Source organism: Lemur catta, chromosome 1, assembly GCF_020740605.2.
Source record: "Lemur catta isolate mLemCat1 chromosome 1, mLemCat1.pri, whole genome shotgun sequence".
Lineage (NCBI taxonomy): Eukaryota > Metazoa > Chordata > Mammalia > Primates > Lemuridae > Lemur > Lemur catta.
This window is the reverse complement of record NC_059128.1, coordinates 148,058,378-148,202,556: the sequence shown is the minus strand read 5'-3', so window position 1 is coordinate 148,202,556 and position 144,179 is coordinate 148,058,378. Positions and strand designations below refer to the sequence as shown.

General features: G+C 37.4%; 2 protein-coding genes and 1 long non-coding RNA gene across 5 annotated transcripts; 1 reads left to right on the top strand and 2 right to left on the bottom strand.

Annotated features, from left to right (window-relative positions):
* Positions 1 to 42,793: 42,793 nt before the first annotated feature.
* Positions 42,794 to 50,528, bottom strand: LOC123627579. 2 transcript variants are annotated; one of them, XR_006731370.1, is made up of 3 exons: positions 50,050 to 50,528; positions 48,769 to 48,876; positions 42,794 to 43,277 (listed from the first exon to the last, which is right to left on the bottom strand). It is a non-coding gene; the product is annotated as an uncharacterized LOC123627579 (long non-coding RNA). The 2 variants fall into 2 exon arrangements; XR_006731371.1 differs by lacking the exon at positions 48,769 to 48,876 and adding an exon at positions 44,683 to 44,752.
* Positions 50,455 to 119,392, top strand: LOC123627571 (programmed cell death 6 interacting protein). Of its 2 annotated transcripts, none has more exons than XM_045537234.1 (18): positions 50,455 to 50,836; positions 63,876 to 63,930; positions 65,736 to 65,805; positions 71,884 to 72,011; positions 74,131 to 74,284; positions 75,435 to 75,535; positions 77,810 to 77,926; positions 85,554 to 85,776; positions 87,060 to 87,183; positions 91,583 to 91,760; positions 97,738 to 97,849; positions 98,749 to 98,918; positions 107,022 to 107,270; positions 108,110 to 108,244; positions 109,330 to 109,424; positions 116,381 to 116,504; positions 117,601 to 117,788; positions 118,744 to 119,392. In XM_045537234.1, exons 1-18 carry the CDS (start codon positions 50,628 to 50,630, stop codon positions 118,916 to 118,918), a joined length of 2,607 nt encoding a protein of 868 aa, XP_045393190.1. In that variant the 5' UTR covers positions 50,455 to 50,627; the 3' UTR covers positions 118,919 to 119,392. The 2 variants fall into 2 exon arrangements, with proteins under 2 accessions (XP_045393190.1, XP_045393189.1); XM_045537233.1 differs by having other exon boundaries at positions 77,795 to 77,926.
* On the bottom strand, positions 88,288 to 88,536 carry LOC123643125 (shieldin complex subunit 1-like). Its single transcript, XM_045558605.1, has one exon. The coding sequence runs from the start codon at positions 88,531 to 88,533 to the stop codon at positions 88,288 to 88,290; it is 246 nt and encodes an 81-aa protein (XP_045414561.1). The 5' UTR covers positions 88,534 to 88,536.
* Positions 119,393 to 144,179: the final 24,787 nt, after the last annotated feature.

Here is a 144,179-nt window from a genome sequence, read left to right as displayed (position 1 = left end):
TAATTTTTTGAGGAACCTCTATACTGTTTTCCCTAATGGCTATACTAATTTACATTCCTACCAACAGTATACAAGAATTCCCTTTTCTGCACATCCTTGCCAACATTTGTTATCTTTTGACATTTTGATAACACCATTCTTAGGTGTGAGGTAATATCTCCTTTTAGTTTTGATTTGTATTTCTTTGATGATTACTGATATGGAGCATTTTTTCATGTACTTGTTGGCCATTTGTACATCTTCTAAGAAATGTCTATTCAGTTTCTTCATCCATTCTTTAATTAGGTTACTTGTTTTCTTGTTATTGAATTCAGTTCTTGTTCGTTTTATATCATCATTGAGTTTTAAGAGTCCTTTATATTTTGGAGGGTAACAGTCCTTTATCAGATATGTCTTTTGCAAACTTTTTTTCCCTGTCTGTGGCTTGTCTTCTCATTCTCCTGACAGTGTCTTTCACAGAGAATTTTTAATTTAAATTAAGTCCAGCTTACCAATTATTTCTTTCATGGATCATTCTTTTGTGTTGTATCTAAAAAGTCATCACTATGCCCAAGGTCATCTTGATTTTCTCCAATGTTATCTTCTAGGAGTTTTATAGTTTTGCATTTTACACTTAGTTGTATGGTCCACTTTGAATCAATTTTTGTGAAGGTGTAGGGTCTGTGTCTAGATTCATTTTTTTTGTATGTGTCCAGTTGTTCTAACATCATTTATTGAAGACTATGTTTTCTATGTTTATTACCTTTGTTCTTTGTCAAAGATCAGTTTTATGTGGGTGTATTTCCAGGCTCTCTATTCTGTTCTGTAGGTCTATTTGTCTATTCTTTTGCCAATACCACACTGCTTGATTAGTGTAGCTTTACAGTCAGTCTTGAAGTCAGGTGGTTTCAGTCCTCTAGTCTTGCTCTTATCTAATATTTTGTTGATTATTCTGGGTCTTTTGCCTCTTCATATAAACTTTAAAATAAGTTCGTTGATATCCACAAAATAACTTGCTAAGATTTTGATTGGGATTGTGTTGAATCTACAGATTAAGTGGGGATGAACTGATATCTTGATAATATTGAGTCTTCCTATCCGTGAACATGGATTATCTCCCCATTTATTTAGTTCTTCTTTGGTTTCTTTATCAGAGTTTTGTAGTCTTCCTCATATAGATCTTGCTGATGCCCTTTTTAAAGTATGTTTATTGAAAGACATACATACTGGTTATAATTTAATTGTGTTTAATTTTTTCCTAACTATTACATTATTTTATTACTCAACTTACATAAGATGGTAAGATATAACCTAGCTATTGGCCAATTTCAGAAACTTTCCCATAAACACCAATTACATGGTGACAATTAACTGTAAGTGGTGGCAACTTTTGATCAAAACTGACATGGAAGAAAGGGCCCCGTGGGTATGGTTCATTTCGAACAAGAATATGGCATCATGACAAATACTAATTATACTAACACTGATAGTTACAGCTGGTTACAATTCTGAATCTCTTTCATGAAGCTAGCAAGTCTGGTGAAATAATTTTTTAAAGTTTTATAAGCATTATAATATGTTCATTCTTTATATATACTGTTCAGTTGAAACACTAAAAACAAAACAAAACTTACCTTGCTTAAAAAACAGAAGATTAGTTGGAGGTTTTCTGTTTGCCACAGATACCGAGCAGCTGAGAGCTCTGCAGCCTGTAATGGCTGTCTGAAGCTTACCTAACATCGAGCACTTCAGCCTCTCCAGTCTCCCAGTCTCTATGTTTGTGATTTTTATTTTCATGATTTCCTTTAGTATTAAGTCAAGATCAATTAGCATTATGTTCCGCCCACCAAAACAGTGAATAAAGCAGTGTGTAGATTAACAGTCAGTCCAACCTTTTTTATTTGCATAATCAGTGCCGTCCCTTGATAACTCTATAGCTGGTGTGCCCTCAGTACAGACGTAAAAGTACACTTTCCAGACTCACAATATTATAAAAATAATATTAATTAGTAATGTTACTAGTTTATTTTATTGGATTTGGGATATTTATTAAGGTAGCTAATAAGTAACGTGTTTTTAATAGAGAATTTCAGAAGTAAGATATATAATCCTATGAGTATCTATGTTCAGGAATGTTTGGTGAAAAATATTTCATGAATCATTTGATATAAAAAGAATGCATTGCATCAGTAGAATTAGATGAATGTCTTTTGATGAGCAGAACATTTGGGGCTACAGATATGATAACAAAGATGTTGTATACTTTCTACACTTTTATAGGCAAAAAGTGAATTGAGACAAGACAAGAGCTGGGTCTGACCAAGGGGGATGGAGGTCTTGACTGGGAACAGTTTGTATAGCCATATGATTGCATGCTAATGACCTCTGCCCATGCTAATTATATTGTAATGAGCAATACTGCACAAACATAAAATAAGTTGTATATGAGAGCTAATGAAGCATCTAGGGGGCTTGTTGGGGTTATCACTAGAAGAAGTTTGAGAAAAAGACTTATTAAAATTAGAACATCTGGCATAGATTTTAGATAAAAGGGGTACACTGTACTTGTGAGTTCCTGAGTATCTTGGCCACCACACACGCCTGTTGTTTCTCCCACAGGTAACAGAACGACCTGTGGAAATCAACCAAGGATCTATGGATCCACATGGCCTCATTTGTCTTGCTTCTGTATTTATAAAATCTGGAAATGGAGACAACAAAGCTTCCTCTTCTCACAGCTTTTGAGCATTGACTTTGATATGAACATGAGAGGAGACACCTACTCTAGCTGTCTCCCCAGTACTCTGAGGAGATAGGAGAACAAGGTGAGGTGGGTCAAACTCAAAAAAAATGTTTTCCCATAGGATGGTTTTTTTAATGATAAGCGGAACAAGAAGTCACACAGCCATTCCCTCATATGTGCCAAGAGCTCACTCCTGTTCTGCATATAATATTAAATAGTTTTGTCCAAATAAAGAGACAAATGCATACATTATGATAATTTATTTTCTCTTTGTGGGGTTTTGTTTTGTTTTTGAGACAGGATCTTGCTCTCGCCTGGGCTAGAGTGCAGAGGCAATCATAGCTCAATGCAACCTCAAACTCCTGGGCTCAAGCTATCCTCCTGCCTCAGCCTCCCGACCAGTGGGGACTACAGGTGTACACCACCATGCCCAGCTACTTATTTTATTTTTTGTAGAGACAGGGTCTCACTATTACTGCCCAGGCTGGTCTCAAACCCTTGGGCTCAAGCAATCCTCTTGCCTTGGCCTCCCAAAGTGCTAGGATTGCAGGCATGAGCCACCATGCCTGGCCTTGGTAACTGATTTTCTATTTCCAACTGTCATTTGATAAATCAATTTTACTAATAGTTCATTCTGTTAGGTCTTCAAGCATAATGTTTGTCATTAACTTTGTTGGGTGGATTTATAGGGCTTTGGGCAATAATGTAATTTATTCCTGTTTTTGTTACCCAGGATGCAACTTTGAATGATGTTTTTCTAGTGATTTTTTTTTTTTTTTTAAGACAGAATCTTGTTCTGTTGCCTGGGCTAGACATGGCATCAGCCTAGTTCACAGCAACCTCAAACTCCTGGGCTCAAGCAGTCCTCCTGCCTCAGCCTCTGGAATAACTGGGACTATTCCACCATGTCCAGCTAATTTTTCTATTTTTAGTAGAGACAGGTCTCACTCTTGCTCAGGGTGGTGTCGAACTCCTGACCTCAAGCGATCCTCCCTCCTGCCTCTGTCTCCCAGAGTACTAGGATTACAGGTGTGGCCACCTTGCCTGTCCTGTTTTTCTAGTTTTGTTCTCTTCTATGTTTGTAACAAGATCCACTAGCTATACTGGAAGTCATTATTTTGTACTAACTCAAGAAAAAACACAATATATTTTTATCACCATGGTCATTGCTCCTTCTTTGAAAACAAAGCAACATTTTGATGAATTCATACGAGTCATTGACAAAGTTTCAAAACAGACTATCTACTGCGAACTACGTACAAATGGATGGCTGAGCACTTCCCAAAATGTTCAGATAGTCAAAGTCATATTTTTTAAATCTATTTTTATGTACCTCTCCATTTTATATTTGTTCTGGAGATCTGTGGCAACTGATCAGAAGATCCTTGTTTAAATCCACTTTTATAAGTTTTAAGTTCCCCTTCCCCCCAAAATGAAAAGTTTTAAGTCCCCTTAACACCCATAAAACAGTTTTCTCCTCCTCTCCAGAAAAGTTTTGGGGAAGAGATGAAAGTTAAAATTTGAAGACAGCTATTAACTACTGTTTTCAAGAAAGTCACATTAAGATCTCCCAACATCATTCTTAGAAAAATTAATTTCATTTTACTGTAACAAATTACACATTTAATACTTGCATGTGACTTCAAGAAAACTTTGTTTCAAAAATTAAGCCAGGCTGGCAGGCTGGTGTGGTGGCTCATGCCTGTAATCCTAGCATTTTGGGAGGCCCCGGTGGGAGGACTGCTTGAGCCCAGGAGTTCAAGGTTGCTGTGAGCTATGATGCCACTGCACTCTAGCCCAGGCAACAGAGAAAGACCCTGTCTCAAAAAAAAAGAAAAGCCAAAATAGTCTGGCACATCCTCAAAAGTTAAACACAGAGTTACCATATGACTCAGCAATTCCACTTCTAGGTATATACTCAAGAGAAATAAAAATAAAAATAGACAGAAACTTGTACACAGATTTCATAGCAGCATTATTTATGATAGCCAAAGATGGAAAAAACCCAAATGCCCATCAACTGAAGAGTGGATAAACAAAGTATGGTACATTCATACAATGGAATATTATTCATTCATAAAAAGAAATGACATACTAATACATGCTACAGCATGAATGAACCATGAAAATATATTAAGTGAAAGAAGCCATCACAAAAGACTACATATTGTATGATTCCATTTGCATGAAATACCCACAATAGGCACATCCACCGGACAGAGTTAGATTTGTGGCTGCCTATGGGCTGGGAATTCTCTAGAGGGGTAATGGGGAGTGACTGCTAAAGGATGTGGGATTTCTTTGTGGTGATGAAAATGTTCTGAAATTAGATAGTGGTGATGTTTGCACAACTGTGAATATACTAAAAAACATTGAATTGTGTACTTTAAATGGGTGACTTAGGGTATGTAAAATAAATCTCAATAAAACTGTTATTTTCAAAAATGTGCCAACTCTTTGTTTAATATTGCAACTAAAGGACAGAGAGGGACTTGCTCATGGAGGAAAGCTCAAGTGAGTAATGGAGCTATGATTGGATGTCATCCCTGCCAATCTTTACTTCCCTCAGTGAGGTTATATGAGGGGTTGCATCACCCATCTCATTTGAAGCTGGTGTCTGGTTGAGAGGAAAATCTCCCCTCCCCTAATGCCATCTCTTCAGAAAAGGTGGAGGATGAAATTCTGCTTGGACATCTCACAAGCAGGGAGCTGAGATTATTTAAGAAAAGGATTGAAACCAATGTGGTATTAACTGAATGTTGTTCATTATGGTTTTCCATAGAGCAGTTCTCAACCTTGACAGCACATTGGAATCACTTGGGGCATTTTAACAATACCAATGCCTGCGTTCATCTCCAGAGATTCTGATTTACCTGGTCTGAGGTGTGGCCTGGGGATTGAAATTTCAGTGTAACCAATTCCCTTTACTACATTCCCCCTTTTTTAAATACTCAGAGTGGTTTTTACTTTCCAAACTGATGCATGCAGGAAAAAAACTATAGCTACAACTACTCCAAACTCCTTTAAACAAGGCCCCCGTTCTCAGTGTCTGAACATTGTGCTTATTGGTCTGGAAAGAAGCTTCTGGAATTCCACCCCTGCTCCCAGAATTTGTACCTCAAGATGAACTAGCCAAAAGAGAAAAAGGGAAGTCATTTCAATCCTCTGGGCCTCAGTTTCCTCATCTATAAAATGGAATGATATCATCTCCAGGGGACTGAATAAATGGTGGCCTCCAAAAAGGTATGTTTAGGTCCTAATCCCTGGAACCCGTAAATATTACCTTATTTGAGAAAAAGGTATTTACAAAATGTATTTAAATTAAGGATTTTGAGATGAGATCACCTGGATTATCTAGGAGGACCCTAAATCCAGTAACAAGTGCTCTTAAAAGACAGACACACATTGTCTAAGAAGTATCCAGAAAAATAAAAAGAAACACAGAGAGGAGTACACAGAGAAGAGGAGGAGTAATGTGACCACAAAGACAGAGACTGGAGTGATGCGACGACAAACCAAAGAATCCTGATAGCTACCAGAAGTTGGAAGAGGCAAGGAACACATTCATTCCTAGATCCCTGGGAAGGAGCACAGCCCTGCCGACAACTTGATTTTGGGCCTCCAGTCTCTAGTACTGTGAGAAAATAAATATGGATTGCCCTAAGCCCGTGATAATTTGTGACAGTAGCCACAGGAAACCAACACACCATTTTACTTCATAGTGTCATTGTATTCATTTGCAAGGGCTGTCATAACAAAACACCACAGACTGAGTGGCTTATACAACAGAAATTTATTTTCTTACAGTTCTGGAATTGAGAAATCTGAGATCAATGTGTTGGCAGGGTTGGTTTCTTCTGAGACTCTTGCTTTGGCTGTAGATAGCTCTCTTCTCCCTGCATCTTCACATGGTCTTCCTCAGTGTGAGCTCATCCCTGGTGTTACTGCTCAATTATAAAAGCTTAACATTGGGCTTAGTCCAGACAAATGATGTTGACAAATGCCTAGAACTGCTAAGTTATTCTTAGTACTAGTATTTAGTTTGCCATTTTCATTAGTAATTTTTGGCTTCCAAGAGCTATATTATTAAGTTTAACAAAGGTAAACAATCACATAGAAAAAACTTTGTGGCTGAGATAAACTGTATCTGGTTAATTGAACTTTAGTCAAAATGAGCTGTTCTTTAAGAACACTTTAAAAGCCATGTTTAAGACTGTAATGATATTTAAGAATGTAAGCAGCTCTCTGAGAAAGTCACAGCTAATCTTTTATTTCAAAATTATGAGTAATATTGTTTATTGCTTTTTCCTCAGAACCCTCCGAAGCGCTTGAGAACCACAGACTGATGTTCCTAGAGTGTCCCCTTCAGAAACTCTTTTAGTGGTTCATTGCTTCTGTGAACAGTAAATTATGCTCAAGGCCACACCTGTAAAGCCTTTTATGGCTCCTTTGACTTTTTTTTTTTTTGGAGATAGCATCTCACTCTGTCGCCCAGGCTAGAGTGCCATGGCATCATCGTCGTAGCTCACTGCAACCTCAAACTCCTGGGCTCAAGCAATCCTTCTGCCTCAGCCTCCTGAGTAGCTGGAACTATGGGTGCGCACCATCACGCCCAGCTAATTTTTTCTATTTTTAGTAGAGACAGGGTCTTGCTCGTGCTCAGGCTGGTCTTGAACTCCTTAGCTCAAACCATTCTCCCGCCTCAGCCTCCCAGAATGTTAGGATTATAGGTGTGAGCCACTGCGCCTGGCCTCTTTGACTTTTTTTAAACTTAACTTTTTAAGTCAAAATGTTACATATAAAATGTGCATGTTTATGTATGCTTATTGTATTTCAATAAAATATTTTAATTATACATATAAATAATTTAAAAAGTCAAATAGTTCGATAAACCTGATAGCAAAAAATAGCAATTCCCTATCCCCACCTTTCCCCATTTTTGCTTTCCACTCCCCAGAAATAACTTCTTTAAGCACTTTTAGCTGTTTTTTTAGTATTTACTACCATATTTCTAAGTACCAGTTTAGGGGGCTATTTCTTAATTTTTCAAAATTAAACATTAGCTATTATCTTTTCTAAATGGAAACTGAGAATGTGTTTTTCTTATGCTCCCATTTTCCTCTCCTCACTTTCACTTTCTTTCATTCTATTTTTCCAATATACTTAGATTACAATTTGCAGTTAGCTCAACATTTATGGTTATTTTATTATAGACCATGTAACTATTGTTTACTACCGAGCCACGCAGAAAATTGTGATTATATCTCCTTTCTTGTGCAACTTTTTGTTCATGCAATCTGTGAATATATAATTGCCTTGTTTTTTTGTTTGATTGTTTAATACTTTATATACTTTCATTAACTCATTCTCAAAATCTTCATCAGAATACTATAACTTCTCCTGATGACTACAAACATAATGCACTTGTTTTCCTTGAAGGCATCCTTCCTAAAGCTCTTTGTCCTGGTCCACGCTAAGCTGGTTGCTTTCTGGGTGGGCTATACCGCTGTCTTGTGACTTCATTTCACCGTTAATTCAAGGAATTCCCTTCTCCTGTCCCTTGTATCTTGGGTCCTATAGTTTTTTCTTTCTTGGTTTATACCCTTGTCTTGTGAAGCATATCCTCCATTGGAAGATAAATTATTTAAGACCTGGCATTTCCGATTTTATATTTATTCTACCTTCATACTTGAGTGATTTGGCTATAGAATTCTGTGTCGTAAATAATTTTCTCGTACATTTTAGAAGGCATTGCTCTTAGATCTTCTGGATTTCAGTGTTTTTGTTGAGAAATTTTAGAATGTTTTATTTATTTCAATTGTAGTAAAATTTCAGGATGATGTATCTTGATATGGTTCTTTGTAATTTCTTTTTCCAGGCACTCATTAACCTTTGAAATCTGGAAATTCATGTCCTTTAAGTCAGGGAAGTTTTGTCTTCTTTCTTTGAAAAATTTCTCACCTCTATTTGCTCTGTTTTCTCTTTCTAGATCTCTTATTTGTTGGATATTGGACTCCTAGACTAGTTGCACTCATTAATTTCATATCTTTTTTCCTTCTATTTCCCATATCTTTGATTTTGTTCTACTTTCTAGGAGGCTTCCTCTATTTTAGTTTCTAAACTTTCTCTTGAATTAAAAAAAAAATTTTTGCCTGTTATTTTTAATTCCAAAGAGCTCTAATTCTCTTAATTTGTTTTTAAGAAATCTCTTTTTGTCTCATAGATGTAATGTCTTCTCTTAGCCCTCCAAGGTTCTTACAGATTTTTTTTCCTTTTCTCCGAATATTCTGTTTACTGTAACTTTCTTGTTTTTCATCTCTGTCTTTCATGATAGTGTTTCCTCAAATGTTTATTTAAAATGACATTAATAAAAAGTTATTGGAAGCTTTATAAAGCTTTGTATATGTGAGTCAGATCACTAAGGACCTGGATGTTTGGGGCTTCCCAATGGGGCATACCAAATGTCAGTATCTGCAGAGTTTTTTTTTCTCTAAACTTGGTCAATTTTCCCAGAGAGTAATTTTCCAATCTCCTGTCTGGGATGTGGTTATGGGTTGAATTTTGTTCCCCAAAAAGATATATTGAAGTCCTCACACCCAGTACTTCAGAATGTGACCTTATTTGGAAATACGGTCATTGCAGATGTAATTATTAAGATGAGGTCACACTGGAGTAAAGTGAGTCTTTAATCCAACATGATGGTGTCCTCATCAGAAGAAGAGTCAGAGAGACACGCACACAGGGAGAAGACGGCCATGTGAGGATGGAGGCAGAGATTGGAGTGATACATCTACAAGCCAGGGAACACTTTCGCCAGAAGCTGCAAGAGGCAAGGAAGGATCCTAGAAGCTTCAGAGAAAGCATGGCCCTGCCAACACTGATTTTGAACTTTTAGCCTCCAGAACTGTGGGACAATAAACGTCTGTTGTCTTAAGCCACTCAGTATGTGGTACTGTGCTGCAGTAGCTCTAGGAAACTAATAAAGATACATATGCCTGGTTTTCAATATTCTGGGATCTAGCAGGGAAAGGGGGCTAGAGGTTTCCCCCATTCAGTATCTAAACTTTCATTTATTTCTCCTATTCTCATTATGCCACTTTACCCCTGCCCTCAGCTCTGCCTCAGATCCTCATTAGTCTCATTTTTCTAGTGTTTAAACCTTCAGTCTTAGATTGTTGTGGAAGAAGGATGGCCTTCTGGTGCTATCAAGATGCGGAAGTCAACTTGTGTCCTGAACTGGTGTTTTAACTGCTTCTTATACATATTAGCGACCAGTCCTCCCACTCTCTCACCCTAATTTCAAAGTATCTTTGAGTTCGAGTTTGTTATGGGGGTTTTGCCCTTGAAATTGGCTTGCTTCTTTTTAATCCTGACCTGCTTCCCTTATGATGGGAAGGGAGGTAGATTTTTAGCTTTTTCAGTGCTAAGTCAGTTTTCATTCCTTCATTTCCTTTTTGCTGCTAGTATTTTGTCCCTTATTCTTTATTCTTATGTGTTTACATATTTTTCAAAAATTCATCTATGATTATTTTGGTGAGGGTTCAGGAAGGAGCAGAGAAATGGATATGCTCTATCAACCATTTTTAGCTAGAAATCCAGTTATATAACTTTTTACAAGATCTAGTTCTCAGACAAGTAGGAATAAAAGAGAACTTGCTCAACTAGTTAAAGAGCATCTTCAAAAAAGTTATTTTATGGCCAATATAATATTATTTATATATGTATAGTCAATATAGTATTTAATGGCAAAAGATAGAATGCTTTCCCCTTATGATCAGGAACAAAACAAGTATGTTCACTCTTACTACTTCTATTTAACATTGTACTAGAGGCTCTAGCCAGTGCAGTCTGGCAAGGAAAAAAAAGAAAACACTCCCAGATTAGAAAGGAAGAAGTAAAACTGTCTTTATTTGTAGGTGATATGATTGTGTATGAAGAAAATCCAATAGGGTAAACTAAAAAGCTTCTAGAATTAATAAGTTAAGCAAGTTTGCATAAGATTAATTTACAAAAATCAATTTTATTTCCAGATGCTATCAAGGAATAATATTACATTGAAATTTTTAAGAAACACCATAAATTACAATAGCAAAACAAAATGAAACACTTAGGAATAACTACGACTAAGTATGTAAAAGACCTGTGCTCTGGAAGTTACAAAACATTGCTGAGAGAAAATTTTAAGGGCCTAAATAAATGAAGTGATATACCCTGTTCATGTGTTGGAAGACACAATTATTTAGATGTCAGTTCTCCCCAAATTGATCTATAGGTTAGATGCAATCCCAACCAAAATCCCAGCAGGTTCTTTGTATTTAAATTGACCAGCTGATTCTAAAATTCAAATGAAAATGCAAAGGCCCTATAATAGCTAAAATAACCTTAACAAAGAACAAAGCTGGAGGAATAACACCTAACTTTAAAATTAATAAAGCTATGGAAATCAAGACAGGGTGGTACTGGCACAGGGACAAATAAAACAATGGAATAGAATAGAGAGAAGAGAAATAGACTCACATATACATGGATAACTGATTTTCCGAAAATGTGCAAAAGAATTCAGTGGAGAAATGATAGTCTTTTCAACAAATGCTTCTACAGGAACAATTGGGTATCCATATGCAAAAAACAAAAACTAAAACCTTCAATCAATGGCCTATACCACATACAAAAATTAACTCAAAATGAATCATGGACCTAAATGTAAAACCTAAAACTATAAAATTTCCAGAAGAAAACATAGGAGAAAATCTTTGTGACTTTGTGTTGGGCAAAGATTTCTTAGATGTAACACTGAAAGCACAATCCATAAAAGAAAAAATTGATAAATTGGACTTCAACAAAACTAAAAATATCTGCTTTTCAAAATACATTGTTAAGAGAATGGAAAGCCAAGCAAGCCATAGACTCAGAGAAAATATTTTCAAAGTAGAATTTTGATAAAGAATTGTATCTAGGGGCCGGGCGTGGTAACTCACGCCTGTAATCCTAGCACTCTGGGAGGCCGAGGCGGGTGGATTGTTTGAGCTCAGGAGTTCGAGAGCAGCCTTAGCAAGGGCAAGACCCCGTCTCTACTAAAAATAGAAAGAAATTATATGGGCAACTAAAAATATATATAGAAAAAATTAGCCAGGCATGGTGGCACATGCCTGTAGTCCCAGCTACTCGGGAGGCTAAGGCAGGAGGATCACTTGAGCCCAGGAGTTTGAGGTTGCTGTGAGCTAGGCTGATGCCACGGCACTCTAGCCTGGGCAACAGAATAAGATGCTGTCTCAAAAAAAAAAAAAAAAAAAGAATTGTATCTAGGATATATGAAGAACTCCAAAATGTCAATAATAGGAACACAAACAACACAATTAAAATATGGGCAAAAGATTTGAACAGACATTTCACCAAAGAGGGCGTATGGATAGAAAGATGCTTAATATCATTACTCATTAGGAAAATTAAAATTAAAATCAACATGAGAGACCACTGCATACCTATTAAAATGGATAAAATTAAAAAGACTGACTATTCCAACTGTTGGCAAGGATGTAGAGGAACAGGGACTGCCCTACACTGCTGGTGGGAACATTAAGTGCAATAATCAGTTTGGAAACCAGCTTGGAGGTTTCTTAAAAATTAAACATATACTTATCACATGATCCTATCATTTCAATGCTCAGTAGTTACTCAAGGGAAATGAAAGCATATATGCATACAAAGATTTTTACAAAAATGTGCATAGAAACTTTATGTTATAGCCCAAAACTGGAAATAGTGCAAATGTCCATTGACATGTAACAGATAAACAGAGTGTGGCTTATCCATACAATGAAATACTACTCCACAATAAAAAGGAATGGACTATTAATACCTTCCACAACATGATAAATCTAAAATAGTTATGCTGACTTAAAGAAGCCAAACATAAAAGGTTACATACTGCATGATTTCATTTTTATAACATTCTAGGATGCAAACTAAGATATAGTGACCAGAATGCAGATACACACACACACACACACACACACACACACTTATAAAACTGCACACTTTAAATGTGTGTAGTTTATTGTACGTCAAGTATACCTCAATAAAGCTGTTAAAACTTCAGCCATAGTTACTTTGGTGAGGTTTCAGAATGTAGCAGAGAAATAGATGTGGTTCATCTACCATGTTTAACAAAAATCCAATCACATAACTTTTTAGAGAATTCTGTTCTCATTTCAAAAACCACTTTTTTCCCCCTTTTGCTTGCTCTGTTTCTCTCTATCACTCATTAATACTTCCATGCATTTATGTTCCACCTTGTTCTCCAACCCAACTAAATTCTGGGTTGGGTTCTAGGGATGGGCCTCAATGCAACAAATTACCAAAGGTACTTGGAATGTTATTGCCTAAGGATTAATTCCTAAATTGACTCAGGTACAGATTTGGCCCCAAAGAAAGAGAATAGAGTAAGCAGTCTTTCAGGTCCTTTTCTTTTTTGATAAATTCATCAAATCGTCATATTATTGGTTAATCTTAAAATGATTAATCTTAAAAATGAAGAAGGCAAGTAAATTAGACAGTGGGTCTTGACATTTGCAGTTTCATATAGACCCCGCCCCCATTCCTTATCTAAGTCTTAGTAATACCTGAAACAGAACTTGACTCTGTAAGTTCCTGTGATGGGTGGAGTGAGCATGAATGATGTGCACAGGTAAGCTATGCCCAGGACATGTGTGCACATGCCGGAGGCACACCTATACCGTGATTGGTGGATCTATATTGGAATTCTTTTCCTCAGAACTGCTTTAATCATGCATTACTTCTTTTAATAAAAGGAAACTCTGGTTTTCCCAGTTATATTTTACTTATAACCCCAATAGGCAAATAATGTTTTTAATTTAAAATGTTTTTGTTTTCATAGTGAATAGGAGAGTCCTAAAGTGATCAGGAATTTTTCTTGAGTGTAATTCAGAAACAGACACCCCCAGATTGCAAAGATCTTTAAATAGAAATCAGAATCCTCCGGTCTGGAATAGTACCTTACAAATGAGGTAAAGCACTTTACTAAATTGCCAAAGGAATCAGGAAGGAAAAAGGAAGAAAACTAGGGCGAATGAGTCCGTTGAGAGTAGTGGTTATGTTCTATTACCTCTGTATTCACATTGCCAAGAACAGTGCGTAGACATCTGTTGGACATCTGCGTGTGATTTGCATTCCTTTCCTCTTACTCTGGTACCAGGACACCTCTTTCCTGTGGGGAAACCATTTCATGTGGTTCTGGTGAGGCTCTCAACGTTCACTCACCCACAGGTGACCAGGCCTGGCCGTTCATTTCCCCAGGAACAATGATTGGTTCAGACATAGGCATGTGAACCAAGCTGGACCAATTAGAGTACTCCCCAGGGCTTTTCCTGCTTGTTTGTTGGAAAGGGACTTTTCTGAGATACTGAAATAGCCTCTGATGATAGGAGAAAATCATGAGGCCCGGAAGACCATGTTTGAGCCCCCAAATCCAACTGTGGTTGAGGGTAACCCCAACCCTTTTCTATTTGAGCCAACCTGAGTTGAGTTTTTGTCACTTAGAACCAAAAGAATTCCGACTAATGCAATTATAATGATTTGATTATATCCTTTAAAATATGGCTTTAAAAATAAATATGAAGGTCAGCTGTCTTCCAAAGCAAATGAAAACAAAGTATGAGAAAATCTTGAGAGAGTACAGTTTGCAAGTAGGAACAATTTTAAAATTGTAACATCTCTTAGACAACGAATAGAGGTAGTGAGGGAGTCTAAAACATTCTTTTTAGAAACTTTAGAAATTATCTCTCATCAAAAGTTGTTTAGCTACTTAGAACTGAAGAACAAGCCGTATCATACGACCTCTGAGAATGCAACTATAGCCTATATAAGTTTCATGAAACTTAAGAATAAAAGGAAGCTATATTTTCTTTAGTATTCTAATTACAATGACTTTGAGCTCCCACCTACCCACTGAAGTACCTAATCTCTGCATATATGCGCCCTTTCTTTTCTCAGAGTTGCCCAGGTATTGTTTCACATACTGGGGACAAAATTACTCTCACCTTTCTGCTTCTACTTCTCATCAGGTTCCTCAGTTGTCTGGGTTCTCCAGAAAGAGTTCATAGCCAAGGAACAATGCTTTTTCCTGAACCCCCTACTACTTCCCTGGGATGCCAGAGGTGTCTGGGTTCTCATGTCAAGGTGGGGAGAATGCCCTCCCCATAAGTGCATCCTGCATATTGTCATCTGGGTCCTGAAGTAGCACTAAAGTCTCATTAAGTTGGTCATGAAAACAGGTTGAGCCATATGCTCAAATATGGTCATACACACACACACACACACATATACACACTGCTTTTTAGGCATAGAATGCAACCATTCCTCTTTCACATCTCTATTTCAAAAGAAGCTCTTTGGTTTACTCTTTTTAGATGGGACTGGCATAATTCATCACTTTCTTTTTTATAATTTTCTATATGCTTTGTATTTTATTTTATTTTTTTTGGTGTTGACATTTTACTAGTTTAAGTGAAGTATAGAAATCTTACCTCCCTTTATATCTCTTTACCCACCCCCATTTATAATATAATTGTCTTAAATGTTTCCTCTACATATATTGAGAATCACGCCAGACAATAGTATAATTTTTCTTCCACAATCAAACATAATTTAGTAAACTCAAGTAGAGAAGTCTGTTTGTACTTATCTACATTTTTACTCTTTCCATTATTCTTCTTTGCTGATGTTTCATGATTCCTTCTTTTATAATTTTTTCTGTTTAAAGAATTCTTTCAGCCATTCTTTTGGTCCATTGATAACAAATTCTTTTAGTTTTTTTAAAATATGAGAATGTCTTGATTTCTCCTTCATTCCTGAAGAATAATTTTGCTATAAATAGAATTCTGGGTTCACAATTCTTTTCATCAAACCCTTCCAAAATCTTGTGCCACTTCCTTTGGCCTGCATGGTTTGGGGTGAAAAATTTGTCATTTGAATTGTTTTTCCCTTATAGGTAAGTCATCATTTCTCTCACTGTTTTCTAGATTTTTTTCTCTGTCTTTACCTTTCAGAAGTTTAATTATGATGTGTTTGGGTTATATTTCTTTGGGTTTATTCTGTTTGGGGCTCAATCAACTTCTTGAATTGGTAGGTTTATGTCTTATGCAAAATTTAGGAAAATTTTAGCCATTGTTTTGTTGAATATTTTTTCAGTCTCACCTTCATTCTCTGCTCTAATAACACAAATGATAGACTTTTGTTATGGTTCCACAGGTCCCTGAGGTTCCGTTCATTTTCTCCTTCAGTCTGTTTTCTTTATGTTGTTTAGATAGGTTAAGTTTTATTGTCTAACTTCAAATTCACTGACCAATTCTTTTGTTCTCTCCAGTCTGCTACTGAGCTCATCCAGTGAGTTTTTATATTTTATTGCATTGTTCAGTTCTAAGATTTTCATTTGGCTCTTCTTTATGTCTTCTATTTCTTTGCCAAAACTTTCTATTTTTTTATTTGTTTCCAGAATGTTCAAAATTTCTCATGGAGTCATTTTATAATGAATGCTTTAAAATCCTTGTCAGACAGTTCCAATGTCTGTGTCATCTCGGCGTTGCCATCTGTTGATTATCTTTTCTCATTCTAGTTAAGATCTTCCTGATTCTTGGAATAATGAATGATTTTTAAAAATTAAATCCTGGACATTTTGGTTATTATATTATGTGGCTTTGGATCTTATTTAAATCTTTGGCTTTAGCAGGTTTTCTCTGACACTGCACCAGTAGGAGGGAGGTTGATGCTGCCTTGTTACTGCCAGTTGGGAGTGAACGTCCCACCTCTTCATGTGGTCTCCACTGAAAATGTGGAGAATGGAGGGGCTTGTTACTGCAAGATGAAAGTCCTGGCTCCACACTTGATCTTCTCTGACACCACCCTGGTGTTGGAGGAGGCAGGAAGGAGGAATGCTGCATGCCAGCTGGGAAAGGATAGAAGTCTAGGCTCTCCACTCAGCCTCTAGGTTGCTGACAGGGGTGGGGGTGTGACCTCTATTTTTCTTGTGGCATTTGGGTAGAGTAGGGAGATTATTGTCTAGAAGTTTTCTCTCTTGCTAGGCTTCTCCTTTCCTGTCCATGAAAAGAAAGAATAGGCTTTTCTTGGACATTTTTTTTCCCCTTTTGTCTATGTCTCTTGGCATTTCTGGGTTACTAGCTTCTCCATTACCCAGTTAAGGATATGAGGGGAAAAAAAAAATCCAAGCAAAACAATGCACGTCATTCCTCGGGTCCTGAGGTCCTTAGTCATTCTGTGGAGCCATTCTGCTTCACCTTTCAGAGTCATATTTGTTTTATATATAATGTTCATGGGTTTTAGCTGTCCTTAGTGGAAGGAATAACAAGTGTGTCTATTTCAACTAATCCACAACCAGAAATCTCTTTAGTTTAGTTTTACATACTTAAAAGACTCAATTGTGAGTCATATTACCTATATTTGAATAGCAATGGTGCCATCTTGGATAATTCTCTAAGTTTCTGTTTTCTCATTTGTGAAATGGTGATTATATTAGAACTTGCCTCATGGGGTTGTAGTGATGATTAAATGAATGTTCAGCCCAGTGGCTGGCACATAGTAAGTGCTCCATAAAGCACCAAGTTATTATCTATAACACAGCATAACTTAGATACCTGGTGGACAGATTGTATAAACCCATGAATTTTAAGGCTATAGCTTCTCCTTTAAGGTTTTGTGCTATCTAATATATTCCAGAAGAAAATGTCTCAAGTCCACTCCTGAATAACCCACACCTGAAGCCAACCTTTCCTGTTGCATGCCACCTCATGATCTCAATCCTCAGCACCAAAACAGGCCCTTTCCTGATAGTCACCATTTCCCATATCACAGATGTTCCAGGTAAGTTGCAGCCCTCCACTGCATCAAATGTTCACAGAGGTCTCACCTCAGTCTTCCCCAAAGCACCTCATATATCAGGCTTACCAAAAGTTTAAGTATCATATAATGATATAGTATTAGTATAGAAAGAAATGGAATTTCAAAATTGTATATCAATCATCACTACTCCTAAATCAGCCATACTACAAAATTTTTGCATTTTGCATCAACTGATGCTCTTGAGAGTATTTGTCCAAATAATACATCTCTTACAACCTATAAAGCGAGAGACAGAAATTACAGCTATAATTTTTAAAACATCAATATTTTTTCTTGTTCTCATAACACTAGGAACAGTCTACAATACAGGAGTATTAAAAGCATTTTTAAAAATATGTTTTCTTCCTGTGTCTTTCCACCATGGATTCCAACATCTTAATGTGCCCAAGAAATATTCACAAAATGTCATGAATGTAACAGGCCACATTAAAAAGTCAATAAATTTTTTAAAATGGGGATATTGGCAGCATTAGTCTTTGGCAACATTATTTTATACCTGCTGCAATTAAATTGGGAATTAATAACAAAGCTATATAAACAAATCATAAGCAGTTTTTGGGTCAAAAGGAAATTGAAATGGGAAAACACATAGTAGAACATTTGAGATACATGCAAAGCAGTGCCTGGAGGAAAACACAAAACCCCAAATACTTACATTAATAATAATAATATTAATAAAGCAAGACTGATGATGAGAAGAAGTAAACGTTCAAATAAATTAGAAAAGGAAGAAAATAAGACTAGTGAAATAAAAATAACTGAATTAATAAGGATAAATGCAGAAATTTAAAACTTTGAAAAAATGACAGATCTGATAAATAAATCTAAAACCTAATTTTTCAAAAATAAAACAAAACAAACTATTGTTTAATTTAATTAAGATGAAAATATTGAAATCACAAACACACAAAATAAACATTTATATGGGGAATTAAATATAAATATAGGAGAAATTAAAAGATTCAGAAGACACTATCTTTTATAACACTATAAAAATAAATTTGAGAACCTGGATCAAATGAGAGATTACCAAAACTGACCTCAGAATGGATAAAAAATACAAATAGACTGACTACGATTGAGAAAGTGGGGGGAAATATTAAAGAGCTCCTTCCCAGAAAGTACCCTGGCACAGGCATTTTCACTGAAGACTTTTACCAAGCCTTTAAGAAATCATGACTCCATGCTTCTGTGTTCTAAAGCATGGAGGGAAAAAGATCTCTAATATTTTAATTAAGTGAATATAACCACAAACGTAACACCAAAAGATAAAACCACTGTTTAGCTTCACTTGTAAATATTTATATAAAAATCCTAAATAACATATTAGCAAACGAAATTAAAGAGCACATTAAAAGAGTAATACAACTCACATTAAGTAGCATTTACTCCAGGAATGCAAGTATTATTCAGTAATTCACCATTTGCTAGAGAAAAAGTAGAAAAATTATATAATCTCCACAAATGCTGAAAATCATTTGGTGAAATTCAAATCCATTTTTGTTAATAACTATTAATAAAATGGGAATAATAAGATGGACTATTCACTAAAGGATACTGAGATAAATGGCTATTCTGTAATATGAAGAGTTAGATTTGTACTTTACACTTTATACTGAAACAAATTATAAATGCATTAGATTAAATCTAAAATAAACATAAAAGTCACTGGGGAAATGATGCACTATTCAATAAACGGTCCTGGAAAAATTGGAGAGCCACATGCAGAAGAATGAAACTGGATCCCTATCTCTCACCATACACAAAAATTAACTCAAGATGGATTAAAGTCATAAATGTAAGACCTGACACCATGAAAATTCTAGATGAAAACTTCAGAAAAACTCTTCTGGATATTGGCCTATGTGACGAATTTATGACTAAGACTCCAAAGCAAATACAACAAAAACAAAAATAATAAATGGGACTCAATTATGCTAAAAAGTTTCTGCACAGCAAACTAAATAACCAACACAGTAAATAGAAAAACTACAGAATGGGAAAAAACATTCAGGAATCATATGTCCAACAGAGGACTAATATCCAGAATCTATGAGGAACTCAAACAAATCAGCAAGAAAAAACAAATAACCCCATAAAAAGTAGAGAAAAGACATGAACGGACATTTTTCAAAAGAAGATTGACAAATGACCAAAAAACATATAAAAAATGCTCAACATCACTAATTAAAACCACAGTGGGATACCACCTTACCCCTGTCAGAATGGCCATTACTAAAGACAAAAAACAATAGAAGTTGGTGTGGATGCGGTGTAAAGGGAACGCTTATATACTATTTATGAGAATATAAATTAGTATTGTACAACTTCTATGGAGAACATCGTGAATATTCCTCAAAGAGCTAAAAGTAGATCTTTGATCCAACAACCCCACTACTGGTTATCTACCCAAAGGAAAAGAAGCCATTATATCAAAAAGACATATGCACTTATATGTTTATTGCAGCACAATTCACAATTGCAAAGATATGGAATTAACCTAAGTGTCCATCAATTGATGGGGGTTAAAGAAAATGTGTGTGCATACATGCATGCGTGTGTGTATATCCCCACATGGAATACTACTCAGCCATCAAAAAGAATGAAATGTCTTTTGCCCCAACTTGGATGGAACTGGAGACCATTATCCTAAGCGAACTATTTCAGGAATGGAAAACCAAATACTGCATGTTCTCACTTGTAAGTAGGAGCTAAGTGATAGGTATACATGGTCGTATACAGTGGTATAATAGACTTTGGAGACTCGGGGCGGTGGGGAGAGGTTGGAGGGGGTTGAGGGATCAAAAATTACCTGTTGGGTACAATGTATACTATTCAGGTGACAGATACACTAAAAGCCCTGACTTCACCACTATGCAATTCATCCATGTATCAAAAAACTACTTTTATGCCCTAAATCGATTGAAATTAAAAAAAAAAAAGAATTGTATACCCAGCAAAACTATCCTTCAAAATAAAGGATATAAGCCACAAAAAAGAATTAAGTTATAAAAATGCTACAACATGAATAAAACCCCCCAAAATTATGCTAAATGAAAGAAACTTGAAACAGAAGGTCATATATTGCATAATATAATTCCATTACATAAAATATCCAGAATAGATAAATCCATAAAGACAGAGGTAGAATGTTGGTTTCCAGTGACGGGGGCAGGTAGAATGAGAATAAGCTGCTATTCGAATGTGTAAGAGGTTTTATTTTGAGTGATGGAAATGTTTTGGAACTAGATAGAGGTGGTAGTTGTACAATATTGAAAATGTACTTAATGCCACTGAATTGTTTGCTTTAAAATGGTTAATTTATGTTATGTGAATTTCACTTCAATACATTAATTTTTTTAAAAAAGGCAAAATCATAAAAGTATTAGAAGAAAATATGTGAGAATTTCCAAAATAATCTTGTACCAGGGAAGGACTTGCTAAATACCACAGAAAAGTTAAGAAGCTATAAAAACCAAAGCACTACCTAAAACCAAAAAAGAATTGAAATTTCATAAGCAAAGGAGGAGGACAAATGGTAAACTTGGAAAAATATTTGCAACACATCACAGAGGGTTAATTCTCCTAATACATAGATTATATAGATTAATAATTATATAAATTTATTATAAACAGTCAAAACCCAATATAAAATGGCAACAGACATAATAGACTGCATAGAAAAGGAAATATAATTGGCTCTTAAACATTTAAATATATGCATAATCTCATATATTAGAAGAGATATAATTTTTTTACATGTCAGATTGGCAAATATAAAAAGTTTGGTAACAGGTCACGTTGGTGAGGACTGAAGAAACTACCACTTCCATATATTTTCAGTGGTGGTAAAAATTGATTTAATTTCTGTGGAAAGTACTTTAGCAACATCCATCAAAATACAAATGCATGTATCCTTTGACCAAACAATTCCACTAATTGTAGGAATCTATCCTACAAAAATATTCATAAAAGAGGCCAGGCCCAGTGGCTCATGCCTGTAATCCTAGCACTCTGAGAGGCTGAGGCAGGAGGATCACTTGAGGCCGGGGGTTTGAGACCTGCCTGAGCATGAGCAAGATCCAGTCTTTATAAAAAAACAGAAAAAATTAGCCAGGTGTGGTGGCACATGCATGTAATCCCAGCTACTCGGGAGGCTGAGGCAGGAGGATCATTTAGAGGCCAGGACTTTGAAGTTGTAGTGAGCTATGACGATGCCACAGCACTTTAGCCTGCACAACAGACCATGTCTCAAGAAAAAAAAAAGAAATTTCAGCATGTATGCCAAAATTTAAAACAGTAAAATTTAGCCTTGGAAATCTTTAGCAAGGCTCCAATTCAAGACTACACATTGGTCAATTTTTCCACCAGTATTGAAACAGATTATATTTCTTTGGACCAGTACCACATGAAATAGTTGGCTTGCATTTAGGTGACCTTCTGTTTGAAAAATCCACAACTTTAAGCACTGGGCTCGTATTCATTGATCATAGTCCCCAGGATACGGAGAGGAACTGAAGGAAGAGCAGATTTTTATCTCCTATCTCAGGCTTACTCCAGAATGGACTGGGAATTGAACACGTTATTTGTCTCTATCATTTATTTTTCCATGTCAAATTTTATAGTTATGAATGTAGCATGCTATGCAGAAAAAATTATCCAAAAATCGGACAAAAGGCAAAAAGCAAAACAAAACAATTAAGTAACCTTTAAATGTTATATTAGAACATTTTCTAATAGACCCGCCTGAGGGTGATATCACTCAGAAAAATGTAGCTTTGTTTGGTTAACAATAGATTAAGACCTAGATGTCTTAAAACTCTGTAGACTTAGATGTTAACTTGTAAACCCTGCCCCGCCCCGTCTGGTAGAGAAGTTAACCCAAAGGTTATGGTTTTATTGCCCTGTAGGATATAAGCCAGTTTCATACCTAACTTAACAATCTGATTTCGGCATTTCTTTTCCCACTGACACATAAATCCTAGTTTCTCATGTCCTCATCAAACTATTTTCTTTTTCTTCTGGCTCTTTTGTTAATGAGTTAAATAAAACTTTGACATGTGTTCACTATATGAGAATCATACTTTCAGTAATTTGAGAAAATATGTTTTTTCAGTGTAGATTAACATATTGTAAATATATGTGGTTAAATGTCATACAGTGTAGCTTGTTAGAGCAAAATACATTGGATGAAAGTGAATACCAGTGGAATAAAACAATATTAGATTTACTGCACATTATCTTCTCTCTTGAAGGCAGGATTATATGAGTTTAAATCTGAGTTTGTGACTATTAGCCTAGCTGCTAAAGTACTTGACATACTGACATAGGCAATGTTTTGAAAAACAGCTATACTAGGAAAGGGAATAAAAATGGAAAGTGTTCATATATTTTTACTGATGCATTTTTCCCCCAAGTTCCCTTGATGGAGCCCTGGGGCTAGGGTTGCCAAATTTAGTAAATAAAAATAGAGGATATTTAATTACACTTGAGTTTCAGATAAACGACTTTTAGTGTAAGTATGTCCCAAATATTTCAAGTATTTTATGTGACAACCCTACCCCTACCTGGGGCATCTCAAAGTCCAGATGGGGTTGTAGGAGGCAGGTGAGGGAAGCAAGGTATTTACCAGAAGTGACAGAAATGGAAATGCAAAGGGTCATAGGCAGAATTTGAGTCCTGTGCTGAGCATCACGAAAGGCCAAAGCCTGGGCAGTAGAATCCTGTTGTCAATTCCAACGACTGCACTGAGGGCCAGAGTGAAAGCTGGGCTTGAATCAAGAGCTGGGTGCCACTGGAAGAGGGCAGACAGTTAGAGCCAGGAACAGAGGCCAGTCCAGAGAATTCACAGAGCTACTTTGAAGGTTAATGTGTTAAAGCGGGTTTTTATTGCCCGAGGACTCTGAAGAGTCCATCCAGATGAATGAGCTGACCAGATATAATAAAGATTCAGAGTCAAAAGGGTATGTATTTTTTTATTGTGGTAAAATATACATAACATTTTACCATTTTAACAATTTTTAAGTGTAGCATTCAGACCACATGCAGCATAGACAAGCCACCCAAGCTGAGGTGATTCTAGGCCAGCCAGCTCCCAGCTGATTTAAAACGTGACCGCAGATATGACAGGAAACCCAGCTGAGATCTGTGAAGCCTGGCCTGAATCAACATAACCTCCCATTCTTTTCAGACTCAGAGCAACAAATTTTTAAAAAACGGTTGTTATTTTAAGCTACTTAATTATGGAGTGGCTTTTTATAAAGCAATAAATAACTGTCATATAGGCAAATTTAAAAAATAAAATGTTCACAAAAATATGTCCTCTTTATGGATAAACAAAATGTGGTTTGTCCATGCTCCATGTGGTCTCTCATTCTTGAGAGACTTGCAAGGATTATAGGCATGAGCCTACATGCCGGGCCTTCTTATGAATTTTGGAATCAGCTTGCCCATTTATACAAAAGAAAGCAGTAAGAATTTTGAAAGGGGCTGGGTGTGGTGGCTCATGCCTGTAATCCTAGCATTCTGGGAGGCCAAGGCGGGAGGATCGCTTGAGGTCAGGAGTCAGAGACCAGGTCTGAGGAAGACTGAGACCCCATCTCCACCAATAAATAGAAAAAATTAGCTGGGTGACTAAAAATAAGAGAAACAAATTAGCCGGGCATGGTGGTGCATGCCTGTAGTCCCAGCTACTCAGGAGGCTGAGGTAGAAGGATTGCTTGAGCCCAGGAGTTTGAGGTTGCTGTGAGCTAGGTTGATGTCATGGCACTCTAGCCCAGGCAACAGAGTGACACTCTGTCTCAAATACATAAATAAAATTTATATGAAATTAAAGAGACCCCCAATAAACAAAACGATCTTCAAAAAGAAGAATGAACTAGGAAGATTCACACTTCCCCATTTCAAAATTAGCTACAAAGTAACAGTAACCAAGACAGTATGATACTAGTATAAGAACAGAGAGAAACATCAGTGAAATAGAATTGAGAGTCCAGAAATACACCCATGTGTCTATGGTCAATTGATTTTCAACCAGAGTGCCAAGACTATTCAATGGGGGAAACAATAGTGTTTTAAACAATTGGTGCTGGGACAACTGGACATCCACATACAAAAGAATAAAGTTGGACCTCTACTTCACACCATAAATAAAAATTAACTTAAAATGGATCAAAGATCTAAATGTAAGAGTTAAAACTATGATACTCTTAGAAGGAAGCATAGTAAATCTTCATGACCTCGGATTTGGCAATGGATTCTTAAATATGACACCAAATGCACAAGCAATAAAAGAAAAAAATAAATTGCACTTCATCAAAATTAAAAATTTCTATGCTTCAAATGACACTATCAAGAAAGTGAAAATACAATGCAGAGAATGGGAGAAAATACTAAATTATATATCTGATTAAGGATTTATATCTAGAATATATAAAGAACTCTTATAACTCAATAATTAAGACAAATAATTTAATTTTTAAAGGGGAAAAGGATGTGAATAGACATCTCTCCAAAGAAGGCATACAAATAGTCAATAAGCACATGAAAAGATGATCAATCTAATTTGTCATCAGAAAAGTGCAAATCAAAAATAAAGGTACGACTTCACACAGTACTAGGATGGCTATAACAAAAATGTCAAATAACAAGCATTGGCAACAAAAGCTAGTCACAAAAGATCACATATTGTATGATTCCATTTATATGAAATGTCTAGAATAGACAATCTATAGAGTCAGGTAGTAGATTATTGGCTGCTTGACTGAGGAGGAATAGAGGGAAAGGGAGGTGACAGCTAAAAGGTACAAAGTTTCTTTTGGGGATGATGAAAATGTTCTAAAATTGACTATGACAATGGTTGCACATATCTGTGAATATACTAAAAATCATTGAATTGGACACTTTAAATGTATGAAGTATATGATATGTCAATTACACCTCAATAAATCTGTGATTTTTTTAAAGGCCACATATTGTAAGATTCCTTTTATATGAAATATCCAAATAGGCAAATCCATAGAGATAGGAAGTAGATTAGTGGTTGCCAGAGGTCAGGAGAGGAGGGATGCAGGAGTGACTATTAAAGAGTGATTTACTGTTCCAGAACTAGAGAGTGATGATGGTGACCCAGTATCATGAATATACTAAAAAACATTGAATTATACATTTTAAAATGATAAATTTTATAGTATATGAATTTTATCTTAATAAAAATTGCAGTATGTTTCAGACACTGAAAAAGACAAGTTGCACATACTTTTGTTTAAGATGAGCCCATTACTTGATCCCTTCATTAAATTTAAAGAAAATATCCCTTAAAAATCTAAGTAAAAATTCTCTAGTTTTTCTAGCATTTCATTGCTCTGACTTGCAATGACTATAATTCACTTAATTATACATTTTTTTTTTTTTTTTTTTGAGACAGAGTCTCACTCTGTTGCCCGGGCTAGAGTGCCGTGGCGTCAGGATAGCTCACAGCAACCTCAAACTCCTGGGCTTAAGCAATCCTTCTGCCTCAGCCTCCCGAGTAGCTGGGACTACAGGCATGTGCCACCATGCCTGGCTAATTTTTTTCTATATATATTTTCAGCTGTCCAGATCATTTTTTTCTATTTTTAGTAGAGATGGGGTCTCGCTCTTGCTCAGGGTGGTCTCGAACTCCTGACCTCGAGTGATCCTCCTGCCTCAGCCTCTCAGAGTGCTAGGATTACAGGTGTGAGCCACCACACCCAGCCAATTATACATTCTTTAGAAAACCATGCTTACTTATGGGAAGAATAAGAAACTCAACCACTATTCTAAGTCATGCTTTATATTATCAATAATATAATTATATTAAATCTGAAGCAGTTTCTAAAATATATTTACTGGATGTTAAAGTAGGCTTTAATAGCTATAATTTTCAGATTTAATTATTTGGCCTAAATATCAACTTATTTTCTACATATATATTCAAAACAAGAACAAATTTTAGTCATTTCTGGTTTTGGAGTCCTTCCCTGGGTCCACATATGACAAAATTCTTTTTTATTTAGAACAAAATCAATATGGAGTGATTCAAAACCAAATTGATCTTCAATTACAAATACTGTCATAGTTATATTTTAAAGCTAACATTACAGAGTGATGCATGGTGACAGTATATTTCTAAATAATTATCAGATGTTATGCAAAAAATATTATCATCATTACTACTACAGAGGATTTCCCTCTGTCGCCTAGCCTGGAGTGCAGTGGCCCAATCATAGTTCTCTGTAACCTTGAACTTCTGGGCTCAAGAGATCCTCCTGCCTCAGCCTCCTAAGTAGCTAGGACTACAAGTGCATGCCACCACACCCAGCTAATTTCTAAAATTTTTTGTAGAGACAGGGTCTCACTATGTTGCCCAGGCTTGTCTTGTACTGCTGACTTCAAGCGATCTTTCTGCTTCAGCCTTCCAGAATGCTGGGATTACAGGCGTTAGCCACTGTGCCCGGCCAAATTATTAGTTTATTACTCTTTCCTTAACTAAAACTTATTGCCTGAGAATCATATCTCTGAAACTTACATTGCTGAATGTTTGATGGACTCCTATTGTTTTATAAACTTTAAAAAAGTACCATTGGTGTTTAGGGCTTGGAAGTTTCTTAAAATTTTGAGTAAGAAATGAATTTGTTGAATTAAAAAATGATACTGTCCGGAATTCATAGGGTTGTAGAAAAATAGATATTCTCAATATTCTGTTGCTAAGGATATAAATTGGTACTAAATTTCAGGAAGGCAACTTGGTAATATGCATCAAGATTCTAGGCTGGGCACAGTGGCTCACACCTGTAATCCTAGCACTCTGGGAGGCCAAGGCAGAAAGATTGCTTGAGGCCAGGAGTTCAAGACCAGCCTGAGCAAGAGCAAGACTCCCGTCTCTACAAAAAATAGAAAAAAATTATCCAGGCATGACAGCATGATGGCATGTGCCTGTAGTCTGAGCGACAGAGACTCTGTCTCCAAACAAACAAAAAATTTTATGTAATCTTTGACTCAACAATTCCAATTTTAGAAATATATCCTAAGAAAATAATTGAACTAATGTGCAAAGTTCCATGTTCATTGCCTCACAGGAACATATAAATTTCTATATTTAAAAACTGCACTGTAAGCAGTCTACATTTGACATATTCATACAGGAACATACTCTGTGGCCATAATGATATTCAATTTTCCTAGAAAGATGTCCAAAATATATTATTGGTGAAAAAAGCAGGTCATTAAACAGTATTCATAACTAATCCCATTAAAATTATGCACACATTTCATATTTTTCTATATTTTCTGAATTTTTCTAATGAGCATGTGTTACATTTACAATCATAAAAATCAAGAAAGCTATTTCCATCTTGGAGAAAAAGATGCCTTTGTTTGCAATAATGAGTGGTTATGTCCCTCTGCCTCACCTTCTTCTTTAACTACTAGACAGAATTCACATCCTGGAACCCCTCTGAGCTTCCCACTACACTATGCCACAAGGAAGATTATGCAGGCATCTCTTTTCTCCCTTCTTGTATAAATCTCCCTAATGAGGAAAACATCAGGCACCAGAACACACTAGTATGAGATATTTTGGTTAGGAATGCCTTTATGTGCCCCTCAAATATTGTTGTGAATCTTGCTCCTTCTTGCAAGGCAGGCTCCTTGAATCTGGCCCTTTTCCCAGGCACTACAAGGAAGCTAAGCACGAGTCACCCCACCAGGCCTACCACAGTGTGTCCCCAGTTTTCTCTGCCCCAACATCACTCCCTACCAAGGTAGCCCAACCCACCATCTCACACTGGGAGGATTCTGGTTTAAGTTTTCTCAAGGAGTTTTTTAGAAACAATGTTGGCCTCTCCATTTAGGGAAGGCCTAGAGAATGCTGATATCAGGGGACTGTTAACTCTGCTTATTTGTAGGGGGAGCTCAGTGGACTACCATTATTGGTAATAGTACACTTGACCCTTGAGCAACTCAGGTTCGAACTGCATGGGTCCACTTATATCTGGATTTTCTTTTGCTTCTGCTACCCTGAAACAGCAAGATTAAGCCCTCCTTGTCATCCTCCTCCTCAGCCTGTTCAACATGAAGACGAGGAATAAGACCTTTATGATGATACACTTCCACTTAATGAATAGTAAATATATTTTCTCTTCCTTTTGATTTTCTTAATAACATCTTTTCTCTAGCTTCCTTTATCTTAAAAATACTGTATACAATATATAATATAAAAATATGCATTAATTGACTGTTTATGTTATAAGTAAGGTGATCAATAGTAGGGTATTAGTAGTCTAGGTTTCAGGAAATCAAATGTTAAATGTGGATTTTTGACTGTGCGGGGTAGGTGCTGCTAACCATGTGTTGCTCAAGAGTCAACTGAAATTGTCACTTTTTGTGTGTTTCTGGACATGGGCTCCCTCTTGTGGTTCATAGGCTATATGACATACAAGATATAGAAAATTATATCTGCATTTTTGCAGTTGCAAAGATTACTCGGGCACTGGTAGAAAGATGATTATAGCTGAATGGATCGATAATTTTTAAACAAACATTGTAAAGACATAAATTAACTTATTTAGTAAAGAGTTATTATGCCTGTTTCTGATAAATGGTGCTGGGGCCAGGTGAGGTGACTCATGCCTGTAATTCCAGCACTTTGAGAGGCCAAGGTGGGAGGATCACTTGAGGCTGACAGTTTGAGACCCACTTGGGCAACATAGCAAGACTCCATCTCTACAAAAAAGTTTTAGAGATTAGCCAGGCATGGTGGTGTGTGCCTGTAGTCCCAGCTACTCAGGAGGCTGAGGCAGAAGGATGGCTTGAGCCCAGGGGTTGGAGGCTGCAGTGAGCTATCATCATGCCACTGCATTCCAGCCCTGGCAACAGAGAGAGTCACTGTCTCTAAAAAAATAAAAATAAAAACAAAGAAATAAATAGATGGTGCTGGGAAAATTGGATTGTCCTATACAGAAGAACGAAACTGGATTCCTATCTCTCACTACATACAAAAATCATAAACTCGAGAAGGATTAAAGACTTAAATGTAAGATCCAAAACTATGCAAATACTAGAAGAACACCTAGTGAAAATTCTTCTGGATGTTGGTTTAGGCAAAAAAATTATGACTAAGACCTCAAAAACAGGCAACAAAAACAAAAAATAGACAAATGGGATTTAATTAAACTAAAAAGCTTTTGCACAGAAAAATAAACAGTCAACATAGTGAACAGACAACCTGCAGAATGGGAGAAAATATTTGCAAACTATGCATCTGATATTGTTTGGATATTTGCCCCCCTTCAAATCTCATGTTGAAATTAGGTCCCCAATGTTGGAGGTGGGGCCTGGTGGGAAATGTTTGGGTAATGAGGGTAGATCTTTTGTGAATTGTCTGATGCCTTTCTTGAGGTAATGAGTGAGTTCTAGCTCTATTAGTTCACATGAGAGATGGTTGTTTAAAAGACCCTGGCATCCCTCCTTCTCTTTCTTGCTCCCTTTCTTGCCATGTGACACACCCTTTCTTGCCATGTGACACACCTGTACTCCCTCTGCCTTCCATCCTGATTGGAAGCTCCCTGAATCCCTCACCACAAGCAGATGCTGGTGCCATGCTTCTTGTATAGCTAGAGAACCATTAGTCAAATAAACCTCTTTTCTTTCTTTCTTTCTTTTTTTTTTAGTGACAGGTCTTCCTCTGTCACCCAAGCTGGTGTGCAGTGGCACAATCATAGCTCACTGCAGCCCCAAATTCCTGGGCTCAAGCAATCCTCCCACTTCAGCCTCTCGAGTAGCTGGGACTACAGATGTGTGCTACCATACCCACCTAATTTTTTAAAAAGGTTTTCTGTGGAGATGGGATCTATGTTGCCTGGGCTATGTTGCCCAGGCTGGTCTCGAACTCCTGGTCTGGCCTCAAGTGATTCTCCCGCCTTGGCCTCCCAACAAATAAACCTCTTTTCTTCATAAATTACTCAGCCTCAGGTATTTCCTTTATAGCAATGCAAATGGACTAAAACAGCATCTGACAGGGAGCTAATATCCAGAACATACAGGGAATTCAAACAATTCAACAAAAAAGACCCAAATAATCCCATTAAAAAGTGGGCAAAGAACATGAATAGACATTTTTCAAAGGAAAACATACAAATTGCCAACAGGTATATGAAAAAGTTCTCAACATCACTAATCATCAGAGAAATGGAAATTAAAACCACAGTGAAATATTATCTTACCCTAGAGTCAGATGGCTATTAAAAAGTCAAAAAATAACAAATGTTGGTGAGGATATGAAAAAAAGGAACTCTTATACATTGTTGGTGGGAATGTAAGTTAGTACAATCTCTATGGAAAATAGTATGGAGATTTCTCGAAGAACTAAAAATAGAACTAATATTCAATCCAGCAATACCACTGCTAGATATTTACCCAAAGGAAAAGAAATCAATGTTTCAAAAAGATACCTGCACTTGTATGTTTATCACAGCACAATTCACAATAGCAAAGATACGGAATCAATCTAAGAATCCATCAGTGGATGATTGGATAAAGAAAAAGCAGTATATGTAATATATAAACCCTGGAATACTATTTGGCTATAAAAAAGAATGAAGTCATGTCTTTTGCAGCAATATGGATGGAACTGGAGGCCATTATCTTAAGTGAAACAAGTCAGACACAGAAAGACAAATACCGCATGTTCTCACTCGTAAGCTAAATAATGTGTACACATGGATATAGAGCTGAGAATGATAGACCATGGAGATTCGAAAGGGTGAGAGGGTGGGAGGAGGGTAGATGACGAGAAATTACTTAATGGGTACAATGTATGTTATTTGGGTAATAGATACCGGAAAAGCCCTGACTTGACCACTACACAATCTATGCATGTAACAAAATTGCACTTGTACATCATAAATTTATATAAAAAATTATACATGTTTAAAGACCCAGGGTATAAGAAATTATACCACTTGAATAAAGAAAAATCCAGCCTATTCAACATTCCAAAAATAATGACTGACATTTATTGAGTGCTTAATGCTCCAGGTACTGCTTTAAATGTTTTATGTAAAGAATTATGTGAGTTTTTATTATGGAAAATTTCAAACTTAAGAATTAAAGAAAAGAGTGCAAAACAGCACTCTTTTGCATCACCCACTTTCAGCTATTATCAACATTTTAACATTCTGCCACACACACTTATCACCATCATTCTCCCTCCCAGCTTTTTCTGGAGTATTTAAGGCAAATATCAGATGTCCCATAATTCACCTATAAATATCTTAATTATGTTCTAAGCTTTTAAAATATATTAACTATTTTAGTCCTTACAAAAAATAGTTATTATTCCCATTTTATATATGTATAAACTGAGGCAGACAGTATTAAGTGACCCACGGGGCTCAGGATTCAAACCCTGGAGTCTGACCTGCAGAGTCCGTATGGTAGCCAACCTCCACAATAGCCCCCCACCCCTGCCTGCTGGTATTCATATCTCATGTAGCGTCCTCTCACGTTATACCAGGGTTGGTCTGTGAGACCTATAGCGTATGGCCGAAGTGTTGGTATGCCGTTTCTGAGATTAGACTGTGCCTTCTGTCTTGGGTGTTCCCCACCCCCCATCTTTCTTGGATCACTTGCTCTGGGGGAAGTCAGCTGCCATGTCCAGCAGCCCCACGGAGAGACCTGCGTGGAAGGAATGGAGGCCTCCAGCCAACAACCAGGGAGGAACTGAGGGCTGCCAACAACCAGGGAGGAACTGAGGGCTGCCAACAACCATATTAAGAGTGAAGGGCACACTTATAACTTTGACTCAAACTATACAAAAGCAAAGTTTGTAACCAAAACATGTGTACCCGTGTAAAAAAAAAAAAGTGTTTATTAGTAGGAAAAAAGAGAGAGAAAGCTTGGAAGCAGATTTCCCGGCCCTACTTGAGCTTTGAAATGACTGCAGCACAAGCTAACAGCTGGACTTCAGTCTTATGAAACACACTGAGCCAGAGCCATCCAGCTAAGCCACTCCAAGATTTCTTCTCTGCAGAAATTGTGACATAATAAATCTTTGTTGTTTGAGCTGCTATATTTTGGGGTTATGCTTGTTACATAAAGATAGATAAATAACAGCCTGTATTCTCAAGAACTGTCCTATTCTGTCCCTAAATATAAGTCTATAACAGCTTTTGCCTTACCACTACTACTGAGAGAAGTTTAATATTACACATGTGTTTCATTATTATTCTAATCTATAAGTAGTGAATGGCAACTCTTTAATAAAGGGACTAATTAATTAAACCAAATATTCCATTGTACATCATTTCCATATCAGCACAAACTAATCCACCTCACACTTTAAAAAAATGGCTGCAGAGTATTCTATATTAGTAATTAAACCAATACCCTACTACTTGGAAATTTGATTGTTTTCAGATTTTTGTTTTTGGTTTTGGTTTTGGTTTTTTTTTTCTATTACAAATGATGTTTCACTGAACGTCTTTACACATTCTATCTTGGTGAACTTTTGCAAGTATAGCCTTATAAATTATTTCTAGTAGTGAATTTCATAGACCCAGAGTATGTGCATTTTACATTGACAATGACTGTCAAATCACTTAACAGAAGTCCCATCAGTTTACAATACCACCAATCCTATATGTGTCCCTGTCTTCCCACACTTTCATTAGCACCATATAGCATTAAATTTTAAAATTTTGCCAACCCAAAAGGTGAAAAATTTTCCATTGTTTGGATTTGCATTCCTTTACGGATGAAGTTAAACCCATTTTTAGGAGTTTACTGCTAGTCAGTATTTCTCTTTCTCTGAACTGTCTGTCCTTATCCTTGCCCAATTTTAATCTTATCGATTTATAAGAGCTCTTTGTAAAGTATGGAAATTAGCCTGTCAAATGTGTTGCAAATATTCTTCTCAGTCATTTAGCTTTGACTTTGTTTATGATTTATGGCTCTTGGTCTTTGTGTATTGCTTAGTAAGGCTTTCCCTATTTTACATAATAAATATATGTTCCCATACTATCTTCTAGTTACATTAAAATCTTTGCTCCTCTGGACCTTATTTTGGCTTAAGGAGTAAAGTAGGGATTCAGCATTTTTGTCTCCCCAAAAGTTACCTAGTGATTTTGAAACCATATATATTAATAATAATTTCTTATTCTTTCATAAATTCAAGATGCCACCTTTATCACAAACTAACTCTCCATATATATTTGGATCTACTTGGGATCGTTTATTCTGTTCCAAGGATCTATCTGTTTATTTCTTTGCCAGTACTAAAGTGCTTTAATTATTGTAACTTCAATTTGTGGTAGGATCAGTTCCTCTCTATACTTTTTTGTTTTAAATTTCACCATTTACCATGAGTTAAAAAATTATTTTTCAAGGTAAAAAATTTTTGTTAAAGTATAATTGGAATTGGATTGAATTTATAGGGTGATTTAGGAAGAAGTGATATATTTAATATATAATTTAGTCTCTTGATCCAAGAAATGTTATTTTTTTCAATTTACTTGTCTTCTTTTATGTCTCCAAATAGAATTTTAAAGTTTTCTTCATTTAAGACCCATACAGTTTTTGTTTGTGAATACTTAGATATTTACTCAGCTTATGGTTTTTAAAATAAGATAGTTTCTTCCAGTAAATTTTCCAAAAGTTATTGTTTAGGGATTTTTTTTCCTTTTTTTTAAATTTCAGCTTATTATGGGGGTACAAAAGTTCAGGTTATATATATTGCCCATGCCCCTCCATCCCCCTGAGTCAGAGCTTTAAGCGTGTCCATTCCCCAGACAGTGATTTTTATTAATATATATAAACTTTACAACTTGCCATTTTACTGAATTCTGTCATTGCTTCTAATTGTTTTTTAGTAATTCTCTAGGGTTGCTTTCTTTCCCAGACATGTATTGTGAACATTGTTGGCATCCCAACCACATCCCTTTTACCAGACCAGTGTGTTCATCCTAGCTATTGTGAGTGTTGCAGGCTAACTACTCACAACTGCTCCCTTCTCTGGAGAGCTGCTGTTGGTTAAATGAAAACTGACTTGGCTGGGAGATAATATCCCCTAGTTCCCCCAGCCAGTGCACAATGGCTTATTGACTTGGGTGTAAAAAAACCCTAAAACTGACCCCCTTGCTTTAAAGTGGTACCAACTCTATGGTGTAGTTCATGCTTTAGATTTGCCCTGGGAATCAGGCTAAGGCTAGACTTCAGCTGACACCACATCTGTGTTTAGCTCTTCTGCCTGCCTTATCCTACTACTCTCATTCTCCTCTTCTAAGAGCATTTCTTCAATAAATCACATGCTTCTGATCCCTGTTTCAGGCTTTGCTTCTAGGACACCCAACCTAAGACAATATATAAACCTCTGGACAAAACTGACATTTATTTATCAAATATTATTGAGTATCTGTAATGTGCTAGGCACTTTCTAGACACTGAGCATCTGGATAGGCCAAGGTCCCTGTCTTGGAGAAACTTATGTTTTAGTGGGTAACACAGACAATGAACAAGTAAACAAACAAATAAATGTATAATTTCAGGTGGTGATCAGAAGAGAATATGAAGAGAAATAAAGGATGATATGGAGCAGTGTGTGATGGCATGAGGGGCACTACAAATAAAAGAAAACCCAACTGAGTTTGGCTTAAGCAAAACAGGAAATTTATTGTATCACATAATAAAAAGTCCAGAGGTAGGAGGGCTCATATTAACATAAAGATATCACCAAGGAACTAGGTTCTTTCTGCTTTGCCATCTTTGGTGTGTCATTTTTGACCTCCAGACAAAAGAAAAATAAAGATTTTGGGTCAGAGTGTTTAACTGAAAAGAATAACATGAAAGCAAATTTAACATAAAGTCTTGAGGATTTACATGTTTACAGATATATAAGAGGGAGCACAGACTTCTGAAGCTTGTGTCTCCAACAAAGACAACAGTGGGAATTATAAAGGCAGAAATCACAAAATTCTTCACTAGGAAAAATGATTGCTTGGGTTTAGAAACACCTTGGATTGTCAGTTCAAAGTTGGTTGCTTATAGCGGAATTTGGCACAGCTGATTGCTATGCCCCAAGTCAGTTTGTTGAGTCTAGATAGTACAGCCACAAATTTACCACCAGGCAGCTTTTCTACGGACTCTGATCAGCTTTCCCAAAAGAAGTCGCTCTGATGCCTTCTGGAGCTCTGACTCATTGCTGCATTATAAACTCAGGGTCTCATGCAGTAAGCAAATCTGAATGAGCATATTCAAAGGTCAGCAAAAACTTCTTTTATCACTCTCTTCATGGGTAAAAGATAGCTGCAGCAGTTCCAGACGTCAGATCCAGATACACAATATTAAGAGGCTATCTTGTATTATGCTGTAGCACAGTAATTTCCTAAGTCTGTGATAATCCCTTTCTTCAGTTAAGACTGGATTCAAAATGCAATACTCATTTTCCCCCTAGTGGTAAAGTATTAAAATACTGGTCAGTCACAACTTGCCAGGAGTAAAAGAAAAAAAAAAAAATTGGTCAGAATGAGAATTATGGTGACTCACAGTTTTGTAGGTTGATTCACACGGGGACAGAAGATTCTAAATAAGTTGCCCGAAGAAATACCCAATTCAGTTTGCATTGGATTATCTTCTTGTCTAACCAAATGTTGTTTAGGAGCTGTTGGTTACATAGCAAGTAAGCCCTGAACTAGAGGGCTGTTTTGTAATTACTGAATATGAAGAGCTATATTTCCCTGCACTGGCTCCCCTACTGCCTCCATGTCAAGTTGTAACTACCTATACAATACTGGGGGAGGAAGGTGGACTTTCGATAAGCAAACATCTAGAAAAAAAGTAGGAAATAAAGGCCAGAAATCATGGCCTTTACCTCTAGGGAAAATATCAGAGTTTATTTAAACTCAGTAGGGGTGCACTCTCGGTCTATAGCCTGGGAAATTTGCTCTGAGGCTATCATGATTCAAGAATTAGGAATGTCTTCGGCTGTAATTTCAACATACCATGTATTTTCTTTATAATTTGGAAAAAGTTAGAGAGAGGGTAGAGGCACAGGAGGGGATTGTTAGTCTAGAATAAGGGTTGAAGGAGTGAGGGAGGTCTAGGGGCCACACAGACAGACTAAGTCAGTTTCACAATTTTACCTGGGGCCAGGTTGAAATGGTTCACTTCAAAGCTCCTATAACTGGTTCAACCACATCTTCTCTGCTGTAACTCAGTAATGTTTTTGGCTATAATCTTCATTCATTATTGCAACTTGACTTGCCATTACCCAACTCAATTTTTCTTCAATGAATCTGACAGTGTATTTCTTTGAAACAATATGAATGAGAGCTTAAATCAGTTTCATGTCAAGTATGCCTTCCTAGTTTAATTCACGTGCTTGAGTTTCTTTTTTATGTAAGCAACAATCTATCCCTTTTAAGAGATTTAGGAGTTTTATAGTCCAGTTTAAATTCTGGTTAACTGGTTATGGAGCTTATATTAGCAGAGCAGATACAACTGCTGGCATTACATTTATTCATTCAAGAAATGTTTTCCGAGTGTCCACTGGGTGCCATAACTAAACGCCCCTTTAAGGTATTTAGCAATTATTCTTTATTGCCACTGGAGTTGATGGTTGACCCAGTAGAATTTATTTTAGGAAAATATGGATATAAAGCATGTTTCTGGCCTACAACATAATAGGTCATTCCCATCAACGTTTAAATATTTTAATTTGAAACCACACACATAGGCTCACACTTACATTGACAAACTCTTTCTTGACACACCAATGCCCATCCTCCTTTCCTTACCAGAGAGTTGCTATTCTTGCCATCTTCTCCATCCTTATGTACTCTCTTGGACACATTTAGATCAGGCTTTTCATGCCACCAAAATTGCTCTTGAAGGTTACCCTTGATGATACCTAATTTATTGATCAATTTTCATTCTTACTAACAGCACTTGACATGACTGATTATCCTCTCCTTTTTAAAATATTTTCTCCACTTGGCCTCCAGGACACCATTCTCCTAACTGTTCTCCTCCTGTGGTTCTGGCTGCTCTTTCTGTCTCTTTTGCTGGTTCCTCTTCATTTTCCTGACATTGGAGGGACCCTGGGCTCAGATATTCTTCTCTGTCTACCTCATGATCTCATCCAGTCCTATGGCTTTTTAATCTTTATCTTTATGTTTAATTTAATTCGATTTGTTATTAAAGTAATATGCACACACTTTAAAAGTCAAATAGTATTAAAAATGTTGTGATAAAGTACAGCATTTCCCTTTCCCATCCCTCCTTATTTTCTTCATTCCTCCTCCCTAGAGGTAACTTTTAGCTGTCTCTTCTGACATTTATACCTCTACCTATCTGTAAATAATATGCATGTACTGCTGTTAGCTGTTACCAATCAACTTCATATTATAGTGGATTAGAATTTATCTCTTACATTGCTATTCTCTCTTCTACTATCCTTAATCTTCTCAATATAGTTATATTACAATAGTTGGTCAAATCAATATTCAGTGTTTACATTCTTATATGTATGCAAATATAATTCCTGGCAGAGTGTTACAGTATTTTATTACTGTGTTTTCAATGTATCTTCCAGTTTGCTATCTGCTGGAAACCCATTCACTGATCTTAAATTTGGTTTATAGTATCTTTCTGTTGTCAAATCCCACCTAGTTCTTTTTAAACTATGCAATATCACTTCTTACAGTTTTCTGTTGAAATTTTCAAGCTTAGTTTTCGTGTTCTTTAACATAGTAAATACAGTTGTTTTACTATTTGTGTTTGAAGTATCTGGAGCCCTTTAAGGCTGGGTCTGATGTCACTTGTTTCTGTTGGTTCTTGTTCATGATATCTAGCATCATAGGTCTAGTTAGATTCTCTGGGCCCTTAATCTGTCTTTCTACATTTATTCATTTCCTGTTTTGGTGAAGCATATCCTTTAGTAGTTTATAATGTTAAAAGTATGTTACAATGGCAAAAACATGATGAGGACAACAATTGACATGGCTATCTCTCTTGTCATACTGTACCAATCAGGACTGCTGTGCAGTTGTCATTTGGACAGCATGACTTCACCACCAGTACGGAGAGTCCCTTCCTTTTCTTTGTGTTGAATCTCCTATTTTCTGTATTTCATGTCTTCCTCTTTCTTAGATTACTCCGTCAGTTTAGTAGAGACTATGTGATTGGGTGATGTAGTAGATAGAATATTGGTCCTTCAAAGATGAACACATTCTAATCTCTAAAACTTGTGAATATGTTTCCTTAAATGGCAAAAGAAACTTTGATGATGTGGTCAAGTTAAGGATCTTGAAATTGGGAAATTATCCTGGATTTTCTGGGTGGGCCCCATGTAGTTATGATGGTCCTTATAACAGGATGGTAGGAAGTATGTGTGCATGTGTTACATACGTATGAGAGAGAGAGAGAGAGGGGGAGAGAGAGAGAGAGAGAGAGAGACTAGGAGATACAGAGAGATATGCTTACTTCAAATACGGAGGTATGGACGAAGGGGCAACAAGCCAAGGAATGCAGGTAGCCTCTGGCAACCCTGATTCTCCTCTGGATCCTCTTGAAGGAACACAGCCCTGTTAACGCCTTGATTCAGGAATTCTGACCTCCAGAATTGTAAGAGAATAAATTTGTGTTGTTTTAAGCTACTAAGTTAGTAGCAATTTGTTACAGCAGCAAAGAAAACCAATACAAATGATTATTTTTTTTCAGATCTTGCATGTGTTAAAGTTTCTACATTCAATATTCAAATTGATTGACAGTTTGGCTGGTTATAGGATTCTAGGTTGAAAGGCATTGTCCTTCAACACATTGAAGTCATTTTTCCATTGTCTTTTTCCTTCAAATATTGTTAGGCCAGAGTCATTTTTATTATGATTCCTTTTCCCCCCTCTCTCTGAATACTTAGAGCATTATCTCTTCATTTCTAATGTTCTGATATTTCACAGTGTGTGGGTCTATAAGAGTAGAAAATTCTGCATGTCAGAATCCTGGTACTTTAAAATTCCATAAATAAAATGGAAAAGCAAACAAGTTGGGGAAAATATTTGCAACATGAGAAATAAAGGGTTATTATTCTTACAATAGAAAGTACTCTCACAAGAAAAAATGAATTCTCTGAAAGGAAAATTCAAAATAGCAATTTATAAAAGAATACAAAAATTTGCCTAAGAAATACATGAAAAATCCATAGCCTTACTAGAAATAAAACAAATGCAAATTAAAACTGTGATAAATGATTTTTCATCTCTTTAATTGGTGAAGATTAAAAAAACCAAAATAGCTAATGTTAGTTAAGGCTTCAGCACTTTCAGACACTGTTGTTAGAAACAGGCTGGGCACAGTGGCTCATGTCTATAATCCCAATATATTGGGAGGCAAGGTGGAAGGATTTCTTGAGCCCAGGAGTTTGAGACCAGCCTGGGAAACATAACAAGACTTCATCTCAAATAAATAAATAAATAAATTAGCTGGGTGTGGTGGCATGTGCCTGTAGTCCTGGCTACTTGGGAGGCTGAGGCAGGAGGATCACTTGAGCTCAGGAGTTAGAGGCTGCAGTTAGTCAGTGAGCTATGATCCCACCATTGCACTCCAGCCTGGGTGACAGAGCAAGACTCTGTCAAAAAAAGGAAGGAAGAAAGGAAGGAGGGAAGGAGGGAGGGAGGAAAGGAGGGAAGGAAGGAAGGAAGGAAAGAAAGAAAGAAAGGTAGGTAGTCACACATGTCTTCTGGATGAGGCAAAATTTTGTAATCCAGATCAAAAGCTTTAAAAATTGTTCATGTCCTTTGATTTAACAAATTCACTAATCAGAATTTATTCTAACAAAATAATAATAAATGTGAATAAAGATTTAACTACGATCATGGCCACGTTGTTTATAATATTAGGAAAATGGAAACAATCTAAATACTTAACAATAGAAAATTAATTAAAATCACTCCTTTGGCAATGAAATGTTTTAACAGTGTTAAATCAAGTAAGAAGGAGGCTATTAGTGAGGTTTGCAGCACCCTGAGCCCTTACATGAGCAAACTGAACCTTAACTTAGAGGGACTTCTGAGTTAAACAAACAAACAAACAAACATACAAATAAAGAAACAAAAAATCAGCCTCAGCCAAACACAAATACCCAACCTGATTGGTTATATAATTAGGGACCTTACATTAGACTATACCCAAATAAGGCAAACACTTAGCTGTAGCCATTCAGGTAATTTCTTTACTTTGCTTGTGTATTCAGCCTATAAAAAAACCCTCACTGCTCATGCTACCAGAGCAGAGCCCATAACCTCTTTTTGGTTCTCAGTGCTTCCCAATTCATGAATCATTCTTTTGCTCAAATAGACTTGTTAATTTTGTCTAAAGTTCTTTCTTTCTTTTTTTTTTTTTTGAGACAGGGTCTTGCTGCTCTGTCACCCAGGCTAGAGTGCAATTGTGTGATCATAGCTTACTACAACCTCAAACTCCTGGGCTTCAGTGATCCTCCTGCTTCAGTCTCCTGAGTAGCTGGGACTACAGGCATGTGCCATCACACCTGGCTAATTTTTTCTATTTTTTGTAGAGACAGGGATCTCACTCTTGCTCAGGTTGGTCTTGAACTCCTGACCTCAAGCAATCCTCCTGCCTTGGCCTCCCAAAGTGTTAAGATTATAGACGTGAGCCACCGTGCCTGGCTTAAAGTTCTTGTTTTAAAAGAAAAATGTAGTACTAAAGTTGTGGTATAAAAAGTGGTCAGTATTGGTAAGAGGCTGACCCATGGGGAGCTGAAATGAGATTTGGTGAGAAAAAATTTTTAAATAATTCTTTGATCTCTGTCCATATTTATTAGTACAAAGGTTGTTTTCTTTCTAGGGATGAACTATTTCTACTTTTAGACATCGAGGAGATACAAAGAGGGGCTTTCAATAATGATAGTGATAAGATAATATTAATAATTATAGCACCAATAGCAGCTAACATTGAGTACTGTGTGTCTGGGAACCTGACAAGTATTTAACATATTTTATTTAATTCCTACAGTAGCCACTTGGGGTAGGTAGCATTATTTATCATTTTTTGATGTGAAAACTGAGGCTTAGCGATGTTGAGTAATGGGCTCAGAGTCACACAGCTGATAAATATTGTAGTTAGAATGCAAACTCTGGCAGTTGGGATTTCATACACTCTTATCCACTGGACTAAACTGCCTCAAATAAGTAAACAGGTTTTAAAGTTACACATGTGGTAAAGTCCCATTTTTGTATATTAATAAGTTGCTCAGCAAGGTAGAATTTTACATTTGTATTAGCAGACAATTATAAGCTACCATTTATAATTGCCAGCTGCATCCCTGTTAGTGGAGATCCCCAGTGGCCCTTTGTTCTGGAAGACACACTGAGGGATTTGTTTAATTAGGTAGATATAAGGAAAACAGGGGAAGGGTGTAGCTGGACATTTGGGAGTTGACAGTGCAGCTCTTTCATACAAAGAGTTTGAAGGTTGCTGGGAGAAAGTTGGCAAATTTTCCTATGGACTAAGGAGCCTTCGGGGAAGGCAATTATTAACACCCCAACTACTTCCTTTAGGAGAGTCGATACTACTATAACATCTCTGATGGACTGAAGTGGTGCTGGCCTGAGATGGCAGCAAAAGACACTAGAGCTTACCTAGGAGAAATTTACCACGAAGCGAGAGGGGAGCCTGGACTGCTTGCTTGGGCTTAACATTGCTGGCTGGAAGGACAGGTTTATAGCTCAGCCCCTACAAATTTTACCCCAGCATCACAGGTGTGTCCCAGGAAAAAGAGCCTTTTGTGTTTGTAACTTTGGAAACACAGATTGTCAGAGCACTTAAGTTTTAATAGCTCCATCTTGTGAAAGGTCTTGATATAGCAACACACAATAGTGTGTTTCAACAGTGACACCTTGTGGAGCAGAGGTAGCAGAGACCGGGGTCTGTGTGGACTATAGCAGTTTTCCATCTTTCTTTTTTAAAGCCAGTTATAAGCAGTATTAATCCTTTGGACTCTGTTCCTTGACCCTAGCATGAAAGGACACAAACACAGTACACATGATTTACTGTGTATACTTATTTAATTTGAATGTTAAAAACATATATATATACACACACACACATACACCAAAAGACAAATGACAAAAGGGTAATGTAGAATACATGACAAATGGATGATTAATAAAACAAAGAGCATTTATAACTCAATAAATAATGTCAATAAGTCAATGAGTAATCCAGTAGAAAAAATTTCCAAAGGATAAAAACAAGCAGTTAACAGAAAAAGAAATATAGATAACACAAGAGTTTTGATTTCATTCATAATTGATTCATCTATTAAACATAAAGATTAAAAGCACAATGAGATACTACTTTTCATCTAACAGGTTAATAAATACTAAAAGGTAGGATCAAATTACTGTTTCCCTCTGTGAAATCTGGTGACATGAAGATGCATGAAGCATGCAGAAACCCTTCTGGTAGGTTGGCAGTACTACCCCCAGAAGCAGCAGTTGCAGAGGTTCAGGTGAAAGCCCCTAGGGTCCAGCATCCTTTGCCATGGCGTATTTGTGCTCAGTGGGACAGCGGTGGTGTTTTCCCTGGAGCAATTCTGCAATAGGATATAGTCTGTTGTGTAGCCCTAAAGCATAATTCACTGGCCTTCCCAGAGATTCTGTGAACTCCCTCATATTTTTTAATAAATTCTTTCCCTGTTCGAACTATCCACAGTTCATTTCTATTGTGTGCAAGTTAAGAACTCAGATACACAGAGATACATTTCCTCATCCACATCTAGGGAAAGAGAGAAGGTCAGTTTCAAAAATTCTCTCAGAAGAGCAAAGAAACTTTCTTCTTTGATATCTCTGACAAACCTCTTTTGATACTGATAACCAGAACTGGGTCATTTTTTTTTTTTTCTGAACTACTGGGGCTTGAGAATAGGATTACACTAATGATCTAAGACCTGAGCTACATCCTTATCCCTTAAGGCTTAAGATAAAGTACAAAGAGAAAGAGATGAGGACCCCCAGGTGAAGATCAGGATCAGAAGAGTGACTGGGTGAAGGCATGTGGGAGGTAGAAGGACCACAACATCTAACAGACAGAACAACTTATGTTAAACCCCTTAGTTGTACTCCCAAACTTGCTCCTCCCATGTGTATTCGCTTTGGTGCTCTAAACAGAGCACCGTCAGAGATGTCTGCATAAACCACTCATGTTGCTGTTGGTTACCGCTTGGAACCTCTGGATAGAGTCCTCAGGATAGGATATAACTTCCTCTCCATTGTGTCAGCAGAAGTGTGAATATGAGGCCAGTCACATTCTTTGCTGTCTTGTTCCTTCATTCTCCCATTAATGAGGAATAAGCCAACAAAGAAAATGACAATGACTTTCTCCTTAGTTTAATGGAAATGTCCTCAAGAATTTTAATGGAAATTCCATTTTAATGGAAATCCTCACTGGTGTACTCCACTTTCTCATTTTTCTTCCCTGTTCTTAGGCATCAATATCTTGGAACAATGCTTCCTTCTTCTCCCTCTCAAAGCAAGACTTCAGTCATTCTTTGGAACAACCCATCCCTTCTAAATGGATGACACAGTACCCCTAGCAGTATATTCCTCAAAATTTGGAGCCTTTTCTGAGCAGTATGCTTCTGAAGTGAATCTTACCTTTGGTACTACTGACATTTTGGGCTGGATAATTTTTTGTTTTTGTTTTTGTGGGTACTGTCCTGTGCATTGTAGGATGTTTAATAGCAACCCTAGCCTCTATCCACTGGATGCCAGTGACATCCTCCTTCTCCAAGCTGTGACACCCAAAACTGTCTCTAGACAGTGCTAAACATGCCCCTAAGGGCAAAATTACCTGTTTGAGAACCACTAGGCTAGACTAATATCCAGGAGCAGGGTGTGCTTGGGTAAGGGCAGGGGAGTTGTCTCATACTCCAAGTTAGGATGGGGAGCTTTGCCTGTCCAGGTTTCACAAAAAAGTACAGGGTAGGTGAAGGAACTCACTTCTACTGCGAGTTGTAGATGAGCCTCTTTTTTCTTCGAATTGAGCTGCAGGTGACTATTGAATCGCCATCTTGCAAAAACAAATATTATTTTTCATAGAGAATACAGCCTTACCACTAGATAGAAGATAACATACTTTCTCATCTGTCTTACAATACACAAGGCCACATCTCTCATAAGGTTGACATTATACATTATTATTCAGAGCAGACTTAATCCACCTATCTTGCTTCCAAATGTATCTTCTTTGGATCATCCCTGAACAATATATTTTTTAATTCCATTAGCTACTCATAGAGTTGGCCAAAGATTAGCAGTTATCACTTGGAAACTTAATCCTGTAGTTTCTTTTTTATGATGGTGGTTGCTGTGTTATTTGGTACACAGATATTTTGGGTTATCTGATACACAGATATTTCAAACTTTTATCTTTACTGTGGCTTTTAGCTACATTTTTTTCTGGATAATTTTAGCCGTCAGCATTATGAAATGTCCTTGATCACATTTAAGTCTTTTTGGCTTCAGTTATCTGGTAGCAAAGTTACAACCTTTGCATTCTTATTGTTTCCATTTGCCTGTTGTCTTAGTTCAGGCTGCTATAACAAATTATGATAGACTGGGTGGCTTAAACGACAAACATTTATTTCTCATGGTTGGATTTTGGTGAGGGCCATCTTCCTGCTTTGCAGATGGGCACCTTCTTGCTGTATCTTCACATGGCAGAGTTAGAGAGAGGAAGCAACATCTCTTGTATCTCTTGTTTTTTTTTTTTTTTTAAGAGACAGGGTCTGGCTCTGTTGCCCATGCATCAGGGCAGTGGCATGATCATAGCTCACTGCAACCTCAAAATCCTGGGCTTAAGTGGTCCTCTTGCCTCAGCTTCCTGAGTAGCTGGGACTACAGGCACATGCCACCACACTGGCTAATTTCTCTATTTTTGGTAGAGACAGTGGTTCGCCATGTTGCTCAGGCTAGTCTTGAACTCCTGACCTCAAGTGATTCTCCCGCCTCAGCCTCCCAAAGTGCGAGTCCCAGCTACCTGGGAGGCTGAGGCAGGAGGATCCCTTCAGCTCAGGAGTTTGAGATTGCAGTGAGCTATGATGGCACCATGGTACTCTAGCCGGGGCAACAGAATGAGACTGTCTCAAGGGAAAAAAAAAGTGAAATATGCAAATAAAGGAGAAAAATAGTTCTCCATTACATACTGCAAAAGCTCAGTGCCCCTGCCCCACACCGTTGCCCTTTTTCATTCCATACACAGCATACCCAGGCTGTTTCCCCAGGTGATATGGGAACCATCTTGATGTTTTTGATTTCATCAAGTCTATTCAGGTTTTTGTACTCTGTGCCTCCTTCCCTCTAGGTTTCACCCTGCACTCCATACTCTAGGTTTATCCTGAGAGTGTGGAGTAAGGAAGTGTGGACACATTTATCTTTTGCCCTTTTCTTTTTTTTTTTGAGACAGAGTGTCGCTTTGTTGCCCAGGCTAGAGTGAGTGCCATGGCATCAGCCTAGCTCACAGCAACCTCAAACTCCTGGGCTTAAGTGATCCTACTGCCTCAGCCTCCCAAGTAGCTGGGACTACAGGCATGCGCCACCATGCCCGGCTAATTTTTTCTATATAGATTTTTAGCTGTCCAAATAATTTCTTTCTATTTTTGGTAGAGACGGGGTCTCACTCTTGCTCAGGCTGGTCTCGAACTTCTGACCTCCAGCGATCCACCCGTCTCGGCCTCCCAGAGTGCTAGGATTACAGGTGTGAGCCACCGCGCCCGGCCTTTTGCCCTTTTCTTTCTCTCACTTAGACTCTTCCTCTCAGCACCAAAACGGTTTTCTCTTTCTTGCACTGCAGGAAATTCCCTCACACCAAATCCTTGTCCTATTTACTCTATCATTCATTGTAAAAACTATTAGTCTTTTGAACATTTTTTGTAAGCCTGTTTTCTCCTCAGCAAAGGCTCCCCAAAATCCCAGGTGCTCACTTTCAGGCTATTGTCTCAACATGGACTTGAAACATTATTTTAAGACTCAAAGTGTTTTCAGCAGGGTTGTCCTTCCAAAGAAGCAATTATTTCCACTGGTTCAATCAGTGGGAGTAATAATGGGCTCACCAGAACTAGGGATTATCAGGAAAGAAAATCTATTGATTTAATATCCCCCAAAATGTTACAATCATTATGTTGAGAATATACTCTAAGAATATATTTAACGGAGTTTCATTACATAGATGGAAAACTAATATCATCACAAGCAAGTTTGGAAGCAGGGAAACTCACCCTTGGAAGGCATTATTAACACTTCCTAATATATGGTTCTCCCTAGTCCCATTGCAGTTTGGTGGAGCCATGTGAGAGGGTCTAGCTAGTGAAATATGAATGGAAGTGAGAGGGCTGAGGCAGTGAAAAGCCACTGCATGATGCTATAGATTCTTCCTTCCCCTGTGAAAGTAGAGTCTCGTGTTGAGATGGCTGAACTACAAGATCAAAGTAGTCTGGACTGCCAAGACACTGGTTAGAGGATGGCTCTAAGCCTGTCCCATAGTAGACTGTGTATAAGCAAGCAACAAATATTTATTAAGATAATGAGATTTTGAAATTGTTTATCGTCAGAGCATAAGATAGCCTATCCTGACTAACATACTATCATTCTTTGGCCACTGGTCTATTGCCTACTTAATTGGTGTGCTTGTTGTTGGGGAAGGTGTGTTATTTTTGAGAGTAGAAATGGAATTTTTTTTTTACAAGTAGTGAAACTCATTCAAAAATATTTACTGAGTGCTTGCTATGTGCCAAGTGCTGGAGATATAACAGTATACAAAACACAATTTTTGCCCTCGTGGAGCTTACATTCTAGTGGGGAAGTCAGACAAAATTAAGTCAAATGAGTTTGAGAAACTGAACAAGACTGAAGAACAAAGGGCAAAATAAGAAGTTGAAGAGATAGGCAGAGATAGATCATGCTATGGTAAGGAGTTTGGATTTTATTCTAAGTTCCATCAGATAAGATCACCTTAATCTTCCTTTGATCAATGCCACAAAATTAACCACATCTATGCTCATTTCCTTTTTTCCTCCATCTGCCTCAACAAATGACATGTCCCTCATCTTTCTGATCACTAACCACTCCCCTTGTACCCTTCCTCTTCTGGGTACCCTTTCCTTTCGTCTTTTCATGTATTTGGCTCCTCTGGTTATCTTCCTCTATTCTGAATTTTCATTCTCTCCTCAATGGATCAGTCTTGTCAACCAACCAAAAAGATTCTCTAGCATCTTCTATTAATATCTTAAAAATACCTAATCTGATACTGTATCTCCTGTTAGCTTCTAACCTATTTCTATTTCACTGTATTCCTTTATAGTCCCAAGGGCTTAAAAATAATTTATATGCTGACTGCTGACTCCCAAACAAGACTTCTTCATTGGGCTCTAATCTCATATATCCTATTGTTAATTTAATGAATCTGCCTGAATACTTGGAATGCAAACACGGCCCATCCCCACCCTCATCAGTGGGTTATGTATGAGTCTTCCTTCTATCAGTAAAGGATTCAACCAACCACTCAGATCTTCAGGCCCCTCAACCAGAATTCATCCTTGATTACTCCGCTTTCTTTACCTTCCAATCCAGTTCATTGGTAAATTCTTCAATTTTTAACTAAAAAATGTATCAATTCAGCTCACTCTTGCTAATGTTAGCTTTCATAATCTCTTGCCTGGATTTCTGAAATGGTCTCATGATTTGTCTCCTTGCTTCCATTCTTGCCTTCCTCTAACGCTTTCTCTACACACCAGCCAGGGTGGCCATTTTATTTATTTTAACCTAGAATAGTTTAATTAAAATAAACAAAAATTTTTATAAATTGTGGTAAAATAAATTTTTGTCATAAAAAAGTAGTACATGTGCTGTAAAAATTACAGAAAAAGATAGGTAAAAATAAAGAAAATATTATAAAAATATACAATTCCACTTCCAAGGATTAAAACTGCTAGCACCTTTGGGTAAAAGCCTTCTAAATCATTTTTTTTTGCATACATAAATACAGAAACATGCATTTTTAACCAAAATGAGATATTGTAATATACATACTGTTCTGTGACTTGCTCTTTTCAGTTAATGATCTCCACCTTTCCATGGCAATGCAGTTTCATCTTATCTAGTACTCAGTCCATCTATATTCAAATTTCTTCAATGTTCCTGAAAATGCATTTCATAGGTAGTCTGCTTAAACCAAGATCCAATCCACACTGTTATATCCCTTAATTTCTTTTCATAAAGCAGTTGATTTTTTCATGACAATAAATTGTTGAAGAGATAGGCCAGTTATACAGCAGAATGTTTCACCTAGATTTATTGCTTACTTCCTATGGTATCACTTACTTTTTCATCTATCTGCTGTATTTCTTATAAATTGTGTGTTAGATGCAAAGGCTTGATAGATTCAAATCAAATATTTTTTTTCCTGGAATATAGTATAGATAATACTGTATACTTCATACTGTAAAGAAACAAAATATCAGATTGATCCATAGGGTGGCCTTTTAAAAATGTAAATTGCTGGCCGGGCTTGGTGGTTCACGTCTGTAATCCTTGCACTCTGGGAGGCGGAGGTGGGAGGATCCCTTGAGGTCAGGAGTTCAGGACCAGCCTGAACAAGAGCCAGACCCCACCTCCACTAAAAATATAGAAAAAAAATTAGTCAGTCAACTAAAAAAATAGAAACAAAAAATTAGCCCGGTGTGGTGGCTTGAGCCTGTAGTCCCAGCTACTGGGGAGGCTGAGGCAGGAGGATCACTTGAGCCCAGGAGTTTGAGGTTGCTTGAGCTAGGCTTATGCCATGGCACTCACTCTAGCCCAGGCAACAAAGCAAGACTCTGTCTCAAAAAATAAAATAAAAAAAAAAAAAAGTAAATTGCTTAGGTGTTAAATGTAAATTGTAATGTAAATTACTTAAGTGTCCTTTATAGCTTCCTTTGAATTTATAATACTAAACAAATTCTCTAACTTGGATAAGGTTCTGAATAATTTGATGCCTGCTTACTCCGCCAACTTTTATTTCCTTTCATTCTCTACTGACTTTTTAAGTTCTCGTCACGTTTTTTTTCTCTATTCACTGAACATGGGAGGTGCTTGCCTCTTAGGGCCTTTGCAAGCTGTCTTGGTCTGGAGGCTCTCCCTTGCCTCTCTACCCGTGTCCACTCTTCCCCTCTTCTAATGTCAAGCATCTTCTCAAACTGCAGGTGCTATTTTAAGTTCACTTTCTCAGAGAAAGCCTAGTTTAATTATTTCGTTTAAATTAGGTTTCCCCAAGAGACCTTAATATCCTAAATCCCAAGCACCCTGTTTTTTTCCCTTATATTTTTTGTTTACCTTAGGTCTGTGTCCTTAACTGACTGTGAGAGGCACAATGGCAGAGTCTTTGCCTACTAGGTTTACTGTGCACTCAGTGCCTGTACACAGCAGCCCGTCAATAATAGCTGAATTAACTATCATAGGTCACAATAACCCTGGGGCTGTAAGGTCTTGGGAACTTAGGCGCAAACTCTCGCAGGTGGCAGTAACAGGAATACTTCAGCAGGGAGTCATTCGAGTGGAGGTACAGTTATTCTTAAATGAAAGTACTCGGTCCACCCACCGCGGCACTAAGTACGAAGACAAGAAGTCCAGATGCAGCGAAAGCCCGGATCTTAGAGCACAGCGCAGGGCGAGCTAGGCCCAGGTAACCGGCGTCGCCGTGACACCTTCACGTGACCGCGGACGGCGAAAGGGCCCCGCGCAGAGTGCGCCTGCGCCGGAGCTCCCGGAAGTGGCCGGACCCGAAGCGCCGGCCGAGCTCACGTCCGTCAGCCCGTCAGTCCGCCAGTCCGCCAGCCTGGTACCTCGAGCACCTTGGACCTCTTTACCGTCCCGCCGTCTATTCGACCCGAACGGCGGCCGAGGCGCTTATCATGGCGACATTCATTTCGGTGCAGCTGAAAAAGACCTCGGAGGTGGACCTGGCCAAGCCTCTGGTGAAGTTCATCCAGCAGACGTACCCGAGCGGAGGGGAAGAGCAGGCCCAGTACTGCCGTGCGGCCGAGGAGCTGAGCAAGCTGCGCCGCGCCGCGGTCGGTCGTCCGCTGGACAAGCACGAGAGCGCACTGGAGACGCTCTTGAGGTGGGCGAGGGCCCGGGAGTGGGGAGCTTGTGTGCAGCCAGCCGCCCCTGTCTGTGCCCCTTCTTGCCTCCCTCTCTCCCTCAATCCGGTAACCTAGGCCGAGCTGCCCCGCCCAGCCCAGCCCGGCTTTGGCCCGGGCGTAGGTGTGGTCTGCATTCTTGCTTGATGAGCAGGAAGGGCCTCACAGGCCCGCGGCGACCCTTGCGCGCTCGTCCTGCCTGTGCGCCCCAGCCCTTGGTTGGCGGAGGCTCCGTCGATCTGATACCTAGAAGGAACAGTCTGCCAAGTACTGATCTCTCTTGCCACAATTACTCAGAGCTAGTTTTCACTTTTTGAGTCCCTAACTGAAGCCTTCTCTCACTGTCTTATGACTTTCTTGGGGCAGATTTAGATTTCATAACAGTAGTTGCTTCAGGGAAATGGGAAAATTGGGACACCGGACCATATGTCGGCTTATTACTTATTACATTGTCCACTTGAAATGGACCATCTTCCTAAGTTCAAAGTAATCAAATGACAGTTGGAGAATTCGGAAAATTAGGAGCTACAATTATTTGAAATAAAACTTGAGTGACAAACTAGAACGTTCAAGGTAGGTTGGTTAAAATCAGTTTGTTCACAAACATTATGCACATAATGAAGCAAATTTGTTATTTTAGCAACTGTTTGTTGAGCTCATGCTGTATTTAATGAGGGTACCTTTTGGACCCTCAAAAGACTTTTGGGCTGGGAGGATCATTAGTCTGATACTTAGCTTAAGTATTTTTTTTTTTTTTTTTTTGAGTTAAGTTCGGAATATTTAACCATTCTTTAGAATTAACATATTTAAAAAAATTCAGAGCAATTTTTCTTTTTCTTTCTTTTTTTTTGAGGCAGAGTCTCATTCTGTTGCCCAGGCTAGAGTTCAGTGGTATCATCATAGCTCACTGGTAACCTCAAACTCCTGGGCTCAAGCAATCCTCCTGCCTCAGCCTCCCAAGTAGCTGGGACTACAGACCTGTGCCACCACACCCAGCTAATTTTTCTATTTTTAGTAGAGATGGGCCTCTGGCTCTTGCTCAGTCTGGTCTTGAACTCCTGACCTCAAGCAGTCCTACCCCCTTGGCTTCTCAGAGTGCTAGGATTACAGGCGGGAGCCACGGCACCCAGCCTCAAAGCAGTTTTTATGTAGACATGAGCAGGATCCCGTGAAGATTTTCCACTGGTAATATTAAAAAAACATAGTTGTGATACAGTGAACCGTGCGATGAAAATCTTGTTGAATAGATTAGGTTTATTTCCAACTCTTAAGGAGCTTGGGGTCTTCAGAGGCAGTCGGTACATAGGTGTAAAACTAACAAGGGAGGATAGTGGATAATGATTCAAATAGTATCAGGAAGTAGGTAGTGGAGCTGTTGCAGAGATGGCCTCTTTGAAACTGACAGTGTTTCCTTAGTCACCTCCATATAATCCTGTTCTAGCACAGTCATTCAACAAATATTAACTTTTTCACTTTTTGCTTTCCTACTAGGGATAGGTTAAGCTAGGAGCTATTACTAAATTATATAATGGAGGTATATACAAAAATTCCTTAGGTATATATGCTGTAAAATCAGTTGTGAATCAAACAGTTGTGCAATGTTAATTCAAATCAAACAGAATATCTTATTTTTAGTAATTTTGTTTGAATAATTGTGTAAACTGAGCATTATATTTTTTAACTTAATGAACTTTTAAACTTTGAAAAAGAGAGTTTAAACTAATTCCACAAAAATACAAGCTAGCTTGATACATACCTGATACACAGCTCCACATATAGCTCCAGTGGTAGACTTGTCTTTAAACTACTGTCTAGGTGTTCTTTTAAAATTGCCTAAAATATTCATTTATGTGTATGATACTAAAACTCTTTTGTGGTGGACATGTTGGTGCATACCTTTAATCCCAGCTATTTGGGAGGCTGAGGTGAGAGGATTGCTTGAGCTGGGCCACAAAGACTCTGTCTGAAAAAAAAAAAAAAACAACTCCCCAAAAATCATTTGTATGGTACTATATCTTTATAGAATGGCTTTAACTAAAAGTTGATTAGAAGAGCCTTGGCAATTGGTGATCTAGGGTGATCAGATGGGAACTCTGCTGATTTTTTGTTTTGTTTTTATTTTGGAAACTCCAGATACCAGCATTATGTTATTTCTTTTGTGGTTATCAGTTTCTTTAGAAAGAAAGCTTCTAGTCTCCTTCCATGAAAATGTCTGGTTATCAGTTCCTGAAATTTGATCTGGGGGAATGGAGGTTGGGAATCTCACAGTCAGGTATGCAAGATTTCGTATGATCTATTTTTGGTATGGCACCTGTATTAGGGTTAGGTTTACGTCTATGTGGTAGATCAAATTATCAGTGAGTAAGTTAGGATTTTATTCTTGTATAAAAAGTTAGCAGGTAGGTATTTCTGGTAGTCCAAGGGTGTGAAGTTCATTGGGGCTCAGACTCCTTTCAGCTTTCTGCTTTGTAAATCCTAGAGTATGGTCCTTGTTCTCATGTCCAGATTGCAATCATAAATACCAGACAGAGGGATGGAGGAAGGGAGAAAGGCAGAGGGCTCAGCCTTCGGGATGTTTCCTGGAAACTGTTCCACAACACCTGGCTCATATGTTATTGGCCATTAGGTACGTTTGCATCTCTTAGAAGAGATACTAGGAAAAAGAGTTTTTATTATGGGCAGCCATATATCCAACTAAAAATCTGGAGTTTTGTTAGTAAGGAAGAAGGGTAGAACTGATAATGATGTAGGCAACTAGCACTCCCAAGCCTATCCTTGTTCATGCCTATCCTTTCAACTTAGTAGTACTTGATCCCCACCTTAGTTGTGCTTCATATTCCTGACATTATTCTACCCTCCTCAGAGTAGAGGATCTGGGAAGCCTAATGATTTCTTTCAAGGTGTTCAGCCACACCCTCTCTTTCTAGCCTCAGATTGAACTATCTTTAGAGATACCTCATACTTCTTAATTCAGATCTTTTTCTGACTTCTCTGGTTTGGCCTTGGCTTTGTTTAGGCTTGACTCCTTTCCCTCTAAGGCAGTTAGCTTTTAGCTTTTAGCTTTTTCTTTTTCATTCATTCATTCATTTTTCACCTTTTAGAAAATCTTGGTGACACCTCTTGTATGCTGTATCATATCCTTTCCCATTCTCTTTGTCCATGTACATTTACATCTTTAAATTTTTTTTTTCTTTTTGGTGCTTGAAACAACAGATTTATTCTTTTTAATTGTTTTTTAATAGAGACAGGGTTTTGCTCTGGTGCCCAGGCTGGAGTACAATGGTGTGCTCATCCTTTGCCACAGCCTCAAAGTCCTGTGCTCGAGTGATCCTGCAACCTCAGCCTCCCAAGTAGCTGGGTGCGTCATCATGCTTGGCTAACTAAAAAAAAAAAAAAACATATGTTTTTGTAGAGAAGGGATCTTGCAACGTTGCCCAGGCTGGTCTAGAACTCTTGGCATCAAGCGATCCTCCTGCCTCAGCCTCCCAAAGTGCTGGGATTACCAGCATGAACCACCATGTGCAGCTTATAAATTTATTCTCATAGTTCTGGAGGCCAGAAGTCCAATATCAGTTTCAGAGTGTCTGCGGGGCCATGCTCCTGCCAGAGGCTCTAGGGAAGAATCTGTTCCTTGCCTCTTCCACCTTCTGGTGGCTGCCAGCATTCCTTTGCTGTGGCTTCATCACCCCATTCTCTGCCTCTGTGGTCACACTGCCTTCTCCTCTACTGTGTGGTAGTATCTTCCTTAGCCTCTCTCTATAAGAATACTTATGGCTGCCTTTAGGGCCCATCCAGAATACCCAGGATAATCTCTCCATCTCAGGATCCTTAACTTAATCACATCCTTTACCATAGAAAGCAGTATTCCCAGGTTCCACGGATATCTTTTGGTAGAGGATAGGCTACATGGACTCTAAACAAGTCCTTCTAGATGTTACAGTAAAAGTCAGTGCTTAAAAGCACTGCTATATTCACACCTATACTAGGCGTGTCACGTGTCAGTGGCTGGGCATGGGCTGTTCAGCTGTGGTAGTACATAGATGGAAGGGATAGCGAGAAGGACTATAGGTACAGGTGCATCCCAGCAACTGTGGTTGGGAGGCTCAGTATGGAAGCCAGAGTGACACTGAAGGAAAAGTAGAGACCAGCACCAGGAACTCTGAGAATGGATAAGATTTAGAGGTCCAGGCAGGCTGTTGGCATCAGAACAGTATCGGAGAAGCTAGTTAAATTTCAGGCTCTAGATTGGAGTGCTGGTCACTTCAGGAATCCTAGATCCCAGAATACTGGGATAAGTAGCCAAGAGAGGAACTTAAGTCCCTAAGGAACAAGGCAAGAATCTAGTTATCAGTACTGGGGTCCAATATAGATACATCTTTTACATTTTTAAATTCTCTTTTTAGGCGGATTTTTGGGAAGGAGCAAAGAAGGGCATTTATTCAGATTTCTTTATTGACGTGGAAGAGGAGGGTGTCTGCATTTTCAGGTCTCCATAGTGTTTTTAACAATTTACATTCCCATCAGCAGGTATATGTGAGTTTTTTAGTTCTCTACTTCCCTGCTAGTACTCACTGATTAATAATTTAAATTAGTGCTTTTTGCTAAACTGATGGGTGAGAGATGGTAGCTTGTTTTAATTTGCATCGTCTTCATTTTGTTGAGGTTGAGCATTTTATGTTTATTGGTCACTTAATTTCTTTTTCTATGATTGCTTGTTCTTTTCTTTTGCCCATTTTCTATTGGGTTGTTTTTTCCTTACTGATTTGTAGGAGTTTTTTGCATTTTCTGGATATTTATTCTTTTTCCATTATGTATGTTGCAAGAATCTTCTAATCTGTTTCTTTTCTCTCAACTGTGTTTATGGTATCTTTGTCACACTGAAGTTTTTGCAAAATGTTTTTGCGTCCTAATAATCTGTAGTTAAGATTTTTTTCTCATTCCTAATGTTGTACATGTGTTATGTGCGATTTTCTCCCATCAGATTTGCTAAAGGTTTGGAGCCACCTTTTTCTTTCTTAAAATCAACCGTTTCTGGTTTATTTTCTGCTTTTTTCATTCCTTTCTTCTATTTTCTTTGTCCTCTTTTTCTATCTTTTTATATGAAATGGTTTTCTATCTTTTTTGTTTTTCTAATATATTTATTTTAGAAATGTATGTTTTTTCTCAGTCTGCATTGGCTGCATCCTACTGGTTATGATATGTAGTATTCTTAGGGATATTATTTCTTAATAGTTTGCATCTTCAGTTTTATTTCCTTTAATCTAAGAGTCATTTATGTAGATTTTGTGAAATTTAAACAGATTTGTCTCTTATCCTTTTGTGGGTTAATATTTAGTTTGTTGCATTTAGCAGTGTCTTTTTCATTTATATAATGAAGTTGATGAAACTAGTCTTATAATTTCTGAAATATTTCCCAAGCACTAGTAGTTTATAGATCAGGAAAGAAAATGTTGCTGTTCCATTTTACTTCACAGCTGTTGCTTACATTCTGGTTGGCTGGTTTAGGGGTGAAGATATTGTGATATTAGTGCCAGTGACATTGCTACAATTTGTTAATCTAATACTAATGGAGAGTTTATGTGAGCCACGCTATAGGAGACAGTATGGAGGTTATAAAGATTATATTATGTTATTTTATACTTGGTCCCTGGTCTCAAGGAATATCTGTAGTTGCCAGACCTTTTTGGCTCAGTAATTTTATTCTGCATAGGTGAATAAACATAAAAATTTAAAGGAAGATTCAAAATCTGATTTGTTTTCTGTGTTTTGACTTTTCTGATGTTTAGTAAATAAAATAGCTTGCCAGGGCTGTCATCATTCTGTGTAATCATAAAAAGAATCTTTTACCATGTTTTACACAGGAGATTTAAGTCCACACAGCTAACTTTGTGGCAAAACTAGGCTGAGGTCCTGACTGTTAGGCGAGTTACTTTCTACCATACTCTGCTGCAGCAATGCTTCATTAATGGTCTGGAGTTGCATAGCTCTAAATGAAGATCAGAGCTGAGTAGGGTTGTGTGAATTTGCATTGCAGTATTGCTTTGGTTGTGTGGATAAGTTCTTGATCCTGACACCTTTCCCTTAATTTTTTTTTTTTTTAAACTAAAATGACCTTTTTTAAAAAAAATTTATTTATTTATTTTTTGAGACAGGATCTTGCTCTGTTGGCTAGGCTGGGATGCAGTGGTGCAGTCACAGTTCCCTGCAGCCTCAAACTCCTGGGCTCAAGTGGTCCCAAGTAGCTAGGACTATAGATGCACATTACCATGCCTGGCTAATTAAAAAAAAATCGTTTTTTGTGGAGATGAGGTCTCACTGTATTGCTCAAGCTGGTCTTTTTTTTTTTTTTTTTTTTTTGAGACAAGGTCTTGCTTTGTCGCCCAGGCTAGAGTGCGATGGTGTGATCTCAGCTCATTGTAGCCTCCAACTTCTGGCCTCAAGTGATCCTCCTGGCTCAGCTTTCCGATTAGCTGGGACTACAGGCATGTACTACCATGCCTAGCTAATTTTTTCTATTTTTTAGAGATGGAGTCTTATTATGTTGCTCAGACTAGGCTTGAACTTCTGGCCTCAAGTGATCCTTCCACCTTGGCCTCCCAAAGTGCTGAGATTATAGGTGTGAGCCACTATACCTGGCCTAAAACTAAAATTTCTAATGAGAATTTGTCCTTTATGTCTCTTTGGTATTTTCAAAGAAATGTATTTATTTCCTAGTTTTCATCCCCATGAGGTTTTTAAATTGACTTATTATATATTTGTGCTAAAGTGATTGAGTTTTGTAAAATACCGTAGAACATATAAAAGCACTTCTACCTAGTTGCAAAATAATCTATAGTTACCATTTATCACACATGTACTGTCTGTATATGTAGGCACTATTTAAAGCATTTAATATACAGTATACTGTATACTTTGTTCCTCAGGCTTGAAGGAGGTATATACCTTTACTTTAGAAAGAGTTTAGAAAGGTCGAATAACTTGTACATGGTCACAAAACCAGGAGTTGGGATTCAAACTCAGGGTTGTTTGACTTGAAAGCCTGAGCTCTGTCCACTGTGGCATCATACCTTTTAATTATGTTTAGGATTTTATAGTTGTTAAAAATTTTACATATTTCTAAAATAGAATCTGTAAAGATATTGATCCTTTGTAGCATTGTTTCTCACAATGCACTATTTTTTTTTTTTTTTGCTAACTCTGGCTTAGAATACTGGCTTTCCATTTTCCTACCTGTGGAAAACATGCAGCCTAGGTCTGCTTCCTTAGAGATACAGTCTAGGCTAGAGTCTGCTGATATAGTAAAGCCTATTTAAATGATAAAGGGAAGGGTGTGGCAGATTCTCTTGTTTCCGTGAGTTCCCTGTCTAGTGACCTTTGATACTTGAGATCTATGCTCAGAACTATGAGGGGTAATATATTGTGGAATTATATTGAAAGAGTAGCTCATTGTATTTGGTGCTTTAGGAACAGTATTTTGCTTTTTGCTTTTGGTAACTGCAGTTAGCAATAGCTGCTTTCTTTTGTAAAGCATTAGTTGATATCTCTTATTTTGTTGGGATTTGCTACACGCTGTTCAGACATTGTTGATATTCAGTGACTGCTTTCCTGTTATGCTTTTATTTCAATTTCCGTAACCTGTTTCAAGATAGCCATTTTTTTTGAGGATTCCATTATATAGCTTCTGATCACTTAAATATAGGATATAAATGTGCTGTTTCCCTATACAACTCAGGTTTTATGAGTTGACATCAAAAACTTTGGAGTGAAGAGAATGGGTATAAAAAATTTAGTACATTCTGTTTAGCCATTCTTCTTTTTTTGATCCATTTGCAGAGCAAGTCACTTCATTTCCTACTCCTTCCTTCCTTGCTTGCTTTATGGCAATGGACAACAACATAAGGCCTGCCTAACTGCCTGTTTTTTTATGGCCTGTGGGCACTATTCCAGTGGGTTAGCATTGTGAGCCTTGGAGACCTAGTTGGGGCATTTCCCTCTGCTCCATTTTTTTTCTTTGCTTACAATTCCTTCCTCCCTGGCCAGCTATGCTTCACTGCTGCCCAGGCTTGCTCTGGTGCCTCCTACAGATTGGGTACTTTGCCTGGCAGTGGTTTGCCACCAAATGGTGGAATCTCAGTCTGGGAATTGGTGACTCCGTAGATTATCTCCCCTCCAGCCAGCTGTGCCAGGTACCCAAGTTGAAATGACTAGGCTCTCCTGGAAGAGAGAAGGGTATGCTGGAGTTATGATCTTACTGGGACAGAGAGTGAAACTCACTGTATTAGCTACTTCTCCCCTCCCCCAATGGCTCTTATCCATCAGACAGGAACTTTTCCTTAGGAGAATGTCTCCAGCTGATGGCACCTGGAGAGTTGTACACCTAACGTGCTCACTGTTTGGGATGGCCCAACCCAGACAAAAAGGATACAAGGCGGGGCAAGAGTTTTCTCTCTAGTTATATAAGTACTTGCAGACTTATTAAATACTTAATTTTGCCCTTTTCCCAGCAGAGCCTAGAATATTGCTTTTCTGAAAAAGTTTGCCAATCCCTGCTCTATAGCCATATTGGCCTCCTTGCTGTGCCAGGCACACCTTTGGGTACACTGTTGCCTCAGGCCCTTGGCACTTACTTTTCTCTCCTTATGGGTGTGGTCTTGGATAGCTCCTGTTCATTCTCAAAACAGAGAATCCAAGGTTTTTATCTTTTAGAGATAGGGAAAAAGTCTGCTTTTTAGAAAACTTTGAATTTTGCTGATTCATTTGCTTGGGGGTAGCAACAAAACAGCAAATAGACCCAGTTTCTCCTCTCATGGAATTTAGAATCCTTTGAGAGAAGAACATTAAACATAATCCCACAAATAAATGGCATATGATAAAGCCTATGAAGGAAATTTTCAGGGACCTAAAGTTATAAATGGAGAGGGAACTAACTTAAAAAAGGGGTTAGATTGACTTTTATTACTTCTGCCACCAGTGGACCATGTTGGTCCATACTAGCATCATCTCTTGACTGGATTACTGCAGTAGCTTCCTAACTGATCTCTCTACCTCTGCCCTTGCCCACTTGCAGTTGGTTTTCTACATAGCAGCCATGGTGAATCTATGAAAATAACTTAGATCATATTATTCTTTTGTCCAACCATTCTGATAGTTCACTCTGTCACACTATATAGTAAAAGCCAAAAGTCTTATAGTAATACTCAAGGCATCATTACTTCTTTGACTTCATCTCCTACTATTTTCTCCTTTGCTCACTCTACGTCCATATTGGCCTCCTTACCATGCTGGAACATTCTTAGGTTCACTCTCGTCCCAGGGTTCTGACACTTGCATTCCCTAGACTGGTAATGTTTTTTCTCAGTTATCTGCATGGCTCACTTTATCACCTTTTTCATGTCTTCTCTATTCATGCTGTTTTAATATTTTTAAAACAAACTTTTCATGTAGTCAAATAACCATGTTATTTAAAACTGCAGCCTTATCACCTCACCCCTGACATACCCTTTATTCCTCTTACCTCTTTATTCTCCATAGCACTTATCTATGATGTCATAGATATCACTTATCTATTATACCAGCAGTCCCTAACCTTTTTGGCACCAGGGACTGGTTTCATGGAAGACAGTTCTTCCACAGATGAGGGGCAGCGGGGATGGTTTGGGGATGATTCAGGTGCATTGCATTTATTGTGTAGTCAAACCTTTCTGCTAATGATAATCTGTATTTGCAGCTGCTCCCCAGCACTAGCATCACTGCCTCAGCTCCACCTCAGATCATCAGGCATTAGATTCTCATAAGGAGCACACAACCTAGATCCCTCGCACGCGCAGTTTACAGTAGGGTTTGCGCTCCTGTTAGAATCTAATGTCACTGCTGATCTGACTAGAGGTGGAGCTCAGGCAGTGATGCAAGCTGTGGGGAGCTGCTGTGAATGTACATGAAGCTTCCCTTGCTAACCCACTGCTCACCTCCTGCTGTGTGGCCCGGTTCCGAACAGACCATGACCGGTACCAGTCCATGGTCTCAGCCTGGGGCTTGGGGACCACAGTATCATGCCATATTTTTACTTCTTTATCTTGTTTGTCTTCCTCTCTAAAAGCTTCACAAGGGTACAAATTTTTAAATGTACGTTTACTGCTGAATTCCTAATGTCCTAAAACTGTGTTTGGTGGATAGCAAGCTCTTAATATATATTTGTTGAATGAATGAATGAGGAGAAGTTTCTTTGATGACGTGTCAGCCTACACAAAAGTGAGAAATGGGGATGGAAAAGGTTTCCAGGTAGAGAGGAAAAAAAATGAAGATCCTGAGCTAGGAGAGCATACAATTTAGTGACTAGAATGTGTAGTGAATATCCTGAGATGAGGCTGGAGAGTTGGATGATGGCCAGATAATGCAAGACCTTATCAAAATTTTTGGATGTAATTTTAAATATAATGGGAATCCCTTAAAGGGTTTCACTACTTAATACTTCAAAGTTTATTTCCTAAATACAGGATGTTGTCCTATATAACCACAGTACAACTTTGAAAATCAGGAAATTGATTCATTATTATCATTTAATCCATAGAATTAATTCAAATTTTGCTGATTCCCTCAATAATGTTATTTATAGCTTCAGGATCTAATCTAGAATCGCACATGTCCTTTAGTTATGTCTCTTTAGTCTCCTTCAATCTGGAGCAATTTCTTAGTTTTCTTGTCTTTCATGACCTTGACGTTTTTGAAGAATATAGGCTAGTTACTTTGTAGAATGTCCCTCAATAAGGGTTCGTCTCATATTTTCTTGTGGTTTATGAGTTTTTGTATAGAAGTACCAGTGAAGTGATGTTGTGTTCTTCTTTTTAGTGCATATCAGAAAAAGCAAAATGTTGATTTGTCTTATTAGTGGTAATGTTAATTTTTATCACTTGGTTAAGATGGTGTTTGCCAGTCTTCTTGACTTTACAGTTAGTATGCTGTACTGATTAGTTAACTATTTTGTGGGGGGATATTTTGAGACTATGTAATATCCTGTTTCTCACCAAACTTTCATTACTTTAGCATCCATTGATGAATCTTACCAGAATCAGATATTATACTGTGAAAAGTACCAAATCATGACTTTTTGAACTCCATCTACAGTACAGTACAGTAGGGTAGAGCTTTCTCTATTAGCTATTTGTTTTATTTACTTCAAAATGGTGTTCCTATTTTCCTCAATGGGTTATGATTTGTTACTGTTACTTACTTAACAAATTGGTTTTATACTGGGAGCCCCTTAAAGCTATTTCCTGTGTCCTTTTGACATGTCCTCATCACTTTTTGAGTAATTCCTTAACTTTCTGGCATAGCCAGATGTTTGAGGCTTGAATCTTGAATTTTCCCAGTCTCAGCCCTGAAGTCAGATGTTTCTCTAAGGAGAACTGGCTCCTTTTAATGTGGAACATTATTTGGGCACTAGGTGTGCTTACTGCTGCTATGAGGTGTTATTGTTTCTAGGCCTCTCAGCATATTCTTTTAGGAAACACATATATATTTATACCTGTTTTTGTTTCTCCCAATTATGTTAAAAACTGACTTTACACTGATACCTCCAGTTCCAGTTCAAAACTGCAAGATTTATTCATTCTAGCCTTCTGCCTTCCCATATTTGTAATTCCTTTCTTTGACAGTGAGAAACTGGGCTCCCATTATCTTCAATGTGTTTATTTACTTAATTGCCCTGTTCTTTCTGTTTATAACCAAACTCATAGCCATGCCAACCAGAAGCTTGGTCTCAGACATATTCTCCCCCTCCCTCTGAAAACTTGCTCCCAGAAATAACCATTAGAAAGATAGTCTCAATGAAGGGGTGGGTGGTATAAGGGAAAAAGGAAAGGAGGAAAGATTAAAGGCCAGTTAGAAAGCTTGGCCCTGACCCTTTTCCCCTCTCTTTGCCACCAGACACGTTAGCTAAAAGCTCACCCTGATAAGAGTGAAGTGTCTTGTTTTATGTTTAGTCATCATTCTGGCTGCTGTGTGGAGAATAGATTGGACAGAATAAGAAAGGAAACAGGGAGATTGGCTAGGAAACTTTAAGATTAGTCCACATGAAAGAGTGGTAGCTTTGATGAGCTGTTTGGCAGTGGTGGAGATGGACAGAAGGGACATACCTAAAACATATTTGAAACTTGGCAAACCTGTTTCTAATCAGCAGTTTACCAGAGATATTAATTTGTCTAACTGATATATAGTTATCTTAATAAGAAATAGTATTTTAAGAAATACATTGGTTTCCTGAGCAAATGTTGGTTTATTTTTAGCCAGTAAATAGTTCATAAATATTTTTCTGTGGTAGAGGGTATGAGTTTTTATTCAAAGTTTTATTTTTTATTTTATTTATTTATTTTTTAGAGACAGGGTCTCACTCTGTTGCCTGAGCTAGAGGGCAGTGGTGTCATCATAGCTCACCTCAACCTCAAACTCCTGGACTCAGGTGATCCTCCTACCTCAGACTCCTGAGTAGCTAGGACTACAAGTGCACATCACCACACCTGGCTAATTTTTCTGTTTTTTTGTAGAGACAGGATCTTGCTTGTGCTCAGGCTGGTCTTGAATTCCTAGCTTCAAGTGATCCTACCACCTTGGCCTCCCAGAGTGCTGGGATTACAGGTGTGAGCCACTGTGCCTGGCCTATTTTTTATTTTTTTATTTTTACTTATTTTACATATTATTTATTTTAGAGATGGAGTTTTGCTATGTTGCCCAGGCTGGTCTTGAACTCCTGGGCTCAAACCGTCCTCCCACCTCGGTCTCCCGAGTAGCTGGGACTATAGATGTGTACTACCATGCCCAGCTGGTCATAGTTTTTTCATTGCATATATTTTAGCTCCTGGTTTATACATTAAAGAACTATGTTTATTAACTTTAAAATAGTTGATTGATTTGTGGGCCACTCAAAGTAAGCATTAATAATTGTTATATACTCTTAAATTAGTTATAGTAACATAAATGCATGTGATATTTAGCACTGATAATTATTAATTTTGCTTTGTTTTTTAGATATTATGATCAGATTTGTTCCATTGAACCCAAATTTCCATTTTCTGAAAATCAGGTAAGTCATTAATTTTGTTGTAAAGTTGTATGCTACTGGCAAGTCACCCATTTTCTTCCACTAATGGTATCATTTTATTAAAATAAGTTATGCTTCTTCACTGTCTTGAGGTTTTTATGAGATAGTTTTATGTAAGTTAGAAGTTTTTAGGTAAGTTTCATAGAATCTATGTCCTTCTGAAGGAGAAAGAGTCTCCTGGAATTCTATTCATGTCATTCTTCAGACTTGTGGGGTTCATACAGGGAATTGGACTGCATTTTTTTTTGGACTGTACTTTATATCAATAGGATCTTTTGACTGATTAATCTGCTGTGTCCTTCCCCTTGACTTTGACAGAATTAAGGAAACTGCATAATTCACGAAATACTAGTCTTAGTGTATGTGCTTTAAAAATTATTGGCACAAATTACATTTGCATTTAAAAGTTGCAAATGCTGTTATGATTGGATGTTACACTATAAGAATGCCATTTTTATTTTCTGTTAAAGGCTAGATGTTGAAAATGTTGATAATTTCTTATAGTTTCATTTTGGAGACTTGATAAAAGTTTTGAAATTGATACTTTTAAATTCAAAAATATTATAGTTAAAATACTTTAAACATTTTTGTACTAAAGTTTTTACAGGTCAAATAATTATATGTTGAGATTTGCTTTAAAATATACCAGGAAGCCATTCGAGGTAGCTCATGCCTGTAATCCTAGCACTCTGGGAGGCCTAGGTGGGAGGATTGCTTAAGCTCAGGAATTTGAGACCAGCCTGAGCAACAGTGAGACCCTGTCTCTACTAAAAATAGTAAAAATTAGCCGGGTGTGGTGGTGCATACCTTTAGTCCCAGCTACTCGGGAGGCTGAGGCAAGAGGATCGCTTGAGCCCAGGAGTTTGAGGTTGCTGTGAGCTAGGCTGACACCATGGCACACTAGCCTGGGGGACAGAGTGAGACTCTTGTCTCAAAAAAAAAAAAAAAAAAAAAAATACCAGGAAAAAAAGTATGTGTGAATGGCTAGGTGTGTGAGGGCAGAGAAAGTTGAGGGGTAGATAAATCAAGAAGGACAAAAGGCTAAAACTGCTGATGGGTATGTAGGAGTCATTCTTTTTATTCTCTTTAGTTTTGTGTATGTTTGAAAATTTTCCTATTCCAGCGTTAAAAAGTTTTTGTTGGACTGCAATAAATAATTTAAATGAGGCTAAGTTCTTTTTAACTTTCATATGTGGTATATTTATTTTAGAAGCAGAGATACAGTTTTTTTATAAAGTAAAATTTTTATTCATGTATAGCATACATAGGGAAAAGTGAAGAAATCATGTGTATAGCTTGAACCTTCCCAAAGTGAATATGCATTTATAACCACCACCCAGATCAAGAAATAAAATATTATCTTATCCTATCCCCCTGACATAAACATTCTCCTACTTTTGTCATCATGGAATAGTTGTTTTTAATCTTCTGGAAAATCTGTAGTACTTAATTTATTGTCTTTCCTTCTCTTGGGTTATTTTATAAGCATTTTATTAACTTGTTCTATTAAAGCCATTTTGTGTTTGTGAAGATGAATAAGATAATGTTTATGATTACTGAGGCAGAATGACCATTTGAAATATCCCACCACCAGTATTTTACTTCTTAAAAAAAAAAAAATTATGGTCTAGGAGAAGAAAAAGGAGTTTGTTAGACGAGATAATGTTTTAGATAGGTTGAGCTTTTTTGTCCTTTTCCTGATTGTGGATTTTTCTTCAAAAGAAACTTAATATTTAATGAGATCCAGGAAGGTAACATAATTTTCTGTTTTCTCTCATTCTCTCCAGATCTGCTTGACATTTACCTGGAAGGATGCTTTCGATAAAGGTTCACTTTTTGGAGGATCTGTGAAATTGGGTATGTAAATAATAGGAAACTTGGTCTAAATTACTTTGCATTGTCTTTGGTTTTTAAGTTTGCTCTCCTAATGACCCTTTGTAAATACTAAAATATTTTACATCTCATTTCTTTTTAACTTCAACTTTCATTGCAATTTTGAAATATTTGTAGAGAGCCTATACCTTGCCAGGCACTGTCCTAGTTATAAAAATGAGTAAGATAGTTGTATTTAATCTGGTTGGGAAAACAGTTGATCATTCTAAAATGTAATATAGTACTATATCAGCCTGTGAATGAACTCATGAGAGCATAGATGAGGAAGAAGTTAATTCTACTTGTTGAAAGCAAGTAGTGTTTGAGTTAGGCCTTGAAGGATGAATTTGTTTTTTCCACGTAGAAAATATTATTGGTACAATGTCATAACCAAAGGTCAGAAGGGCAAAGGCTTTTTGATCTACTAACCTGAGCAAGATAACCTCTCTGTGCCTTAATTTTCTCGTCTGTGAAGTGGGGTTAAATGCTATTTATCTCATTGGAATCTTAAGTGTATTAATGAGTGAATACATGTAAAGTCCTTAGAACAGTGCTCAGTAAGTATCAACAGCAATGAATAATAATGTATAATGTAATATAACATATGTATATTATATATACTATATAAGGCATACTTATATAAGGTATATACTTGTATATGTCTTATATAGCATATATTATAGTGTTTCTTGTGTAATACATATTAAGGTATACATAAACATATTTTACATACCTGATAAGAAGTATAGATATATATTGTATAGTACATACATATGATATATCTACATATATTTATTATATATCTATATCTCTTATATAAGGTGTGTATATATAAAACATGTACTTATGTATAGGTGAGAATATGGAAATATTATATAATATTATATAGTATATATTATAATAATTATGGCTTGAAACCATAGGTCGAATTGGGAATTATTGAGGGTGATGATATTGGAAAGTAGACTGTGAAGAGTTGCGAATGTTATACTCCCGAATTTGTACTCTTTCCCTCTTATATATTAATAGGTAATGTTTATTGAGTGCTTATTCTACCCAGGCACTGTAGAAGGGGCTTTACGTATATTATCTTACTGAATTCCCCGGTAGCTTAATGAGGAAAGACATTGTTATTACCAGTTGAGCAAAACGGCTGAGAAAGATGAAGTGATTTTTCTGAGGTCGTATGGTTAGGATTTAATGAAGCTGGGATATGAATCCAGGAAGCCTGACTTTAGGGACTAGAGAGAAACAGGAGACTGATGAGAGAAGATAAGGTTAGACAAGGTAGTATACGTGGGTCAGAGGAGAAAAGATGGATTTGAGAGACATTTTAGAGGTGAAATTGACTGGATTTGCTGACTGTCAGTCTGAGGGAAGAGTAGGAATTGAGGGTTGATTCTGAGATTTATAACTTGGTTTGACCTGTTGGAGATGTTTATTCCTTTCAATAGACAGGTTGAGTTGGACTTTTCTGTATTCTGTCTGGGTAGAAATTTCTCTGGCATTTGGAAATAATGGATTAAAGCACAGAAAAGGAAGAGATACAGGTTTGGGAATATCATTAGGTAATAATAAATTTATCTATTCTGGCAGATAATAGACTGAGAAAAGTGTGAAAGCCAGAGCTAGGAAATATAATATTCAGGGGAAACAGAGGAAGAGGTTCTGGGAATGAGGTTGGAAAAAAGCTTTCAGATCTTACAGGAACCAAAGAAAAATAGAGACAAGGAAGTGAATGCCAGAAGAGTTTCAAAGGTGATATATAGTCCAGTGGTTCCCAAACCTGGCTACATATTAGAATTACCTGGGGAATAATGTTAATGGTACTGATTTATCTTTAAAGATGAAGATACAGAATGCCAGATGTGCTAGGATAATAATATTTATGGGCAATGTAATAGACTGGGATATGTACCTGGTGTATAAAAAGTTTACTTTTATCTATTGCTTGGAATATATTTCATTCCTCTTGAAGCTTTCTGTTGTATAGTGGTCCAGTTGCTTCATATTTAGTCCATGACTTTTTTTTACTGCTTTGTGTGTGTGTGTTTAGAGGTTTTAATTGTTCCAATACCAGACACATTGTGTGCTTTTGTCCTTATTCTCAAGGTTTTCCAATCTATTTCTCTAGAATCTGCCTTTTCCCAAGAGACTCCCTTTATGGACTCTTGTGTTTTCTTGCTTGACTCTGAATTGCTTGCCCACTAAAGCTGCTGGGTAGCTATTATCCTTGATGGTCACTGCTCCCTTAGGTTAAAGCCATTGTTTTTTGGATAGTGTGTCTTCCTCTTTTGCTGGAATATATGCTTAAGTAACTTTTTGAGAAAAGATCTACTTTCTGAATCTCTTCTTTCTGAAAATGTCTGTATTCTGCCCTAACACAAATTTGGTTTGAAATTGTGGCACCTAAGTGCTTAGGTAAAAACTTTGGAGTCATCCCTGACTCTGTCTCACTTCATTCCCTATATCCAATTAATTCATCGACAAACCCTATTAGATTTTCCTTTAAAGTATATTCAAAATTGAGTTACTTCTTAGCACCTCCACTGCTGCCATTCTGATCTGAGCCACCATCACCTCTTAGCATCTTACTGCAGCAGTTACCTGTCTGATCTCCTGCTTCCACCAGTCTGTTATTCCTTATGGTCTGTTTTCCACAATGGAGGCCGAGTGATTCTCTGTTGAAAACTCTTTTATTTTTTATTTTTATTTTTTGAGACAGGTTCTTGCTCTGTCACTCAGGCTCTAGAGTGCAGTGGCATGATCGTAGCTCGCTGCAGCCTTGAACACCTGGGCTCAAGTGATCTTCCTGTCTCAGTCTCCCCAAGTAGCTGAGACTAAGGTGCACATCATTACACACGGCTAATTTGTTTTTTGTTTTTTTTTTTAGAAACAGGGTCTCACTCCATTGCCCAGGCTGGAGTGCGTGCAGTGGCATAATCACAGCTCACCATAAACTCACCGTAAACTCCAGGGCTCAGGTGATCCTCCTGCTTCAGCTTCCTGAGTAGCTAGGACTAGAGGTGTGTGCCACCATGCCTCATTAATTTTTTAAATTTTTTGTAGAGATGGGGTCTTGCTCTGTTGCCCAGGCTGGTTGTGAATTTCTGGCTTCAAGCAATCCTTCTGCCTCAGCCTCCCAAAATGCTGGGATTACAGGTGTGAGCCACCATGCCTGGCAAAATTAATTAAAATTATATTTCTTCAGAACTTGAAGGCATTGTTCTTCCCATGCCTTTTAGTGTCCAGTGTTACTGATGAAGTCTGATTTTTGTTCTTTTGTAGGTGACCTATTTCTTTTCTCTTGGGGAGATTCTTACAGTGTTTCTTTATTCTTTGTGTTTAGAAATCTCAAAAGACCTAATCAGATCTCATTTTATTCTTTGTGTAAGACATTTGTTGTTGGCCCTTTTCGTTTGAACACTCGTATTTCCCTTCAGTGCTGGGAAATTTTCTTCTATTCCTTTGAAAATTTTCTTGTCTCTTTTTTCTCTCCTCTCTTTGGAATACTTTATTAGTTGGATGTTCTGAGTTATTCACTCATAATTCTTAATATTTTTCATTTCTTTCATTTTATGTTCTATTATTTGGGAGGCTGCCTAGATATTTTCTAACACTTCTTTTGAAAAATTTTGGTGATCAAGTTTTTAATTTCCAGGAGCTTTTTCTTATTCACTAATTTTTGAAAATTAATATCCTGTTTTTGTTTATGGATGTACCTTTGAATCTCTTTAAGGATGCTGATTATGATGTCTGGAATATTATCTTTTATTACTGGAATTATCTTTATTTACTTTCATCTCAGTTTTTCAGTTTACCTTGATCTTCCTTGATTTTGCTGCAAGCTTTCTTCAGATCCTGGTTATTCTAGATTTTCCATGTATTAATATTTATTTAAGAAACTAGGTCAGAGGAGCTGGTGTTTCTATCTGCTTCACTTTAGACTGAGAAGGCTAGAATTGGTTTGGAAGCAAGTTGAAAACTGGTCATTATTCCAAGAGAGGCTCCTACAACACTGTAACAAGGAAGGCTTTACTTTTTGGCACTACTCTGTAGCACAAACATTCAGCTCTAGTCTTGTTCTGGTTCTCCTAGATGGTTTGTTCAGTGGTTTTTGTAAGGAGCCTTTCTTTGCCTGGTGGTCAATGCCTGACCCATTATGCAAGAACTTGAATTCCACTGTGATTGAATACTATGAGTAATAGGGAACTATTGTATATTCTTTTTTTTTAAATTTACTTTTGATTCTGATAAAATATCTGTAATATACCATCTTAACCATATTTAAGTATATACTTTAGTGATTTTGAATATATTCACATTATTGTACAAACATTACCACCGTCATCTCTAGAATTCTTTTTCATTTACAAAACTGAAACTCTACCCATTAAATGATAATTTCCCATTCTTCCCTTCTTATCAGCCCCTGGCAAACCACCATTCTACTTTCTGTCTCTGACTTTAATTATTCCAGGTATTTCATATAAGTAGAATCATATAGTATTTGCCTTTTTTCAAAAATTGTTTCAAGAAACACATGACATAAAATTTATTAACCATTTTTAAGCGTACAGTTCAGTAGTATTAGGTGTATTCACATTGTTGTGAAATAGATCTCCAGAACTTTTTCATCTTGCAAATCTGAAACTTTATGCTCATTAAACAATAACCCTGTTCACCCCCAGTCCCTGTAACCACCATTCATTCTGCTTTCTGTTTTATGAATTTGACTATTCTAGGTACTTCATATAAGTGGAATCATGTACTATTTGTCTTTTCGTGACTCGCTTGTTTCACTTAGCCTAATGTCCTCAAGGTTCATCCATGTTATACCTTCTTTTTTGGGTTGAATAATATTCTGTTGTATGTATATACCACATTTTCTTTATCCATTTTGTCTAAGTTGTCAATTGATAGACACTTGGATTGCTTTCACTTTTTGGCTATTACGAATAATGCTGGTATGAACATGGGAGTACATGTATCTCTTTGAGACTACTTTCAGTTCTTTTGAGTATATACCCAAAAGTGGAATTGTTGGATTATATGGTAATTTTATTTTTAATTTTTTGAGGACTTACCTTATGCCATATTGTTTTGTGCCATTTTACATTCCCATTAGCAGTGAACAAGGGTTCCAGTTTCTTTTTTATCTTAATTTGAGACTGGGTCTCGCTCTGTTGCCCAGACTGGAGTGTAGTGGTGTGATCACAGCAGCTCACTGTAGCCTCAAACTCCCAGGCTCGCGTGATCCTCCTGCCTCAGCCTCCCTAGTAGCTAGGACTACAGGTGTATGCCACTATGCCTGGCTGATTTTTTGTTTATTTTTTTGTAGAGATAGGGTCTTGCTGTGTTGGCCATGCTGGTTTTGAACTCCTGGACTCCAGTGATCCTCCTGCCTTGGCCTCCCAAAATGCTAGGATTACAGGCATGAGCCACTGCACCTGGCCCAATTTTTCTGTGCTGTCAACATTTGTTATTTTCTGTTTTTTTTTTTTTTTTTTTTTTATAGTAACATACATAGTGTCTTGATGGATGTGAGGTGTGTAGATTCTTCATCAGAGTCACATTTTAGCTAAACTGATTTGCTAGCCCTTTGAGAAACATATTGACATGAGAAAGAGAAGCATGGAAGCCTAGCTAGGAGGTTACATTGACTTAGGTTTGCAGTAATGAAGAACTGGATTAAATGATGTAATTTTGAGAGGTGGTGGAAAAATGGAAAGAATTTATTTAAATTTAAGAAATTAAATGAGAAATGACGTGAGAATGATTTTATATTTTGAACCTGAACATAAAAATGTGGAAGTAAAGGGAAGGAGAGGAAGAATAATTTGTTGATCTTTAGAGTTTTAAATGTTGGGGAATATTGTTGTACAAATAAATGCCTGATAGGGCAGCTTGAAATATGGGAGCATATGATAGATGAGAAAACAGGTCTGGAAACTTGTTTTTGTGAGAGCCATTGGGATAGAAGTCATAGTATTTTCCTTCGAAACATTCATTTCTTTTAGAAAAAAATAATCTGATAAATTTTTCCTTCTCAATTTTTTGCAGCTCTTGCAAGCTTAGGATATGAAAAGAGCTGTGTGTTGTTCAATTGTGCAGCTTTAGCTAGCCAGATTGCAGCAGAGCAGAACCTGGATAATGATGAAGGATTGAAAACCGCTGCTAAGCATTACCAGGTATGCAGAAAAGTAGTTTATACATGATGATCAACACTAATTTGGATTCAATGGAAAATAATTTGAATTTAGATTTGTAGATGCTTCTTTATACAACAGATGTTTTCTTGAAAAGTAATGTACTTTTTAAATGAATTGATTCTTAAGGTTGAAGGCCTTAGATAAAGTGCCTATAGACCAGGTCTATTTTTCCTCATCATTTTATACCAAGCACCTAGCACAGTGCCTGGCACATAATAGAGGCTCAGTAAATGTTGGCTGAACAAATGATTAAATGTATGAGATTAAATCTCAGACATTTATGGTAAATCCCTTTTAAATCAATGATAAAAATTTGTACATTATTTTTATTTTCTTAGAGTAAAACACACCTAAGATTTTACTGGTGCCATAAAAATTAAGACCTATTCGCAAGAAAATAAAAGTTTAACTTTGAGACTTGTGGAGAGGTCATGTTTAAATGTGGTCATGTTCTTAAGTCGGCCAAACCTATATTTTAGGGACTAATCATTTACTAATGTGGCATGTTATTTTGTGGCAGTTGGTTATTATTTACTCAGCTTTTATTTTTTTGTTTCAGTTAAAAGAACAGTAAATGATCATTGTTAAGTAATGTCATATAATCATGTGTTCATATTTTATATTACAGTTTACAAAGTATTTCCATGTATATTATTTAACTCTCGGATAAACCTTGTGATGTGTGTCATGTAATGCCATTCCCATTTTTCAGATGAGACTAAAGGTCAGAAGTATTAATAATGCAGTCCATTTGGGTTTCAGGTGTTCTGATTCCAAATTTCACGTCATTGCAAGTGGTCCTTCCACTGTCTCCATGAAATTTGCTTGTCTTGGAAGTAGAGTCTGATGTTTCCCATTGTTTAAGTTCAGGAGAGAGGTGAGGGGTACTGTTCTGGGAAAGTGAAAGGAAGATATACTTTAAACAAACAACGTGCTCAGAATTGTGGTTTGCCATGCAATTTTGGATGGGCATAGATGACAAACGTTATGTACACATGCGATTTCTGTTTGAGGCCATAAATGGCAGACAAATATTTTAAAACGAGAAAATGCAGTAATATTTTATTTACCTTTCTGTTAACTGTAACTCAGTTAATTGGCATGGGAGATCTCAGAGGTCATTCTGAATTATTGAGGAAACATTCCATTCTTTGAGTGTTCACAGCAGGTCACCTGGTATCGTGGAAAGAGAGCTGGTGGTATTCCACCTGGGTCCTTGTCTGTGCTGCTTGCCACCAGAAGCTTTGTGCGCCTAGACAAGTTCTTTACTCTCTCTAGGCTTCCAGTTCCTCTTCTGTAAATGAGAGACTCAGATCCCTTGCTGTCCTAGTATATGATTCTCTTAGTTTACTAAACAAGGTCAGCTGGTCATTCCTTGCAGATACTCTAGTTTTACAATACTTCATGACTACAGAAAACATGATGTTCATTTCAATACATTTAACTTTGAGTTATCTCTGTGTAGACTACTTATCTAATCCATGATACCTCTTAATTCCAGACTGACTACTACTTCTTTTTTCTTGTATCATTTGTTTCATAAAAGCAAAGTTATTTTAGTATTAACTCAACAAAATATAATTGGGATGAAAGATGAAATGGGGAGAATTTCACTAGGGAGTTTTGAAGGCCAAACAGAAGTTGTTAGCAATGGATAGTAATGCTGTTTCTCAGAAGACTAAGTGTATTTACTGTTTGGGGTTTCACCTAAGGTACAGCATGTTTAATTATTTGAACAATGAATTTGTTTAGGACCAAAGCAAGAGCATTTCAGTAAAACATTATCTCTGCCTCTATTTTCATGTTAGTTTTGAGGTAATGTATCTAAAATATAAGCTTAATCAATGTCTCATTTATTGTGTTTTCCCCTGTAAATTACTTTTAATCTTTGTTAAATCTCTTATTACTCTATAGAGTTTTGGAAGGATATCTATTGTCTGTAGGTCAGATGTTTTTGATCAGTTTGCAACAATATAAAAGTGTAAATATAGTAATTTCACTGAGTTCACATTTGAAATGATTTTCGTGTGTAGCAGTAGAAAATTAAATCTTGCCAAGTTCCTATAGATTTTAAAGAAATTTTTTTTCCCTCCTCTAGTTTGCTAGTGGTGCCTTTTTACATATTAAAGAGACGGTTTTATCTGCCTTAAGTCGAGAGCCTACCGTGGACATATCTCCAGATACTGTTGGGACCCTTAGTCTTATTATGCTGGCACAGGCCCAAGAAGTATTTTTTTTAAAAGCTACAAGAGGTAACTCAAATTTGTTCTCCATTTTGTTGCATGTGAAAAGAAGTGATAGGCTTTTAAACTAAGAATGTGATTAGAATATAACATGCTCAATGTAAAGCTTTCCTTAATTGTTACATGGATTATTGAAAATTTTCAGACCTCCTTTTCTGAACTTGAATGTAGGTTGTGTTTGAAGTCTTAGGAAATAGTTAGCTATTGTCTTTAAACATTGAATTCTGGAATGGTACTTATATATGTTTGTAATATGTCAGACATTTTTTTCAGCAAATATTTATTGGGTACTTACTGTGTGCCAGTTACTGTTACAGTTTCTAGATAAAGTTAGCAGACAAGCAAGGTTCTTGTTTTTAGGAAGCATACATTTTAGCGTGGGGGAGATAATAAGCAAGAAATAAGTAGCCAGGGTAATTTCAGAGAGAAGTAATTGCTATGAAAAAATTTTGAGAATGGATTATGTGATAGTGACTGGTGATATGACTATGGGGTAGGGATGTAGTAGGAGTCATGCTAATTTTATTAATAGATTCATTAGTCAAGAAGGCTTTCTTTGAGGAGGTCCTGTTTAAACTTGACCTAAATGACAAGAAGGGGTCATCCAGGCAGAAGAGTCTTTGGCCCTGTGAATGAGGGAATAAGAACAATTCTTACAAGGTATATAAGTTAGTATGAGAGATTGGAATATGCGCTGTATATGTAAGTACAGAGAAACTGAAAACAAGAGAGCAGTCATTATGTGGAAGAGATACAAACTAGAATAATTTTTTCTTTTAAAATAATAGCTTATATTGAGATAGAATTCATATACACTAAAATTCACCATTTTAAAGTATACAATTCAGGGTTTTTAGTATATTCACAGAGTTTTGTAGCCATCACCACTGTCTTAGTTTAGAACATTATGTTCACCCCAACTATTAGCAGTCAATCCTCATTCCCACCTTCCCCCAGCTGCTGGCAACCATTAATCTAATTTCTGTTTCCTTGAATTTGCCTATGGAATAACTAAGTTTTATGCAGAAGACTTGATTTCATCAGTAAGGACTTTTTAAAATAAATGTACAAACTTGTGATCTCAGTGTTTATACTGAGTCATAAAAGATTATCTCATATTTATTTTAATTATAACGGTCAATTTAATATTTTATTCCAGATAAGATGAAAGATGCCATCATAGCTAAATTGGCCAATCAGGCTGCAGATTATTTTGGTGATGCTTTCAAACAGTGTCAGTACAAAGATACTCTCCCCAAGGTCAGTTATTGTTTTTTATAAACACTTGGTGGTTTTGCATGTGGAAGTATTTAGACATTTTTGTGTACAAGAAGCAAGTTGAAAATTATGTACTATAAAGAAATTTGAAATTTTATTAGAGGCATTAGAAGAATGTATTTGTAGAAGTAGTTTTCTAAATTTAAGATGCATGAACAGTTCTTTTATTTCTAGGGGATGCTTTTGTCTTTACCCTTTACTAAACTTGTTTTTCCAAGCTAAACTCTTTCTGGAACACTTTGACCATCTGTTTTCAATAATTTTATCAGATCAAGGCATTATGTAGTTCTAAATCATTGGTGATTTGGTACAAGCATGTATATACTTGAGCATGTTGATTATTTACACTTTTAATTATTGTCCTGTTTTCTTAAAGATGAGTCTTAAAGCGCAAAAACAGACATAAAGGAAAAAGGAAAAGAAAACTTAAATTCATCCGATACTTTGTTTAGAATTAAATTTTGCCAACAGGGATAGAAAATTGGGCTGCTAATGAACAGCTAAGGAAAAGCAACCGTCTTAAACCACATATCACAGGAAGTATTGTTTTAATGTAAACTTTTCTGAAGTGGCAATTGAGAAGACTGTTCAGTGATGATCATTTGTAAATGGCAAAGCAGATGACTAGACTAGCAAGTAAATTTGGAATGATTAAAAAAGAAAACTTAGAGTGAAATACATGTTTCAACTACTTTCCTTCAGAAATGTTCAAGGAATTAGTTTCATCTATATTGATAGTGTATGATATTTCTTACAAGATTTTTTTGTAGAGGAGTTTATTGATTCAGAAATCTTTGTGTGTTACAAAATTGGAGACAACTTTGGGGTGAAGTAAAAATGCACATAAGTGCATCAACAGTACATGTTAGAAAATGAACAATAAGGAATTAATGTGAAGATTCCTGAGGATTTAAAATATACCAAGAGCCTAATAGAAATTTGTCCAGGACTCTTGGGTATTAATAGCCTTACTCTTAAAAAAGAGACTTGGGATCTCCTCTCATCTTTTTTTCATCTGAAAGACTTCATGTTCAGCTGCACAGTGTACCGTTACATCCCGTTGGGCCATTAGTTCAGTCCTGTCACCGAGAGAAGAATGTCACCTACAAAGACTTGGAAGCTACCTCTGCAGCATTCCTGGTATTCCTTGAAAATCTGTTTAAGTACCAATTTGCTCCAGCCTTACCTTGAGAACTGGCATGAGTGCAGTTTGAGATTTAGATGTCGTTTATTTTTCCCTTTTTGCTAATAAAGCTCATAAGGTATTTTCATATTCTAGTTATAAAACTGGAATATCTGCAAGTAGTGATCCAGGAAGCTAGGAAATTATTCACTTGGAGACAGGAAAGCATACAAGGTAGTAATTCAGTTTTTGATTTTCTTATATTTTTGTCTAGACAGTGATTGTCTAGTATATTTCTTGGATTTTTTATATCTTGTACTTCCTTAACAATGAGGTTGCAAAGTACGATTTGGCATTTTAGAAGAGCCTTTACTGATATAACTGCTTTTCTGGTTCATGTCTTTGGATCTTTTAAAATTAATTTAGACTGGTATTGTTTTCAAAACAAATTAGCACAAAAAGACACTCTTATATCATTAGTCATAAATTTAGTGCATTTGTCTGTGATGTGTTTTTGAGGATGTGATACTGAAGTGTTAGTGTTTATATAACACTAAATCATATTTATATGGCTAAAAACATCTTTATTAGAACTCTCTTAGGATATGAATTAAAGTGAGAACTTACTTTATTGTCTTTTATCTTTTAAACATGATGAAACAGTCAGCTATAGAGCAATTTCACTAGTATATGTGAGTAGTGATGGTTTAGTTAACTCTAAGGGCTGGGTAAGGACTCATAAGAAAGCTTCTAAAGCCCTATGCTTGATATTCCTATGTGAATATTCATTCTACTTCTCTTTCTAATAATGCATGCTTTTCTTTCTTCCTTGTAAACAAAATGTTGACTTCATGGCTCAATTAAAGAGAATTATAAAAACCTAAATTGGATTCAATTAATAGCTTTAGAAAACCTTAATTTTAATTGGAACAAAACAAAATTGAATTCATAGACTGAAATCCGTGTAAAATCATGTGGTCTTCTCTGTTTACACCTAATGACTAACCTATCTCTAAATCATTAATTGGGTGATTCTAATTTCTGTCTCCTTTTCCTTTTTCTTCCTGCATCCCATGTTGTCTGTGGTGGTTTGTCTGGTTGGACTCTCCCCTGGTCAGTATTTTTATTTCCAGGAGGTGTTCCCTGTCTTGGCTGCAAAGCACTGTATCATGCAGGCCAATGCTGAGTACCACCAGTCTATTTTGGCAAAACAGCAGAAGAAATTTGGAGAAGAGATTGCAAGGTTACAGGTGAGTCTTTTCATGATAAATATTTAAGTAACTTGGATCTCCATTTTTTTCCCTAGTGAGATTCCCAACTGATCTTTATTTCAGGGTTTTCAAGTCTGTTCCATTGGTCTACGTGACTACTTTTATGCCAGTACTATGCTGTTTTGGTTACTATTACTTTGTAGCATAATTTGAAGTCAGTTAATGTAATGCCTCCAGATTTGTTCTTTTTGCTTAGGATTGCTTTGGCTATTTATCTTTTATTTTTTTGGTTCTACACAAATTTTAGGGTTGTTGTTTCTAATTGTGTGAAAAATGAAGTTGGTATTTTGATAGGAATTGCATTGAATCTGTGGATTACTTTGTATAGCGTGGACTTTTTAGCAATATTGCTTCTTCCAATCCATGAGCATAGGATGCTTTTCCGTTTGTGTTATCTACGATTTTTTTCATTGGTGTTTTGTAGTTCTTTTTGTAGAGATCTTTCACTTTTTTGGTTAAGTATATTATAAGGTATTTTATTATTTTTTTCTAGCTATGTAAATGGGATTAAGTTCTTTATTTGATTTTTGGCTTGCTTGTTATTAGTATTTAGAAATGCTTCTGATTTATGTATGTTGATTTTGTACCCTGAGACTTTACTGAATTCATTTATCAATTCTAGGAGTCTTTTGGAGGAGTCTTTAGGGTATTTAGGTATAGGATCATATAGTTGGCAAACAGGGATAGTTTGGCTTCTTTTTTTCCAATTTGTATCTCCTTTATTTCTTTCTCTTGCCTGATTGCTCTGGCTAGGACTTCTAGTACTATATTGAATAGAGTTGGTGAAAGTGGGCATCGTTGTCTTGTTCTAGTTCTTAGGGGGGATGCTTTCAGCTTTTCCCCATTCAATATGATGTTGGCTGTGGGTTTGTTACATGGCTTTTATTATTTTGAAATATGTTTCTTCTATGCCTAGTTTGTAGAGGGTTTTTATCATAAAGCAACGTTGGATTTTGTTTGAATGTTTTTTATGCATCTATTGAAATGATCATGATTTTTGATTTTAATTCTGTTTATGTGGTGAATCACATTTATTGACTTCTGTATATATTAAACCATCTTTGCATCCCTGGAATAAAACCCACTTGATCATGGTGAATTATCCTTTTTTTTTTTTTGAAACAGTGTCTCACTCTGTTACCCTGGCTAGAATGCAGTGGCGTCATCACAGCTAACTGCAACCTCAAACTCCTGGGCTCAAGCGATCCTCCTGCCTTCGCCTCCCAGAGTACTAGGATTACAGGGATGAGCACTGCACCTGGCTGTGAATTATCTTTTTGATGGGCTTTTGGATTGAGTTTGCTATTATTTTGTTGAGGATTTTTGCATCTATGTTCATCAAGGATATTGATCTGTAGTTTTCTTTTTGTTGTGTCCTTTCCTGGCTTTGGTATCAGGGTGATACTGGCTTTGTAGAATGAGTTAGGAAGGATTCCCTCCTTTTTAATGGAACAGTTTCAGTAGGATAGGTACCAGTTCTTTGTAGGTCTGGTAGAATTCGGCTGTGAATCCATCTGGTCCTGAGCTTTGTTTTTTATTTTTGGGAGATTTCTTATCACTGATTAAATCTTGCTGTACATTATTGGTCTGTCCTGGGTTTCTATTTCTTCCTAATTCAAGCTTGGGAAGTTGTGTGTTTCTCAAGATTTATCCATTTCCTCTAGATTTTCTAGTTTGTGTGCATAGAGGTGTTCTTAGTAGTCTCTGGTGATCTTTTGTATTTTTGTGGTATCACTTGTAATGTCTCCTTTTTAATTTCTGATTGAGCTTATTTGAATCTTCTCTTTTCTTTTCTTGGTTAATCTAGGTAGTGGCCTATTGATTTTGTTTATCTCTGCAAAGAACCAACTTATTGTTTCATTGATCCTTTGTATTTTTTTTTTCTTCCAATTTTGTTTAGTTCTCTGGTTTTTGTTATTTCTTGTCTTCTGCTAGCTTTTGGCTTGTTTGATCTTGTTTTTCTAGTTCCTTGAGATGTGACAGTAGGTTGTTAATTTGTAATCTTTCTGTCTTTTTGGTGTAGGCATTCAGTGCTATAAAATTCCCTCTTAGCACTGCTTTTGCTATGTTCTAGAGATTTTGATAGCTTGTGTTGCCATTGTCATTCAATTCAAAACATTTTTTTTATTTCCATCTTGATCTTGTCATTGACCCAAAGATCATTCAGCGGCATGATCTTTGTTTAATTTCTATGTATTTGTATGGTTTTGAGAGTTCCTCTTGGAATTGATTTCCAGTTTCCTTCCACCGTGGTTTGAGAAGATACCTGGTATGATTTTGACTTTTTTGAAATTTGCTGAAACTTGTTTTGTGGCTTAACATATGATTTGTCTTGGAGAATGTTCCATGTGCTGATGAGAGGAATGTATATTTTGCATTTTTTTGTGAATGTTCTGTAAATGTCTGTTAGGTCCATTTGTTCTGATGTCTCATGTAAGTTCCAGTGTTTCTTTGTTGATTTTCTACCTTGATGATCTGTCCAGTTCTGTCAGTGGAGTATTGAAGTCCCCTACTATTATTATTATGTTGCTGTTTATTTCTTTTCTTAGTTCTAATAGTATTTGTTTTATGAATCTGGGAGCTCTGGTATTAGGTGCATACTTATTTAGAATTGTTATACCTTCTTATTGAATTGATTCCTTTATCATCATATTATGACCATCTTTGTCTTTTTTTTACTATTGTTGATTTAAAGTCTGTTTAATCAGGTGTAAGAATAGCTACTCTTACTTGCTTTTGGTTTCCATTTGTGTGGAATATTTTTTTCTGCCCCTTTACCTTGAGTCTGTGAGAATCTTTATGAGTTAAATGGGTTTCTTGGAGACAGCAGATATTTGGGTTGTGTTTTTTAATTTATTCCACCAATCTTTATCTTTTACTTGGGGCGTTTAGGCCATTTGCATTCACTGTTAATATTGATAAGTGAGATACTGTTCCAGTCATGTTGATTGTTACCAGTTGCTTTTTATTCTCCCTTGTGTTACTGTTTTATAAGACCTGTGAGTTTTTACTTTTGAGTGTTTTTATACTGGTGAGTATCGATGGTTCTTTTCAGTTTTTGAAGTACTTTTGAGCATTTCTTGTAGGGCAAGTCTTGTGATGACAAATTCCCTTAGCACTTGCTTGTCTGGGAAAGACTTTATTTCTCCTTCACTTATGAAACTTAGTTTTGCAGCATACTAAATTCTTGGCTAACAGTTTTTTTTTAAGAAGATTAAAGATAGGACCCCAATCTCTTCTAGCTTGTAAGGTTTCTGTTGAGAAGTCTGCTATTAGTCTGATGGATTTTCCTTTGTAAGTTGATACAAAGGAAAACCCTTGATGTTTTCGTCTCATGGCTTGCTTTATAGGAGTTTGTCCTTCACATTGACTTTAGCCAGCCTGATGACTATGTATGTGCCTTGGTGATATCACTTTTGCAATGAATCTCACAGGTGTTCATTGACCTTCTTGTATCTGGATATCTAAATCTCTACCAAGATCAGGAAAGTTTTCCTCAGTTATTCCCTCAAGTAGGTTTTCCAGGCCATTTCCTTTTTTCTTCTCCCTCAGGGCTACCTATAATTCTTTTATTTGGGTGCTTTACAAGATTTCATATTTCTCGGAGACTTTGTTTCTCTTGATTCTTCGTTGTTTATTTTTGACGGACTAGGTTAATTTGAAAGGTTGTCTTTAAGCTCTGAAATTCTTTCTTCTGCTTAGCCTATTCTTAAAACTTTCTACTGTGTTTTGTATTTCCCTAAATGAATTTTTATTTTCTAGAAGTTCTATTTTTTTTTAATATATCTATCTCTGTAGTAAATTTTTCATTCATTTTCTGAATTATTTTTCTGGTTTCTTTGAGTTGGTTTTCCTTTTTCTGTTGGATCTCATTGAACTTCGTTACAGTCCATATTTGGAATTCTTTCTGTGTCATTTCAGTATTTCCATTTACTAGAGAGCTACTGTGATCCTTGGTGAGGGGCTCCTTTCACTCTGTTTTTTGGGATCTCTGGCGCTTTGGAGTTCTTGCACTGATTCCTTCTGATGTGGAGCAACTGTCACTTCTTGTTTTTGAATTTTATTTTGTTTGGATGGGACTTTGTTCCCCCCTCATTTTTAAGGATGTGCCTGTAGCATATGTTGGGTGCAAAGGCAATAGCTGGAAGCTGTCTTGGTCAGGCTCAGCAGTGGCTAGTGATGGTGGGGTTACCTGCAGGATTGCTGCTCATGGCTTGTCACAGCTGGAGCACTGTGGTCATGGCCACAGCAGTGCCTTCCTCCTTGTCCTGCTCATTTCATTCTTAGCCATTTTAGTATGTAACTCTAGTAGATAAAGGTTAAAAAAAATTGTACCACAGTGCCATTATCTATCCCATCTAGCAAAAATAATATTAATGTGAATAATAATTAATATTCATAATTCAACAGTATCCAAATCTGGTTTAGTTTTTCCTGATTTTTTTCTCAGGGTGTTGATTTGTTCAAATTGGATCCACACAAAGTCCTCATATTGCATTTGGTTGATATGTTTCCTAAATCTTTAATTTGTCACAGCCTCTTCCTTCCCAACTTTTATGTTGAATTTTCCTTACTCTTTCTTGTAGTGTATGTTTCTTACTATGATTTCTGTGATATGTGTTCTCCCTTTTGCTTCTTGTATAAATGTCTCAGTATTTCTTTCTTAAATCTATTTGTATTTTTCTATATTTTCTTTCTGGAGTTCTGTCAGTTCCGGTTTCACATTGTCTTGCTATCTGTCTATCATCCACTGTTCTCTGGGCCATCTATTTCTCTTTCATACTTTGTGTTCTTTTTGTACTGTGATGTGTTCTTAAGTGTTTTAGTTTATTTCAGTTTTTAGCATGCTGTTTTCATCTACTTTGTGGCAATATTTCTTTGGGTGAGCTTTCATTGTTTATTGAACAGACATACAGCTCATTTTCATTTTTTTCCTTATGATTTTGTTTTTGGTATTGCAGCAGATGAGATGCCTTTTCAGTTACTTGTGTTTAAATGAGATTGATTTTACTGGAGGTTCCTGGGTGGGGTAATGGGCCTGGGTAGCTTTCCAAGCATCATTGTGTAAGGGCTTCCATCTCAGCCCCACTTCTCTGACACTCAAAGCCTGGCCTGCTTTAGGAAGGATTCCACCTCTGTACCTGTGCTTCCCTGAATTCCTCACAGCTTTTGTATTTCAAATTGATGCATCTACTTTTAGAGTTTGTATTCTGCTGGCATTTTCTGAGTGCTCACCCCCCTTTCTTTTCCCTTCCCCACTTTTCAATCCTCCTTTTTTTCTCCTTCCCCTAGAAACCCTGCCTTTTAATTATCTACCTCTGGCTCTCAGCAGCTACCTCTTGGGTTGAGGCCCCTTAGCACTCCATTTTTCCTGTGGCCCCTTGGTGGCTTGACATGGGTTTTTCCTTTATCATCAGTTGGCTAGTGTGTTCTCATCCTGTTTGATTATTTTCAGATTTGCTTGAAGGATTAATAGTTTACACCCAGGGTGGCCCGCTCAGCACATAACTATGGTTCTAGTACCAGTTTTGCTATTTGGGAGAATAGTTGACCACATTTACAAAACAAATTGATTTACAAATTTAAAAAGAGATTTTAAATTTCCCATTTCCTAGTTTACACTAAACATGTAGCTTTTATTTTGTTTATCCTTATTTCTTTGTAGTTTTGTATTGATCTTATATGTATTCTTTTAAAATTTATTCCTGGATATTTTGACTTTCTGTTGCTAGTAACAATGGATTTATTTCCTCTGTTATCTCTTCAAATTAGTGGTTATTTGTATTTGCTATGTGGATTTTGTATCCAAACTACCTCTCTCATTATTTAGAATAGTTTGGTTGATTCTCTTAGGTTTTCCTGGTGTACAATACAAATATGTCACCTGTAAAAAACAATTTTTTCCTTTTGTTTTCTAAAGTTGATACCTCTTATTTCATTCTTTTGTCTAATTATTTTGACATATCTGTGGTCATGATCCTGGTGATCTTTCCTTTCAGTTTAGGAATCTTAACATTTTTCTACTAAGCATACCAGCTTTGGAGGTTAATATTTTTAGCGTGTTAAGGAACTGTATATCTATTTCTGTTTTACTAACACTTAAAGAATATTGAATTTTATCAAAAACTTTTTCAAGGTCTATGGAGATATTTGATTTTTTTTTAACTTAAATCTTTTCTGGAAAATTACATAAGTAGATTTTCTATTATTAAACCATTTTTGTATTCTTGTAGTTTTGGTATTTTAGACTTGTTTTATCTCCTCATCTGGTCATTTTATATACATAGGTGTTTTCTGTATGCCTGAGAATATTATATGTCTCTAATTGTAGAGTCCAGGGTTCTCCATGTCTGGTAAATAAAACTCATTAGTTTTGTTGTTCAAATCATCTATGATCTTATAGATTTTGGTCCAGCTATTACTGAGACAGGAGCGTTAAAATCTTCCACTTTGGTGAAGGGTAGACTTATCAATTTCTCATTATAATTGTTCATATAAATAGAGGCTATTAAATGGAAAATCTAAGGAGTCTTGTGTCTTTCTGGCAAATTGGCAAATATTAAAACATGTATAGAATTTATCCCTAACAATGCTTTTGGCCTTATTGTCTATTTTATCTGTTGTTACTATACCTAACACCACCTAAGTAATATAATTTGAGACTTAAATTTGTGTGAGGCATATGCTCATCATATTATAAGGCTAAACTTTAAAAAAAAATTTTCTTATTGATGCTGAAATGACAGGCTACTTTGTTGACTTTCTATGTTGTTGGGTAATGTTTTTCTTTTTTTTTTTTTTTTTTTTGAGACAGAGTCTCAGTCTGTTGCCCGGGCTAGAGTGCCGTGGTGTCAGTTTAGCTCATAGCAACCTCAAACTCCTGGGCTCAAGTGATCCTTCTGCCTCAGCCTCCTGAGTAGCTGGGACTACAGGCATGCACCACCATGCCCAGCTAATTTTTTCTATGTATTTTTAGTTGTCCAGCTAATTTCTTTCTATTTTTTTTTAGTAGAGACAGGGTCTGGCTCTTGCTCAGGCTGGTCTCGAACTCTTGGGCTCAAATGATCTGCCCGCCTCGGCCTCCCAGCATGCTAGGATTACAGGTGTGAGCCACCGCGCCCAGCCTGTTGGGTAATGTTTTTCAAATCCCCCCTTCACTGAAGGTATAGCCCTTTGAGGTTCCTGCTTTCAGGTGAGGGAGTGAAGGACGTGCATCTCAGTTCTCTGTCTTGTGTGATTTTAAGAATCTTGTGTCAGGTCTCCATGAGAGTTTTTAGTAAATTTTAATTGCCAGTTCTTTGAGTTGCAGAAATAACCTAATAGGCAGCTTTCCTCAATTTCAGTTTATACTGATTGGCCTATGGATTTCTTTTACTATCATGGTAATTCACCCATGTGTTTAAAGGGATGTCTGCTATGTATTATCCTTCAATTTTTGGCTATTTTGAGATAGGAGAATTTCCAGTTTATCCTGTCAGTCACATTGCTGGAAATGCAAGTCCTTGAAGTAAGGATTTTTTTTTTTTTTAAACCAGTGCTTGAATACTTGGTGGTGAAGAAAGAAAGAAAATGTTGTCTCTTTTTTTAAATTTTTTTTTCTTTTTAGCATGCAGCAGAATTGATTAAAACAGTGGCATCTCGCTATGATGAATATGTCAATGTGAAAGATTTTTCTGACAAAATCAGCCGTGCCCTTACTGCAGCAAAGAAGGATAATGACTTCATATATCACGATCGAGTTCCAGACCTTAAAGATCTAGAGCCTATTGGCAAAGCCACACTTGTGAAGTCTACCCCAGTCAATGTACCCATCAGCCAGAAATTTGTTGGTATGTCTGTTATTCAGATAGGCTTTAATCTTACTCATCTTTTCTCCAGTTTAATCTGTATTTTCTATCTAAAACACAAGTTGCTATTTAATGTTTTGAATATAATTTGCATTCATTTTGTTCATGAATGTGAGAATAAAAATTGTGTTGTAACTTCAGTGAAATTTTAAGAGGGAAAGTAAGTGATAATAAAACATGTATACAGCAGAGTCAGAAAACTTGAACTTGTGTGTTTGAATAATGATTAAGACTTTAGTGCTTGTTGGCTGAGTTTGGTGGCTCATGCCTGTAATCTTAGCAGGTTGATAGACTGAGGTGGATCACTTGAGCCCAGGAGTTCAAAACCAGCTTGGGTAATAGCGAGACCTCATCTCTACAAAAAATAGAAAAATTACCTGGGTGTGGTGGCACATGCCTGTAGTCCTAGCTACTGGGGAGGCTGAGGCAGGAGGATCGCTTGAGCCCAGGAGTTTGAGGCTGTAGTGAGCTATGCCAGGCAGCAGAATGAGACTCTGTCTCAGAAAAATAAACAAACAAAAAAACAACCAAAAAGACTTCAGCACTTGTAATTTTGTTAATAACATTTGTTATATTATTTAAGGTGCTGCCATTAAAAATAAACATTCATAAATATTTCTTTAAACATGCTAACTCCTGCAGTCATATTTGTATCAGATAAATAAATGTTATACCATAAATATATCTAGTATTATGAGAGCCTTTAGCTAAGATCTGAAGGATAACATTCTGTCATTGGGAAAGGATGAATTTTTAACAAACGTAAGGTGTTTACCATGTGACAGGAACTCTTTTAAGCACTTTACAAATATTACCTCATTTATTTCTTACAACAACCCCAAGAGATAGGTACTATTATTATCCCTATTTGACTGATGAGGATACTCATGCACATAGTGGTTAAGTAATTTGCCCAAGGTCACATAGTTAGGAAGTGGTAGAGCCAGAAATTAAATCCTGCCACTGTGACCTACTCAGTCAATTCAACAAAGGAACAGTGTCACCAAAGATTTTTTGAACCCAATGACAAACGCATCTTAAAATGTTAAAGAAAATTAAGTTCAAAGAAAAAACTTTTCATTGTTGTCATTGTCCATGAATATAGTGATCTAAAAATTCTCTTTATCATTGTACTTTTAATGGTGATTTAGTTTTGATCTTTAAATATTTGTAGACTGAATACTAGAAAGAAAATATGAATAGTCACTTTTACAATTTGAGTTTTTGTCTTAAAATTTTATTGTAATTTCCCTTCCTAATTTTAGATCTATTTGAGAAGATGGTTCCTGTGTCAGTGCAGCAATCTTTGGCTGCCTATAATCAGAGGAAAGCTGATTTGGTTAACAGATCAATTGCTCAAATGAGAGAAGCCACTACTTTGGCAAATGGGTAGGTAGAGCTTAACTTTCATAAATTGATCTCTAAAGTTCTAAAGTTTTCTTTGGTTATTCTTTAGTTTATGAACATCTTTAGTTTTCTGAGCTTATTTATTTATTTATTTATTTTTTTAAATTTTAATTTTTTTTTTCAGAGTATTATGGGGATACGAATGCTTTGGTTACATAAATTGCCTTTGCACTGCCCGAGTCAGAGCTACAAGCATGCCCATCCCCCAGACAGTGCCCACTGCATCCTTTAAGTGTGAATTTACCCATCCCCTCCTCCTGGGCATTCACTTTAAATTTCTCCAAAAAATGAACAATGGAAGCAGTAAATGTTAGTTCACTTGAGTCAACATGATGAACTTTTAGTTAAATGAAATTTTGCATGACCAATAGCTCATGAGGTAGCCAGCCTCCGAGATGGCCCCCAAGGATCCCCATCTCCTTGTGTTCTCATTCTTGCGCAGTCCCTTCCACGTGATCTCAGGGTTGGTCTGTGTGGCTGATGATAGAATGCAGCACAAGTCAGGGTCTGTCACGTCTGGGATTAGATTATAAAAGACACAGTAGCTTCTGTTTTGCTCTCACTCTCTTATTACTCACTGGGGGAGAGCTGACTGCCATGTTTTGAGGACACCCAGTGGCCCTGTGGCGAGGCCTTTGTGGAGAATTGAAGACTCCAGCCAAAAGTCACATGGTGAGTCTGCTTGGAGGCAGGACTTCCAGCACCAGGGAAGGTTTCAGCTTGGCGGCAACCTCATGAGAATCCCTGAGCTGGAACCACCCAGCTAAGCCATTCCTGGAGTTCTGAGCCTCAGAAACTTGGAGATAATCAGCGTCTGTTGTTTCAAGCCATTGAGTTTTGGGGTAATTTGCAACTACTCCCAATAGATAACTGAACTCTCTAAGCCTCAGTATCTAGTATACTACAATAAAGTTTTAACCAAACTATATTTTATAGGTTAAAAATATATTGGTCACAGACTTTGATGTAATTTTTAAGACCCATATTTAATATATTTATAGTTAATAGATCCATGTTTTAAAAGATTTTCTCAGTTGATTAAATTCAGATACTAAAAGATTTTTTACAGAACTAGAAATTGCTGCCTTAATATCCAATACTCAAGCAAATTGTGTATATCAAAGAAGGACTGGGCTCAACCAGAGAATCAAAATCTGGATCCACATCAGAAGAGCAAGGAAAAGAAAGCGATTCCATAGAACTAAAAGCTTCACTGTTGGCCTTTTGGCTGGGTCTCTGCAGGACATAATCTCTTATGTCACATGCTGATGGCAGGTCCAAAGCCCTGCTGTCCTCTGACTGGCTGCTTGGAGTGGCTTCCTGGGCCACCATAGTCCTCTCAGCAGCAGAAAGAGCCCGGAACTTGCAAGCGCAGGTGCCATCTTTGTTATGGGAAAAGTGAGGTTTGAGAGAAAAATCACCAGAACCATCCTTGATGTGGGCAGGCAAGGGCAATCTAGTTTTCTGAGGTTATAGCTAAATGTCAAGGGTATATAAAATAAAATAGCAAATGTAGACATGCACACACAAAACACATACATTTCTTGGGGACACTGTGTTTAGTAAGCCCTGGCAAATATATTATAGTTGGAGGAAATTTAATTACAGAAACAAGGCGAGAATATTTGACTACTGGTTTGTATTTTGAGAGCTATTTATTTGTGGGAAATGAGAAGTTGAAACAAACTCTTTAAGATACATAGTGCATTTATTATTTGGAACTTGTTTTTCTGTTTCTCGTGAATTGAAGACTAAGAAAATAATTCATTGGTTTAAAAAAATTCTAGGTATAATTTGCACACAATAATATACACCCATTCTAAGTGTGCAGTTCAGTTAGTTTTGATAAATGTATGTACTCCTGTAGTAACTATCACTACCACTGCAGTCAGAATATTTTTTACTTTACCACTCTATGCGTGAGTATTACCTTAAAATATTCTCTCATGCCTCTTTTCTTTCAGTCCCTCCTCTCCAGGCCCCTGGCCACTCTGTTCCCTGATCTGCTCCCTGTCAGTTTTACTTTTTGTACAATTTAATATAAATTTAGTCATTATAGCATGTAAAGTATATATATTACAGTTTATAGTACATTACAGTATTGTTGCAGTATATATAGTATGCAATACTTGTGGTATGTACAGTATATACTCAAAATGTGTTTGGCTTCTTTCACTTGGCATGGTATTTTTGAGATTCATCTTTGTTTTGTGTATGAATTTTATTCTTTTTATTCCGTTTTGTGGTCATACAACAGTTTATTCTTTGACCTGTTGATGGACATTTTGTTGCTTTGAACATTCATTTATAAATCTTTGTGTGGACATGTTTTAGTTCTCTTGGGTAAATACCTAGGAGTAGATTTGCTGTGCTATACAATTAGTGCATGTTTACTTTATATGAAATTGCCAGATTGTTTTCCAAAGTGTTTGTTCCATTTTATGTTTGAGAAATACAGTTGCTCTGCATCCTTATCAGCTGTCAGCACTTACTACCATCTGTCTTTTTAGTTTTAGCCATTCTAGTATGTGTGTAGTAGTATCTCATTGTGGTTTGATTTTTATTCTGCTAATTACTAATCGTGCTGAACAACTTCTCATGGGCTTCTTAGCCATTCATATATCTTTTGTGAAGTGTCTATTGAAATCTTTTTCTCATTTTTAAAATTGAGTGTTTCTTAATTATCTTTAGAGAGCTCTTTACATATTTTGGAGGCAAGTCCTTTGTCAGATATACGTAATTAAGGATATAGTTGACCCTTGAACAATGCAGGGGTTAGGAATGCCAACCCCCCTTTCCCCCGACTCAGTTGAAAATCTGAGCATAACTTTTTTGTTAGAGATGAGGTCTCTCTATGTTGCCCAGGCTGGCCTTGAACTCCTTGAGCTTAAGGGATCCTTCCACCAGTTTCCCTAGTGCCTGGGACTGTAGACATGTTCCATCACGCCAGGCTTAGTGTATAACTATTGACTCTCTCAAAACCTAACTACTGATAGCCTACTGTTGACTGGAAGTCTTACCAATAACATAAACAGTTTAACATGTATTTTTTTTTTTTTTTTAGCGTCAGCCTAGCTCACAGCAAGGTCAAACTCCTGGGCTCAAGCAATTCTACTGCCTCAGCCTCCTGAGTAGCTGGGACTACAGGCATGCGCCACCATGCCCAGCTAATTTTTTCTATGTATTTTTAGTTGTCCAGATAATTTCTTTTTTCTTTTTTTTAATTAGAGATGGGGTCTTGCTCTTGCTCAGGCTGGTCTCGAACTCCTGAGCTCAAACAATCTGCCCTCCTCGGCCTCCCAGAGTGCTAGGATTACAGGCTTGAGCCACCGCACCCGGCTTAACATGCTTTTTGTATCTTGTATGTATTATATACTGTATTCTTAAATTAAAGTGAGCTAGAAGAAAATCATAAGGAAGAGACAGTGTATTTACTATTCATTAAGTGGGAATGGATCATCATAAATGTCTTCATCTTGTTTTCACATTGAGTAGGCTGAGGAGAAGGAAGAAGAGGGTATGGTCTTGCTGTCTCAGGGGTGGCAGAGATGGGAAAAAATCCATGTGTAAGTGGACCCACGTAGTTCAAACCTGTGTTGTTTGAGGGTCAACTATATTTTCTCCTAGTCTGGCTTGCCTTTTCATTTTTTTAGTTTTGATGAATACATGGATTTTTGACATCATTTTTCTTCAACAAGAAAGCAACATAAGTTTAATATTTGATTAAAAGGCAGTCTGAGTTTTTATAGAGCTTATTTTCTGAAGAGTTCATTGTATTATATTATTTCATTTGCCTTTTTGTCTTTAAGTAGTAGATAGGGATAAGTTCCCCCTTCCCCATTATGTATATAAAATAACTGAGGAATCGTTATTGTGCCACAAAACTGAGAACAGATGAAGATTCTGTAATGAATACTTAGATCACCTATGTTCTAATGACATTTTGCCTAGATAATATGAAATTATAACTTTTGTGTATTATTTCTGATTTGTTGGTGATGATACAACACTCCAAAAGTATGACAAAAGACTGCTTTTTTAACATAGAATTTTTTCTAATTAGATCGAAAGAAGTTTGAACTGTAAGCCAAAGATATCCAGTGTATTTTAATACTGTTGTAGTTTTTCTTACTTTTTCGCTTTTAAGTCTGAATTGTAAACTTCAACGTAAAATTTTAATATAAAATTTAATGATTTTGGCTTAATTTTACCATCACTGATTTTCTGGTCCCCCCCCCCCCTTTTTTGCTTTATTTTTCTATTGATGGGTTTTATCCGCTTTTTCTGGGAGCTAATTCAATTGCTATTGATTTGGATGTAGGAGGTTAACATTTTAAAGGTAGTTTAGACTTCTACATGACATAGTATCTCATTTTTTCAGGGTGTTGGCTTCCCTTAATCTTCCAGCAGCAATTGAAGATGTGTCAGGAGATACTGTACCTCAGTCTATATTGACTAAGTCCACCTCTGTGATTGAACAGGGAGGCATCCAGACTGTTGATCAGTTGATCAAAGAACTACCTGAACTACTGCAACGAAATAGAGAAATCCTAGATGAGGTATGTTTTAAAAGATTTGCTTTTCAAGTAAAAACACTGTGATCCCTTAATGTTCAGCAGAAATTGGGACTGGAAGCTTCCTCCTATTGGTTTTCACAGAGTAGTATTCATCACCTTGGCAGATTTACTGTGGCCCCGAGTCTGCTGTTCAGCCTCAAGAGGAATTCGGTTGAGTGAGAATGGGTTCATTTTTGTCTTAATGGTAAATGACATTAATGAAACTCATGTGGCCACCGTGTAAAACTAGAATACTATGAGGAATTACTGTCACACAAAGTGTTTAGGGCCTTGATAATTGATGATTTATTTTGTACATAGGCAGATCAGTTTTCTTAGTGGTCATGGACTCAGACACAGAAAGGCCATCAGATGTTTTATAAGGCTGCTGCATCCATCTTCCAGTAGAGATGCTGTTTTATCAATAGGAATGAAACACTCTTTAAAGTTTTTTGGCTAAAGTCAACTGTTTGCCAATGTTATTCTCCTTTTACTGTGCTTTCACCTCTTCCCCATAATTGATACATTTCTTTCTTTAGCTGTAAATACATTTGAACTGGTTATATGGGCTTTGCCAGTTTAGAGGTCATGTTGTATCATTTAGGTGACTTCTCTTATCAATGCTTTAATCCATATTTTAATTTTTCAGTTAACTTTGAGAGGATATTGTATTTACCTCACTTCCAAGTACTTGGGGGCAGGCACAGAGTACTTAAGTACTTATGACAGTGTAAATCTTGTGAATGAGAATATTTACCTCCTAGGGTTATTTAGAGGATTAGTAAGGCTAAAACAGAGAAAGGCATAGCCTTTGGGACACATAGGATGTGCTTAGTAAGTTATAGCTATTATTACTATTAAATTACTATTATGATAATATTCCAGTTATAACTGTTATGATGATGAGGTGATGGTTGTTATTTACCTTTCAATGCAAATCAGCATTTGAAAAAGGTTAGGGTAGAAATTTACTGCCCTACTGGCTTGAGGAAGTTGCTATTCATGAGGGGTTCTACATTAATTATATAATTAACACTCACCAACATTATTTATGTAGATACAGTCAATAATCAGAAAAACTAAAGCAAACAGAATTGAGTGTTACATAATTAAGTACTAAAGCTGTGATGTGCTTTTTAGAAATGCAGACTCTCAGGTCGCACCTCAGACCTACTCTGTCAGAATCCTCTTCTTTTTTTATTTTTTTTTAGAAATAGGATCTGTTGCCCAGGCTGGAGTACAATGGCCCGATCTTAGCTTACTGTATCCTTGAAATCCTGGGCTCAAGTGATCCTCCCGCCTCAGCCTTCTGAGTAGGTGGGACTACAGGTGCATGCCACTACACCCAGCTAATTTTTCTATTTTTTGTAGAAGTGGGGTCTGGCTTTGTTGGCCTGGCTGGTCTTAAACTCCTGGCCTTAAGCTATCCCCCTGCCTCAGCCTTCCAAAGTGTTGGGATTACAGGTTTGAGCCACCATGTCTGGCTCAGAATCTGCACTTTAACAAGATTCCCAAGTGATCTATGTAGCCATTAAAATTTGATAAACACTGCTATACTTTATGGTTCTTGAAGATCTGTTGATATGTGAGTAAACAAGCTTGTGATCTGGTGTGGCAGCTGAAAGGACATTAGAAGTAGTAACTAGACATAGGGTGAAGAAAGTGGAGAATGTTGTTTAAGACCACACACAAGTGACAGATGCAAGAATACAGGCATCGCAAGTCAAATGGAGAGCAGTCTGGGGATATTTAGTAAATAGAAGATATAATAAATCACTTACTACTTTATAGTTTATAAATAGTTCAGTGGTTAAGGTCACAGAATGTGAAATTATATTTGGATTTGATACCCAGCTCTTACATCTCGCTGTGACCTTGGGTAAAGTACTTAACATCTTCATGTCTCAATTGACTGATCCAAAAAACGGGGATAATAGTATTTAGGCCATAAGGTAGTTGTGAAGTGGGATAATACTTGTGCCTGCTACTTAGTAGTTATGTAAATATTAGGTATGACTGTATTTCCTTGATTTTAAGTTGCCATTGATTGGAAGATGCTTGTTTGATTTTGCAACAAGTTTTTTTTTGATAAGAACATTTCCTAATGAAATACTATGTATCAATTGTGAGAAGAATCTTTAGAAATATTAATGTGAGAAAAGCTCATCTTATTATTGAGGAAAAACTGACAGTGTATATGTGTCAGTCTGTTGTCTATATTAATGTGAGGTACTTTTATTTATCTTACTTGATGTTCCTAACAGCCTTATGAGTAGGGTTACTATTTTGTCATTTGTACCTGGAGAGTCTCATTTTAAGTAAGTTGTAAGTTGTGAAGTAAATTGTAAAGCTGGTATTCCTTTTGAGTGTTCATATTTCTGGTATCTTTTAAAAATTTTGTTTTAGTCTTAATTTTTAGAAATTTGAAGTGTCCATCCACTAATTTTTTTCTTTTTTAAATAATAAATTTATCATACTTGGCATCTGTTGGGTTCTTTAAATCTTAAATCCCTGTCCATGGACTCTGTTTCTTTAGTTATTTCGTTTTCTCCATTCTCTCCATTATCTCCTTTGAATTTCTGTTAGATTAATAATGATGCTTCTGTATCATTTCTTCGTATCACTTACATCTTTTACTTTTTCTCTTTGTGCTCTTGTTCTTTCAGGGAGACTGCCTCAGGCCAGCCTTCTAGCTCATTAATTGGCTACTCAGCTGTGCCTTTTCTAATCTTGAGCCATTCTCTTGAGTGGTCTTTTTGTTGTTAATTTTATTGATCTTTTTTCTTTCCAAGATAGCTAATTGGTTCTTCTAAAAACTCACCTATATTTATCTTACAACTACATGTGGGGTTTTTTTTTTTTGAGGTAAAAGTCACATAACATAAAATTTCCCATTAAAGTGTACAGTTCAGTGGCTTCAGTGGCTTTTAGTACATTCATAATGTTGTGCAAGTATCAACACTAATTTCAGAACATTTTCATTTCCCCAAAGTAAATCCTTTACCCATTAGCAGTGATTCCTCATTTTCCCTTCTCCCAGCCCTTGGAAACCACTGATCTGATTTCTGTCTCTGAATTTGCCTTTTCTGGACATTTCATATCCATGGAATCATACAAGATGTGGCCTTTTGAGTTTGGCTTTTTTTATTTAGCATAATGTTTTCAGGGCTCATCCATATTATAGCATGTATCAGTACTTCATTTCTTGTTATTACTAATTAATAATCCATTATATTGATATACCATATTTTGTTGATCTGTTCCTCAGTTGGTGGATATTTAGGTTGTTTCCATTTTGTGGCAATTCTGAATATCTGTAGGGGATACATTCCAAGACTCCTAGTGGATGCCTCAGAGTGTACTGAACCCTATACATACTATGTTTTTTCGATCTGATAAACAATATGGCTACTAAGTGACTGGCTGGTGGGTGGCATATACAGCATGGATACACTGGACAAAGGGATGATTCATGTCCCAGGTGGGATGGAGTGGGACGGCAAGAGATTTCATCACTCTACTCAGAAGGATGTGGAATTTAAAACTTAAGAATTGTTTATTTCTGGAATTTTCCACTTAATATTTTCAGACCATGGTTGGCTGCAGGTAATTGAAACCATGGAAAGTGAAACCGTGGATAAGCGGGTGCTACTGTATTGCTGCTATGTTGTACAAGTTTTCCTTTGAATACCTGTTTTCAGTTCTCTTGGGTGTATACCTGGGAGCAGAGTTGCAGGGTCATATGGTAAGTCTAAGTTTGACTTTTTGAGGAACCGCCAAACTATTTTGCAGAGCAACTGCACCATTTTACATTTCTACCAGCAGTGTATGAAGGTTCCAATTTGTCCATTTCCTTGCCAACCCTTAAATTTGTCCATTAAAAAAAAGTTATAACCACCCTAGTATGTGTGAAGTGGTATCTCATTGTGGTTTTGGTTTTCCTGATGACTAATGATGTTGAGTATCTTTCATGTGCTTACTTGTCATTTGCGTATCTTCTTTGGAGAAATGTCTGTTTAGCCTCTGACCCTTTTAAAAATTGTGTTGTCTTTTTGTTGAATTGTAAGAGTTTTTTTACATATTTTGGATGCTAGACCTTATGAAATATTTGATTTACAAATATTTTCCCCCATTCTCTAGGTTGTCTTTTTACTCTCTAGTGTTCTTTGATGCAAGAAGTTTTTAATTTTGATGAAATACGATTTATTTTTCCCTTTGTTTGCATGTACTTTTGGTGTAATATTTAGGATTCCATTGCCAAAAATTCAAGGTCATGAAGACTTACCTTTGTTCTTCTGAGAGTTTTATGGTTTTAGCTCTTATGTTTAGGTATTTGATTCATTTTGAATTAAATTTTGTACATGGGTATGATGTAGGGTCCAATTATTTTTGCATGTAGTTATTCAGTTTTTCCAGCATCATTTGTTGAAGAGAATTGTCTTGGTGCTTGATTTATATGTCTAAACCTATGCCATTACCACATTGTTTTTACTACTGTAGTTTTGTAGTAAGATTTGAAACAGGAAAGTATAAGTCCTACAACTGTACTTTTTTTTTTTCAATATTGTTTTGTCTATTTGGGGTCCCTTGCAATTCCATATGAATTTTAGGATCAGCTTGTCCATTTCTGCACAAAGAGCAGTTAAAAGTTTAAGCACTGCATTGAATCTTGACATATATTTGGAGAGTATTGCCAACCTTAACAATATATAATTTTCTAATCCATGAACTCAGGACGTCTTTCCATTTCCTTAGGTCTTTTGTTTGTTTCAACAATGTTTTACAGTTTTTAGCATACAAGTCTTGCACCTATTTGGTTATATTTATTCCTAAGTATTTTATTCTTTTTGATACTATTGTAAATGGAATTTGTTTTCTAATTTCCTTTTTGGATTGTTCATTGCTAGAGTATAGAAATACAAATGATTTTTGTATGTGGAGTTTGCATTCTGCAACTTTACTGAATTTGTTTATTATCTCTGGTAGTTATTTTGTGGATTCTTTAGGATTCTCTACATGTAAGGCCATGTCATCTGCAAATAGAGATAGTTTTACTTTTTCCTTTTCATTGCGGATGCCTTTTATTTGTTATTTTTTTCTTGCCTAATTGCCCTGGCCAGTACAGTGTTGAACAGGAATGGTGAGAGTAGACACTCTTGTTTTGTTCCTGATCTTAGGGGAAAAGCTTCTGGTGTTTCATTATTAAGTATGATGCTACCTGTGGGATTTTCACAGGTGGCCTTTATCAGGTTGAGGATGTTCCCTTCTATTCCTGGTTTGTTGAGTTTTTTTTTTTTTAGTCATGAAAGAGTATAAGATTCTGTTAAAAATTTTTTTCTGCATCTGTTAGGATGATCATATGGTTTTTCTTTTATTCTAATAATATGTGTATCACATTAATTCATTTTCAGATGTGAACCATTCTTGCATTCCTGGATATCCTACTTGGTCATCATATATGATCCTTTTAATGTGCTCCTAGATTTGGATTGGTAGTATGTTGTTGAAGATTTTGCATCTATATTCATAAGGGATATTGGTCTGTAGTTTTCTTCTAGTGTCTTTGACTGGCTTTTAACTCATGTGTCCTTATAGTTGTGTCTTTTGTAAATAGCACATAGTAAGGTTTTTCTTTTTACTGTAGTTTGGTCATCTTTGTCTCTGCCTGGAGGGTTAAATCCAGGGTTAAAGTAGTCTTGATATATGAATGTAAGTAATCTCTTATTTATCCTTATTTTATTGAGAAATGTAATAGGTAACTCAGACTTAAATTTTACAAAACTTTTTTGTTAAATACATTGTAAGCTGTATTTCTGTAACAAAAAAAATGTTGAATCAATTTATATTCTAACCAGTATTGTAGGAATATTCCTGTCTCACTGAATTCTCACTTATATTGAGTATGATCATTTTTAAAATGCTTTATATTTTTTACACCAGAAATGATATTACATTGTTGTTTTTTGCTTTCTTTTAAAAGTCATTAAGATTGTTGGATGAAGAAGAAGCAACTGACAATGATTTAAGAGCAAAATTCAAGGAACGATGGCAAAGGACACCATCTAATGAACTCTATAAGCCTTTGAGAGCAGGTAAAAATGTGTATATTTGACCTTCACTCAATTCCCAATTTGGATCTCCATTTTTGCTTGATTAAATTAGGCTCAGTTGTAAACTCATTTTTACTGAAACTGTGCTATTATGAAAACCCAGGTGTTTTTTCTTAGTCTAATATAAAGATTAAAAAAAAGTAACAAAAGTAATTGACACTCATTGTAAGAAATTCATATTCTTAAGAAGAGTATGAAGTGAAAATTAAAATTGTCCTCTAACTCTCATTTTCTATTCTAAGCCCTATGCATGTTTTAAAATACAAATGAGATCATATTGTATGTATGATTTTATAATTTCTTTTCACTTACCTGGACGGTAAAAAGTGAACTTTAACAGTTACTTTGAAGCCAAATTTATGCTTTTAAAGACTTTGATAAGATTTTGTGCTTATTAAGACAAATGCTGTCTTCATGGTAGCTGGAAACTCATTTTATTTATCTCTGTAAAAGGAATATATACTACTGAGATTTTTCTAAAAAATGTATCTACTGTTCTTTTAAGTCAAATTGATCTTTTGAGAGAGGAATACTTTTAAAATAAGTTGTACCAATTTTTGGAGTGAATGATTTCTTTCTGTATTCATGAGTTGTAGGAAAAGATCAGACTAATGTCAGTTAGCTTTTATTTGTCAGATAGTAACCACCCAATAAGTTTTAAGGTAGAGCTGTGCTTTTGATTTTATAAATGATTTCATAATTTTTCCAAGAACAAAAACGCAAAGACTGACTGGGACTGAGTTTTTATTATCAAGTGAATTGGGGCTTGTAGAAGGGGAAGATAAGTATTAAGTTGGGGACCAGAGCTAGAAGTACATCCAGCCGATAAACATTGCCATTAGAGTCACTTCTGTGCTCTGGAAACTTTTATTTTCCCCCAGAGGGAACCAACTTCAGAGGAGTTTTAGATAAAGCTGTGCAAGCAGATGGACAAGTAAAAGAACGTTACCAAACTCATCGTGACACCATTGCACTTCTGTGTAAGCCAGAGCCTGAGCTGAATGCCGCCATCCCTTCTGCTAACCCAGCAAAGACCATGCAGGGCAGCGAGGTGAGAAAGGTGCATTTTGATGTGGGTGGTCATCTGCTTATAAAAACGATGTTCAAGCCATTACTTACAATGAACTGCTGATTTCTTCTTGGCATCTTTAAAAAATGCAGAAGTAAATTGGGGTTGTTATATTTAAAGTAGTATATATTCTGTGTAATAGGTAATCATACTAATATTACTATCCTGTAATTTCCATTTATGGATTGCCTTTTATGAGCTGGGTACTAAATTCTGGATACTTCATGTCTTCATATGTTCACAGTAATTCAGGTTTTATAAAAGGTAGAGTCTTGGAATCATAGTAACTTCCGTTAAGTGAAAGGACTGGGTTTGGCCAGGTACACATATTCTTTGTTTCTTACCTCCTTCTATATTGCCTTCCACCATGTTCCACTGGGGCTATCTTTGAAGGGAAAATTGACAAGATGTACATGTTAATAAATGGATAACATCATCATGGTATTTCTAATGATGACAGGATGGAGAAAATCAAATATTAGGACATCTGATTTGTAAAGTCCTAAAAGAGGAGAAAGTGCAAGTATAATTTAATGGCCTATCACCGTGAGGTAGGTAAGGTAGTAGGATAAGATAGAGGTCCCAAAGTGCACAGGAAAATAAGCTGAAGGACAAGAAATACTTCTTTGAAAAAGGTGAATTCAGTTAACATATGAATCATACACAACCTTTACCCTCAATTTATGGTCCAGTTTAGAAGATTAGTCATGGATAAGGATAACTGGTAGAAGTTTAAAGGTGTCACAGGGAGAGTATGGAAAATATGCTGTGAGGATTTAGATGAAGTACTTACATTTCAGTAATTGGGAGCTCTTCTTTTAGGAGGCTTCTTAAGAAATTGGCACATCATGGAGAACAGAGTGACTGGGCAGAAAAAGTGAAAACGTGTGTGTGTGTGGGGGGGGTGGTGTGTATAGGGGATCTGAGTTGGTGTGTCCAGAGGGCTATCAGAAACCAGCCATAAATGCTGGGCAGCTCCCAAGAAGAGAAGACTGCATAGTTGAATGTGCATAGAACTTGAATCTAAAGGGGGACCCCAGAAGAACAAGGAATATCAATTAGATGTTTGGAGGACACGGGGGAGAAAAAGATGGTGGTCAGAAGATTAATTTTTGAAGAACAAATAAAGAAGAGACTGCAGACCCACGGAACAGCAATAAATTCCGGTACTTTTTTTTTTTTTTTTTTTTAAGATAGGGTCTTCTTCTCTTGCCCGGGCTAGAGTACAGTGGCACAGTCATAGCTCGTTGCAACTCCCAGTTTCAAGTGATCCTCCTATCTCAGCCTCCCAAGCACCTGGGACTATATCTTTTTTATTTTAGAAAAAGATCTTTGTTTAGTATCCCCTCCTTGTTCTTTTTGGTGTCTTGTACATGACTCAGAATTTATATGGCTTCTGTCCTTTGACTTGTCTGCCTTCAATAGAAAAGCAAAATGATTTATGCTAAGCAAAATCTGAATTAATATACATCAATTTGTTGGTATTTTATTCAGTTGTAATAGATGCTTTTGTTAATCGTTGGTGGTATTACACAGGGGAAAAGAACTTTTATAGTCAGTATGAAGTAATTTTACTGAAGCTAGATTTTCTTGACAGAGGTAACCAAAGAATTTTCAGTACTCTATATATTCATTCATCATGTGCCTTTATCAAATAAGGCTAGCATCATATGTTTATCAAAGCTATTTCAGATGGTTGTCACAATAGTTGATGACACATTTTAGCCAGAGTTCTTATGATAAAAACTCAGTTATTTGAATTGCTGATTATTTAAGTGATCCAATGTACATGTTTTATTAAGAGGTCCAAGCTTAATGGTAGGGCTGTTTTTTTCTTGTGTTGTGAAGAAGTCTGCTATCTAGTTATTTATCTTCAGTCTATTTGGGCATCTGGTTTTTAGATACTGAGATGCTCTGAAAAAATTTGTAGACTATTAATAATTTGTATGTAAAGATCTTTATATTAAATACCACTGCTTGTGATTGTGTGCCTATGATCCACTGGGGTCTGAAATCTAGTCTGTGATTGGAGAAAAAAACCTTTATCTCCTTAGTGCATAAAGAGAACTGTCCAAAACTGTGTGCCATCCCAGAGGAGATGCTTTTTTCTCATTCATGGACTAATGGAGAATCTATAAACACAGCTTTTATTCTTGATTTTTCATAACAAAGTTTATAGACAGGTTTTGAGAATGGCTAGAATCTGTTCATTCATTGTTCACCAAACATTTGTTGAAGGTCTATTATATGCCAGGAACTGTGTTGAACACTGTGATCTCTAACACAGAGAGGTGGAAAACCCCTGTAGATTAGCTTTGGTGTGGGGTAAATACATGAGATTCCTGCTTTCTGTTGCTGTAGAGATACTCTCTTATTTACCTTTTCTGAAAATAAAATGACTAGATTTGGGTTAGGCATGGTGGCTCATGCCTGTAATCCTGGCACTCTGGGAGGCCGAAGTGGAGGATTGCTTGAGGTCAGGAGTTCGAAACAAGGCTGAGCAAGAGCAAGACTCTGTCTCTTCCAAAAATGGAAAAAATTAGCCAGGTGTGGTGGTGTGTGCCTATAGTCCCAGCTACTCAGGAGGCTGAGGTAAGAGTGTTGCTTGAGCCCAGGAGTTTGAGGTTGCTGTGAACTACCATGATGCCACTGTAGCCTTGGCAACAGAGTGAGACCCTGTCTCAAAAAAAAAAAAAAAAAGAAAGAAAAAGAGACCAGATTTGAAAAGTCAAGTTGAAAATTTAATTGAGAGCATTTCTTATGTCTGTAATTGTTTTTGGTATTGTTAAATGCTTCAGGGAGTTTTATAATCTACAAGTAGGGTTAGCAACCTGTGGCCTGTGAGCCAAATCCAGCTTACCTCTTGTTTTTGTATGGCTTACAAGCTAACAATGGTTTTTACATTTTTTAAATGATTGAAAAAAAAGTCAAAAGAATAGTGTTCCATGACATGTGGACATTATATGAAATTCAGATTTCAGTGTCCATAAATAAATTTTTCTTGGAACATAACCATACTCATTCATTTACATATTGTCATTCAGACTACAAAGGCAGAGTAGTTGCAACAGAGACTGGTCTACTAAGCCAAAAATATTTTCTGCCTAGTCCTTTGCCAAAAAGTTTGCTAATCCCTGATCTAAAAGATGAGGTATAGACAACCTAGGTTATCTCACATGGCTGGCATTCTGTTTGACCTCATCTCCCATTCTGCCTTTTGTTTATTATGCTTCAACCAGAGTGGCCTTTGAACCTGCCAAGCTTGTTCCTGCCTCAGTGCTTTTATGTTTGATTTTCCTTCTGTTGGGAGGTTGCTTCCCTTTCCATGGCTGCTACTTCTTTTTCATTAGTATCAGTTATCACCTCTTCCCCATCTTTGTTATTGTTTACTATATTACTCTTTTTTTGTTTTCCCCCCTCTCTGTGGTCCCCCAAGTGAAGGAAAAGACTGTTTTTGTTAACATTAGGTCATTAAATATGAAATGTCTGATTTCAGATCAAAAGTTTAGTTTATTATATCTCAAACAAGAAGCAGAACAATTAATCAAAGTATGTGCCTAAACTACCGACACAATTTTGCCATCTTAATGGTAGCTCTTTATGCCAGCAGCGAAGAAGCCTGGAGAGTGAGTGGTGATGAAATCTCGAAAGGGGTTTTCCACAGCTTGTTGGGAATTGAATATTTTTCCTTGCACGAAGTGGTCAAAAGACTGGAGAAGTGGTAGTCAGTTGGTGCAAGGTCTGGTGAATATGGTGGATGACAGAGAATTTCCAAGTCCAGCTTCTGTAGTTTGAGAAGTGTTGTATGTGCGACATGTGGTTGAACATTGTCTTGTAAGAGGATTGGCCTATCTCTATTGACCTATCTTGGCTGCTTAATCACAAGCATCCCCATCATTTCATCCAATTGGTTGCAGTAGACATCTGCTGTAATCGACTGACCATGTTTCATGAAGCTGTAGTGGATAATACCAGCTCTGGACCACCAGACACCATTAGCTTTTTTTGATGAATATATGGTTTTGGACTGTGTTTCAGCACTTCTTTATCCAGCGTTTGTGCTGAACACTTGTGACTGTCAAAAAGAATTCATTTTTCATCAAATGTAATAATACAGTGTAGAAATGGTTTGCCTTTATGTTGTCACAGCAAAGAAAGGCTAGCTTTGAGACTATTTCTCTTCTGACGCTCATTTAATTCTTGAGGTACCCATCTATCCAGCTTCGTTATTTTACTGATTTGTTTCAAATGGTCCAATATTGTTGGAATAGTAATGTCAAATCTTGCTGCTAATACATGTGTTGGTTGGGATGGATTTGCTTCCACTACAGCTTTCAGCTCATCATTATCCACCCTGGTCTTGGGTCGCCCTCGTGGCTTATTTTCAAGATTGAAATCACCAGAAGAGCACTTCTAGAACCATCGATGTACTATGTGTTCATTAGCCACATCCTTCCCAAACACTTCACTGATATTTTGAGCTGCCTGTGCAGCATTGATTCCATGTCAGAACTCATATTCAAAAATAACATGAATTTTTGACTTATCCATGTTTTCACAAAAATTGCTCTAAAAAAATTTGAAAGATAATCACAAGCCAAGAACTATGCGTTTGAAAGAATGAGGATGTACTTTCACAATAAAAATAAAACAAGAAGTGTTAAAGCGAAAATGTCAGAGGTATCAACTGTCACACTTAGTACTTAAGGAAATCAGACATTTCATGCTTAATGACCTAATAGTTGTATCCATAGTATCTAGAACAGTATCCAACACGTAAGGATTCAAAAAGTATTTGTTGATTGAATGATAACTACTGGCAGCCTAACTTAATACAGGGATGCAATTAATTGCAGTTGAAAGCTAATTGGAGGTATTTATGAGACAGAAATAAATACCTCAGAATTCTAATTGTTTATATACTTTGACTTGATAACATGTTCAGCCTCAAACTTGACTTTATAAGAAAATTTAGGCAGTAGTTTTCTTTTCTGGTTATCCTGGTCATTCATTTGTGGAAGCAGTTTAATTCATTTTCTACTTCATTTACTCTGTTAAAATGAGGCCAGTATCAAACAATCTGAACTACATGGTTAATGTACTGTATATGACCATTTAAAAAAAACAAGAGGATGTTTGTAATACAAGGGATCTCTGTGTGGTAGTCCAAAAGTTCATTCATAAATTGGTCTTTGAAATGGCATTTTTTTTCTGGAGACTTAGAATCATAGCATTTTGGAATAGCATAGGACTTAGTAAATAACAGTTTAGTCCTTTTGTATCACTCTGGTTAGAAAGCTATTTACCATAAAAGTCAGGAGGTTAGCTTTTTTTGATAACTAGAATTGGTATTGTAACTCGTGGTTCTTAAAATCCTGATGGTGTTTTGTCCCACATTTCTCTGCTGCCTGGTGTTTAGTTAGTTCTTCACTGAAGAGGAAGTTGTACCCATGTGAACCATGTCTGTCTTCTCATATCACATATTACTTAACTTGGGGGTATTACCACCACAATTTTAGCCCATTATTTGATGAGAGGATTTAATTTCTATACTGTATAAGAGGTATTCAGTATGTTTCAAGATAATTAGTAGTACAATGTTCCAGACTCTCACTTTGTTTATTAGCTTATTTTTGTTAACCCTTCTGCATATTCCTATTTCTCTAGCTTTAGTTTTACTAGGTTAATTTTGTTTCTTTTTAGCTTTTATTAGACGTAACTTATAGAGAAATAACAAAAGACTTTTCTTGTTTTTCTAATAGCCAAACTTTCATGTAGGGTAAAGTCTTAAGTCCATTGTCAGTTAAGCTATACCAGCAGGTAATACTGTCGTAGTGTTTTTTATTTATATATCCTATTGCATCCCCCCAATATAAAATATGTCTCATAATTACAAAGGTCATTATAATTCAGCACAATAAAGGATACTTTAATCTTTCATCTGTTTCTTAACTGTTTTTCTATCCCTGTCTGAATGCTTAGATGCCTAGGCCTCATTGGTCTATAATGTACCCAAAGTATAGAGTTAGACCATAAAACCTAACTACTAGGCAATAATAGTGGCTAATATGATTGAACACTTACCCTTTGTTAGAAATTATGTTGAGTACTTTACATAGATTATCTCAGTCTTCACAATGGTCTTGAAATAGGCATTATTATTATTCCCATTTTGCAGATGAGAAAATTGAGTTTTCTAGGTAGTAAACTGCCCTCAATTACACAGTAACTAAGTCATTATGCCCACTAAGGGAGTATAGTCAGAGTTGAAATTTTTTTTTCTATGTAATTATGTTTCACTTTCATAGACAGTTATATATTTCATTTGTTTCTATATTCAAGTTTTGATTTAATTTTGTTTTCTGAATGTGTAAAAAATGTGCATGATTTAGAAGGTGCATGCAGAGATAGATATCTCATTCCTGTTCCTTCCACCTCCTTCCTGTATACTTCCTATGAGTAACCATACTCACTAGTTTCTGGTTTTGTCCTTACTGCTTTTCTTTTTGCAAAGTAATACATATGCATAATATATACATATGTATGTGTATATCTGTATATTCTGATTTCCCTTCTCTTTTACTCAAAATGCAGTATACTATATATGCTTTTTGCACCTTTTTAAAAATTTAACAATACATCTTGGAAGTCACTTGGAAGCAAATTTTTATCTGCATCGTCTAATATCAAGTTCTACTAGGTCCTTCAACAGACTTTGTCATAGCCATGCAGGTATGATTCTTTCTCCTCTTCCTTCCTTTTAGAGTCTCTGCAGTTTGATGCTTCTTGAACCTTTAGGAATTGTATTTCCTTTTCCTGTCCACACCCTCATTTTCTTTTCCTCTTTTTTAAAAATAGACTCTGAATGTTAAGATTAGGACACTTAGGAGATATGAATGGTAAACAGAGGCCAAAAAGAAAGTTCACCTAAATTTAGAGGAAACCTTAGAGTTTTCTGCATGTCTTTGGTCTTTACAAAGGATTGTTACTCTGGATGTTCCTGCCAAGGAGCTAACTAGGACTGTGGAAGGAAGAGTAGGACAGGAATTCTTAGAAACAGACAGTTGGTGGGACAGTCCATTGGAGTTGGATTTGGTGCTGGTAAAAAGAAAGACAGGGATGGAGATGGGGTTCATAGATGTCCCCTTCTTCCTTTGTCTTTTTTCCAGCTTTCCGTGAGCATCACTGGGGCAAGCAGAATAGGGGGTTGGTGTTGGTGTTCTTTTTGGTGGTCTTAGCATAGAGTGAAGAGATGTGAGTGAAAGGGGCAGCTTGAAAATGAAATCAGAGGACGCTTGAACACTTTTAATAAAAAGGGGTGTTTATGAATCACATGGGTGTAAGTCAGAGACTGCCTGGACTGAATACAAGTGATAAAACTTTTCATGATATGAAGAGAGGTACAAGAACCCTTTTCCCCTCTTCCTCTCCCAGCATATAAAACAAACATGTAGTATATAGCTTTCTATCTGTATCTCTCACTGTTATTTCTTTCTCAATCTAGGATGCTTTCGCCATATCTATCTCTGTATATCTCTATCTCCTAATAGCTCCATGTAGGCAAAATAGGGTATCTACTTACTTGGCAAAATCATACCTTCCTCCACTTCACAGCCATGACAAGGAAGCAGTATAGTGTAGGGTGCTTAAGAGATTGGTTTTGGAGTTATTCAGACTTAGGCCTCAAATTTCACCTCTGCCACTTAGTACCTGTGTAACCATGTTACTTAATTTTTCTGAGACTCAATATCCTCATCTTTGCAATGGAGGTAATGAATATAGACCCTATAGGGTATTGCACACTATATTGGTGGTGTCTGCCATAGTGCCTGATACGTAATAAGTGTTCAGTAAATTGTAGGTGTTGCTGCTTTTATTAATGTTGCTATTGTTATAATCTAAGTCAATTCAAGATATGACATCTATATCTAAATAAACCTGAGGCATGATTTATATTAATACTTTTCTTTCTGAGAAATCATCTCTCTCTGACTCTGAATGAACCTTTGTATATTATTTCCTTCTTGACACTGGCTTCTGGGTTATTTTTTGGCAATTAAACTAAACTTCTTTTTTATTGTTTAGGTTGTAAATGTCTTAAAATCATTATTGACAAATCTTGATGAAGTAAAAAAGGAAAGAGAAGGTCTGGAGAATGACCTGAAATCAGTGAATTTTGACATGACAAGCAAGTTTTTGACAGCTCTGGCTCAAGATGGTGTGATAAATGAAGAAGCTCTTTCTGTTACTGAACTAGATCGAATCTATGGAGGTCTTACAACTAAAGTCCAAGAATCTCTAAAGAAACAGGAGGGACTTCTTAAAAGTATTCAGGTGAAATTTATATATTTAACAAGATACATGTTTCAAAAATTACAGAAAGGTTATGCCTGGGCTAAACCTATGTTCATTTAGAAAAATGACATTGGAGAATCTGTATAGTTAAGAGTGGGACATGACATATCTATATTTTGCAGAATTTAACTTGTCATTTTGGTTTTATTTAAATCTATGAAACAGTGCCACACTTGTGTGGCTAAAGTGTTGTTTGTTACTTAGAAGTGCTTGATACTTAGGATAATTTGGGTTTTTCCATGTTTTTAACAGCTTTGTTTTTTTTGCCATAGAGGAGAAAATCAAAATTAGTTGGAATTATTGATACCTGTAATTATATGGCTAACATTACAGACTTTAGTCATTTTTTGAAAATAATGCAAAACTAAATAAGCTTAGATGTTTGAAGTTCGTCATATTTGTATTTATCTATAGGTAGTTTGGACTAACAAAGACTTGACATTTTGCACTTTTAGTAATGTACAGAATTATATGTTGTATATTTCCATTCTTGAATATTACGTCCATATATAATACAAGGTATTATAAGAAGTAAAAGAATTTTCATCTTGATTATATTTCTTTCAAGTGTTATATATTAATAGAAAGCTGTAATCATTATTGGTTCTGTTTTGACATTCATTGGATTTGTGATATTTTTACTTAAGGAAAGATTTAAAGCATTGTGCTACCTCAAAAAAATATTAGGTATTTCCGGTAATTCTGCATATGTTTTGATCATGTATGATTTTCATAGTTGGAAAAGCTATCAATAAAAATGTTATGAGCTATGTTATTTTATAAATAAATGTAAATTCGTAAATCTTTATTTTAACAAGGTCTCACACCAGGAATTTTCGAAAATGAAACAATCTAACAATGAAGCTAACTTAAGAGAAGAAGTTTTGAAGAATTTAGCTACTGCATATGACAACTTTGTTGAACTTGTAGCTAATTTGAAGGAGGGCACAAAGGTATGAAGTACATAAAAAAGAACAGCTAAAAAGTATAAAGGTGAAAGTATAGTTTGGGATATTACTTGATGTTTCCAGTTGGATAAAATTATTCTTTGCCTGGATTGTTGTTAGCTTTAATGCCTTTTGCCTCTGTGAAGTTTGTCATGAGAGCAAGAAAGCTTACTGAAGGTGGCAGGAGTTTATGGGAACTTTGAAGGGTGAATGGTATATTTTAGGCAGAAAAGAGGTATAAATATTACAGGTAGCAGAAATTAGCAGAGATGTCAGAAGCCAATGACACTTTTTTAAGAAATAGGAAGTTGACCAGTTTGAGTGAATTGTGAGGGGACAGGAGTAGTCACAGCTGATCTGTGATGGGAAAGGTCGGTGGTGGGCATGGCTTTTATGTTCTGTGTGGTGGTTTGGTGATGGTAGACTCATGACCTGCCTGAGTATCAGAAGGCTTACCAAATATGTTTTAAGTACTTTCTTACCTTGTCCTTTAAAAAGTTTAGGGAAATGCTTATATTTGTGTTTTACCAGCTACTTTGCTTTTCAGGAGGGAACAAGGACTTTTAAGTTTTTCAGATGCATAATTCCTTTTCGTATTTAATTTCATAATGACCACTGAATAAAGTGATCTTGATGTAAATACAGTAGGTATTATGTAAAACTCTTTGAAGAGAGGGTAAGAATATTGCAAAGCCATCCAAATAGAGAGGATAGTAATATGCTGTTTTAATTTTGTTTAAAATGATGCCTGCATTTTTGTAGTGAATGTACAAATCTAACCACTTAAGTATGTGTAGTGTCATTATTAAGTAATTGACTTTTCTCTAGAAATTGGAACATGTTCATGATACTTTTAACTTGTACTTAATATTTAGTGATAATGTTCTGTAAAAATGATTTTATCATTTTTCTTTAGGAGTTTGAGGTTGTATTTAATATTAAGTTGTTGGGCTTAATAAGTGGTATGACTATCTCATTCAGAGGATTTCAGTTCTTTAGCTTTGATTGTCATTCACAAATTAGCTTTACATTGCATTAGTTGCTGAATTAAAAATATTGTTCTTATTATTGTATTTATTCTTTGCTTATAGTTTTACAATGAGTTGACTGAAATCCTGGTCAGGTTCCAGAACAAGTGCAGTGATATAGTATTTGCACGGAAGACAGAAAGAGATGAACTCTTAAAGTAAGTTTTTTTTGTTTATCAAATTGTACTTAAAGTATTTTCTTTAAAAAATCATGTAGAGACTTCCAGGGTAAACTTGGTAGTTTGAGACAGCAGGTATCTTTTTCTCTCAGGTATTTTACAAAACAACAAGTAAATAGCTGCACAATCTAGGAACAAAAGAGTGAAAAGGAACAGAAACTCTAGATGTAGAAAGTACAGTGAGGTCACAGAAATGATAACAAAACAGTTCAGGGTGGCAGATCTCAGGAAGTGCCAGTAAATGTAAGCAGTTTATCTTGAAGTGGCAGATAGGTTTGTTACATAAAACTAGAAGCATAGAACGATGGGGAAGACAGGATGAATAACTCAGAAAGTGCAAGCAAAATCACTTTCTGAAGGAGCCTGTTGAGGAAGCAAGGCCAGTCATGTAGGACTCATTTTCTGTTGAGTAATCAATGGAGAGGTGACACAGCATTGATAACAGAGATACTATATTATAAAGGTGAAAAAAATGAACAAAATTTAACAAAACTTTTAGATGAAAAACATTCACCAAAATAACACAGAACAGATGAAAATTCTGAGCAGACATTTCACTGTGAATTACAACAACAGTAAGGAAGCAATCACTCTTAGGAACACCTTGGGCAGAAATTCCAGGAAGAAATTCAAGGAAGATGGCGAGAAAACAAATAGTGATAAAATGTGAGCTGTCAAGCCAGGCATTGTGGCCCATGCCTGTAGTCCCAGCCACTCAGGAGGAGGCTAAGGCAGGAGGATCGCTTGAGCCCGGGAGTTTGAAGTTGCAGTGCACTACTGGGGCCACTATACTCCAGCCTGGGTGACAGAATGAGATCTCATCTCTTAAAAAAAAATGTGAATTTGGGAAAGGAGTAGAAGAGAAGAACAAAGCCATTATAGATATAAGATGAAGTGGGATGGAGCACAAAGGGAGAATAGACACTGAAGAAAACATAGGAACACAGAGCAAAAATGAGGAAATCAAATGAAATGAAACCAAAGTAAAGAAAGAATTAACAAGGATTAGAAGATAGACACAGGCCGGGCGCGGTGGCTAATGCCTGTAATCCTAGCACTGTGGGAGGCTGAGGTGGGTGGATCGTTTGAGCTCAGGAGTTCAAGACCAGCCTGAGCAAGAGTGAGACCCCGTCTCTACTAAAAATAGAAAGAAATTATCCGGACAACTAAAATATATATATAGAAAAAATTAGCTGGGCGTGGTGGCGCGTGCCTGTAGTCCCAGCTACTTGGGAGACTGAGGCAGTAGGATTGCTTGAGCGTAGGAGTTTGAGGTTGCTGTGAGCTAGGCTGATGCCATGGCACTCTAACCTGGGCAACAGAGTGAGACTCTGTCTCAAAAAAAAAAAAAAAAAAAAAAAAAAGAAGATAGACACGGAAGATCCAATATATGCAAAATTGAATTCCTCTCAAAGAAAAAGAACCAACACAGTGAACAGAATAGATATTTGATAGTATTACTCAAGAACATTTTCCTAAAATAAGAGAAGATTTGTTGAAAGAGTATATCATATGGTGGGGAAAAATGATCAAGAACTGTCAGCATCGTGGCATATAAATTATTAGCCTTAAAAGATAATGGCAGAATCCTTTAAGCAGTCCGGCAAAAAGATCAAGTCTGTTTATAAAAAGTTGAAAGAATTTAGGCTAGCAGCACTGCATGCTAGAAGACAGTGGAGTGATTGCTGTAAGAACTCAAGGAAAGTAAATATGAGCCAAAGATTTTATATCTAAAACTATCTTTCAGGTATATAAAAAACCCTATGTTCATTAGTAATAAATATAAAGAGCTCAAAGAATATTATACTCATGACCCTTTCAGCCAAGTAGACCATTTTCAGCTCTCTGTTCTTATTTAAACAGTTTTTCATAGAAGAGGGAGATGTTATCAAAGAGTTAACCTTCTTGCACCCTTAAGAAAGAGCAGGTTAGTTGTTTTTAGAGTATTTCTACTAAACCTATCTATATAAAGCAAATAATTAGAATGTTTTTAAAATTGTTCTAGAGCTTTAACAACAATAAAAAAAGATGAACACCCTCCAAATTAGTATCAATAAGAAAATTTGACAAACATTAAAGCAAAATAGTTTTCAGACTGATTTCAGTTATGAATATGGATGGGAAAGCCCTAAATAAAGTACCTGCCAATTATATTCACCAGTAATTCATTTATCATTCATCATCATTAGTCATTCATTACTGTTAATTCTTTCATTCACCAGTAGTGAAAGAATCATCATCATGATTCTTTCTTAAAAAAGAATCATGACCAAGAGGAGGGGAGGCAGTTATTGGTTCAGTATTTTTACATCTAAGGAGAAAAAGATCACAGGTTTGTCTTCATATATGAGGCAAAATCATTTGAGAAAATGTTGTTATATAATTGTTCTGATAGTCAATAAAATAGTAGACAGATGCTTCCTTAACCTGAAAGATATATATTTCTGCCCCAAACTTAGCATTTTGGGTATGGGGAAACACTTTTAACAGACCCCTTCAAGTCAAAAACAGACAACAAATGGCACTATCAACACTATTATTTAATATTATACTGGCAGTACTAACCAGGATAATTAGACAAGAGAAAGAAATTAGAAATAAAAAATTCAGAAAGGAGGAGGTAAAACTATCACTATTTAGGCAGACTTTATATAACTACTTGAAAACTACCCAAAACTCTGCAAATAATAAAATAATCATTACTGAAGTTGTTGGTAATAAAAATAATTTGTGGAAATCAGTAGTTTTTATGTAAATAAATCTATGGAAGATACAGAGGAAAAGATCCACCTACAATAGCAACAAAAAAGATAAAATATATATAAGAATAAGTTTGTCATATATAAGACCTACATGAAGAAAACTTTAAAATACTGTTTCAAGGATACAAAAGAAGACTTGAGCAAGTTGAAAGATGTATGTTTTTGGATATGATGACTCAATTTCATAAAGATGTCAATTTTAAATAAACTTATGCATCAGCTGGGCACAGTAACATGCACCTGTAGTCCCAGCTGCTCAGGAGGCTGAGGCCACTGCACTTCAGTCTGGGCAGCATAATGAGACCTTCTCTCTCTCCCCCCCCACCCCCCCCATACACACACACACACACACACACACACACACACACACACTGATTTATGTATACTTCTGATTTAAAAAAATTAACATATTTTCATTTGGAGTTAGACAACTTGATCCTAAAGTTAAAGGAGAAAAAGAAACAACATTAGCTATGAAAACTGAGTAAAAAGAACAGTGAGGGAATACTAATTCTGCCAGATGTTAAGAAATATAATGCTGTCTCTAATTAAAACCATGGTACTGGAGCGTGATTAGACAGACCAAAGACAGAATAGAAAATATTAATAGAAATCGATTCAAATACATATGTGAATTTAGTGTAGATCTTAAAACCAATCAGAAGAAGTTGGAGACAACTGTCTAGTCATTTAGAAAACAAAAGTTAGTTTTGTACCATAATAAATTCCAGATGGATCAAACTTGACATGTGTAAATGAAATGTAAAGTCTAAAAGAGATAATGTGGAGAATTCCTTAATAAAGCTGGGTTGGGAGGAATCTAACTCTGACTTTAACAAAACAATGAATAAGTTCATTATAAAAACATGATAAGCAGAGTTAAGATATGACACACTGGGCAATTAATATTTGAAACTTACTCACAGTCCAAAGGCTAATTTATCTTATTTGTAAAAGAACTCCTGGGAATTACTGGGAAAAAAAACCCAGTAGAAAACTGGGGAAAGGATGTTAACAGAAAATTTGCAGACAAGGAAATACAAGTGGCTCATAAACATGGAAAAACACCCTCATTCAATATAAAATACAAATTAAAAGTACTCTGAAATAACATTTTTCAGATTGGCAAAAATCTGAAAGTTTGTTAACATTCTTTGTTGGTATATGTGGGGGAAATAGATCTCAAACACTACAGTGAGAGTATGGAATGCTGTAATCCTTGTGAAGGGCAGTTAAGCTGTAAAGGGGAGGATTACAAATTCAAACATCCTTTAATGGTTTTGGGAATCTATTCTGAGGATATATTAGCATGTGCTAGATGTGTATTTATGAGGTTATTAATATCTGCTTTGCTTACAGCAGTAAAAGAATAGAAACAAATGAAAGGTCCAGGGCTGGTGAGATAAATAAAGCTATATCTGTATGGTGAAATACTATGCAGTGATATGTGCAATTGAAAATGTGCAATTTCTAGTAGCCATAGTAAAAAAAAAATTAAAAGAAACAGGTGAAATTAATTTCAATAATATATTTAACTTAGTACACCCAAAGTACTATCATTTTAAACATAATGTAAAAATTATGAATGAGCTATTTTACTTTTTTTTTCCACACTAAGTATTAGAACTCTATGTATTTTGTACTTGACAACACATCTCAATTCAAATTAGCCACATTTCAGGTGTATTTAAATGTATCAGGTTTATTAGCCACATATGACTATTGGTTACTGTATTAGATAGTACATGCTTTTGGTGAACATATGTATGCAGTGCTGTTGGATATATATCTAAGAGTGGATTCGCTGGGTCATAGGGTATGTATACGTTCAGTTTTAGTTGCCAAATAGTTTGCCAAAACTATTGCCATATAGTTTTCCGAAGTGGTTGTATTAATTGTAGGTTGTATTTCTAGGTTGTATTTCTCCTAGCAATATATGAGAGTACTAGTTGCTCCACATTTTTGCCCGTTGCTGTTCTAGTGGGGTATAGTGTTACCTCATTGTAGTTTTAATTTTCATTTCTCTTGTGACTAATATGTCTTTTTATATACTTATTAACCAGAGGCTTTGATTCTTAATATCTGTTTTCATTGAAATCTTTTATCAAAAATATAGAGTAGAAAAAGAATGAATGTTTTATTCTGAGCTTTTACTTTCTTTTCAATAATGGTTTAAATACTAATGTCAGCAATAATGGTTGTTGGGCATAGGAATACTGGTGGCATTTTATTTCATATATTTTTGCTTTTTTACATTATTGGTCTTATTTAATAGCTTTGATTTATTAGTAAGTGACTAGGAAATTCTTATTTGCCCTATAAATGTGTTATTTACTGCAACCATCAGTAGATATTATGCCAAGGCATTATCATATACATATATTTTTTAGATATTTCAAAATCTGGTCTTTTAGAATTTGATTAAAAACTTCTAGTTTAGCTGGGAGTGGTGGCTTATGCCTGTAATCCCAGCAATTTGGGAGGCTGAGGTGGAAGGATCACTTGAGCCCAGGGATTCGAGACCAGCCTGGGCAACATAGCTAGCCTCTATAAAAAGTAGAAAACATTAGCTGGGTGCTGTGGTGCACGCCTGTATTCCCAACTACAAGGGACACTGAGGCAGGAGGATGGCTCGAGCCAAGGAGTTCCAGACCAATATAGCAAGACCTCATCTCAAAAAAAGAAAAAAACCATCTGCTTTATCTTGTAAGCAGTTATTTACTTATATTAAGAAGTAGTTTTAATTTTTTTGATGAATATATATTAGTTTTCTTTGGAGTGACTAATTTATCTTCCAGCTAGGGCCCTTTTTGAGAGTGAAAGTGGGGTGTGGCAGATGTGAGGGGTAACAGGGACTGTCTTAGACATTTTGGGGACACATCATATTTACTTCTCTGTATATTAATCAGTGCAGTGAGAAGTTGGTTGATACCATATATTTCTGGAGTGCATTTTACCTGAGGTGGTATTATTATTATTATTTTTGAGGCAGGATCTTGCTTTGTTGCCTGGTTTAGAGTGTAATGGTGTCATCATAGCTCACTGCAACCTCAAACTCTTGGCCTCCAGCAATCCGCATGCCTCAGCCTCCTGAGTAGCAGGAACTACAGGCATGTGCCACTACATCCGGCTAATTTTTTCACTTTTTGTAGAGGTGGGGTCTTGCTGTGTTGCTTAGGCTGGTCTTGAACTTCTGGCCTCAGCGGTCCTTCTGCTTTGGCCTCTCAAAGTGCTAGGATTATAGGCATGGGCCACTGTGCCTAACTTTAGGTATTACTTAGTGAGATTTTGGGATAGATTTCAATTTACTGTTAGAGGAGACTTTCTAGTTTTTAATACTAGATTGTAATGATGTTTTCAACAATATATATTCCATGAGTTACCTTAGTGAATAGATTATGAATTACCTTTTAACATAAAATATCTCAGTGCTACATTTCTTTGAATATCTGGAGAAATTTTTTATCTAGAAATTTGCATTATGGTTTGCATAATAGATTAGCTTTCTCATCTGTTTTATTTTCTGTAAACGCTGATACCATACTGTGATTAAAATATTAGCTGGATGACTATGAGTGGTTGTTGTTTTCTGATAACTTTGAGATAGGTTATGTTAGCAGTTTTCATCTAGGGACTACCTTTTATTACAGAGTGGGCAGTCTTAGGATTACTTGCCCCTTTTGATATGTTCCTTACTCTAGGTGTAACTAAGATCTTCAAAAATGTTTACCTTTTTCGTAGTCTTCAGAAATAGAATAAGGTATAACTTCATTTTCTTAAACAGTAGGAAGAAAGAAGATTTATGTTCTAGTCAAGAATAGAAATGTAGTGTATTTTAATTTATTTTGTCCAGTCTTATTCTTTTTTAAAAAGTGTTGCATAGTGCTGTAGTAAACATGTTATACCTCTTCAGTATACTGATTTCTTTTTTGGATACATAATCAGCAGTGCTGAGTCATATGGCCAGACCTATTTTTAGTTTTTTGAGGGACCTTCATACTGTTTTCCATAGTGGCTGTACTAATTTGAAGTGTATTATACTTTAAAATGCCATCATTATTTGTGGTCCGTTTTCCATGTTTCATGTGTGAAAAAAAAATAAAAAAGATCTGGTATTTTATGTGCATTACATTTTCTTATTGTGTTAATTTTTAACGCTCTGTCTTTAATAAGGGACTTGCAACAGAGCATTGCCAGAGAACCTAGTGCTCCTTCAATTCCTACACCTGCCTATCAGTCCTCTCCAGCAGGAGGACACGCACCAACTCCTCCAACTCCAGCGCCAAGAACCATGCCGGTTAGTACACAAATTTTTTAAATGGAGATTTTACATTAGTGACAGCTTGCCTGCTATAAAGGATAAAACATACTCTACATTGGAAGGTGATCAACTTTCTGATGTTTTGCAATATGTAGAACACAGTGTCATTCATGAAATCTTGACAAAATAATGTTTAACCTGAATCTAATCAAGTCTTTAGAATTAACTTTGTATTTATAGCAAATATAGTGATAAAATCGGAAGTTAAACTGTTCTATTAGGAAGCAGTTGGACAAATCTAGAACGTGGAACATGATGTGAGACACCTGGATTGATCTTTTCTAAAACTGAATGTCATCCATCTGAAAAAAAATGGGGGTATAATCAAATGAAGATTAAAATAAATGAAAAATTTATTATAATCAAATGCAGTATATGAACCTTGACTTTGGTTTATAAAATAGCTATAAGAGCTTTTTTTGTGACAAATAGGGAAACTTGAATCTGGAGTGGATATTCACTGATATTGAGGAATAGGCATTGATTTTCTAGGGTTAAAATGGTATTGTGATTAAGGAGAATATCCTTATTAGGACTGGAGTGCTGAAGTCTTCATGGCTGATGTCACGAAGTTTGCAGCTTACTTTCAAAGGGTTCGCAAATATGTAGATAGATAAATATATGGATATAAATATAGATAAAACAGACATGACAAAATGTTAATACTTACTGAATTTCATTGGTAGATATGTGATTGTTTTACATACTATTAAAGTTATCTGGCATTTGAAAATTTTCATATAGTTTGGGGACTGGGAGTAGATTACAATAATAAACCGTATGTGTGCTTATTCAATCCACCTCCAATATCTGGCCATTGGTGGAAGTAGTAAATGATTAAATGGGCATCAGGAAAAGAGCAGTGGCTGTGGTGTTTCTATAAATTGGAGAATTATTCCTCAACTATGTGATACATTTCTAGAGTAATAAGCCAACATTTAAGAATGGAAATTAGAAATACATTTGGTTGGATTCTAGCGCTTTTCATATAGCATACCATCACTTCTATCAATAGCAGTTGAGAGAAAAATAAAACATTTTTATTGTAATTAATGCTGACTTTTCCTTATAGCCTACTAAGCCTCAACCCCCAGCCCGGCCTCCACCTCCTGTGCTTCCAGCAAACCGAGCTCCTTCTGCTACTGCTCCAGCTGCAGTGGGGGCTGGGACCACTGCACCAGCTCCATCACAAACCCCTGGCTCAGCTCCGCCTCCGCAGGCCCAGGGACCACCCTATCCCACCTATCCAGGATATCCCGGGTAAGGCCGCAACATTGTGTATTCTAAGGAGTTGGCTAGTATGTTTCTAGCTCTGGCTAACCTTTTGAAAACAGGGTCACCCCTTCTATAAATGCAGGTGTCATGAATGCATAAACTACATTGTCAGCTTATCTAGAAATAAAAATAATGTTATGGTCACTTATATGAGTAGTTGAGTAGCCATTTCCTGGGCTTTTCAAATTTACGTTTTTATATTTTGCATATTGGGCTTAGATTAAACACATTTCTTCTGTATGGAATCCAGTATGAATTTCCTTGGTTTTCTTATTTTAGGTGATAAACAGATAGATGCTTTTTCTGAGGTTAGCATAGCAAGACTGATAAGACCTTTGTTTATATCCCTGTACTTTGAAATTTTGGCATTTAATAAACTGTTGAACAGAAATTTATCTAATTATGGAATGTACTTTCTTAAAGATTAGCCACCTTTGTGGTAATTTCATAATCAAATAAAATCCAGACATTTGACTGCCTTTTAAGATGTGCTCTAAATTTTGCTTAACTACATTTTATCTTCTAAATACTAGAACTTCATAAACAGCAAATTTATGTTCATTACAGTGAATATTGAGTCTTGTGGAAGAGGAATGTCTTTAGAGTACTAGTTTTGCCACATTAAAATGCAGGGTCTCCATTTTTATTCTTTAAGTGTTGAATATTTAATCTCACTTCCTTCAACAATATTATTTTCTAGATAGTATTAAACACTTGAGATTCTTTCATCTTAATTAATAACAGGATAGGAATGCTTTTCTCTAACAAGTACCTTGAAACAGTTTTTTTCCTCTCTCCACTGTTCTTTAATAGACTGAAAAATAGAGAAAAATGGCTTTTGTGAAAAAAACTTAAGTTTTGGAATAATCATTGTATGTTTAATTTTCTGGTATTTTATTTACCAATCCAGTTTTTTTTTTTGTTTTCTTCTCCCCATCAGGTATTGCCAAATGCCCATGCCCATGGGCTATAACCCTTATGCCTACGGCCAGTATAATATGCCATATCCACCAGTGTATCACCAGAGCCCCGGACAGGCTCCGTACCCAGCACCCCAGCAGCCTTCATATCCCTTCCCTCAGCCCCCACAGCAGTCTTACTATCCACAGCAGTAATGTGTCTGCTCAGGAGCTCAGCTGGTTCAGATCAGAGGGGAAGAAATACCAAGCCTGCAATAAGCGTACTAAACTTTACACTCTGGTTAATATAATGTACTCTACTGTACTGAATGCAGTGTATCATTTCTGCGGCTAAAAGCAAAAAGCTGTGCCCCAGTTTCACATTTGATTATACATGTGAGATTTGCTGCTGTTGCAGTGGGGTATAATAGGGTTTGAAATAAATTACATTACAGTTCATAAAAAGTGAAAATGAGAAATTAAACCTGCAGTGAAACATTTGAAATTTATACTTTCTACATGAGACATGGTTGGGACATCAGATACTTACAAAGATGGCTTTAAGTATGGTTATTCAAGAAAACTAAGTTTTCTTTCTCTTTTGGTTTATTGATTTAATTTCTATTATGCTATTTTGCATAATCAAAGCATTGTAAATCTTATAATTTAAAAATAAATTACTTAAGAACAGTTGTCATTGTTATGTTTTGTCATTGATTCTCATTACTGTCTAATTTCTTTCTGGTATTAGTCTCTCATTTTGTATGTATATAAGTTAGATACTGTGTTTAAGTGCATGAATAGTGTAAGTTAATAGTCAGGTTCAAGGACATTTTATAGGGAAACCAAAAGAATAGTACCATAATTTATCTTTCATATGCTGATTAGTAAATTAATTTTTGACATTGATTTTAAAAAGTCCTATAATGTGGAAGAAACACACATTTGCTACCAAAGATTCTTCAAATAAATACACAAGTAAATTTGTATATTTAATGTTTTATTGTTAGCTTCTCCAAGAAATTGATGCAAATTCTGGTAATAATTCTTTCATTTTTTTCCCATAATTTGATTAAAATAAATACATATTGACAGTACTGACTAATATAATGGAATTGTTTGGAGAAAATTTACTATACCCTTCTATTCCTTTTTTCCACCTTACTGTCTTAACTTAGTAACTTTTAATCACAGTGTGTATGACTATATCTAAGCCCTTTTTTTTGGCTCCTAAAAGATTGGACTATTTTATAATTCATGGAACACACGAAACAATTGTTGGAAACATATGCCAGTTCTGGAATAGGCTGTTTATTTAATATTAATCTCTGCTGTTAGGATATCTAATCACTGTATAAGCCTCAGTAAAAATAGTAAAGACATGCACCATGGAATGAGAAAATGAGAAAGGAATGAGTTGTCTAACATCACAATGGGGTATGTTCTGTGTGAAGTTCATTTCTGAACACATTAGGTGTATGAGCAGATTGCCAATGAATCTATTTATGTTTATTTTCTGACTCTTACTGCTGACCTTTTCTTGCATTATTGTTTTATTTAAATGATACTGTCACTTGGTCCACTGTTGTTTTCATGGATAGTTTGGATTTATATTTTAAATGTTAGACTGAAGGTATGATTGTAAAAGGAAGTGAATTGGTTTAAAAAATATGTATATTCAAAAAAAAAATCTTTGTTGTATGTAGAAAACATGAAGGCATGTTAACTCAATATAAATGACCTTTGATTACCTTTGAATATTGAAATCGGTTTAAAGTCCAATAGTTGAGCCTTGGCAAAAATAGTTTCTCACTTATCATTGCTAAATTTTAATACTTTGGATTCATCAAAGTGTGACACAGGCATGTTTGACTCTTCTGTAAATGGCATTTAAGTTCTCCATTCTTATTACTTGAGGTATCTTAATACTAACATAAGACACTCAATGAGAGTTAGGGGTATTCCACATTGCTAGTTTATAATTCTTACTAATGCAGAAAACAAAACAAAACAAAACTGGCCTGAATATTCTCTTGGGGAAAGAGGGCACTAAAGGAAAAGGGTAAGTGCATCAGAGGGCCAAAAGAGAAGTATAAGGCCATTTAGCCCATTCCTCGTGCTAAGTTGGGCCTGCTCCCAGAGAGCCCCAGGAAGATCACCCAGAAACTCAAGAAAGGGGGCCCCACAGGCCCCTGAGGCACAGCACACCTGTTGTGCTCAACTCTGTTAGGAAAACCTTTTAAATGTAGCAACCCTGACCCATTCCCTCTTGTCAGTTCACTCATTTTTTAGATAAAGATTCTTTTTAGTCACCCATGTCTGGTACAAATGACCAAGTTTCTGCAGCCCTTTATTGCTGGGTTTGTCTTCATAGGCCTGTACAATTTCATTAAGGTGACTCATGGAAAGAAGTTTCTTTTGTGTTTATTATTTTACGTTCTAGCAAACAAGAAGGGAGCCCTCACTGAGATTGTTTTTGTTACTGAAACTTAATCCTTTAGCCTCCTATATTCTAGCAGATACCCTAAAGCGTTGATAATGGATAATGCTGTTTATTTGGAGTTGGGAGGGTGCCACTCTGTGGCTCAGGTATGTTGTGCCCATGTTTATAATTAGGCTTTTTAAAAAAATTATCTTCCTAAATTAAGGAAAAGAGATCATCTCCAGGCCATTTATTTTGGGTTTTGGAATCCTACTTTAAAATGGATTATACTTCAGATAATGAAGCACTGCATAGAGGAACTAGTTAGAAATGAAGAAAAAAATGTCTAACTTCTATTTCTTATTCCTAGTTGGAGACATATGACCTGACTTCTTAGTCTGGTGTAAAGTATTGGTCTAAAGAGAGCTAGTCCTGTGCCCCTTGGTCTTTATTCTCAGTTAAGAAAAATTCCTAAGTTAACTGCAAACCAATCAATCTTTATGAGATACCCCTGTACTGATACCCCAACTTCTTTGCAATTTCTGATCCCACCCCTCACCAGTCTAAGGAATTGGAGAAAAAAAAAAAAAGAATGGATTTCCATACAGCCTTGTGCCCCTTAACATTCTATCCCAGTCAGCAGCCTTTCTCGTCAAAATAGATTGAAAAAATGTTGTCCATTGGAGCTTTACAGTTTGCAAAAGTGCTTTATATACATTTTCTAGTTTCAGAAACAGGATAGAATATAATTTGTTAAGTAGGTTTCTGTTTGCTAATGGCAAAAAATTTTTTTTTCAATATATCTTGAAGAATCTTGCTACAACCTAGTGGTGTCTCATTTTTTAAAGACTTTTGCAATTATTAGTTAATGATTCACAGTACAGAACAAGATACAAAGTAGGGAAAAAACCTGCTATAGTGTTATAATTGCAGTTTAAAAATAGACTTTAGAACTAACAGGTTGATTATAAGATTTACATGGAAGAGCAAAGAAGGAAAAATTATATTTTTAAAGAAAGAGAATATTCAGGCTTTATTTCTGGTATGAAGTTTATATTTTTAAAAAAATCCTATATTATCACACCAGAGATTTTAGATTCTTTTCTGGTTATAAACATTGCTGGTAGTTGGATTATATTTTTATTGTATTCATTTCTCTTAGAGGGAAAATTGTAAAGAAACAAAAGGTTCCAGATGAATGTATCCTAGAAATAAAAGTTGAAAGATTCTTACTTCCTTGGAGTATGAATTCTTATTTTTAAAGTGTTTATCCTTCAGCCTTATCGTTTCCATAATTTCTTTGACAAATGGTAGGTTGGAAAATTTAAAAAAAACACCCACTTTGACAAAATGCATGAGACTACAAAAGGAAGACAAAGTTTAAAATTTTTTTTTACAGCTGTGAACCCCATAATATAACTATCATAAATGGACCAGGTTTTCATTACTTATGATTTTTCCCCGTTCTTCCATATGAATAGTCTCAAGTGCCATTTTTAATTTTTGGAAGTGATCATCAAAGATTACCATAATATTCAGTTGATCAGGGAAGGGAGATGGGTTATGGTGCAGTCACAACCTATGAAAGTGACTGAGAAGCTGTATGCTTGGCCAGCTTTGGTATTTATTTCTACCAAGGGCAGAATTGGCTTAAGAACAGCCTGTGAGTAGACCTGAACTTGACTAGAGCCTGTGCACCGGAGTGCTCAGGCCACTGAGCTGCAGGCCACAGGCTGCTGCCAGCCAGTGTTTCTCCCACCCCCTGCCCTCTGCCTGGTCTTGCTTTTATAGGTAATCAGTCCAGGGCACAACCAGGTTGTCTGCCTTTTCTGCTCATTGGCACTCTGCACGGGAGCCTGGCTTCTGCCAGTTCTGTGCTTCCTGACATCCTTCCTTTTTGCTAAAATGTTGCTTAGGTCCATTTCAACTAATGAACACCAAGGGATACAGGTGAATAGGTTCAAGTCTATTACTACTGTTTTTAAGTTTTCCTATATTTTGAAATGTTTTAAGCTTTACACATTTTGAAGCTAAGTGATTCAGACTCATATCAATTATGTCTATTGTGAACATGATGTGGCCTTTTTTTTACCTTGCAATACATTTCGTTATTAATACCACCATCTTTATTTTCTTTTTGGATGTATAAATAGATTTTCTAACTTAATATGTGTGTACACCTGCCTTAGTTTTAGATGTTTGGATTTAGTTATTTGACCCAATCTTTTTTTGTAAACTAATAGGAAAGTTTTGATAAAATTATAATTTGTATGATCTTTTGACATTTTTGTCTGGTATAAATATTTTGTCCTGTTTTCTTTTTCTGTCTTTCATTGTTTGGATTATGTATTCTTTTTTCTAGTTGTTTGGAACATTAGTCATCACCTGCGAATTTTGAAGGCATTAATACTCTATTTCCTCCTTCGCATCCTCAGCCAAATCTTGTTTCTTAAAATGTAAACAATTTATATTCATATTGCTGAATGCACTATTATTTTTACATGCCATACCTTGCTGACCTTTGCATTCAGTTTTTATTACTCAATTTAACATATGTAAACCTGGTTATAGGTGAGCCTCCTCTCGTTTCCCTTCTTGGGGTGGCCTTTGAGCATTCAGGAGGTTTGGTTTTGCTGTCTCTCTGACACGCGTCTCCCTCAGTACTTCCAGCCTTGTGGGCTTCTCTGTTGCCAGTAGGTGCCAGTGGTCCCAGAAGAGAGATTCCTGGGGGGGTGGCAATGCCCTCTTTCTCCAATGGACCCTGGAAGAAAAGGGGTGAAAAAGAATGGCCCCTTCAACCTTCACACAGACTGGGCTGCAAATATGTTCTTTTTAAAGTTAGTATATTTTTTGAATAGGCGATACACACATGGTATAAATTTCAAAAGGTAAAAGGTATGTGATAAAGACTAAGTGTCCTTTCTGCCCCTGTCCCTTGACCCAGTTTCCTTCCTTGGAGACAGTCTCTGCTGCCAGTGCACGAGTTCAGATTGTGGTTAGACTTACCAACTCTCATAAGCAGGTGTGTTGTGACCCTCTGTGGAAGGGACACAGTGAATTGTGACAGTTGCATCTAAAACCAGAAGCTTCCCTGGCTTTTCCTTCTTTCGTTGAGACCAAAGACTGCATTTTTATATGGGAACCTTAGAGAATTAATTCTGAGTTCAGCTACACTTGACCTTATTAACCAGACTAACCAATGACGTGTATTGAATCATCATTTATCTCTAATCCCACTATACTTTATGATTTTTCCAAAGCATATATTATAATTGATGGTAAAGATCTGCATTTTTGACTGGTATTTAAATAATTTTTCAGCAAGAAAACTTCTAACATTGGATTGTAGAAAATAACTGTACCTAAGAAAGGGAAGAGAGCATTCTTACATTTAATTTCTTTTGACATTCTTATAGGCAGAATAATGGCCTCTTAAATATATCTATGTCCTCTTTCCTAGGACCTGTGAATGTGTTGGCAAAGAAGAATTAATGTTGCTAATCTCCTGACTTTAAGAAATGGATTATTCTGGATTATCCGGCTGGGCCCAGTGTAATTTCAGTTTCCATAAAAGTGGACAGAGGAGATAGAAAAAGGAGAAATAGAGATGATGGAATGAGAATGACTTGGCCCAGTGCTGTTGGCTTTGAAGACGGAGGAAGGGGCCGTAAGCCCCAGAAAGTGGGCAGCTCGAGAAGCTGGAGCAGGGAAGGCTCTGTTCTCTCCCCTAGAGCCTACAGTGGGAAGGGCTGCACAGGCCAGCTCACACCCTGATTTTAGTTCCATAAGACTCATTCTGGACTTCTGACTTTTGACTTCAAGAACTCTGAGATAAACTTACGTTGTTTTAAGACACAAATTGTGTTAGTCTGTGGTAGTTTATTACTGCAGCAATAGGAAATGAATTTGGTTTATTTATTCACTTGTATTTCCTGAGGGGAAATGGGTCCATCTCTGCTAGTGGAGAAGACCGTGAATCTGGTTTATTAGCAAATAGTTTCCTCATTTTGCTCCCTGGGTTATACTAAATATACTGTAGAAAATATCCTCTAGATATTTCTAAATATCCTGTAGATATTTGCAACATGATGGTGACTCCACAAAGGGCATGTCGGCCCAATTGTTGGCTTCACCATTTCCCTTTAATGAAAGAGTGTTTGCTTTGCAAAGGACGATTCAGTTTCTTATTTCACATTTTGTTTTCTCAAAGAGGGTCTTTATGTTATTCTCTTTCCATACCAGTTTCTTCGACCACTATTGGAATTTTCAGAAGGGAAAGACAATGCAGAAGGAAATGAGGGGACTGTGCACAAGGGAGACCGTAGTGTTGTGGAAGATGTCTGTTGCTAAATGGATTTTTTTCCTTATAAGTAATGTACAAAATTTTTAGCCATTAAAATTGAGATTTTTCTCCAGGCAAAAATCTGTCTTTAGTCAAATTATCTGATGATTGTTGAACCTTTAAAAAATTAATAAACTTTCTTTTTTGTTTGAGACAGAGTCTCGCTCTGTTGCCTGGGCTAGAGTGCTGTGGCATCAGCCTAGCTTACAGCAACCTCAAACTCCTGGGCTCAAGTGATCCTCCTGCATAAGTTTGTCTAGTGGCTGGGACTACAGGCACGTACCACCCTGCCTGGCTAATGTTTTCTTTTTTGTAGAGACGGGGTCTTGCTCTTGCTCAGGCTGGTCTTGAACTTCTGACCTCCAATGATCCTCCCGCCTCGGCCTCCCAGAGTGCTAGGATTACAGGTGTGAGCTAGGATTAGAGGAGTTTTAGCTCAATAGAATATTGAACAGAAAGCACAAAGAGTTCCCTTATACCCCCTTGCCCCACCCTCCTATTTCTCCTGTTATTAACATCTTGTATTAGTGTGGTTCACTGATTACAATTGATGAACCAATATTCACACATTTTTATTAACTAAAACCCATAGTTTACACTAGGGCTCATTCTCGCGTTGTACGTTCTGTGGAGTTTTGCCAAATGTATAATGTCACACATCCACCATTACAGTATCATACAGAATAGTCTCGCTGTTCTAAAAATCCCCTGTGCTCCACCTATTCACCCCTTCCCTCTTTGCCCCAACCTCCAGCAACCAACGATCTTTTCACTCTCTTTATAGTTTTGCCTTTTCCAGAATGTCTTGTAGTTGAAATCACACAGTATGTAGCCTTTTCAGATTGGCTTCTTTGCATGCAGTTTCCTCCATGGCTTTGGGTTGCTTGATAGCTCATTTCTTTTCAGTGCTGAATAATATTCCATTATATGGATATAATGATGTACCACAGTTTGGTTATCCACTATCTTGTGAAGGACATCTTGGTTGCTTCCAGTTTTTGGTGACTATGAATAAATATTCCTGTGCAGGTTTGTGTAGACATAAGTTTTCAACTTATTTGCATGAAAACCGAGGAGCACAATTGCTGGATTTTGTGTTAAGACTATGCTTTGCTTTGTAAGAAACTGTTAAACTGTTCCAAAATGACTGTTCCATTTTGCATTCCCACTAGCAATGAATGAGAGTTTCCTGTTTCTTCAGCATTTGGTATTGTCAGTTTTGGCTAATTGGAATTAGCCATTCTAATATGTGTGTAGTGGTATCTCATTTTAATTTACAATTCCTTAATAAGTTATGTTGAACATCTTTTCATATGCTTATATGTCATTTTATATCTTCTATGGTGAGGTGTCTGTTCAGAACTTCCATCCATTTTTAAATAGAATTGTTCTCTTGTTGAGTTTTAAGGGTTCTTTGTGTATTTTGGTATAGTTCCTTTATTAGATGTGTTTTGTAAATATTTTCTCCCAGTTCATAGCTTGACTTTTCATTCTTTTAGCAGTGTTTTTCACAGAGGAGAAGTTTTAAATGTTAATGAAGTCAAGCATCAGTTTTTTTCTTGTATCGATCATGCTTTTGATGTTATATTCAAATTTATTGTCAAACCCAAGGTCACCTAGATTTTCTCCTAGTTGTCTTCTAGAGGTTTTATAGTTTTATGTTTTACGTGTAGGTCTATGATCTTCTCCTTTACTTTTGAAGGATAATTTTGCTAAATATAGAATTCTAAATTGGTGATTATTTTCTTTCAACACCTTAAATATTTTGGTCCCCTCCCTTCTTGCTTGCATGATTTGTGATGAGAAGTCTGATATAATCCTTATCCTGGTCCTCTGGATAGGTAAGGTGGGTTTGTCTCTGGCCTCTTTCAAGATTTCCTCTTTGTCTTTGGTTTTCTGCAGTTTGAATATGATTTGTTGAGGTGTGGATTTTTCTGTATTTATCCTGGTTAGTATTCTCTGAGCTTCCTGAATCTGTGGTTTTGTCTGTCATTAATTTTGGAAACTCCTAATCTATTATTCCTGATCCTAAACCATTACTTCAAATATTTCTTCCATTCCTTTCTTTCTTCACCTTCTGGTGTTCCCATTATTTGTACATTATATGTTCTTGTCCCAACGTTCTTGGATATCTTTCCCAAGTTTTCATTTTTTATTTGCTCTTTGCATTTCAGTTTGAGAAGTGTCTATTGACATATCTTCCAGCTCAGTGAGTTTCTCCCCATCCGTAGCTAGTGTACCAGGGAGCCTATCAAAGTCATTCTTCGTTCCTCTTGCAGGGCTTTTGATTTCCTGCATTTCCTTTTGATTTTTTCTTAAAGTTTCAGTCTCTCTGCTTACATTACTCATCCATTCTTCCACCTACCCAGGAACATCTACTTAATTGATGCTTCCTTCACTTCCTTATTTTATGTAAAATGTAGATTTTCCGCCTCGGCCTCGAAAGAATGTAACGACTACCGCATCTGCCCTCCCCTCCCCCTGCTTTTTTCCTCCTCTCTGTTTGCCTTTAAAATGCTGAAGTTTCCAACCTCCCCTTCGGAAAAACAGATTCCACATCTGAAGGGACAATGAGGTGGGCAGCAGCCCAGGGGGCCACCTGGCACCTCCTTGGGTGTTTGTGTGGGGAGCCAATAATTACTGAGACTGAATTTCTCATCACCTCCTGGAATGGGCTTGTGAGTCAGAAACAAATGACTTCAGTAAATAAATGGGTATTTCTTGTGCTCCCGGGTTGGTGGCTTCGATTCCCAGCCACCCACTGCATCTGGCCCATCTCTGGGATGGCACAGAGTGTTTATGTCATGCACATCTGTGCCCAGGGTCTGATGATGACACTGCGTTCATTTTGGTGGATTGGCTGAAACCCCACTGGAGTCCTGGTGAGCAGAAACAACAGGCTCTCAGAAGCCTGTGTCGGGTGCGGCATGAGACTGAGTTTGAGAGAGCAGTCAGATGTGGGGTTGCTGGGATGCAGAGGAGGTAAGTCACTTGTCCCGCAGTGCTGAGGAGATTCATTTTTTCTGATTTCCAGGGCAAAGTGCCCTGTATCTGGCAGAGAGGTGCCTGAATCCTAGCATTCAAAAGTATTCTTACGATGGCCCCAGCCTGGTCATGCCACATAAGGCCTGGCGAACAGGTTGCCCGAATTTTGGGGAAGGCTGTTTTGCCATGGTGGAAATGAACCCACTAGCAACTATGAGCGTTTTGTGGGGAATGAAGTTGCCACGTGGCCCTGGGAGAGGAGCATTTGAATCTTGTTGGTGCCCATTTCTGAGATGCGGCAGACTGCAGGCCTAGAAACTGCAGAGCTGAGTGACAGCCCAAGGGTGAGGCCCTTGGGCCTCCAGGGCTCTCAGAAGAGCAAAGGGAATTTCAGCGGCTGAGTCTGGCTCCTCAGAGCTCCAGAGCAGGCTTCCGCAGTGTTGCAACCATCACGTGTGCACAGAGCGTTGCCGAAAGTGTCTGCCCTTTTCTGGTGAGGACAGAGGGTGCAGAGGGCCCTTCCTCACAGAGACTTGGACCTCGCAAGCGAGGCCTGGGCATTCAGAACAGGGTTGACAACCCGAGTGGTGTGCCCCATTCCAAGCGCTATCTGACCGGCTCACACCCTCAAACCTTTTCCCAGCCACTGACGTGGGTGAGGGAAAGAAGTCAAAGAGAAAGGCTGATCTTGGTGGCTCCAGCCCAGGCCTTGCTGTTCAGGCCAACATATGCTGGCATGTCTCCAAACCCAAATGTCCTGCAGGACTCTCCCAAACTCCGGGGAATGGGTTGTGAAGCCTGGATCCCAAGAGTGAGGGGCCATCTTCAGTCTGCCCTTGGTGGGGTGGCCTGCCAGGGAGGGGACAGACGGTGAGCTGGGCATACCCTGCCTTAGAGCGGGTGGTCTGAGGAGGCCACTGTGAGTATGTGGGAGACACGGGACGTTGCCCAGGGTGTGTTGCTGTGAGGAGAACCAGCAGTTGATGATAATGCTGAGGAGGGCTTGGGGGTGGGTAGGGGCGCAGCGTGGGCCTAGAGTGTAGCCAGTGGGATACCAGGGCTGTCCTTCCCCTCATGGCTAGAAGGGCAAGGGAGCCTGCTGCCCACTCTGTGTGTGCACGTGCCAAGTGGGGAAGGTGGTGCCGGTGCTGGTTGGGCAGTGGAGTGTTTTGGACAAAGAGCCGTGCATGGGGGATTCCAGAGGTGAAGGAGGGTGGCAGATGGGAGACCCCAGGAGGGTTGTAAGCAAGGAGAGATGTGGTCAGATGAGGCTTAGGCAGCTCAGCAGAGAGAAGGGACACATTGGGCTTGCTGTGGAATTCTTCAGTAGATTAGAGGCTTGTGGGATGTGGGCCAGGGCCTCCAGCCAGAGGGTCCTTGGTGTGTCATGGATGCTGTGCCACTCGGTCACCGTCTGTGGGGTCCCCAGCTGGCCCCTGCTCACAGGCTGCCTTTCCCAGAGGCACTGACGTGGCAGGGGCCTGGCTTCCCCTTCAACCCATTGTTATTCCAAGCAGTGGCTGTCAGTGGGGACTTCTGGGATGGGGGGGTGCCTTGCATTGCGGTCATGTCGTCCTCACCACCACCAAGCTGTGCCATTCCAGGCAAGACTTTCCCGCCATAAGCCTCTGTTTCCTCGTCAGTGAGATGAAGGTAACAATCTCTTCCTCAAAGTGGTAGAATGGCTGAAAGACCAGCGCCTGGTAGGTGCTCAAACACTACGGGCTGTAATTTTTACTAGCTCAGGCAAGCTTTCCCTGGCTTGTGGGACTTTGGTGGGTTTATTTGCCCTCCTCCACCTTCAGGCTTATCTGCACTTGATCTTGCTGAAATTTGCTTCCAATGTGGGCTTATTCAGCCAGGACTGGACAGAAGCTGGTGCTCTTGATTTTTAGACCAGTGTTGTTTCGGTTTTATTAAATGCTTTGGGTTGGTCGTTTAATTCAGATTCCCCAGTTCCCACACACCTGAGAGCATTGTCCCTGCAAAGTAGTACAAAACTGGTAACCTTGTCTCATGTGGAGAAACTGCTCCATGAATAGATTAAGCTAGATTAGAATAGCTGGATTCCACCAACACAAAGGGGTCCACGTGTAGAATTCAAGAGATCAAAGAACTAGAATGGGAAAAGATTAGAGCTTAACTTCTAACTGAAATTTAGAATTTCCTTCAATTATAAATGGCAATGAACCAACCTTGGTAATATTACCAGAATCTGTGACTTTGTCACTTCCAGAAATTCCAGCTATTCATGTAGCATGTTACAGTTGCCACTGATTTTTCAAAATGTCACTTATGCCCATCACTACACTGCTCCCCGGTGAGCAGGTGTGTGCAAATCTACTCCCAGAGGCTGAGGAGTTGAGAGGCCAAAGAAAGAGGTTGACTAACCCAGTTTCTCAGACACATTTAATAGGGACTTAAGAACAGAAGCCATGTCTCAGGGGGCCTCAGGACGGTGGATCTTTGCACCTACCCTCCAGAAAGTATCCTTTATATAGCGAGCTGGCCATGTCTCAGACTTTCTTGCTGAAACTTGTGACCACTGGGGAGGTTAGATACGCATTTTTACGAGGGGTTATCTATGCTATAGGCATTGTTTAAAGATCTTGCTGTGGAACACCTTGGTATGCAGGAGTCAAACATCCGTCATCATGGAAGTTTTACTTCAAGATGGCATCACTCTTGCTATGCAACAGGCTGTTTTCCTGCAACTACTTTAAATTTATGGTAATTAGACACGACACTGGGTCTTGTTTATTGAAATACACATATTCATATGGCCCCCACTTGTTTAATGATTGGATATATTAATTGAAATATAATTGGTTTTATTTGTAATTATGAATTTGGGAAGAGATCCATAGTCTTTGCCTGATTGCCAATCTGGTTGACACAAAAAAGTCGATTAACCTCTCCATTGGAAAGCTTGCTGGATAAGGGTGGCGATTCCCAGTTTGACCACAAGAGAGAGCTATTGCACAACTCATGTTTTAAAAGATCACAGCAGGGATTTTTTTTTTTTTCTTATTCCTTCTTAACTCTTGTTCCAAAATTGGTTCAAGTTTTCTCCTTTACTGTTAGCAGTGTAATTGGGGCCTCGTGACGAGGCTGTGTTACGGATAGGCCGCCGAGAGTTGAAGCATCCTTATCTTGTGAATCCGGGAAGACATGATAGGAAAAAGTGAGTGTCTCAGGCACTAGATGAGAACATGAAGTTTAGTGTCCCCAGCCTGTTTGCTGTCTTTTTGTTTTGTACTGTTTTGTTTTGTTTTCATTTCAAACGTTATACAGCAGAGAGGATACTTGGTTTGTTATTCTGGTAGGAACAGACCCTCCATCAGGATCATAGTTGAAGGTTTTCTGTGAATGCAGTGGCTGTTAGAAGAAAGTGGTGTGTGTGCGTGTGTGCGTGTGTGTGTGTGTGTGCGCGTGTGTGCGTGTGTGCGCGCACGTGTGTGCATTTGTGCACGCGCGTGTGCGTGTGTGTACGTGTGCGTGCATGCGCGTGTGTGCGTGTGTGTGCGTGTGTGTGCATGTGTGCGTGTGTGCATGTGTATGCATGCGTGTGTGTGCATGTGCATGTGTGTGCATGTGTGTGTGTGTGTGTGCGCGTGGCGGAGCTGGTCTAGGAGGGAGGGAAATCAGAGCTTCCCTGGTGAAGAAGGGCTGTGATCCCACAATACAAACCAGAGGACCTGGCCAGGCCTTCCACGTGGTGATGTAGTGGTTGTCCCTAGGGCTGATTTTAATGGGAACGTTTCACAGGTTCCCTTGTCCTTTGGCCACATCAGCACTTAGGTCACTGTATACTTAAGGGCCCAGAACAGAGGTCCTAGAGTGTCTGATTGCTCGGGGGAGCAGCCACTTCCACAAGTCAGCTGGTGCTGGGCCGCGGCTCTGCGACCCTCCCCCTCTGAAGCAGGTCAGGCTGGAGGAGGGACCACACAGCATCATTCCGTGTTCAGACCCACCAGGGACTCTAAAATTAACATTCGCTACACTGCCTGCTTCTCTTACCTTTGAGGATGGTTGGCTGTTTTTTTTTTTTTAAGTTTTAATTATGAGTGACATTGATTAATTAATTTCATTCAACAACTTGCTGTTGAAAGCAGCGCTTTACAGGCTCCATCCCTGGTGCCGGGGCCACAGGGGAGAACCCGTCCCAGGTGCTGCGGCCCTGCGATGCCTACCGGGGTGCTTGGCACGGAGTAGGTACACGGGTCTGTTTGGAACAGGTTTGTTCACTGTGTGACCAGCAGGCAACTGTTGATCTTCTAATTAGTCTCAGTTTCCTTATGCATAAGTTGGGAATCATATTACCTACTTCACAAGAGTGTTGTGAGAATTAAGAAAATAGATTGTGTGCACAGTTACCACCGTGCCTGGCTATTGTTACTAAGGGGCATAGCTTTGTTCCTTAAGCATGTGGTATACATGGGAGGCAAGTAGTAGGAGCCAAGAGCATGAACTGCTGCCACGTCCTGCTTCACTTTATGGCCCTGGTACCCCCATAACCTGGTGAACTTAATAACTGATCATAATTAAAATGCCCAAACTTTATTTTATGAGATGACAATGTGAACAAATTCATGGAGAGCCTGGGCTCCGGAGCTGCAGGGCCTGGGCTGAGTCCCAGCTGGACATGACTGAAGAGCTGCGGGACTTGAAGCAAGTTACTTAGCCTCTCTGTCTTCAGTTTCCCACCTTTAAAACAGGGGCCATAATGGCACTTTCTGCATAAAGTTATTTGGAGTTAATGCATGAAACACACCTAGAATGGTCCCTGGCACACAGCAATTGCTAAACATTGTGAGGTATTATTATTATTACTGTTACTGTCCTAGACAGCTTGTGAAATATTCTCTGATGACAAGGTTAAAGGGTTGTGTGAATCTACTGGACAGTCTAGACCAGTGGTCTCCTGTCCCTTGCCCCTGTTTCCTCAATATGCTAAGGCAGCAGGGTGCAGATGGAAAGGAGTGGATGAGCCATCGTGGTGTGATGACGGTGGGTGGTGGAGGGGTATTGTTGGTGTGGTCTGGTGATGGTGGTGGGGTGATGTGGGGTGGTGGGGTGGTGGTTGGTGTTGGTGGGGTGATCTGGGGTTGGGGTGGCCGTGGTTCACGATGGTGATGGCGTGGTAGTCAGCTGGAGCTGGTGTGGCTGAGGGAATGCTGGTGGAGTGATGATGAGGCACTGTTGGTGGTGTAGGTGGGGGATGATGATGGAGCCATGGGGAGGAGTGTGGTGGTGGGCCTGTCAGTGTGCCCAGGTAGGGAGGACCAGGCCTGCTCTCTGACTCCTTGGAGGCCGTCCTTGCTGTGACTGCCACAGCAGAGCCCACTCCAAGAACTAGGTGTGTGCCTGATTCCAGCTCCGCAGGACTCCTGACTCCACCCCCTCAGGGCCCAGGTGCGTCCTCAGCCAGGGTCAATCCTGGCTGTGCTGGAATTCTAAGCAGCAAGATCAATTTCTGCGTGTGGTCTCAGAACCTGTTCTGTTTATTTATGGATATGCCCACACTTTATTTTATAGTCTTGCCTCATACTCCATTTTTTTTTCTTTGAGAAGTCACAAGCACTTTAAAGATATTGTGCAAATATTTCTTGTAACATCCTTTTGATGTTGGGGTCAGGTAAAAGAACCCTGCTTTACAGGTGACCAAATTGAGGTGATTCTTCAGGTCACATGTTTCTCAAACCATTGAGAAGTGGCATCTGGTTTACAACCCTTCCTGTGGCTGGTAGAATTAATTTTTGTTGGGGAAAAAAAGGTCATTTTGTTATATTTAAACCTCCCTTCAACGCTGGAAAAAGAGAGCTGTTTCTTTTCTTTTTTCAGAGCCATGCTGGGCGCCTTCTCCCTGTGCATTTGTCTGTGACCCGGATTCCTTGCTGACGAGAGTGAGGTACCAGGAGTGGGGCAAGAAGTTTCCATTTGAAACTTCGGAAGTGAGTGGTATTTGTACTGCCCTTGACATCCCAGGCTACCATTTTGGAGAGAAAAAAAAAAATAAAAACAAACCAAAAAACTTCTATCAGTTTTGACCACTTTAAAAAATATTTGCTTCACATTCAGTAAAACTGAGAAAAATCACATTTTCCTTGGTGCAAGCAGCTGCAGTTTCTTGCAGAATGCCTTTGAAGATGGGACAGAAGGGCAGCTGGGGACCGTGTATTGCTGGTGCGTGAACCAGGACAAATGCAGCTCGCCTTTAAGCTGCTGTGTTTAAACTGAAGAAGGAATAAAAGGGTACACTTCAGGACAAACTTATCTCCAAAAGGCTGCTTCCTAAAAATGCTAATTGTGCATGTTAAACCGAAACCATAGGCTCCCAACAGCCTCACCGAGGCCTGTTTGCAGATGTTTTATGGAGGTGATTTAAACCTTAGGACTCCTCCTTTCTTCCCTCTGGTGAAGGATCTTGGTGTTATCAACTCATTAACTTGTGTTGCTGTTATTTGCCTGCAGCTGCAGTTCTCTGCTTTCAATAAAGGGGCATAGCACTGCCAGGGGATGCTCAAGTCACAGAGGTGGCCTGAATAGATGACCACCGGTGATGGCAACTTTGCAAATTTAAGAATAGCACATCAGGCAGAAACGAGAGGCCGCATGAAGTGCTGATGGAGAGCAACTTTCTAATATTCCTGCCCTGTGGTTCCCCATGAGATGTGAGTGTGAAGGAGGAAGAGTTATGGACCGTTCGGTGCTTGATATGGAGGTTCTCAGAGGCCTGGCCATGCTGCTTGGCGGTGTGGAGTCTTAGGGTATTTATTCCACAAAGACATCCGGGGGCCTGCTCTGTGCCAGGCCCTGGGCTAGGTGCTGAAGGAAGTGACAAGGTAGTCATGGGCCTTATCAGCAGTGAAAGAGCCTTAGGGGAGAGAGATACAGAGACGTGTGTACCAAGAAGGGTGAGCAGAGTAAGAAGTGTCGCAACACAGTGTTGTTCCAAAAAGGATTCAAGGAAGCTGGAAGTATGCACAGGTAACATAGACATACACGAGAGATAAATTTTGCTCTGTTGGATCGAAGAAGGTAAGAGAGGATTGTCAATGGCCACCTGCCAGAGGCCACCAGGAATACACCTGTAGTTAAGGTTGGGTTTGTAACTTGCTCCAAAGGAGAATTCACACTGCACAGAACCAACCATGGGATGTCTGAGAAGACGGAATTAGGAGGAGCTTATTAGAAAATTTGGGCATATGTTTGATGATTTGGGAGAGAGTACAGTGAAGTGGGTTCTAGACTGGTGCTGCCAGAAAGTAGGGCAATTTGGTGAGTGGGCATCTTATACTACACTAGTGCTGGATTGAATACTGTTAATCTGGCAGGGGGAGGAAAGGGAGGAGGGTTAGAGGTATCACTGGGGAAGAAGCAATAGCAACTTACGTTAGCCCAGGGGAGGGGAGGTTCGGTCATTCTTGAGGTTGCACCGTGTCTTTGTTTCTGTCTCTGTTCAGCTATGACTATGGACTGTCCTTGACACCCCAGGGAACCATTTTGGAGAGAAAAAAAAAATCAAACAACTTCTATCAGTTTTGACCACTTTAAAAAATATTTGCTCCACATTCAGTAAAATTGAGAAAAATCACATTTTCCTTGGTGCAAGGAGCTGCAGTTTCTTGCAGAATGCCTTTGAAGATGGGACAGAAGGGCAGCTGGGGACCGTGTATTGCTGGTGCGTGAACCAGGACAAATGCAGCTCGCCTTTAAGCTGCTGTGTTTAAACTGTCGGGGTCCTGTGAATAGAGAAGGAAGAATAGATATTAGGGAAGAAGCTGGCAATGTCTGTCATCCTCTAGATTTTGGGACTGATCTGGCAAAAATAGGAAGGACTCTTTTCCACATCGGGATGCGGGAGAGAAGCTGATTAAACAAAGCTGTTCACAGGTGAATAAATATTAGCTTAACTGACTGTGATCAGTTCTAGACCACATTGATTTTGTTTTCACTTTGCAAATTTTTAGCCTTTAAAAATAGATATTTAAATAGACAGGACATATTGCCTGTAGGAAACTAAACATTTCTTGTCAATGCATTATACTCCAGATCAGGACTTTGCTCTGAGATATCTCAGTCCCAAGAAGGAAAGTTTCCAAATACATTCTACTTGAAAAGATGATTATAGTTGTTTTTCTCTTATTAAGCATGAAAATAAAATAATTACAGAGGAAAAAACCCACCAAACTCTTGGTACTATAATTTCAGTTCTCATCTTTGTCAATGTGCACACAGGCATTTAATGTTATTATGATGAGTGCATATCCATTGGTAGTGATCTGTTCTTTTCCATTTAACATTATTTTATAGGCATGGACTTATAAACTGATAGTTCATATAGTTATTTTTAGTAACCATGTGATATTTGGATATGCCATAATTGGCTTAGCCATTCCCCTTTCATCAGATGTGATTTCAAAAATATTTAACAACTGGCATTTCATTGACATTGATCAATCAGAATAGTCCAGGCTGTAGAAGCAGAGAATGTCCTGAAGGCCCCTGCTGGATCTGGCATTAACTCTTTCATTGCTGCATTGTATTAATAGGATGGATTGTTAGTGGTGGGGGGTTGGGTAGTGAATATTCATTAACTGATATGGAATAACTGTAACATGTTAATTACTGGTTGTATCAATTTGTTTTTGATGTTTAACAAACCATTCTACAATCTAAAACTTAGTGACTTAGAAAAAAAACCCCAATGCATTTAGCCCATAATTCTGTGGGTTGGTAATTTGTACTGGGGTCAGCTGGGTGATTCTTCTGGTCTTGACTTGGGTCAGTCGTGTGTCTGTGGTCTGCTGCTGGTCAGTTAGGCAATCTGCTTCTGGGTCTCTCAGGGTCAACTCGAGTGATGGGGGTGACCTGCCATGTGCATTTCATTCTCTAGAAGGTTATCTTGGGCTTTTCACACAGTGGAACAGAGTTCCAAGAAAACAAGAAAAAACATGCAAGTATTCCCAAGGCCTGGGCTTCACACTGGTAAAATGTCTCTCCTGCTATACTTAATTGGCCAAAGCAAGCCTCGAGGTCAGATCCAAGGGACGGGGCATAGAGTCCACTTCTGGATGAGAGGACTTGTGAAGTCTCATTGAAAAGAGGTATGGACAGAGGAAGCAGAATAATTTGGGCCATTTTTGCAAAGAATCTACCATACTGTTGCACACCAGAATAGCCAGGCTGAATATCAGCTCTGTTGGAAATTAAGTATTTACAATTTGCATTGTTTTGGACATTATATATAGCGCTGTTATGAACATCACATTCTTCTTCTTGATGACTTTACCATTCTTGGCATTAGAAAAATACTTACTAATGGAGCACGGTTGGAAGATCTTCACTCATTTGAGAATCCTTTATTTAGCACCCCTCTGCACTAAGTGGAGGGGTAGCATAAATAGCAGACACATTTGTTTGGAGTGTAGGAGGGAAGGTACACAACAGTGAACAGCACGGTGTGGAATGTGGTTTCTGCTTTGGTAGTGGTGTGCGTGAACGGGTCTGGGAGCGTGTACATGTGGCCCAGAGGGAGGGATGTGGGTGAGGAATGTGTATTGTGTGTATGTGTGTGTGTGTTGTGATGCGTAAGGCAGGGCTTCCCAGGGCTGATAACGAGGTTTACTTTTGAAAAATGAGTCAGCCAGGTAAAGAATGTGGTGAAGGGTGAATTTCAGGAACCTCAAGGCATTTCATCCCAGATAATGAGGGGGCTCTGCAAGGCACCAGCCACAGTGAGACTGGGGAGAAAAGCAGGGCGAGGTCCCGAGTGTCTTCAGCCTGCCTTTGACCTTTACCTTGGGGGCAATGTAGAGCCCCGGACAACTGCACATTTCATTGTGTAGATTCTCAGGGTTGGTTCTGAGGAGAGATTTGACCAGTGCAAACTGTTTGATTTCTTGCAGTTGGGAACAGATTCTTGTCCTAGAACCAGAGAGGGAATTGCTTTTCTTTCTGAACACAGTTTGTTTCTCTGTGAAATCACACTAGAAGAAATAAACTTGGTCTTATCTTAAACTTTCACCAAAATAAGTTCCAGGTAGATCAAAGATTTAAGTATTAAAAATGAAATCATAAAGTATTAGCAGAAAATGAGAGAACTATTTTAATCTCAAAATGGGCAAGACTTTTAAAGAATTATACAAACCCAGATGTCATAGTAAATGAGATTGATACATTTGATGATATAAAATAAAATAGAAATAAAAAATACCTGCATTGCAAGAAACATCATATGCAAAGTAAAAAAACCAACAACGAATTAGGAAAAAAAAAATTTGCAATGTGGCAGCCCTGCTATTGATTATTTAGTTTTCCCAACGTTACTTTGTTGGGGAAAAAAACCCATTTCTTACTGTTTCAAAATATATCCTTTATCATATGTTATATGTTTATCTATTTGCACATATGCACAAGTATTTATGGGTATCTCTTTGGGCTTTAAATTCTGTTCCTTTGATTTGTTCTTTCATATGTCAGTACCATATTATTTTAATTGTTATAGTATTATAATATATCTTAATATCTGGCAGTCTTCTCAAATTGCTTTTTAAAATAAAATGTTTCTTAAAAACCTTTGCTTATTTATTTTTCCATATGAAGGATTTTCCTATATAAGAACACAATATACCTTCCCATTAGTACAGGTCTTTTCTGTATGTATCCTTCAGGGGTAATTTAAAGTTTTCTTCACGTAGATTCTGCACATATCTTAACTTTATTTCTATTTTCTCAATTTTGGTTATTACTAAGAGATGTTTTCTTCCATCTTATCTTCTAACTGGCTGTTAAACTCTTTGTGAATTTTCTATCCATCCAACCTATAAATGTTTTATTGTTTACAATAGATTTTCATTTGATTCTCTTGGACTTTTATTGGTAATCATATCAACTACAAACACTGATAACTTTGTCTCTGCTTTTAATTTTTTTATACTTTATATTTCTGTCTATTGTTGACTACATTGGTTAGTATTTCCAGAACAGTGTTAAATAATAAGGGTGATGGTGGACATTCTTGTTTTGTTCTTGACTTTAGTGAGAGTGCTTCTTGTGTTTTCCCATTAAATATGAGGCTAGTTTGAAAAGTTGAGGTAGATGTATCTTCATGTTAAGGAAGCATCCACCATTAGCAGTTCTGCTATAGCCAACTCTTTTGGCTTTTTCCCTACGTAGGACACACTCAGCCCATTTGGGTTCTGCCTCTGACCAAAGGCCAGTTCTGTCTATCAGGTCCTGATAAGCTTCCCTTGGTCTTGTGGTCTTTAAACTAAAAGGAAAATCATCTAATCACAACGTGCCTGATAATACAGTCACTCAGTAGGCACAGGATAATCACAACAGGAACTCCCATGTTGAAAAGGGAAGATGGGAAATGCTGCAGACACTGGTCCACGGCAGAGATTACACTGGGCTATAATGGCAACAATTCCCTCTTGTCTCTGTAGAGCACATTTCATGGTTAGTGCATTTGGATCCCCTGTTTCTGTTCTCTGGGAAAAATGCCTCGTTCATTGTCTACTGAAGTCCCTGCCTCTGCCCAAGGGAACTTTCTTCTTTGTTTTTTATTGTTCATGGCCATAAAAATACTGGATTCTCAGTCAACTTAGATTGTCTGCCACAGACAGAAACTACTGCTCTTAGGATTATTTTCCCTTCCTTCCCTGTGTCTGACCAGTTGCCTCTAGACTGAGTTCATCTCTCTTGTAGAGTTGAGTGAAAATTTAAAAAGGCAGCAAATGCCTGTCAAAATTTGGAATTTCCCCTAATGCTTCAGCCTCCACTGGCAGGTTGTTTTTCTTTGAGATAGCACCAGTGATGGTTTCACCAAGGGTTTTGTATGGAATAACAAGAGTTGCCAGATTACCAGCCTGTGATACCATGTTTTATGTAAGATGTTAGTACTTGTTAGACACATCTTACTCAAAAGTGTTAAAATGTAAAAAAATGGCCCATGGCAATTGTAAGATGCTCTCAACTGTAAGATGCAAGTTAATATCAGAGATGTTAAAATGTGCAAAAATGTGCAGCTTACATATGATAAAGTACCATATCTGTATTCTTGCTTAATTGCACATGGCCAATGTCACATTTTAGGCTTTGTTACTTGAAGGTCCCTATCTGTGAGTGCCAAATTTGTTTAACTTAGGATTAATTTTTTTTGCCATCTTCAGTGTTCAGTTTCCACTGTGGTCCAAGATGGCTGCTCCAGCGCTTACTGCTTTCCCACCAGCAGGAAGGAGGGAAGGGAATAAAATGGACATTATCTTTTCCTTTAAGTGTATGTCCAGGAAGTTACACATACCATTTTGGCTTACATCCCATTGTCTAGAGCTTAGTTCCATGGTCACACTTAGATGGAAGAATACAGTTTTTATTCTAGGCCGCCAAGTACCCACCTAGTAGTATTCAGGTATTCGATTACTGTAGGAAAGGATGCAAACAGTTTCCATAGGTCCCTGAAATAGGCTGTAAAATAGTCCTATTTTTATTAAATGAAATTATCCTCAAGGATGTATATAGTCTCATTAAATGCCTTTTGAGAATCTCTGGAAATGATCAAATCATTTTTGAATTATGGTAATAGATTTCTTAATATTGAACTATCTTTCCTGTCCTGGAATAAGCTCTGCTTGGTTATGTTGTCTTAATCTTTTAATTTGTTTCTGGATTCTTTTTGCTAATATTGAATTTAAGGGTTTTTGTAGTGATATTTATAAGTAAGATTGTACTGATATATGGATAAAGAAAATGTGGTGCATATATACCATGGGATACTACTCAGCCATAAAAAGAATGAAATAATGTCTTTTGCAGCAACTTGGATGGAATTGGAGGCCATTATCCTAAGAGATGTATCTCAGGAACAGAAAAACAAATATCACATGTGCTCACTTATAAGTGGGAGCTGAATGATTGGGTACCGTGGTCACACGGAGTGGTATAAGGGACTTTGGAGATTCAGAAGAGGGGAGGGCGGGAAAGGGGTGAGGGCTCAAAAATTACCCCTCAGGTACTGATGCATACTATTTGGGTGATGGATGCACTAAAAGCCCTGACTTCACTATACAATCATCCATGTAACAAAAGACCACTTGTACCCCAAATCTATTGAAATTTAAAAAAAAAAGAAAAAAAAATAAGTAAGATTGTCTCGTAGTGGTGTTTTATTTTTGGTGCATCTGTGGTAGGCTCTGCCCTGTCTGTGCAGCTGTATTCTTCTGGCATGAAAGGGGAGCCTCTCACTGGGCCCAAGCCCTGTTAGAATCCTGAGCTTGCACAGTGTTCCAAATGCTGCATATTTTAGTCTCTTTGGCCTTTCCATCCACTGTCCAGGAGCTCTTTCTTAGCACCTTGTGTGGAATCTGTAACTTTCAGCCTGCATTACAGGCTTCTGTGTCTGTCTTCTCTTTGGCTGAAGTCTTCTGTGCCCAGCCGTTCCTTCCTCATACCCAGAGGGAGCACTCCTTCAGTGCCAGGGACTGCAGAAACAGCGCCATGCTGCAGGAGTGCCCTGCCTGGAAGGCGGAGCTTCTTTATGGAAACAAACCTGTGACAACATAGGCATGAGTGTCATGGATGATTCTAGAAAGTGTTGGTACATGGGGACCTAGGAGATGCTCCTCTGAGGTGTTGATGAACATGCTGAGTCTTGAAGCAGGATTGGGAATGGCCCTAGTACAGCGCCTGACAGAAATCCATTCAGCACTCAATAAATATTTGTTGAGTGAATAAACGAAGAAGTTTTGCCAGGCAGATAAGGCAAGGGAAGGAACGGCGTGTGAGAAGACATGGAGGAAGGATGTGATACATTCAGGCATGATGAGGTATTTGGGGCGGCTGGAACAGGGGGAGTGGATTGAGGGGAATGAGGCTTGAGACCCGCAGACCGTGGGTTTGGAGTGTGGGTTCCAGCCTGCAGACAAGGAGTGAGCAGATGCCTCTCTCTAAGACGGGTAGAATGTGATCAGATTTGAGGTCCCAACCCAAGTCTCTTTTAACTTATTGTTTCTTTTTTTATTGAGGTGCCACATACATAAAATGTGTGAAGCGCACTCAAGTGTACAGCTTAATGAATTCTACATAGGAATACCTGTGGAATCACCACCAACATCAAAGGCACAGAACATTTCCAGCTCCCCAGGAGTCCGCCTTGTGGGACTTCCCCGTCAACCTCTCCCATCTCCACCGTCCTGACTTCTGTCACCATGGACCAGCTTTGCCTGTTCTTGAATTTCCTATAAGTGGAATCACACGACATGTTCTCTTTTGCGTCTGGCTTATTTCACTCGTGATGTCTGTGAAACTCATCCATGTGGTGTTTTATGTATTAGTGGTTTACACATTTTTATTGCTGTATGGTTTCAATTTGATTATACAAGGCTGGTATTATATTAGTGACCCCAGTATTATAAATACCCAATGAATATTAGCTGAATGAGTGAATGAGTGAATGAATAAACGAATTCCCCTTTCTACCCATCCCTTCTAAAAGAATCCCTTACCGATGAGACTTTATCTGTATTCATAATTGCTTTTTTATTCCAAATTTTTGTGATTATCATTCATACCACTGCTACGTGTAGGGGCAAAATTTATAGAAACGACACTCTCTAGGGGTGCTCCTGGCTCATCCAGGGGACATGAGTTTTTCAGATCACCTGGCTTCCTTTTCTGGATCAACCTGGTTGGAGTCCTGCATCGTCGGGGCCTGATTTCCCTGCAGTTGTCCTCAGGCATGTTCTGGTGAGCCACTTCCGCACTCACTTGCCCTGTTCCTTACCCTTGCAGGGCACGGTGGCAGGTCTTCAGAACCTGGCCGGCTCACCTCACTCCCAGCCCCTTTCCCAGGGGATGGCTACAACCAACCTCCAAGCTTTCAGCTTCCCTGTTAGCCAAGTTAGGTCTGTGAAGGAGGAGGGCTGCTAGTCATACACGTGTGCACACACGTGAACATGCATGGTTTCCAGGGGGACCAGGAAAATGCTCTGGGACCCCAGAGCATGGCCCCTGCTGACCCTGCATTCCTGCCTGAAATCACCACATCCCCCAGCTTTGCGTGACAGCATCAAAGGACCACACTAGAATGCAGAGGTATGATGATGACAATGGCAGTGAGCTACTTCCTATGTTCATCTTCATATTTGTTGTTGTCGTCTTCATGCAGTGAGAACTACCACTTTCCAGGGACCGTCTGCCCTTGTCTACTTCTGCTGCCTCAGCTTGAGCCTGTCGCTGTCCTCTTTGGGCTCTGCTCTCTCTCAACACAGGGGCTTTGCACACACTGTTCCCTATAAAATGCACCTAATCCTGTTCCTTCGTGTTGCGCTCCATCTTTGCCAGGTATTGCTTCCTGCTTCTGCATCAGGTACATTCCATTGTTGAATCTGCAGGGGGGAGACCCTCCTCAAACCCCCAGCCCCAGACGCAGTCTATAGTGTAGGATGTAACACCTTCACTCTGAATTTGTGACAGCTGTGGCAGAGCATAATCAAGCTTTCACTTCTGCCTTGACTCAAATCTGCGTGTAAACTCCACAAGAGAGAACAGGGACCAGGTCTGTTTTGCTCACCCCTGTGAGCCTAGCATCTAGTCTAGAACTTGGCATTCAGTGGGTGTTCAACAAATTAAAAAAAAAATGAATGAATGAATGAGAAGTTTTTATTTTGTGTTTTTCAAAGAACAGTAGAGGACCTCTCTCTGCCTTCTCCCACCAAGCCCGT

Bases quoted from the DNA above. Each gene is read 5' to 3' on its own strand.
- LOC123627571 (XM_045537233.1), top strand. From the start codon at position 50,628: ATGGCGACATTCATTTCGGTGCAGCTGAAAAAGACCTCGGAGGTGGAC. The intron at 97,850-98,748 runs GTAAAAATGTGT...ATTTTCCCCCAG, and splicing joins CTATAAGCCTTTGAGAGCAG to AGGGAACCAACTTCAGAGGA. The intron at 107,271-108,109 runs GTGAAATTTATA...TATTTTAACAAG, and splicing joins GACTTCTTAAAAGTATTCAG to GTCTCACACCAGGAATTTTC.
- LOC123643125 (XM_045558605.1), bottom strand. From the start codon at position 88,533: ATGGTGGCCCAGGAAGCCACTCCAAGCAGCCAGTCAGAGGACAGCAGG.